Consider the following 121896-nt stretch of genomic DNA (forward strand, 5'->3'; position numbering starts at 1 on the left):
AGTGATCTCCCAAATTGTTATTGAAAGCGTCATTATAGGGGACAGTTTATATGTACAATAGAGGAGTTGGATAAGTAGAAATCATGACAACTTAAATCAATGTGGCTGCTTGGATCATCAATACATTGTTTATTATACCCTTAAACTTGCGCCCGAAGGGGCCGAAGGGTGCGCCGAAAATGGAAATGACAGAAAATGAAAGTGCCAGAAGGCATTTTTTCTTTTTTCAGTAGTCCATATTCTTTAATACGTGCACATGCAATTTCAGCTTTGATGCATAAAAAGAGGTGACCCTCCCCATAGGCTTGCACAAAATTTTATGACCCTTCAAAAAATGCTTGCGCGAAAAATGGCGACCCACCCCCAAAAACACCGGCCCACCCCCCCCCCCGTAATTTGTGTCCAGTCCCTTACCGCTGTGGCTTCAACATGGTGAGAATTAGTTACCCTTTTGGTGGCTGAAGTAACCGCAGCCATTGCCAGTTTAACATGCACTTTATTTAGGATGCTGTATTTGCCAAAATTACAAGGAAGGGTCGGAAAAAAGAGGCATTCAGAGCGTTTTCTGCGGTGCACATTTTCAAGTGCCTCGCATGCCATGCATTGGCACGGTTCGGAAGCCAGATGTACGGTAAGATACTATTTAATTCCTGGAGCTACTACATCGATTATGTGATCGCATTGCCGTACCAGTATAACCATTGTCACCAGAAAGCGTTCGCGTGTATCATCAGCAACTGTGGACAAGAGCAAGAACAGCAGCAAGACTGCGACAGGTTACCCAAAACATGTCGAGGGGATGCGGGGCCATAGAAGTATGACCGTGTTTACATCCACCAGGACTGAACGCCGATTCAGCTGCTTTACGGAAGTGATTTTAAATAAAAAACATACAAGTTATACATCTCATGTATGTGTGACTCTATAATTAGTAACGTTGGGAGACATCTAACTTATTCCTAAAAAGTTTACGTGGTGATTGACTGACTCTTTGCGAGACTGAACGATAGGTTGACAAGTATATAATACAGCACGGCGCTGCCAGTAAAAGTGACACAACGTGTAGCGAAGAAGTTTCATACTGCTGATGAAGCAGTCGCGTTGTCGTCACCATCTGTTCCCTTCTGCCCGACTAAGTCTCCCCTAAAATATTTTAGCTTCTTTGAGAATTTCGCAGTCATGAAACAATGAAGACTGTGCTTTATATCGCTGACACTTAATCAAGAAAAAAAACCTACGGAAGCGTAGCTGATCACTCCGTCACAGAAATGGCCAGCTGAGCCGCCCGGCCTCGGTTGCCAGTGTGCCCTATATTTACATCACGTCACTTTTCATTTATCTCTTCCCGAGAATTTGGCTAGACATGTCTTCACGGTCACATGTATTTTCATGTCAAAGTGCCAAGCTTCATGTGAGGTTTTAATACGCCAAACTGAAGATTTTTGCGGCGTGAATAATACTTTGGTTTTATGCTAAGGTGACCCTCAGCCGGTTCCAAAGATGTGTGTTAAAGGGTGGACAATTTTCAACTTGATCTCTACTACATTTATCTACAAACGTCATGGTGAAATTCAAATTTTTGTATACAGATTTTGAACGAGGCAATTTATGTTGATAAGTAATAATGAGATGGGATGGCAACTTCGTTCATATTTTGGTAGCTTACGGTTGTGTGTACGGTAGTTCACTGGTGTGTTGGACTGTGGTGGGCTCGTCATAGACAGGGGCGTATGAAGCACTTCACGGTTGGGGGGCAAAGGTAACCTAAATTTTGGTGAAGAATAAATTACGATCTAAAATTTGCATATATGACTAAATTAAAATATTAAATCATACACGAATAAATTAAAATAATTAAAACAGGCCAAAATCAATCTAAATAGTGAAAAATGTAATGAAAGCACCACTACTTTCACATACGGCAATGTCTCAATATTGGTGTTTTTATATATTAGGCCGTGTAAAGAAAATTCTTTGTTTGCTGTCCTTGGATTTTTGAAAAACCTACAAGCCAGCCAGCAAAAAAAACCCAAACAAACACACAACATAGATCAATCGCATAAACTTTAAGTTTCCCATCGGTTTATGGGTCACAAGTATGAAAAATCATCTGTTACATTTACAATGCAGTGTTTCTTATACTCTTCATTAAGCACGTTGAATTCGAAAGTAATGCTTGGAAACAAAGGTTATATTTATATAAGTACAACAAGCATACTCAGAGTTAGATGACTGTGAGCCTGAACAAAAATTCCATAATAAACAATGGCAATAAACACTATACCAGTACATAGGCCCTAGTGTACCACATGTACAGTGTGATAGTAATCAACTGGTTGTGTTACGCAGATCTATAGTTTGTCTGTGACGGAGGTTTATGCACTAGGTAGTCATAGTCAAGAGTAAAACTGTTAAAAATAACAAGATCTCAATTATGAATAAGAAGCATATTTGCGACAAATGTAAAAGATGCAAATTACGTATTACGACTATTTTTACGAAGTTTTGAAGAAAACAAAATATCTTTGAATCAACACCAAATGAAGGAACATAAGAACTTCACCGTTTACGCAATGGCTTCAATTTTGCAACTTGTCTAAGTGACATTTGTATATTAATTATGACATGTACATTTTAGATCGAGATCTGTATTGATGTTTACGATTGGACGTATATTTCCATCTTTAATTCATATCTATCATATGATCCAAACCAAGCCTTAAACATAACGTTTAAAATCCCATTCTAAAATAATACGGGAAAGGGAATACAAAGGCCAAGAGAGAAAAATACAACAGACAGGCAGGAGGACAGACAATTGGAGAAGCGTATCTTGGCGATGACAGCTGTCAAGCTTGTCTACCGAGAAATAAAGTCTATGTAGTACCAACGAACTCTGAACATCTCGTGTAGTCAATCTAAGATTACCAGCACCTCTCAGCAAGCTAAGACGAGTCCATGAGTAAAAGCAGGCCAAGATGAGGTAATGAGATAATAGGAGAAAAACGAGTAGTAACAGTTGTTTTGACAACTGTACACTATGTATTTCAACATGTTGGGGTAAGCTTAGAACAAAAAGGTGTTCTTGCAAAACCTGAAAATTCCAAATATATAACTGCAAAAGTTACTGAGTATAACAAAGTATGTAGTTGTCACTCAGAAAACAAATGCTAAACATCTTGGTAAAAGGTGAAATTACTATCCCTTCCATAAAACTACAATTTTTACAGTAAGAAGAGTACTAGTGGGTAGCTGAACAAATCATAATAGCCTCGAGTACAAATCAAAGCCTTAGATGAACAAATCCTCAACAAGATCAAAGGCGACGATTACGACAGAGAATTCAAAGAATCCTCCAAATAAATACTAGTCATGAGCACTGTTTCTGTTGAGTTAAATGCTCCATTGCTGTAACTTTAAAGGCTATTTATTCTGAATTTTGTGTATCAACTATTTTTCTTAGTCGAATTCCAATAGCGCTGATCGCGATGCCAGGTTTGTTACTAAATATAGCTGCACGCGCGACTTCAGACACCGCTGCCTGAAATTCGGACAATTTTTTTCATGTGCGGTCGTTGTTGCAGCTCAGTTGTAGTCTGCGCAATAAATTCATAGGACTTAGTGTTAGTTTTTGTATTCATTGTAACACTAGCAGGTTTTGATATCATCGTTCTTGCCGAAAATGCGGACTAATAGTTATTTTTGCATATTAATGACAGAAAACTGACGCTATTGCATACTAAAATGCTAAATATTCTGCTTGTCAAGACAGCAATGCCGAATGGCCATTGCTATTTTGAAAACTGAATTCTAATCCGGACTTATAAAATCTCCGAATCGTTTTTTAGCAGAAAAAAATGTTCAAAGTAAGGGCAACTTCCACCGCGTACGAACTATTTGGAGCATTCAACAACAAACATTTCACCGGTGGTACCTGCTTGCCACGGTGCAGATCCAACATCGTGATCAATCGCGGATCGTGGAAAAGCTGATGGAAATTCAGTTCCGTTCCTTATTCGAAGCTAAACCAGTCAAGAATTGTTTTCGATCCGTCTTGTATGGAGACCAAAACGATTTTACGCACTTCCGCCAATTTGGAAACTTTGAGGGAGAAATCAACTTGTGAAACGGTCGCTTGATCTTCACTTACGGTACACTGCAGTCCGCTACAACAGGAGGTGCACATGTACACTTTACGTACAGCAGTTGATGTACCCCTTTTAGGTAATCTGACTTGTATGGAAACGATCGTACGACATTTGCGCTTGTGCGACATTAAAGTAAATTACTGCGACATCGCAAACAAAGGAAGGGCACATCCCGCCGAATTTTCGATCATACGATCTGTGTTTGTTTTTCAGATTTCGTCCAAAAACCTACCCGCACGCGGACGGCAAACAAAGAATTTATTTTACGGCGCCTTAACTCCAGTTGTTTGTTTAACTCCCTACATAGCACTCAGCAATAGTTGGGACAGCTAGCCGTAGTCAATGTGTATTTGTAAAAGTTGGGGGGGGGGGGGCAAAAGTATACCTTTGCCCCCCAACTTCAGCATGGGGGGGGGGGCCGCCCCCCCCCCCCCCGCCACGGTTTCTACGCCTATGATAGACGGTCAACAAGAGTCCCGCTCTTGTTCTCGTTTAGGTTAAGGTCCCGCCTGTTAAAATCTGCAGGTCTGTAAATTCTGAACAGCTTTGTCAGTTTTTCTGTGACGATGACACTTTCAGTTGCACTGCTTTCCCTCATGAAATTATCACTGTCACCATAGTCAATGCACTAAGTCACCATCGCGCGTCCTATTAGTGACGTCACAGCTACTTTCGCCAAAACGGGGCCGCGAGCTCGGCAATTTCCGGAAAATATCGCCATGATTGTAGTCAAAACGTGCAACTTTTCCCGTGTTTTCGTCAAAATAACACAATACAACCGTCTATAAACAGCTTCAGTTTGTGTGTAAATGTTTGTTTTATTAATACCAATTTCATTGACAACCAGAACTAGAGTATAGCCCTGAAATCAAACGAAAAAGCCTCAAAATTTGGCGGGACTCATGCTTTAAGATAAACAGCCGTCTTTGACATGTCCTGAAAGTTCTAAGACTGCATTCAAGAATTGACGTGGCGACTTGAAAATATCGAGGGTATGTCGGGGACATGAAAGGAATTGGGGACCCAAAGCGGGACACGAAAAAAAACTGTCTCTGATTGATATGGTATATTCGTTAGGTTGTCAATTTAACATTTTGCTAATTTTTAGTGGGTTTGTTTTGATTATCCACAGCAGTTTCTTGTCCTCCTTCTTAAAGCATAATGAAAAGTCCGTCTGAGTCACATGTGTAGAGTCAGCTTTTTTATTGTTTAAAATAGAATTCAAATCCGGACTGGAATTCATTTACCATCGATCACAATGATTATTATACGTGCATATATAGAGTATTTGTCAAAAAGAACTGTGTTACTCTTGCATGCTGTGGGAGTAGAACAAGAAACTGCATTAGATACACAAAATAAAACATATTTGATTGGCCAAAAGGTACACGAAATGTTTCTTTTATACAAATGTGTTAATTATGTACAGTTTTCCTGACAGGTAAAGGAAGTCATTAATATGCACTTGTAATCACCATATGTTAATCAAGTAAATTTATATCAATTTTCAAACGTCAAATGCATATACATTACTAGTTTTATATGGGAAATAATTGTTCATAGTTTTCCTAGAGACACCATGTATAGTGAATCAACTTTATCGATGAAATAAAAAAATATTACATTTTTGTCCACACATCTCATGGACTTTTTACCTGTCACTTCAAGCAAAGTACAATTACCTGAATTATCAAACACATATAAATGTAGAGATAGAGCTTCTTTTTAATGGGAAAATATTAATAGTTTGATAAAAATTAGCGGGGAAAGAAGACCCTGTTGACCTTATGCATTATGTTTCATATTTTGGACGAAGCACTGTATAAGCCACATTTTGCCTTTCTTAAAGGCGGGCTTCAAAATTATGGCAAGACAGAAAGGGGACTTATTCTTAGTTTGTTAGGGGTTGCTTTAGAAAAATATCTGTGAACTTTTTATTGAATCTACTCCACCCCTCCCGACGAGGTGTTTTTGAATGCAGCCTGAACTACATTGATGATTTCGCACAAATACACAAAACAAACGCCAGAAAGTTCTTCATTGATTGTAGATTATGTTGATGTAATATTTGCATTGAATAGGGCATAGAATATGATATGCTACAGGACATGTCACATGATCGCGCATTGTATCTGTTTTTTATAAGAGCCAAACATCAAAAGTGTATTTCTTGTACATCCCTGTACATAGGCCGAGTACTTTGATGCAGACGTACGGAGGAAGCTTGCTTTGAAGTAGACTAGGTAAGTTTGTGAGCATCTACACAATCACATCTTTACTGTTTCTTAGCAAAAGCACATTGATGTTCGATCTATTTGCATAAAGGAGTTCTCTCGAATTCACTTTTTTTCTTCAATACAGTGTGCATACATATCGGACATCCCAATATGTTACATCATTTTGCCTTTTATTCATTTATCGCCAGACTCAAAACTCCTCTTTTTCAACGAGGATTTATGTGAACCGTGAACGTCATTGACCTGGTCCTGTTAAAAATGGATGTTAGGCGCTATCTAAACTATTAAATTAAATTAAACAAACAAAAACTTTTACGTTGGATTTGCAATTTTACTGGAATTATTTATTTGGAACGAGGTCGAGATAAATTAACGAAAAGAGAAAAATCGTTTTAGCACATCGCGTTAAGTTTTTCTCACGTATTACGGTACGTAGCAGTTCTAACTCTGCAGTATTGATTGAGATGAATATTTGATGTTCGAGACGGGACATGATCAACTACTCTCCCGGAGGCCATTTTAAGTCCATAGCATTTATGCTGATTTAAGAATACAATAACACAAAAACATAAATCGTAGCAAAATTCATAAAAAATTATATCAACGGAAGTAATAACTTTTATATGCAACTGAAATGCGTTGTATACAAATTTACGTAGACTAAGTAAAGTCTGTTCGACTGAACAAGTTAATAACATTTACAAATGCACATATTTGAATTCATGTAAATTGCACAAAAATCTTTATAGATACAGCAGGGCATCCTGAAAGAAAACGAAAATCATTCTCAACCTTTTTTTGAACTACAATATGTACAGTTCATATCTAAGCAGCCAATACTATCATGTTTCTCTTCCTCGTTTTTAATGGCAGACAGCATAAGCAAAAACAATCAAAATGTTCGATAAACTTGAAGATGATATTTTTAACATTGATCTAGGCACCTTTATAATCTCGTGTGCTTTTTAAACACATATTTTCAGTCATTCTACCTATAATTTTCCGAAATCATGCCGATGAATATCTTTCTTCCTTAGTTCAAACTAGCTAAGAAAGATGTTTTTTAACGGCCTCATGTGCCATGTGTGCAAGAAAAGCGTATCCGAAGGATACGAAAACAAATACAGGATATGTTTATGGATGACGCCACATTTTCCATTTCAAGTGCATCTTGTCAAACTATAACAGCACATCATTGCCGCAACAAAAGGGACTGTGAAATTTAAGGAGTAATAAGCAGGGAATCAGCCACATCTAGTCAGCACTGCTTTATTTGAGCCTCTGAAGATATACCCATAAATAAAAACCCGAATCAGTTTCTGTGAATATTGTTGGGAAACACGTGTATGGGGTAGCTCTGCCAAACAAATCCTCTCCTAATAAAGCAAATTATGAATCAGCGTGTCATTAATTAGACAAGATCTAGGGCTTCATTAATCCTTATGATTACTCATACTACAATGTATATTGACCTGTGATATTAATAAAGGGCAAGACTTGAACTTGGTCACACATCACAAACCTGTCTCTGGCCATTCTGTCTCTCTCTAACCCGAACCTATCCCCAAATGTGTACCCCACATTTGTCGGTGCCGAGACCAGGATTCGAAGATGTCTGACGTAGAGAGAGAGACAAGCCTTGCAGAAGGGGCCACCGCTCTCAGATGATCACCAAACTCATCCGAAAGGCTGAAGAAATCGTCACCTCCAATACTCCACTAGAACAAAGCAAGCGATTTGCTGAAAGCTACCATCGCGAGTATGATGACGAAAATCCAACAGATCAAAGCCTTAGATGAACAAATCCTCAACAAGATCAAAGGCGACGATTACGACAGAGAATTCAAAGAAGCAGACGATTACGTGATTGAAGTCAACGAGGACTTGGTGAAATTAGAGGGATTTCTACAACGCCTAGCAAATTCTTCAACCTTAGTCGACACCAGCAGTCCTATACCCGAGAACCGTCACGTACTTCAACCCCAGATTCCAGTCGACAAACAACAAGAAACGTCAACTTGCCGAAGCTGACGCTGACTCCCTTCAGTGGTGACATTCTTAACTGGCAAAGTTTCAAGGATGAGGTTGATGCTGCCGTCGAAAACAATACAAGTCTATATGATGTCCAAAAAACTTCAATATTTGTGGGCACATCTCTGTGGCGAAGCAGCACCAGCTGTCCAAGGGTAACCACTGACCAACCACTGCATGCAGACAGTCGACGTACCAGAAGGTATGGTAAATCACAGACCGTAATCAACGCGTAAATGAAGACCTTATGGTAACTCAAGAAACCCATCGGAACTGAAAAGTCTAAGAACTTTTCATGACAATATGGAAAGCTACATTCGAAAATTGAACGCACTCGGCAAATCCGATGACACTTTAGGAGACCTGTTGATTCCGATAATCCTTGAGAATTTGCCTGCGAACACTCGAAAAAGTTCTCTAGAGACAAGGGAGATGAAGACTGGACACTGAAGAGTCTGAGCGAATCCATTCAACGAGAAATAAACGCCGACAGAGCAGGTGAGACTACTTTTGACTTTGAATTTGAACTGACCGATCAAACACCTGCTACCGCCTCTTTCTGACAACAACTCATCAGAAAACATCGAAACCACAACACTGTGCATTTTTAAAGAAGATCGGGCACAAACCAAGAAATTGCACGGTTGTCAACGACAAGCCCAAATGACTAGAAATCGTCAAACGAGACAAACTGTGCCACAACTGTCTTGGTGCTCATCGCGTTTCGGACTGCAAATTCAAATTGTAGTGTCAGGTCTGCAAACGCATACATCATACTGCTGCAATATGCATAGGGGAGACGCCAAGACACCAAGCAACAACGAGGGATGACGTTCGCACCTTGATGTCGTCCGATGTCAGCCGTAATACATCGGTGCCGCTGAAGACCGCCATCGCAGACACCAATGCCAAGGGATCAACGACTTCTGAATCGGTAACGCCGCTCTTTGATGACGGATCACGAAGAAGTTTCATCACTGAACATACAGCAAGATCAATCGGTATAGACTTTGACAAATGTGACTCTGAACTTATGAACGTTTCCGCACTTGGAGCGAAATCCACTGGTTTAGTGTAGTACGATCAATGAAGATTGCATAGATTACGGCAATTATACCTCATGGTGTAATGTTAATATACTTACCTCAGATAACTACGCCACTTAGAAATAACTTGAAATCTAGTGCTAATATTGCCAAATTACCATATTTGCAAGAGTTTGAATTAGCGAGTAAGGTGCGGATTTGTGCTTATTTACAGTGATGCGTTTCTAAACTCCATGTATTGAGTATGGGAGCTAATAGCTAAAGTGGCTAAAAACAGCTAAACAACTACCAAATTATCGTTCTAAACTTTAAAATTTGCCGCTATTTAGCTTGGGCTTTCTGGCGGGCAGAAAAAAAAAATTTGGGCGATATATCCGATATTTAGCGCGTCTAATTATCGTTCTAAACTTTATAAATTTGCCGCTCTTTAGCTGGAGCTTTCTGGCGGGCCACGAAAAAAATTTGGGGTGATATATCCGATCTTTATCGCGTCTAATTATCGTTCTAAACTTCAATAGCCTTCAAATAAATTGGGGAACTGGCCACCTACTAAACATACCTAAGCCTCTACTTCATACATTGGGGGGCTATATGACACAAAAGATCAAAACATTTAGTACTCTGCGTTTATTTGAAGTTTCTCATTTTCGTGATAATACCATTTATAATTTGCTGACAGAAATGACATAAACCGTAGCACATATGTAATAATTTGTATTACCACAGTGCATAGTATATTTAGTTTTTATTTGCAATTCGTAGCAGAGAAAGCATATCATCAAAACACTTTGATAACACTTTAAAGGTTGATGTGTTAACACTTTAAAGGTTGATGTGTTAAATTTTGCTATACAATTGCATGTTTACATTATTAGGATATCATCATGCTGATTGTTAGGTAAGCATTTGGCCATTCTTTGATAAAATTGAAATGATCTGTATTTTTTTACTTGATTCACAATATCTGATATTTCTTTCTGGCACTACATAATTTGGTCGGAATAAATGAACTCTAACGTTTTGTTCAGGGGACACACCTTGCGTTGTTTTATGATGCAAGGATCCGTTGTACACAGAGAGGGCGACACAGATGATATCAAAAAGTTCTGTCGTCCTTACTAGTAGTTCATGACGGACAGAAATATTCCTTCCATTATTCGCCTTCTAGTAGAAATTCTTTCACTGATTCATAGTGTGCCTTCTTGATTAAATTAAATGGTGACACTCATCATCTTGTAGGCCAATTTACATAGGGTGGAGAAGTGTTTTCGTAAACAAGTCAATTTATTGTTCAGTTTACGTTCGGCTTTGTTCTGGAATATCTTCTTGTGTAAACTACATGTTTGTAATGCTTATGTTACTATTCAAAAGTCCATTACACTACTTTTCTAAGTTTGAAGTAAAGCTGATTATTTTGATAACATGACTGAACAACATGAAACAACGTCCATATTTCGAGTGTAGTAGGTAGCCTACAGTCTTCAAGCCACATCCACGACAAGTTTGGTCCACAGTCATCACTCCATGAAAAGAGAGGGTAGTGTGAACTACTTTCAGTATGGATTTCCTGAAAGTTCACTCTAAGCTAGCAAAATGTTACTTAAATAAGCGCGTGTTGCTGAATTAATTCGCACTGAACACAATAGCGCATGCTGATACCAGTAGACTTTGACACAGCTAGTTAAGTCAGCATAACATGGCGAGAACACAATGCTGAGAAATGCAGTTTGACTTACGCGTTGCGTATAATTCAGGTTTTGCACAGATTCCGATGAAAACGGGTCGACTCACACACCCAACGCACACAGCCACATTAGCTAGAGCATTTTACTTTTGAACACAGTGATAAAAGTTTGAAATATTGAAATTTTAATTTGTATTTGAACAACCGTACAAACCCATGACGGTAAAACAAAAGTCAACGTTAACGTTGATTTCAGAAATCTGAATCTTTTCAGCAAAGTAGGGCGTATGTGACATCTGCTATCGTCTGTCATTCTGGAGTAGGTACTTTGGCTTAGTTTAGTGCATGTTTGTATGTGTATTTTGTTACATAAAATATCTCAGAATCAGACGGCAATCGATAAAAAAGAGTCAATTACACTTTGCTCACATTTGGTTGCATGTCGCAGGCCCGAGTAAGTGTACGTATTCATGATTTATAGCTTCTTTTGATCTTAGCTCGCCATATTCATAATGTCAAGTGCACATGAACACATTTTGATGCAGCGTTCATCGAATAATATAATGGTTGGCAACTGTGGAAATGGACACACACACACGTGTACAACACTATGCAGCATGGTACATAAAAACAGATGCAATCTGCCACACCGAAGTTTAAAAAGTAGCAAACGAATGACAGACGACATGAGCACGCATAACATTATCAGAACCTGATAAGAGCGCATAGAAATTGATGACGTTTCACGTAAACAATACTAACCTCTCTATCTGCAACAGGAAATTTCACTGTTCGTGAAAGGTATGACCACCTATGTAATACCTGTAATAGCCTAAAGTCAAGTCGCATTCGAAACTGTTAAGGAAAAGTCACGAAAATTCCTGATAACCGATTATGTGACTTCATCTCCTTTAATAGAATAATTACATTGCTGTATGATAGTTTTTGCTCTAAACTTGTAAAAAATAAAATAATAATAATACTAATAATGATACTAATAATAATAATAATAATAACAAGGCAGTATTGCTGAAGGCAATGAGTACTTGGGCCGTGATAGAGAAATTTTGAGGACAATATATACTCCTATTCAATATGGTCTTGAATTTCCTCCTGTCAATTAGGCATTTGATTAACAGGTTATTAAACAAAGCAATGGCATGACAATGGCAAAATATGTATAGCAACTTTTGTGGAGTTTGAGGCAGGGGTTCTTTATTTATAGTGGAAATTGCTTAAACTCCTTAAATATTCAAATTACAGCAAATTTCTTTTGTTCTCGATGGTAGATGTCTAATATTTAGATGGGCATATTTACATTTCTACCCTAGAGTTATCCCTATATACCAAAAATCGGACATCCAGCTCTATTGGCTTGCTCAGAATTAGATATGCGCATAATTAATGAGGTACAATATGTGGTGTCATAAGGTGTCCCATCATACCAAATATGAAGGGTGTAGCACTTGTGGTTACTGAGTTGTGGACAAATATATATATTTGAGGTCAAAGGTCATTGAGGTCACGTCACATTTTGTCAAAATAATTGTATTGCTAAGTTATTCCTATATACCAAAAATTAGACCTCTAGCTCTATTGGCTCGCTCAAAATTAGATATGCGCATAATTAATGAGGTACAATATGTGGTGTCATAAGGTGTCTTATCATACCAAATATGAAGGAAGTAACACTTGTGGTTACTGAGTTGTTGACAAATATATATATTTGAGGTCAAGGTCATTGAGGTCACGTCAATTTTGTCATAATAATTGTATTGCGAAGTTATTACTATATACCAAAAATCAGACCTCTAGCTCTATTGGCTCGCTCAAAATAAGATATGCGCATAATTAATGAGGTACAATATATGGTGTCATAAGGTGTCCTATCATACCAAATATGAAGGGTGTAGCACTTGTGGTTACTGAGTTGTGGACAAATATGTATATTTGAGGTCAAAGGTCATTGAGGTCACGTGACGTTTTGTCAAACAAATTATATTGTTAACTTATCCCTATATACCAAAAATCAGACCTCTAGCCTTCTTGGCTCTCTCAAAATTAGATATGCACATAATTAATGGGGTACAATATGTGGCGTCATAAGGTGTCCCATCATACCAAATATGAAAGGTTTAGCACTTGTGGTTACTGAGTTATGGACAATAATGTATATTTGAGGTCAAAGGTCACCAAGGTCACATGATATTTTGTCAAAATGTCTGAGATATCTGCGTGAACCGATGGACTCACTGATAGACTCACGGACGGATATGACCCAATCTATAAGCCCCTGGACTTTATCCGTGGGGACAAAAAAACTGTGTCACTGCATCCTTTAGGCAATATGAATACGATGAGAAACTAATTTTTATTTTTCTTGGCCTTATACATGGGAGTCTATGGAGAACTGCCTTATACATGGGAGTCTATGGAGGTGTAAACTAAACGTCCTCTAACACGGCCAAATTCGATCGCATTGTGAAACAAATCGACGTGCATCTGTATGGGGTTGGGTACTATTCTTGTGCAAAGTTTGAAAGAAATTGACTAGGGCATGTCTGAGATATCTGCGTGAACGGACGGACGGACGGACTGACATGACCAAACCTATAACTCCCCCAGGACTTCGTCCGTGGGCACTAAAAACAACGCAACAGTTATTACAGCTACACCGGCGGTAGGTTCATATCCAGAGCCCCGTACGGTCTGCCGCCGTCGCTTGAAAACAATCTCATAAACCTGGCCATATGGGCAACTGTGTATGGGCAGCTGGATACTTGACTTCCCGGAGAAGGCGAGCTGTCACGTTCAAGCTCAGGATTATTTGTCGATCAAATTTCAGTAGATTTACCTTACCTAGATGAAATTTTGTCTATAGGCTGAAATTTCGCCGAAGTTTGACAAAATTGCATCGATTTTTCAGGTTCATATCCGACATTTTTGAGTTTTGAGTGCAGACAGAAATAAGTTTTGAGGCAACATGGCTGCGACCCCATGTTGACCCCTAGTCCTGCGTACGATGCTATGTGCTACAGCTAACACACAGCATCGTACGCAGGACTAGCGAGAGAGTTGCCGACATCGACGGTTATCTACGAGAAGTGAATAAACGACTGTCATTTTTGGAAGCGATCGAGTAGCTGAGGTAGGCTGGGATACGACTTGGGCCCAAGAACGCTGAATTTCGGCAGTAATTTGGCTTTTTACGTCAAGTCCCAAAATGGATTTGAAGTCACCGACCCTACGTACGGGTCTTTGCAGGGCTGTGGTGGGCGGGCGATTAGCTGTAGCGGAACACACAGCATCGTATGCAGGGCTAGTTGACCCCAAGTGAAAATGTGTCGCGATCAAATCTTCCTATATTTTTCAGAATTTTCGACAAAATCATTGCTTCTTAAATCTTTGTAAAATATAAAATACTAAAATAAAAATGCGATGTGCCATGTCTCCAGATTTCTAAAATATCGTTCGTTGACCGTTCGACAAATACTCATTTCGCAAACTTGTGACGCAGTTGAAATTCAATACTGACCGCCAAATAATCTTAATGAGACGAGATCATTCTAGACATCCTCCAAATTATCCAACCATTCGCGTTAGAGTTCAGCTCGCTTAGAGTATCATAACATTCTTCGGCCTTCATTTAGATCAACCCTAATCTCTCCCATTTAGGAAATAAATACACAAGCTACCTTGACTAAACTTCGTGCACCATCCAGGACCAAACGCACTACAAATCTGTCTTGACGTCATCATCATCTCCTTACATGGTAATCGGCATACCGTATTTTTTAGCAAAGGAGACACAGAATACGTCGGAGTATTCAGTTTCAAAACGTATTACATTGTGTGATGTTGTCAAAAAAAGGTAATGTTACTGCAATGGTATAAATTACAAAACACAAAAGTTCAAATCAGTTTATTTTGGACTGGCTTTACCCAACATTTCATATTGTTTCTTATGCCAGATTTGACCACGTACTTACGGGCGACCCCTTTACATGCAAATTTTGTGTCAAATGGTGTTTTCTCCTGGAAAAACAAACGTACGATTCTATATGAAGGAGGCGAAATTTGCCCTCAAAACTCGAAACCACCTCTCATGGGGTGTACTTAGCTATTTTGAACGAGCTTCTCGAATCTGCAGCTCTATTTCGAAATGATGGTCTGGTTTTCTCAGCTCAAGGATAAGTGTTCTCCATCGCTGTGGGCATTACTATTCTCAACTGGGGGTACAGTTTCCAGTCGTAATGTTTTTCATTGTGTCCGGGATATAAAACCTTTCCTTTTCACACTAGTACTTTGGTTAACACTAGTCCACATCTTGTCAGCGATTAAACATGTTTCAAGTTTAAATGTTAAATTCTGGTCTCGAGCCCTCTTGTTCGACAAACTGAAATTACCCCTCCCACTTTGGCTCGTCCAGTGGGTGTAGCAAGGGTCGTGCCATCGCCTAGGAAACGGAGGGTGCATTAATTGTTGCATTTCGATGCACATTTTGATTATATTCAGAAGATTTTGTGGCAAAAACTCAGATAGAGAAGCATTAATATTCAATCTCACTTATTCAAGACTGGCTGAGAGCAGCACTTCCATTCAGTTAACATCATTACGCCATTTATTATGCCAAGAAAGATGAAGCCAAGACATTTTGCCCTCCCTGGTCTCAGCCAGAAATGGTTATACCTTACAGAGTTTTTTCCCACGGAATGAAAACAAAGTACTTGGGCTGAGGCCCAAGTACAATAATAATAATAATGATAATAATAATAATTATAAAAATGACGACAATGGATAGGTAGTGCATAAATATACACAGACACACAAAAAGCAATTCTGATTGGACTTTTCCTGACTAGCTCAGGCCAAGGTGTTATTTATTTTTAGGTAGGATCATGACTGAGACACCGGGAAGAGTTTGATAAATTCACATCTTCAGTATTGTTACGTGCAGACAAAACGAACGAAAGGGTGAACTCAGCACTTTCCGTTTAAACAAAATTTATTACGAAAATAAAACTACTTGCTAAGTCAGGGATAGAGTACAAGCTTTACAAGTGTACAGACTACTTATCTCAGCTGGGACGGCAAAGCTCCAGTCTCAGAGTTGTAACAGTTTGTCGGATGAATGAACAGTCCTTTGGCTTGCAGGCTTGAAGTTGCACAAAGTCCACAGTATAAATCCAGCGTTGGCAGTGAAGGTCTTGAAAAGTCTTGAGAATGACTACTGCTGGAGGTTTGTAACACAAAAGAGACACGATCCCAAAAGTCTGACTGGAAGCTGTGCACGTCCCTTTTATACCATTTGCTTACATAAAGACATATAAGAATAATCTAGAACTTTTATTGACATGCTAATTACTGTTCTAAAAGTATCTCTCTTACACAACTAATTAAATTTCTAGAACATTCCAAACATGACTAATTGAATTCAAGGTTGTGAGGTCATTAAGGGCAGTGACCTTGAGAATGTTCTAGACTAATTGAACTCAGGTCATGATGAGTGTGGGGGGAAATGACCTACATAACAATACGATTTAATAAAATTCCACTGTAATGTAATGCTTTTCATTTCGTTCATATAAAGATGTAAGGAAACAATTTTGTTCTCATATAATTTGCTTTTCAGGTTTGACGACGCTGAAGTCATGAAGGTAGTTGTATGTTTCTTGTGCTTGGTAATTGTCTCCTACAGAGATAACATACTGACATATGCGTCTACAAAACACCGTACGATTCCGATGAGCCTGACACGTAATACCCATCTGCCAACGTCTACGGGTATGACTAAACAAGTCCTGACTGCAGAATGGACGTCTTCAAATACACTTAACATGAAATCATCCGATAGCGTATATCGCAAAAGAAGTACTGCAACCGAATCCATTATTTCTCAGACATCTTTGACGCTTCCACTAAAATCGACAGAATTGTTAGTTACTGAGAAAACAACACCATTTGAAAGCTATTCACAGACTAAAAAATATCAGCAGATGTCGACACTTGACATCAATACGAATTATGCAGTCAACGACAAAAAACGTTGTCGATTTAGCATCGTCACACTGCCTTTACACTAATGGCGAAAGAATGAACTCTTGTCTCACACCTAACGGGCTCATCTGCAATAGTGATAGGACGGTCGAACGAACAGGGTGCGATTCAGCTGTGATATGTAGTTGCCGGCCTGCATGCCTAATGCACAACGACTGCTGTCACGATTATGAAGAAAAATGCTTAAATAGCAGTGGAACCTTTCCAAGAGTCGACAATATACGGAATGCTGATGTGGAATATTGTATGGAGACAATAAATGCTATTGGTGTTGTTGTGACATACGTATGCCCCGAAGACTGGACAGATAAGAAAATCAGACAACAGTGCGAAATTATCAGTGGTCAGTGTATACAATGTTTATTTCAGTTCCTTGACGTAGGCTGTGCGACAACAAGCTTTCTATGATAAATTTTGCATGATAAACTTCATATCGTACAATTTTTAAAAACTCAAGATCTATTTTGTTATATGTTCAATTGTTTTGAAGTCAAAAACGGGAACTTCGCGCCTCATGCGATCTATCTCATCGAAAATAATTTACCCTTTCTCATAAAAGCTTGTATCACAGTTACGGTCATATGCTCTACACTAGCCCATCGGTCGCCCTACCATCAACACAGAGGAATCTCTAGCAGTTTATTCCTTTGTTAATTTCTCCTGCATTATCTTAGCAAGCAAAGCTTGCTTTTTAAATAATTGTTCAATATGTGTGGTTCTTGTGTATGGTGCTATTTTGACATATTTAACGAACATTTTATCGGATACACGCTTGTTGACCACTGGTTTTGATAGATGTAGTTAACTAAATGTTGTTGAAATTTTGGAATGTACAATCAGAATGCCGAAACAACATTACGGAAGCGAAAGTCCATAAAATCGGTCACAAGATATTTAAATAACATATACACAGCGTGCACATGAAATTTTGCCACGTAAAATTTTATTTTCAAAGATCAAATGCTAGAATTGCTCTCTCGACATAACTTACGTCTATTTTTTAGCTGACGTGTTCACACATGTGAGCTAATGTCGTACCACTGCCTGCCTATCTGTCCGTCCGTGAGTGCGTCTGTCTGTGTGTCTGTTTACACGATATCCCAGGAGCTGCTGAACGGATTTGATACATAGATTTAGTTGACAGATTGCAAGGACCAATTCGATTTTAATTGTGTGGCACCCGTATTTTGTTTATTTCCATTATCAATGATTTTAGAAAAAACATTTTGTGAAATTCGCTACAGATGTTGAGCAATGGAAGACAGATTTACTTAAGATGCCTAGACATGAAATTTTAAAACGTAAAACTTTGTTGTCAAAGTTGAAATGATGCAACTTCGCTCTGAAGATGACGTAAAATGTGATTATTATTATTACTTAAATTACAGATGCATCTATCTTCACCGCAACTCCAGTAATGGATGTTACTGGCAGGGTGTTCCGTAACGTATACTGTGCCGTGTGTCACGAAGTGAACACGAGCAGCGTTCGGTATTTCTCGTTGGCATGGAAATGTCCCAATGAAAGACGCCTTAATCGGAAAATACAGCGCCATGCTGGAAACGTTTCCGCCACATTTCTGCTGCCAGAGGAATAGAAGAATGTCGACTGCTAGCAGGGGTCCCTGACGATCTTCAAGGAAATGTTTCTTCTTGTCCATATTCCATTGACACATGTTCGTCTACTTATGAAAACAAAATTGTTGTTGCTCTTTGTAATAACTACACATCACTAGTAAGTGTTGGAAGCAGCCAAGGTATCTATAAATTCCTCACGATGTACAAGAATGTACATTGCGCAATTTGCAATAGCTGGGATAAAATATCCTATATGTAGAATGTGGTATTCCGTCACCAAGTTGTCCATCCGTTTCACGTTTTCCTTCCCTCGATATTTTGTTTGACTTTAATGCTCAAGGTGTACAACAGGTGACAATAAATAGAAACACCTTTGAGCAACAGTGGAATTGTAGGGATGATGAATTCTTCGACATTTTACAGGAAAGATGTGTTGCTACAATTCGTTTCCAACAAGCCTTGTTCACGCCCAACCAAAAAAGGATCAACTTGCAAACTACCTTTCAATCTACCGTCTCTCCGTTCTTATCAGGTTCGAGTTTTCAAAACATGTCTTCAAAATCGCTCGAGAAGAATCCAGACCTATTATTTCTTGTCACACTTAATGTTTCATACCCATCAAAAAGCAAAAACTCGGTAGTAGTTGACCTAGAAAGAAATATGACAATACTCTTACAGAGTTTATTGGAGAATAATGCTTTTAACATTTATGTCTCAGAATATGATAATCTGCATCAAGTTAATATTTCTATTTTACTAATAACGTTCCAGCTCGAAGTAGAGTCTTCTTACATGAAGAATTTCCTACCGCTAGCTTGCACAAGAACTTTGACTAACATCGGTTTGAAATTTTCAACGTTTAATTTTAAACTTCATTACATTACATTTAAAAAACGGAATGCCACTTGCCATGGCAAAATGAAACAAATTTCTATAATGGGCGACAATTTCAAATACAATAATGATACTAACAATGAAGATTTATCGGCATCTATCACCTGGTATCCCCTTTATGACCTTCTATTTTTTCAATCTAAAATGTGCAGTTATGAATGGGAAAGATTTGTCCCGACCACTATAAAAGTAGAGTTGATGACCTGTTCGTCTCAGAACGAAATAACTCACAATGGGTCATTTACTTGCAAAGGAGGGTTGATCCTGAAGATACATGCTGGTGAATTTGAAATAAGTAATGGAGTACTTTCAGACGGTATATCGACATACCCGCCAGGTCAATATGTTTTAGATGAAGATCGCTCTCATGCCTATGTGTGTCATTTTAAAAATTCAAGGGCTTCTTTTTGGCACATTGGCTCAAAAACTGGCACTAAGCAGCTACTTACATTAATTGGATCAATTTTATCAATACTGTGTCTCTTCGTAACAATCATAACGGTATGTGCTTTCAAACAAATGAGAACTCGTCCTGGCAAGATTATATTGAACTTAGCAATAGCTCTAGTAATTGCCCAGTTGTTATTCCTAACAGTGATGGACGTTCAGATTTCATGGTTGTGTAAGACAGCTGCTATTTTCTCACATTATTGTTGGCTTTCTGCCTTCTGTTGGATGAGTGTTATGGCAACTGACATCATATATATGCGCACACAGTTGACAAGACCGATATCTGGAGATGGCAAAGTGTTTGTCTATTACTGCCTGTATGCCTGGCTACTACCATTTATGTTTGTTGGAAGTTGTGTGGTAATGGACTATTTTGCACCAAATGATTTCAAGATTGGTTACAGTGAGGGTCCTGTATGTTGGATTGGTCGGCTTGTTCCTTTGATTGTTACATTCCTGGTTCCTGTTGATGTCATTCTTCTTTTCAATACGATATGTCTTATTCACACTGTGTGCTCGATGCTCAAATCCGAGAGTACGATGAAAGAACATCGTAAGCAATCATATACCACTAAGTATGTGATATTCTCTTTGAAAATGTCTACCGTAATGGGCTTGACATGGATTCTCGGATTCCTCGATGGTTTTCTGCAAGACAATGTTTTGGACTACATTTTTATTGTTGCTAATTCTTCACAGGGTGTGTGCATATTCGCAGCTTTCCTATTGCGCATGCGTACAATCGGGTTGTACCGTGGTGTCTGTTGTGGTACCGAAAGTAAATAGGTAAATGAACAAAATATAAATAAGTGAATAAAACCGGCGAGAAAGTGTCACATTTAAAATTCATTAACACACAGCAATCTACGATCATTTAACTCTACATAATTTTTATGATCTCCCTTGCAACCATTCGAATAGAATGACATCAGCTCCATATGACTAATTTCATTAATTAATTAATTAATAAATAGACTACAACCCGAACTTGTTTGAACTATGCCGGCATGATGGTCTCCATATCTTGCTCTACACTCATGAGAATGAAGTACATTTTGACTGCATTTCAGTTATTTATTAAGTCTTTTAATAGTGTTTACCGTCAGGTTCCTTTATTCAATTGAACACAACGATAAGATCGAATTCTGCTATTGTTGGTTCTCTTTTGTTATGTTTGCCAAATTATAGTGCAACGCTGAAATCCAAACTATTTCTGAACCTGTAGTTAACTCGTTGCTAAACGTTAGTTAGTCGTTTTGGTATGCCATGACGTAAAAACAACAAGTTTACGATAAAAGTTTTCACACGATAAAAGCTTTCATAACATAAACATTTTTATAGATAAATGCTGCGTAAATTCCTCGCTTATATTTAGCCAATTAGTATTCAAAGGACACTCAACGGTTGATTTTGTCCTTGTTCACAAAGCTGTCTTCTGTTGGTGTTTGAAAGTGATGCCGAAAATGTCTGTACACAGATCCTAGATATCGTTTCTCTTGAATGCTTTGTCAGGTCGCCAAATAGCAACGGTGTCTATATTATGTACATGTGCCATCAGGGGAGAATAGAAACGCCTGACAGTAACTTCAGGTCATAAAATACAAATAATTGCTAAATTCGAAGTCTTGGAGTCATTATTTTGTTAATTTTGTCAACGACCTCTCACTGGTCAATTGCTGATAGGAGACAATGAAGTAAAATACCCTAAACTAATGAATTTATATCATATTATATACATACGTTTCCCTGAATGATAATAACACTAAACATTAACAAGATTTACCAACCCCAAACGAGGTTCTTCGGCTTTGCTCAGTGCAACTTTGTATCCTTTTACTTACTTTAAATATCTCAAAATGTGACGATAATCAATGAATGCGACCAACAATACAAAACGAAAGGAACACCAGTGTTGATCATCAAGTCTATGGTAAAGCGAGCATAAAATCGTTCTCGGAAAAGATGTACATAAATAGTGACAGTTTTACTTGGAAAATGACTGCCAAACAACGAGAGAGCGCGTAAAATCAGCAGAACATGATAAGAGACCGCAGGAAGTGATGACGTATCCGCTCTAACACGTTCAGTTCAGGTAAGTAATCTTAAGTACTTATTAAACCTAGTAGAAACGTTTAAGAGCGGATTTTTTACTAAAGTTGAATCACTTTTATAAACTATAATAATGTGATTTCTTGGTTATGCTTCTCAACAACGTTCATATGGCATTCCATGTGGTCTAGGACCGTAGTAAAATATGGTATTATCATTATCACGACATCCACGATGTCTCGGCAAGAACTGTATATTGTGATGGTTTAACATTTCTTTTTTCGTTATTTTGCAAGATAAAATGAATTTCCTTGTTACTAATTCGATGTTTTCGGTTAATATGCGCCTAAAATTTGAAAGACTCAAACGTTTGTTCAAGGTGCATTCTGGTATATACTGCCTATTATCAACTTATTATCAACTTTCTATGAAATAACTAGTCAGATAAGAGGCGCAGAGTTACTCTTTATGAGAATGAAGGGCTCAAAATGCATAATATATTTGTCATTCACGATGCCTTTTGTGCATCGTGGGTACGTATATCATGTGATTTTTCGTCAGCTAAATAGAAGGCTTTGCCAAATCATTGGCGCAGCTAATACGGTCCAGATCTCTTGATTTTTTTACTTTAACAATGTTTCTTGTTGTCCCTTCTGGAGAGAATTCCACTTTTCTATAGAAGTATGGTCTCAGCCTGGCATAATGCGGGAGGTGGGAATGTCACTTTCTGGAAGCCCTTTCATCCAGATATCGTTATCAAATTATGGAAAAATTGTCTTTTACCCGAACTGGATTCATTCAGATGTTATTTTTGTCTAGGATATTGTTGACGATCACGGAAAGTTCTTGTACCCAGCTCTACTATATGCCATATGTCTTCAATTAGCTCATGTACCTTAGTCAACCTGTGTTTTCATTATTCGGATTGTTATGGTCGTAGTCTATGAAAATATTGATTTACTAACAAGACTTTTGGAGGCCTGGACACCAAACTTGACCCCTTGTTGCGACAAACATGGCTCTTGCACGTGATAATATCTATTCTCTATGGTATGCCAGGCAACAATGACAAGATAAACATATTTAATCATGAGTCCTGAAACGTGAATCATAATTTACTCAACATGTGCCGTGTGCGTAAAGTTTGAGTCAACCTCAAGTGAAATGCTCGTTCATTTATTTATTATTAACCACCTCTCTTCTAAAGTATGTAAAATCGATTCTGTAGGGAATGCCTGTGTTTTTTCTTTGATAAAATACAGCGTTCAAAAAATAATGCAATAAGAATCGTTAAAGGTCTAAAGAATTTAAACAATGTGTTAAAAGCGATGGTAGGACTACATTGTCTGCCTGTAAAAGTGACTGTAAAATTTAAAACAATCTTATTAGTTTCACTTTACTTGGCATAACATGGCCATTCACCAGCACATAACAGACATGATTGATGGAAAACATAATTTCACGTAAACAATCAGCATTAGGAATCTTGCTGTACCATGTTCTTTTAATGGAATTAATGATGGGGCAATCACCATTCGTGGACTTCAACTTTTGAATTCTATTCCAAAACAGGTGGAATGTTAAAACAACTTAGAACAATTTATATCATGCTAGAGGCACATATTTCCCAAAAAAGCCACAATCTGTTGTGGTTTCGATAGTTTTTGTAAGACTTGCAATTTTAAGGAGCTTGAAGAACTGTACGTTAACACTGAATTTTTACTGCACATTTAAATATAACTTGGGATTTTAATCCACTGTATCTGTATCTGAATATATTTATGACAAAACCTATTCCTTGGCATTTAAGCTTAGAATATATATATATATATATATATATATATATATATATATGTGTGTGTGTGTGTGTGGTGTGTGTGTGTGTGTGTGCGTGTATGTGTGGTGTGTGTGTGTGTGTGTGTGTGTGTGTGTGTGTGTGAAACGTTTTGTTCATGTTAATGTAAATTTGCTGGTATCATCTTTACATGACAGTAAATATACTTCGTCATTCTTGTCAAATCCGCCCGCTTAGTCGAACATTGTGGTTCTAGATGGTTGTCGTACGATTTTCAATGGTAAGGAGCTTTTAGAACTGTACGTCGACACTATATTGTACTGCGCGTTTAAATACGACTTTGGATTTTAATGGACTGTATGTACATGGCTTTTGAATATCTTTTATGATAGAAAAGGCACTTAAGAATTAAATGTTAAATTCCGCTTCATTAAAGCTAAAATCTATATTATAGACGTTCGGTAATGTTAATGTATTAGTGTTAATATCATCTTATGGTTTTTAGATAGTTGCTGTACGATTTCAATGGTAAGAGGTTTTAAAACTGTACTTCGACACTGAATTGTATTGCACGTTTAAATATCACTTTGGATTTTAATATTTTGTATCTGTACAGGGCTTTTTGAATATCTTTATTATAGAAAGTGGCTCTATAAGAAAATAAATAAATTTAAATTCCGTGCCATTAAAGATATATTAGACGTTCGGTAATGTTATTGGAGTAATATCATCTTTACATGACAGTCTTCTTCGCCAATCTTGTCAAATCAACCCGTTGCGTAATATGGTTTTAGATAGTTTTTGTACGGTTTTCAATAGTAAGGAGCTCTAAATTGTACTGCACGTTTAAGTATCACTTGGATTTTAATGTACTGTATCTGTACAGCGCTTTTAATATTTTTTATGATAGAAAAGGTGCTTACGAAATTGAATAAATGTTAAATTCCGTGTCATCACAGCTTAGAACATAGATCTTTATGATGTTTCGGTAATGCTAATACCATCTTTACATGACAGTCATTATTGTCAAATCAACCCACTACGTCGAACAATCCTGTCTTTCACGGTAAAAACAATTGCATACTTGATGATGATGATGATGATGATGATGATGATGATGACTTCTTGTCTTGGCAAGGCTGCAGCTTGTTTCACAACAGCTTTTAGCAGGACAGTGGGAATTACAGATTCTTGGCAAGCTGTAATTGAAGTTGTGCTTCCACGGCTCGGCCTATTTCAAACGCAATAGGAAGAAGACCAAAACTGCTGTGAAAGACATGGGATTTTGTCAAAAGTTAGAGTTACTTTACGGGTAGCTTTACGCAAAGGACAAAATAATGAAATATCTAAATATCTAAATTTCCTCCAGCAATTGTATGCCATGGTTCATCATTTTTCTGTCTTCATTTAGCAGAGGCATCCCACAAACGTTTGAGTCGGTAGGGGTTCTCATTATTTTGGCGGAGGCGCAAGAATACAGTGTCTTCATTCGGGGTTCAAACCCACAACATATGGCATCCAGTCACCTACACTGTAAAGTTAAGTGTTCAAGGATAGAACACCAATTACACGCCTTTTTGTAACACTTTTTGAACGCCTCTAGACGTTCAGAAATTAACACTACGTGTTCAACCAACGTTCAATTTTGAACATAAGTGTGCAGATTTTGAACGCTACGTGTTCATCAGACATTATGTTGAACACCAGAGTGTTCATATCTGAACACACGTTGCACGGGAAATGTGTTCAAAAAATTGAACGCTTTTACGCGTTCAAAGGGCTGTAACACTTTTGAACGCATGGACGCCGTTCAACGATAAGTGTGTTAAAGGCTAGAAACATGATGCGCGCTTGTTGAACACCTTTAATTTTGGCGTTCTCGGGTGTTCAAGCCTTGAAATAACATGACAGACCATTGATATCCAGTAAAATTATTTTATTCTAAAAATACACGAAAACATTTCTAGAGCAAAATACAATAATTTACTGTAAAATGGGCAAATAACATTGCAACTTTGTATGTAAAGTTTGTCACAGGAAAAAAACACAGTGTTGACACTTCCTATCAAAAACATAAGCAATAAAAATCACCATATTGTGGATGACGTTTTATGTTCATACTTGTTTAAAATGTACGAAAATCATCTGAAAAAGCTCAAAATTTGGCATACTTATTGTGTTGAAAAGACGTATATGTATGAAATGTATACGTTTTTGTAAGATGGTTTCTTAAAGACATTTCCTCTTGTATAGACAATTGTAAATTTTGAAGAAAAAAGAAGTTAGTCAAGGCTTCTCTGGTTCACATGGTATATAGTTGTCAGCACTAAAGTAAACACAACATGTCAAGTTGTCAAAGTGTCACAGTAAGGCACAACATGCAGAAAGTGGGGAAAGTGGGTCCTTGGCAGGGTAAAACCTATTTCCTTGTCCAAAAAAGTCATTCATAAACAAAAAAGTTTGTTTGTTTGTAATATCTTTCAATAAACCTGAAATAAATGGGTGACATTTCAAAATATACTCCTCAGAAATTTAAACCATTCATAAAGATCTTTCAAATTCTGGTGTACCCTGCTATTAATTTTTATACAATTTTTTTTACCAAAAATGGTAAAAATCACCCTTAAAATGAAAAAATGAACATTTCATCATAACTTGAATATATCACATTCTGGTAATCCCTAATGTCTTAAAAATGTCTGAAATGTCTTTAATGTCCTAAAAATACAAAGTTGCAAATTTCTGCATAATTTGAACAATCTGAAAAAGACTATCAGTAGAGATCTATGTCCTAAATATCAAAGCTGTTTGATTAGCATTTTTGAAGTAGATTTTTAAAGATTTTTGACCAAAAAATGACAAAAATTGTCATGAAATATAAAAATTTGAATATTTCATCACAACTAGCACAAATTTGACTAAGGTCATTTTTAGGGACATGTTTACCAAATATTGAAGACGGCAGTAAAAGAGAAGAAGATTTTTGCCAAAGAATAGCAAAATTAGCCTCAAAAATATAAATTTGCATATTTCATCATAATTTGAACATATCTGATTAGGGTAATCCCTTGGGACCTGTAATCCAATTATTAAAGGATTCGTACAGGCTGTTTTGAAGAAAAGCCTTTGGATGTACAAATTTGAGGACAATGCTACACATCCACATATTTAGCTGACAGCAAAGCAAAAAACCACTTGCTAAGTACAAGAGACGTGTTGAGCTACAATACAAAATAATCTACGGTTTGGTAGCAGGCTATGATCAAATAAAAGTTACAAGGGCATAAGCTTTTAAAGACGTGAAGTCTCCTTCGTCAGATGCAAGGGGTGTGATGAAAAATTGAATCAGAAAGTGACAGAAAATTCAGAGTGAAAATTTCAGAAAAACCAGTAATGCAGAGTGGACATTTTTACTCTGAATGGTCTGTCGCTTTCAGCTTTAATTTAAATAAGGAAGACTACACGTCTGTGAAAGCTTATTCTCCGGCAACATTTAGTTGATCATAGCATGCTACCAAAGCTTGGATTAATTCAGAACAAAAATACAGAAATTTATCAAAATTCAGTTACTGACCCTTGGAAGTTTAAATCTACATTAGAGATGAACTGAGGTTCTCAAGCTTGTTTCCAGACAGCTACCTGTACACTCATCTTCTTCGTTATCTATACCACCAGCTTCTATAACAATTCTTCGATTTTCAGTTTATCCAGTTTTATACCAACTTTTTACATCCTGAAAAAATGCAACAATAGGTAATATGGCGAGATGAAACTTTAAATGAAAGACAAGGGGCTGATTAGGTTAAGGAAAAGGGGAGACTTTCATGTACAGTGCCTCTCTTCAATACTGTTACATAATATTTGCTGCTTCTTGTCATCAACTGATTAAAATAAAAAAGCCAAACTCTCATATGCTGAAACAATACATTGTATACTCTACGATGTTTTACATGCGATTGTGTTTACTAAAAGACATGTGTTAGCTGCTATTACGCAGCAGTACTATGCAAGGCGTATCGATCGCTCTCAGGTCAAGGGTTATAGCTACAGTTGTGTTTTGATGACCCTTGACCCGAGTGAGATCGATCGATAGGCTATGGCCAAAAGTACCACTGCGTAGTCACAGCTAGTTGTTGGTATAGCAGCCACGAAAGAAAAAAGGTTTCTTCACGTAGTTAAGCTATTTCAAGGTACAATACAATTAATTTCAAAGGACGATAATATAGATGCTTCAAAAATCTAATACCTTTTACTATTTTGGAGAGGAAACTTACCCTTTCTGGTCTTGCTTCTGCACGATCACGACTTCAGGGTTCGCTTACAAGAAAAATGTCGCAACTTCCGTTTTAATGCATCATGGGATAGGAAAAGACACCAAACTTGAACACCAAGTGTTTAGAAGTAGAACGCCTCTTGCACGCCGATGTTAAAATTAAAACGTTCATGGTGGTTTTCTGATTTTCTTTTCTGATTTTTAAACTTTCAACCCGTAATAAACGTGTAAAATTATTTTGTATACTTCCTTTTTTAGAAAAAACATGCTTTCAGCAATTGTATGCCGGAAATAATTTTCATTTAGTGTGAAATTCGTTACACCAAAATCCGTGTACGTTTACCTGACAGTGAAGCAATAGTAAATTTAATATAGCCATTGTAAAGTAAAAAACACAAAAGACTGTTAATTGTTTCACAGTATTGTAAAATTTCTGTGATGCTGAGTTTTTGAACACTTGAAGAAGATCGTTGTTAACACATAGTGTTCAGGTTTAGAACATCATTGTTAATATTATGAACACTGGTGTTAACAATATGAACACTAGGCGTTCAAATTTGAACACTGACATGTACATTTTGAACGCGTAAAGACGCGTCTAGCGTCCGCTATTTTTACAGTGCACATGCAGCGGAGAAGCAACAGACTGCAGAACCGCTCGGCCAAATCCCCACTCTCAAAAAAGAGTGGTTCAACCACCGAGCTAAGTTGTTACGTTTTTCTTGCTGCGTCCTCTCCACACGTTGTAGAGTTCAGAAGCACTCACGCTCGCACACTCAACTATTACACATCGCACAAAAACTTTATTTCGAAGCAATGAATTTATACATCGCTTAAAGTGGGCGAAATATATCCTCGGTGACAATTCTGTCCACCAGCAGAGCTACTAACCAAGGGTAGAGAATACAGTGTCTTCAAAAGAATTTCCCGGCCCACCCTGGCTATAATAACTGAACGCTCCCTTACGTCTACGTGAAATGAAATCGTGTGTTCATATTATACACGGTAATGACTTTTGACTACGCCAACTGCAGAGCGAGCAAACGTAGATAATTATTCTACTTTATGACTTTAATAACAAAATTGTAGGTGAAACATTATCAGGCTATGCGTTCAATCGATAGTTGAAGTCTCGAACATTACAAGACTCAAGAGAATGGTGACATGTTCGGTGTTGTTGATCAAAAATACTATATTGACAATAGACACTTGAAATTTCGTTGTTTTTTGCGATATTGGGTTCGACAGTTGAGAACGATGTGTAATTGTTGATAGTTTTTTGGTAGATTAATTCAAGGCGCTGCTTACCCTTACGCATGTTGAGTTGAATTGTAAACTCCATTTTGTCTGTTTGTAGATTATAAATAAATACTGAGAATGGAATGTGCCCTTGGTACCTTTTCAATTGTCTTTGTTATGCCAGGTAATTCAGTGCGCGTGTTGTTGCCAATACTGTAAAAGTACAAAAATTGCAGACTTTATCAGGAAAATGTACTGTTGACAAGGCTTTCTCCGTACGTTCCTGATCCGGTGTCTCAAAAAATTTATAATTTTATTTTGTTATCGGAAACATTAGTGAAATGTTACGTACGACTTTAAAAACACAAATATTTATTATTTATTTATTTGATTTTTCTGAGGCTTTCGGAGATGTACTCTTATAGGTAATTAAGAGCGAGGGCGAGACTTTGTTAATTTGCCATTTTGTGTACATTTGACAGCGGAAATCATCAGTATCAGTTCTGGTAGCAAATGTTATTTCAGTGAGGCTGGTTCCGAACAGTAGTCCATATCCTGTTAATCTTACATCGTGTTCCGATAATGGCTGGCTTAGGCTGATCTGATGGAAGGAATCTTCGAAGAGTCAATTGTCATAGGTCAAAAGATAGATGTAGGCCTATAGGCAAAGGCCGTATTCCCATTTTCCTCCATACACCCAAAGCGTCTTTTAAAGCTTGCACCGGCGGCACAATTATTTCAAAGGTCAACTTAAACTAACCAATTTCATGATTTCCCGATTATTGGATATTTTTGAAATTTATTCTATTCGGGGACTGACAGTTAATTTTGACCTTAACTGAAATTAATCTGAAAGATTACACAGCGCCAAAGAGCTTATCATATTATACGATGTCTTCATAGAATTCATTAATGCTTCCCTGTGGCTGTATTCACAACCGTTCTAAGGGGAATTTCAACTCAATTGCGACTCTGATGGAGTACAATCGTAGACTGTTTTATTAACGACTCTGTCGCTGTCGCGGCTTTTCATCTTAACTTGCATCCGACAAGAGCTAAAGAGTTAGCATTGATCGGAGGTCGGCCGGTATCATACGCGTTTCACTTCTAAACATCTTATGCTGAGCTGTAATATAATTCCACCGTTCTAATCAAGGTAATGCGAAAAGGCAATTGACCACCTTCTATCCTTGTTCGGAAGATGCGTTTGTGTTTATCTTATTAAAAAGTTCAAAATGGACTACTGAACATTTTGTGGGGATATTTATGTTCTAGGATGTAGGTGCCAATCATTAACTCTCTTTAACAGTAAAGTGGCCACGGGTGTAAATATGAACAAAACTTAAAAAGTTCTTTCCTTGATGTCAAGACGTAGGTCACGTTATGCTTTGTGTAGCATTTCCATAACGCTATATAGGTCACATTAAGATTTACATACTAATACCAGGGCATTTATTTTAAACAACTGCGTCGTTTATTCCACTCGCAGTAGAAAGGATTTCCTGTCGTTATGTGCTGACTACGCAATTATTCATCTCAGATCTTACGAGGTACCGCAGTATGGCTGGCGAAAATAACGGGAGAAGAGGAATCTGAAGATTGTACGTTGGTCTAAAACCTTCAAAGCTACTTTTATGCAGTACCAAACATTATGACTACAATAGTTATAAAGTATATTCCTAACCAAAGTTGCGTCCGTGCTGCGTTGCCGCACTTTTTGACAACCTATAGGCATGGTTGTCTTCTCTGTTGTGAACAGCAGCAGGATAATTCGGGTAAATTACTCTCACGCACCGTGTTGCAAAAGTCTTGGAATAGGAAACATGGTGTATATTGGTATGTTTCTAATTGCAGGACTAGGACGAAAGTTAATGCTCAGATATATTCGATGTTATATTGACCCGAATAGCATCCCCTGTCGTCATATACATATGTTGCTGGCAACAGTGAGTGAGTGAGTGAGTGAATGTGTTATTTAGAACTTCAATTGACAGAGAGATAAATTCAATGATTGATATGAGTAAGACCATTTGCTTGACGGTGGTTTTTAAATCACAAAGAATACTTCTTGTTCAAGTTGAGCAGCAGACAATTCGTAAAGTCAAATCCGAACAACCTAAAACACACGAGATTTCATAATTGAATGGCGTACCAGATCCCCAGCGTGTTACTTGTTACGAGAATCGTTACTATTTGAAAGTATCGCATGAAGCCAAACTGTATGTTCTAGAGCCTTTTGCATGTTTCTCTATCACAGATATTTTAGCTCCGATTAGAAAGTGTGAGATGTCTTATCAGTTTACGCATCGCCCTGAATCCAGAAGGTCCTACTCTATCAAGGATCATTCTGTAGCAGAATGAATACAATCTTTGAGATGTCTCACCGTCTTTACCAGTAGCGAACATGTTTGTCAAATATTATTTGTAGTCTGTTTTTGGTTTTCTTGTATCTGTTTACAGTCGTAAGTTTTTATTTATTTACTTGTTTGTATATTGTTTAGGGGGTCTTTTATATTCATTCTCATTTACATTTCTGTATGTATGTATGTATGTATGTATGTATGTATGTATGTATGTATGTATGTATGTATGTATGTATGTATGTATGTATGTTGCTTATAATTGTTTATTTGTCTACATATTAAGTATTCAGCCTGAGTCCCGTGTTGGTAAACATTGGTGATAAATGATAGTAAAGTTGACAATATGTTAGTAATTGATTGCTGATTCAACATTTTAGCAACCAGGAGGTGCCATACGGAGCGCATGAGCTGTGTCGTGGTTATCACCCAACACAGCTACACCGAATTGCGCATTTACGGTTTGTGTAGCTCATCGATATTACAAGACTGCAGCTCAACATTTTAGCATACTGGCTTGTATATCTATGATTATGGCAACCGAAGAGTGTCATACGGGGCACAACAAGGCCATGCCGTGTTGTTACCAGACGTAGCTACACCGGAGTGTGTGCTGTAGTTGTTTATAGTCGCCTAAACATGGCTGAACAATGGAGGTAAAAGCAAGATACATCCATGATTGAACTTCTGTAAGTAAATGATTATTTATGTCGCTGCCTCAGCGGAAAAAATAAGCACAGCAAAATAGCATGTAGGCCTACAGGCAAATGATGCAAACCTACAGTACTGCAAAATGTTTCTTTTGAATAAAATATACTGTGCATCAAAAATACATTTCTTTGAAACGCTCTTGATTCAATCAATATAAAGACGTTGGGCTGCATTAACACAAAACCAGTTGGAGGTGGCTGTAGGAATTCAGGGGGATTTGAATATTTGGAGCAGTAGAGGGGGACTTGAAAGTTTCGCTCTACCTGTGCGGGTACCTGAAAATTTTTTGTTCCCCTTTTTACGATTCCAAGGTTTGATTGGTTGTTCAATGAAAATTTAATAACGTTTAAATGTTTTCCGATTGTTCTATTGTTAGTAATAATTAAACAAGATCGAGAAGCACTTTGTCGCATTTCATTACTTTTGTCTCGAAATAATCTAAAAATGTATGAATTTTTGTAAAAAAACAGCAGAAGCTGCAACTGTTGATACTTTTTCAGTATTTCAGTATATCAAATAAAGTTTCTTGCTCTCTCCTTACACCTTACATCTCCTTACATCTTTGTACACAATCGACCTTTCTAGATATTGTAATCATGTACACGTATCGTGATTAAAGTAACGAATCATGATGTACCACTCGCCTGTATGTGCGCTATAATTGGCCCCGTACACGAGTAATCGGATAGCACCGATCAGCACGAACAATATACATACCGGAACGATTTCGACCAAACCACCACTCGACCAAACCAAGTTAGGGACCGTTCACTTTTTACGGCCTGGGGGCGGCAAAATCTTGTCGCCGGTGTTCAAAAAAATGAAGAACCCCCCTGCATTTTTCGTGAAAAAAAGATGACACCCCTCTTTGTAACAAAAAAAATTGATTACCCCCTGCCCCCAACGGCTCAAAAATAACCAAAACCCATATGTCAAATTTACCCGCACGGTTTTGATTTGAACTCCGGTGCGCGGCGCACTTCATTCGTGTGGCAGAGATGCCAGTGCACAAACTTCCAAGCCACAACCATGCAAACGTCTGTTAAGACAACTATAAGGCAATTTTTAACTTCATTCCCATAGACAACCTATGTCCATGGACATTGTATAAAGTGAACTTTATTGGAGTGGTTCGCCAAAGGCAGCCCTCCGGTTAAGAATGTCATGGGCCATTACGTACAGTAAACTTTATTGGAGTGGGCCGCCAAAGGCGGGCATCTGTTAAGAGGGTCATGGGCCATTATATTAAAAGTGAATTTTTTGTAGTGGGCCGCCGAAGGCCGCCCACCGGTAAAGAGGGTCGATCATGGCCATTGCATGAAGTAAAGTTACTTGGAGTGAGCCACCATAGGCGTCATCCCGTTAAGAGGGTCATGGGCTATTACATAAAGTCAATTTAATGTAGTGGGCGGCCGGTAAAGAGGGTCGATCATGGCCATTGCATGAAGTAAAGTTACTTGGAGTGGGCCACCAAAGGCGTCATCCCGTTTAGAGGGTCATGGGCTATTACATAAAGTCAATTTAATGTAGTGGGCCGCCGAATGCGGCCGGTCAAGAGGGTCGATCATGGCCATTGCATGAAGTAAAGTTACTTGGAGTGGGCCACCAAAGGCGTCATCCCGTTTAGAGGGTCATGGGCTATTACATAAAGTCAATTTAATGTAGTGGGCCGCCGAATGCGGCCGGTCAAGAGGGTCGATCATGGCCATTGCATGAAGTAAAGTTACTTGGAGTGGGCTGCCAAAGGCATCTTACCCTTAAGAGGGTCATGGGCCATTACATAAAGTTAATTTGTTGTAGTGGGCCGCCGAAGGCGGCCCGCCGGTACAGAGGGTCGATCATGGCCATGACATAAATTGAACTGTAGGTATTATGATTTGAAAATGTTGTGACCCCCCCCCCCTTTCCTACCAGTGAAAAAGCGATGGCCCCCCCTTTGCGGATTCCAAAATTACGATGAACCCCTGGATTTTGCCGCGCCCCCCGGCCGTAAAAACTGAATGGTCCCTTACAGTATGCATATTGGATGATAATTGAATTAGAGTCCAGGCTGAAAGTCATTTGTCAGGGTACATATTCACAGGCTGTGTTGGCAAGCTGAATACTGGACAATCCAACATGCTGTAGAAAGTAAAACAAGAATGCAGTTGGATAAACTGAATAAAATAATAGTCAAAATATTTATTAATACAGCTACTGCCATGCTACTGCCAATGGGCAATGTCATTGTCACCGGCAGGGATAGAAATAGCTCTGACTATGAAGTAACTGAAGAAGAGTTCGGGTCATGTGACGCTCATGACCGTGAAACATACTTATAATGACACAAGATCAGGCCAGAAAGCAACACATGGAGGACCATGAGACTTGAAAGTTATCACGGATTTTTGAATTCTGGCATATGAGAATAATCAAATATTAAAGTAAAAATTTTCAGAGAATAAAACGTTTATTTGATGGAAGGGCTTAAGCTTCCATGTAAAACTTATAAGTCGCATCTGATGTAGCCAAGAATTCACAACTTGCATACTCCTTCATGATCGTTATTTTGTGTGCTCTTCATCAGGCACCATTGGCCTGGCCAGATCTAGTCGGCTTTGACTGAAAAAAATTAAAAAAGTCCACCAGTACTGAAGTATTTAAAAATGAATCAATTTAAGAATTTGCCTTAGGAAGATAGTTCTGTAAAGTGCCAATAACAGATAGTGTTGAACATCTGCTAGTACAACTGCCCAATACAAGTTTATTTTTTCTTTGTGTGAATCCCCAATGAGTATGCGGCTATATGATAATGCGGGGGACTTGACAAATTTTGATCAGATAGACGGGGTGGACTGGACAATTTTTGAGGGTAATGGAGGGGGTCTGAAAACAATAAGATTTCAATGGTCCACCACTCCCCATCCCCCGCAACGTTATTTGTGAACGCAGCCTTAAGATCCGATTATCATATTAACAGCACGGAACAACTGTAGGAGTAGTATCAATACGCCGTGAGCGAGTTGTCAAAATTTCTAGTCGTCCATCAGGTGATCACGGCGTTCGCGTTTAGAGTACGGAGCAAATGCCAGACAACCTCTCCGTCAACATGCACCATCTGCAAAGGTATACACGATTTAGAGGCTAGCATAGACCACGAAATGTAGCTCAGACAAATTTACACTATTTTTCGAAAACTAATCTCAACGGCGCGAACACTATGTAACGTTGCGCCCGACCCCCGCGGGTTGCAATGCTTACGGAACCCACAGTAAGGCGACCATCTTCGAGCTAGCTATTTCCGCAAATTATTCACATAGTTCTATAGGAATATACAGCCGTTACACTCATGTGGTTTCGTTTTTAGTAATATTATTGTCATAGTAAACTTCACCCATGTGTTAAACAATATACTTGGAGACGGAGGAATCCTCTTTCATAGAGCCTTTTACATCTAATTCTTTTTCTTGTGTCAAATGAGATTGACAAAAAAATAAAAAAAGTGAAATAATACCAGAAAGTTATAGTGATCATATGGCTGTAGTTCTTTATTTTGTGTATAGAAAAAATGAGAACGGTCAAGATTACTTGAAATTCAACAGCAGCCTGAATAAGCTTGTTATTTGTATTGAGAAATGTGCAGAAATATCAGTATTCAGAAGAGCCGACGGCAACTGAGTAGAAAACAGGATCTTGAGTAACTGTTAAAACGGGAAGAGAAATTACTGTGTGATTATCCATGGAGGAAAATTACTACTTAAAGAGGCGGAAGGCAGGCAAATCAGAGCGAGGGCTCAGTGGGTTGACAAAGGTGAAAAAAGCATAAAGTATTGCTTTGGCCTAGAAAAAAGAAACAACGCAATAAAGAAAAATATTGTTAAACTCAAGATAGAGGAAGGGAACGTGGTCACTGACCTCTATGGTATTTTGAACAAAGGAAGAAATGAGCTTTTATAGGAATTGTATGGCGAAAAACAGCAGTCGCTCAGCTTTGATGACTTATTGATAATTTTGAATTACTCATGTTGAGTCAGACACACAGAAATAGGGTTGATGAAGAATGTTGCTTGGTGATAAGTAAAATGAAAAATTAAGAAGAAAAATATCCCGGTTATGATGGTTTAACCATCAAATTTTATTATGTTAGCTGGCCGTTACTAGGGAATTAAATTATTGATTCGTTCAACAATGCCTTTAAGAACGGCAGATTGTCAATTTCACAACAGAGAGGTGCTGCATAAGAAAAATAAGCCCGAGCTTTTAAAAACCTGGAGGCAAGTGTCATTATTATCATGTACTGATTATAAGATATTGACACAAGTTTTATCTAGCAGAGTTCCAAAGGTTATCTCAAATATTGCAAATACTGATCCAGTAGGTTGTAACATAAAAGGTAGATTTGTTGGTGATATAGTAAAATTAGTTGACGATATGAATAATGATACTTCTGGGCACAATATTTCTGGTGTAGCTCTTTACGTAGACTTTGTAAAGCTTTTGATTGTACTAATTTGAAGTTCATACATCAGTCATTCGAAGATTTGGCTTCGGCCCAGACTTTAGAAGATGGGGTGAAAATGGTTAATTCTGACGTAAAAAGTTGTATAACCAATAATGGTTGGATGTCGAGTTTTTCATCGACCAGAGGGATACGTCAAGAATGCCCTGTTACAACCGATAACGTAGTAACTAACCGATAACGTATCAACCCGATAACGTAGTAAAAATTTACCGATAACGTAGTAAATCAACCGATAACGTAGTAACGAACCGATAACGTAGTAAAAATTTACCGATAATGTTGTAATTTTTCCTAACCGATAACGTATCAACAAATTTACCGATAACGTATCAATGTACCAATAACGGATTAAATCAACTGATAACGTAGAAAAGTCAACTCATACTGCATCAAAACAACCACTTACGTATCAATTAACTGATGATATCGGATTAAGCGATTCATGGGGAGCGATGGATCGATCAATTTATAGATAGATAGATATTAGATAGATAGATTGATAGATAGATAAATAAGTCGATCGATGTATATCGATAGATAAAGCGATCACTCAACCGATAGAGCGATCGATCTACCTATCGATGCTTGATGGGTCGGTCGATCGATCGATCAATCGATCGATAGATAAATTGGTGAGCAGATCGATCTATAGAATGACGGATCTATCAATTCGATAGGAAAATAGCTCAATTAATCGATAGATCGCTTCAATAAATCGGTCAATAGATAGATAGATCTAAAGGGCGATTTGTTATGACATTGTCTCATACTCAGTGTTTTTCTTCTCTTTATTTTTCCGTTTAGCGTAAATTGTTACAAAATTCTGCAGCAAATCAATCGTGTTTCGACTGTTTTCATGGTAGTACGAACAATTAAGTTGATCTAAATATTGTTAAACTGCTGGAATAGGTTTGGGAAGTTGTTTCTAGTTTTGCTATGGTAACTATACAGTTTAGTTAAAATTCAAAGAGATAGTGTAATTACTGATGAAACATAGGCAGGGGAATGAGCGGCTGTTGGTTTACACAGAGAACCCTATACCCAGATAGAAAACTATTACGTGTATGTATCGGCTACAATTCAGACAGAAATGTAATAGCAAGATTAGAAACAACTTTCCAAACCCATTCCGGTAGTTTAACAACATTTAGATCAAGTTAGTCGTTTGTGCTGCACAAAGTTATAAAGGCAAGTCGTGGGAATATTTTGCTCCCCGTAAATATGTGATTACTACAAAACTTTTTTTTAACAAAGTAATCGGACCAGTACAAAAGGGAATCACCGATAGCCAACAACGCAAATCTCGCACACATATTGCATACGTCACTGTTAGAAGTAACTGCGTATTAGTGATTAAGCAAAGAGTATTAATGATTTATTCGTACAATTGACGATTTTGATGTTATTCAAAGTCTCCATCGGATGTATTTGAAAAAAGGTAAGCATATCAGTGATTAATATGCAGGTACCTAATATAAATGTATGAGTTAACTCTGGTTTAAGCGGTTTTTTTCTATCAGCACTATACTATGTACAACTACTCGATGATTTTTTGAAGTCTTTGTAATCCTAATTCAAATAAGATGTGACTTGACGTGAATCACGACAGAAAGGATAAAAAGGAAAGAATAAGCAATATGTTGTCTACAAAATATCTTGACTTAGCTTGCTTACAGGAGTAACTTGCAAAATTAATGAATTTTGATCATAGGGAATTCAGTTGAACAATGAGTCCAGATTTACCTGTAATTCAGTCCCAGAATGAGAGTTACATTGTAAAGACTTTTGCCATTTTGATATACTGACGTTGCAAGTAACGAATATCAATAAGTATTCCTGCAGTATGAATTAAAGATACAAAACACATGTGAGGAATACTTATTGATTAGTTCGCATTTCCCAAATTGATGAAATTCGATTTGTGATGTCTGAGTATTATCACGAAAACAGTATACTCCAAGTATATGTAACTCTGAAGATGTAACTGATTGATTTTTAAAAAAAGGAAAGCTACAACACTCGTTTATATTCAGTTAGTTTCCATTATTAATACTTTATTGGTCGATTGATAATTATTGTTGACTGATGCATTATCAGTTGATTGGAATCTTTACTCTTTGACTTGGCTAGGTTATAGGTTGATTTGATACATAATTGGTTGATTTAATACGTCATCGGTTGATTTGATACGTTATGTTCACTTGGCTACATTATGGGTTGATTTGATACACTATCTCTTTATATATATATATATATATATAATATATATATATATATATATATATATATATATATATATGTCAATCGTTCTATTAGTCGAGGAATCGATCAATTCATTCAATCATTCAATCGATAGAAATATCAATCGATGGATACATCAGAGCATCCATCGAATCAATCGGTTGATCTATCGATTAATCAATGGGTTGATCGATTGATCGAGGAGAGATCTATCCCTATGAATCTATTCCCAGGAATCACTTGATCCGATACATTATCAGTTGATTTGATACGTTATCGGTAGGCCTAAATTTGTTGATACGTTATCGGTTAGGAAAAATTACTACGTTATCGGTAAATTTTACTACGTTATCGGTTAGAAAAAATTACTACGTTATCGGTTCGTTACTATGTTATCGGTTGATTTACTACGTTATCGGTAAATTTTTACTACGTTATCGGGTTTGATACGTTATCGGTTAGTTACTACGTTATCGGATGTAACATGCCCTCTAAGTGCTTTGCTTTTGTGATGCGTGTAGAAGTATTGGCTTGTAAAATTCGTCAATGTGCTGACATATAGAACGTAAACAACTGCCATCATGTGACAATTTGCACAGAAATGTCGTTAAAATAGCACAGTTAGCTGACGACATCACTCTATTTCTCAAAGACGAAAAAATCAATTATAAATTAGCTCTTGAATTTTTAGAGGATTTCGAAAAGACGTCTTGTTTGAAAATGCTGCAGCAACTTGTGATGTAAATTTTCCATAACTGATAATAAAAAGATGTCATACTTTGAAACAAAATATTATTATCGTAGTCTATGAAAATATGGACTTCATTGCAAGACTTTTGAGGCTCTCATGCGGCCTGGACGCAGCACTTGACCCCGCCTTGTTGAAGTGGAAACTGCAAAGGGATGCATGTGAAATACTCTGTGCGTCGAAAGTTCAGACGGCGGTGGAGTCTGAACACTTGTCTATACGAATACGAACCCCCATATTGATAACAATTTGCAACACATTGGCTTTTTGTCAGACTCTGAAATTATGACTGGTTTTTATGGAAGTTGTGCGTCAGACAAAGTTCGATCGCGGGAGAAATACGTACCGCAATGCATGTTGTTTACATTGACGGGGACATCGAAGATCGACGCAAAAAAGTTCCTCGACGCACAAAGTGATGATGTAGATGCGGGTTGTCGTGACAGAGAACGACCAGAGAATAAATCCTGGTATTTTTTGTTCATAGACGACAAACCTGGCTAGTGCATGTGAAAACAGACTAAAGTCTGCGCAGTATCATGTCTAGCCTAAACGATTATGACGTATTTGTTCATGGCATAGTTGGAATTTAATCACCGGACATTGTACGGACGTCTTGTCAATTTGGAAGACATGGAAAGTTTACCTTAAAAAGCGTATTACTTAGTCGTTGGAGCACTGACATATGGCGGAGGTAAATCGGAAATGGAAAGAAACATAAACTGAATAAGTAACCTACATTTGCAGAACGTGTACTTTCACGACGATATTTATTACTGGCGCAGCCAAAATGAACACCAAGATGTCAGCTGCTGTCGACAGTTGATTTGTTTTGGCTTTCCGCTGGTAATAACAACAGGTGCTTGCAGCGTTGCTCGTATAGTCGATCGAAGACCCGGGATTGAAGTGTGAGGCTGAACATCGGTAGTCGTGAAGAGAATACACATATTTTCTACAATACTACGGATGTTGGGTCTTGAGCTCTGAGTCCACATATAGCTGTGATATTTTGGGACAGGATTTCTGCCTTTTACGGGCTGGTTTTGAATTTTACGTAAAAGTCAAAACCAGCCCGTAAAAGGCATTAATCCCGTCCGAAAACACAACCCACAGCTAGCTATCAGGCCTTAGGTTTCAAACTTCGATCCCGTCTCTTCGATCGACTATCCAAGTCACGCTTGTAAGCATGTTTGCTACCAACAATAATCTTGTCATTTTCCTTGTGACATGCACTAAAATATGGAAAATTCTAACTGTGGGAATACGATTGCAAGCAATGGGATGGACTTTCAAGCAGAAATTGTCGGTCTGTTGTGTGAGCTCACAATTTCGTTCAGAACAAAGAGTGCTGTCGCTTGTCGAGTGTAGCGCTACATATCAGGCTATAAAATGCGTCGTTGTTGGCGCTACTGGCGAAATACTTGACGACCTGAAGTGACCGAGCGACTCCCTTCCAACGGATGAAAGGCACTTGGTAAAATTCTCGGCGGTAGCGATAGACGGACCCCGTGTTGAATCGATGAGTTAAGATTCAGGGCTGGCAGACTTGGACGAAGATTCCCCACTCTGGGCAAGAGTTCCCTAGTCGAATCTTACAAGATCACATAGTTTAAACAAAGTTTGTTTAAACCTTCCCTTTGTTCATTTAGATCGGAGGGTCGAGCCCGAAACGTTATTTATTATCTCATGACACCCATGTGTTTTTATACGCCGTTTTTTCCGATAATGCAATTTTAGCTCTTTCACTTTAATTTAAGTTGTCACATTTACACTTCGCTCTCTACTTACCCCGTCTCTCGCTTCTTCGCCACGACGATAGAGTATTCAGATCACGGACACAAATTCACCTGTCTTGCCGATCAATGTTGTATCTCAACAAGAAGTAACCCGTAGAAAAAAGACCATTAACTATCACTTTCATGGATGTGTTGTAAACATCCATGATAACTAGACATTTATGGATAACATTGTCACTGCACGACAATAATACGTGCGTTCATGTTTCTAGCCCGTGCTGGACACAGTTTCGTTCCCAAGTACATGAGTTTTCATTAAAACATATGATGTGCAAAAAATGTAGCAGCAATATTGTAAGTCTAATTATTGTAAAATTTCATGACATGTTACCACAAAGAATGCATCAAAGCACATAAAGATAACGATAACATCATGAACATGTGATGTTTTATAACCCGGTATTTATTCGGGCTAGAGCGCCAGTTTTATTATCCCTCGCGGGCTTACGTTACCAGAAACACATCGCTATACGGCCTACGGGAAAAGCGATGTGTTTCTGGTAACGCACGGCCTCTCGTGGTAATAGACGCGCGCTATAGCCTTCATGACCAGGTAATAGGTGTTCGCTATACACCGGTAATAGGCAGTGTTACCATTCAAATTGGATCAATGCTTACTCAAGCAAATAGGGGGGTTAAACTTTTTTCATCTTAAAAGGGGATCATCAATTTTTATTTTTTTTTGGGGGGGGGCAATGGGTGGGGGTTCTCTGATTTTGATTGATGCACAAGTAGAGTTGTCCGGCCCACCCCGACCACAATGACTGAACGCTCCTTATTTACACATAACATGGAAGTACCTCCCGAAAACAGCTGCTTATTAAAAATTGCTCCTTGCAGATGAGATTACCCTCTTAAATCTATCTTGGCTCGGCTGGCGGATTCGAAAGAACGTTTCCCCAAATCAGTAAAGTTATAGTAATCCCCTAGCCCTCGCGAAAACGTTAATGACGGTTCCTTTAGGCGAGTGCAATACGGGACACATTGTACCGAAATCGACATGCGCCTGCGTAGGTGGTTCTATCGTATCATATCAACGGGTGGATTTCTGGAATAGCTTTACCGCTAAAAAAGTGCTCTATTACCACAGAGCGACCATCGTAGAAATGAAACCCAGCGTCCTTGACCGACCATTGTTCAGAAGACGGATACACGGCACGCATATTCAGAAATAGCAGTCATAGTGACGCAGACGACAAATAGTGACAATCCTGGTATGGAGAAGAGCAAACTAAATGTTTTGCTTGAGGAGTTCTAAAAGAAACTGTTATTGTTTACGCTGCTCCTTAAGTGCCTGTACGTATTTTATAATTGATCTCATTGCAACACCAATTTTCCTTATATCTAACGCTATTGGTTTCGGACATAATTATTGCAAGTTGAATTTTGTCACTGTTTCTTATATTTCCAGACATAATTTTAAATTGATAAGATGTACGTATGTAAGATTATGCTTCTTATGTTTCAACTTCTTATCAAATTAAGGGGGAGATGTAGTACTCTTAATGATTGTGACGAGAGCTCAACTACTACTTGGAATATGACTAGCTCTGTTACATGTATTTAAATTCTGAGAATTAAAGTGAAATAATGTGTCTTACTATGACTAGACAATGGAAGATCGTGGACAGATATTCAATTCAGGTGGTGGGAGGGGGTAGGTCAAATGCTGAATTCCCATGCTTTACAACTTCCGTGTAATCTACTGGCCAAATAAAAATGTGCATGTATCTGGGGTGCGAACCTAATATAAATAAGGTAAAGCTGTTTCAATATGCAAATTTGGGCGTAGTGCGTCTTTAAATCATTCATGTGTAACGAAAGTTGCAACCATTACGTTTCCTTGTACTCGACGGTATACAATATGATGTCTGATCGCGTCCTTTGTTTCGCTTTATTGGTTTTAATTTCCAGTTCGCTAAATTGCACAGAAGCATTCTACGCCATCGTGAGCAAGACAAGCGCCCCAGAAGATGATTTTACACACAAAACAATATCTCACCGTGCTTTACTGAGGGTAGTGGCCAGGTATCTAGAAGCCAATCCTCGACCAGAAGTTCGATCCGGTCCGGTGATTTAGTATCGCTGGAGCCTTTGACGTCTTCAAGTTTGTGTACAGCCTACTACGGAGGTAAGTGTTGTCTAGATTTTCTTTTTCGTCGATATTTTCCCATTGTACTGGGCTCACAAACATTTTTTTTCCAAGTTGGGATGCCTTATAAGAGATACTGTTGTGCATTATACAAAAGGAAAAAAGATATAATGGTCGCAGTTGATTTTGAAAAGCGGCTATTTTTACATAGTCTGAACTAGAAGAGAAACTCAACTCTTTTATTCTACAATTTAGGCAATCCTCAATGCGAGAAAACAAGAGATAACGAGGCTATGTTATCTTCACTTTCACAATTACCTTTTTGGTCATTGAAAATAAAAATAAAATTACTTGCATACGCGACCTATTTTTCCGACTCCAAGCTAACGGTTAACCGTTACCAAGTGCCATATTTAATCTAGTAGAACGTCTGAGTATTCAATTTCCTTACAGCTGTAGGTTTTGTCGGTTATGTATATTTCCATAAAGGAAAATGATACTTTCTTCCAATTCACGTTAAAGGTGGTTATTTAATCATTTATCAGTCATATGATTATGGACCGAATAAACATTTGCTAAAAAGGGAATACTTGCAAATAGATAAACTTTTAAAAGTACACTCTCTTTACTTGGTAGACAGGTTAAAGAGAATTTGTGTGCGCCAACTTGGTCATTACAAAGATATATTTGAAGTTATCGGGCTCACAAATATTTATTTCCGACTCTCTGCGCATAAAGATATGCCCCTGTGATCATGAAGTACGGTACCCACTGATAAGCTTTTCCCCAATTTCTGTCATTTTGGAGCTTTCATGGTTGCCGATAGCGGCGGTGGTTATACATTTACCACTTTCACCAGCGACGACCATTGGGTGTTACTAACTTACAGTTACTACCACACCCCGGTTTTCTTTGTCATACTTGTACCACTGTAATTACGACAACAGACCTGATTGGTACTTACATGCTACCAAGGAAAATAACAAGAAAAGAGGACAATAGGTACTGATGTCACGAATGATTAATCATCCTACATGAAATCCATATTGGTGGAGTAGCTTATACAGAGGCAGAGATATGCTTCCAGTGCACTGTGCATAATATTAACACGTACTGTTTTGGACAGAGGCAGTGGTACCCTCACTCGCACCATGGAGTTAAAAATGAAAGTTCACGTGTACATTAGCACATTGTGGTAGCTGTTAGCTGTGGGGCCGTAACTGTGGTGCTTACAGCCTGGATTTCTACCTTTTACGGGCTAATTTTAACATTAATGACTTTTAACCCCGCCATCGTGTTGGCGGGGTTAAAAGTTTTACAACTTTTACGACTTAAAAGTCGTAAAAATCAAAATCACGGTCACACACGAACGCGCTCGCGTATCCATGCGCTCCAAGCTGACATTGTCACGTCAGGGACGAGTGTTACGCTTGCGATCGTGTCGATCAGTTGTTACTTGAATGACAACAAAAGTGAATTATGTTTTCTCTGTTGTTATTGACAAGGGTCCGGCATTCACAGGCCGGCCAATGGGACATCACACTAAAACAAAAATTGACTGACTTCGCCTGTTTGTAAGCGCTAGCGTTCCCGGGGTCAAGGATTCGCTCCGCCCGTACCCCGCGCCTAACCTCGATCCCAGCTTTGTACGTAGCCGGCGGTTAACTGTTTTTATTTTTTATCTAATGTAGGCCTAGTATATCCATGTAAGATATATATGTGGTCCAATTTTGATATATTGTAGTCTAATTTTGATATGCTGACGTTTTCACCTATATTAAATCACAGACAAACAGAAAAATGCACATATGCCGGCTAGCCCGTGTAAAGCCGGAAACCCAAAAATTAATTAGATTAGTGATTATGTATTTTGAAAAACACTTTGACTCTGCTTGTCAAATATTCCTTGGAAGTTACCGCTGAAAAACATTGCTGCAAGGTGGGTAAAAAAATAATAACTTACCTATTTCCTCCACCCCCAAAAAAAATCACATGGGTCCCCCCCTTAATCCAGGCCTCTCGTCTTCCAGAGGGGCCTCAAGAACAGTATAGTGCTGTTACGTCTTCGTTGATCAAAATGTACACAACATGAATCACATCTACCCATATTTACGATTGCGTCATATGCTTAAAAATATACTACTGTTCAGCTATTGCAATGTCTGCCCGAAGTAAAACTCCATTCTGGCGCGCAAGGCACATGGAACCAGAACGAGAACTATCACGTACATCACAGTTTCGTTGACTAGACCCCTCGTTTGCAAATTGCAATCAAGTATGTGCTGGTTAGAAATTAAGTTTATTAGGGCAGTAAACTCAGCCGATCTTGGTAGCTGAAGGATACACGTTGCATTCAAAACGACTACCACGAGTCGCCTGTGGTTGCAGTAATACATATTCTGGAATTTATCTTTATTCTTGGCAGCGGGACAAATTTTGGCCATAGACTTGGAAGGAGCTATTGAAGAAATGATTTCTGGAAACTTGCACGTCGATTTCTTTCAGTCTTTCTTTCCCGAGCCACATTTCAACGCCGAGAAAATAAAGAAAGGTAACTCTTGCCTTTAAACTTTGCATCTCTCTCTCTCTCTCTCTCTCTCTCTCTCTCTCTCTCTCTCTCTCTCTCTCACATAAGAAATTACTTCAAATGAAAAGTAACAGATATTATTACTTTGTATTTGAAGTAACATGTGTTATTATTTTTAACGCTCTCCTTTAGCATCGAGCACTTTAATTCACAATGAGGACATAAGTATACTCATTCATATATATATATATATATATATATATATATATATATATATATATATATATATATATATATATGTATATATATATATATATATAACATTTGTCTGTCTGTTGTCTTTCTCTTTGCCTGACTGCCTGTTTGCCCTCTTGTCTGTGTTTTCAGTGATCTAGATCAACCACGGATTGTGATGCAATGTCAGTGAACCTTTTCGAATGGCTTCGGCTTTTATGAACCAAACACTGACAGTCGCACTAAATTGTGACTCTTAATCTCCGATAGGTAATCTTCGTCTTCAGAACACTCGCGACACCATCATCAGTTATTTACAGAAATCAGAGCCGGACTACTCCACAGCTCGTACACTGATTGGCGAATATTTGCATATCCTTCAAGATTTCTATAGCAACACCAATTGGGTGGAAATGAAAGGCGCGATACCATATGAGGATTTGGGTAATTATTGATGCTTTCCAAAGTCACCAAGCTGCCCTATATAAAACGAATTGTGGGATCGCTGTCACTTGACGTGAGAAAATGACTTCATACAGACTGTGTGATCCCAGTAATCTCTGAATTTCAATAAAACAGAACAAAATACTCGCTGTCTACGATTATGTTCGCTTCGCAGCCATGTGAAAGCTACGTTAAGAAAGTGTACCATTCTTTCCAAAGAGACATGTTTTAAAAATGTCAACATTTGCGGCCAAAAATCAGTCACAAATCTTCATACAATTTTGTACTTAGGTTTATCGGGAGTCCATATTCTTGTCCATTCCAAGCCTTCTGAAAACACTTGCACGAACTGTGATGATGGGTAAGGATATTTATATAATGTCAACAGAGACGGGTAGGCCTACATGTATGGTCTATATTCTGCTTGTCGAAATGGGTACAGAATCCTAATATTGTGAATTAAACCTTACTGAACCTCTTGAACCGACTTGATGACTAAATATTAAAACTTTTCACGGCTACGCTTTTCTTGTCAAATGAAATATCTGAACGTAACTGAAAGGAATTGAAAGTACTCAAAGTCAATGAGTTTCATCAAGATTTTAAAGTTACGATCAAGTTTAACTGACGAAGTATTTTGCCCTCTTTTTTCTCTAGATTACAGGAAAAGAGCGGTTACTACAATTTTTCTCTTTTTTTTTCAAGAATACCTGGTGACTGCGACAGTAATCTGATTGTGGCTGCAGATACTCTGACTAGTGGATACAAATCAGGACAGCAAACGAAGAAACCGAAAGGTATGATGAAACCTAGCTATCTACGCAGATTGATACAAATACAATATACTATAGATAGATAGATAGATAGATAGATAGATAGATAGATAGATAGATAGATAGATAGATAGATAGATAGATAGATAGATAGATAGATAGATAGATAGGTAGGTAGGTAGGTAGGTAGGTAGGTAGGTAGGTAGGTAGGTAGGTAGGTAGGTAGGTAGGTAGGTGGATGGATAGATGGATGGATGGCTGGCTGGCTGGCTGGATGGATGGATGGATGGATCCAACCATCCATTCATACGTACTTAACTGAGCCGGAGTTATTAGTATTAAAAATATTTGTTTGACATCCATTCAATTTTTAAAAAGTAGGCTAAGAGATTCAAAAACATACAGAAAATTGTATAAAAGAAAAATCAATGTAGATAAAAGTTTTATATTTACTCGATTGCTTAATTGCAATATGTGTGTCCATTTATGACTTCAGATCAGAAATGTCTCTTAACCATCTATGAATAATATTAAAATATGACATTGAGTAATAATGCAGACGTTTGATGACATTTTATAAAATTTGTGAACAAAGATTCATGGCATAAAAGCTACGCGTTTGAATCCTGTTCCAATGCAAAACAAATAATTAACTTATGTGATTCCAAAATAATTTCTTGCTTCGATAAAACATTCTGTTCATTAATTCATTGACAGGTTCTGGTGACCAGGGCAAGTGTTCTCATGGTGGTCGATATGATCAGACCAGAAACATGATCGCGACTGGAGGCATCAACAAGGAATCACATGATCCACAGCTGTCTCCACACAATTCGTTGCATGAGGAAGCGACCTTGTCGGCCATGATGGCCACTGAGAATTTCTTCCTGGCAGAAGGTATTACTTAACATAGTGGGACAAATCAGTCAAATGGTCGCTGTAGTCATAATAAACTTATGTTGTCAATTTTCATTTGAAAGTGGAGCTCAAAGTGTCAATTCAACGCATAAGGCTTCTGTGAAAATTTCACAAATATCGATGGTATGCATAGCGATACCGCCACCATGATAACTCAATGAATATATCGCCAAGTTTTGTTCTGGATAAAAGTTGAAAATGCTGCGCCCTTTCTGCAGCAACCAAAATTTTTTGAAATGTTCTCAACAATTATAGAGTCATTTTACCCCTTCCGATATGAGACGATGTCATATAAGCACAAGTTCGTTCACGCGCGTGGTATAAATCTAAATTATAAAAGATTTTGTCCTCCTCAACAATTGCAAATAACATTTCGATCCTAGACTATTATCTGCTTTGTGACTTGTTGCTATAAGATAGTCTCATTAAACAAGGAACGGTGTGAAAGGAGATAAACAGAGAAACTAAGAACGGTCAGATTTGTAAGTTTTAGAAACTTGTCGACGTTCACTCCCATATTTTAGAATATTGACCATATCAGCCAAGTGAATTGCTTGTATTTGTTGTTAGAGATCTGACAGTTAACATAAACGGTGTACACGAAGTGATCGCTATACATTTTCCTTGATTCTTGTCTGTAAATAAGGGTATGGTCTGCGGAACAATATCAGTGATGACACTTTCCTTCGACTTTCAACCTCCGGCAAACGAGTTTGAAGTCACTAAGTATTGCCATGGACGTAACTGGAAGCATGCATGACGACATACAAGAGGCTAAGGAGATTTGTTACAAACTGATTGACGAGCGGGTAGGCACTGTCAACGAACCAGCTGATTACGTTCTCGTACCATTCAGTGACCCAGGTATGATGATGAAGGATGTCTTTTCAATGCCTGTACGGCCTGACATTCGCATGAATATCTGTATTTGAAATGATTTTATGTGATACCGTGGGTGTACAAAGTCCGCAACCCTGAAACTTCCCTTCACACTTGAGAGTAGGTTTAAGTGGGAAAAATCGGTATCTTTTTGCAATATATAATAAGCCAGTTAGTCATTAGATGCCAGGAATTTTCTCTGATAGAGTGCAGGACATAAATACATCGGCGTAGTATTTTCTCACTAACAATTCATAAATGTACGGGGCAACTTAACCGAAAGGATTTACAGACCATTTTTCAATACCAAAGTACTTCATCAACATTTATTGATTTCATCTTATCATAGTTTATACGTTGTTTTTTATGAATGGCTGATTAGATTCCTAATTCTTGCAATATTTATACTATAAGGCCTAATTTCTTTTTTTGCCTACCAGAAGGTAAGTGAAGGTCACTGTCTGTGACATTGAAAAAGAGGGGAAGGAATGGGTTGTCAATTTATTATAAATGTGAAAATATACCTGCTTACGATAGCTTACTAATACTCTTTTTTTTCCAATGCACACTAGATCAATACATTTCCATCGATTAACCGATCGCTCTATCTCAATAGAATTTCCATCCTGTTTCTTACCATTTTACGTTAATGGTGCACATGTGAAATATTACAAATGCAAATGTTCAAATGCGATTGATACGAAATCTTCAGGAACAGGGTAAATGATGACTTTTTCTCTACCTATATTTTACCGTAGGATATGGTCCAGTGTACAAAACTACTGATCCAGAAGAGTTCAGAGCTGCCATCAGTAACTTAACCGCTGATGGAGGTGGAGACTGTCCAGAGTTGTCAATGACTGGAATAGAGTTAGCGATACTGAACAGGTAAATGAAATAGACGCACAGTAATGAACTTACAATGACTAAATGAGTAAAATGATCAAACAGCCAAATAATAACGGTTCATTAAAGTTCATTAAAGTATAGAGGGCAAATGCTGAATTCATACAGTTTATGTACGTTTCAAAGAGCAAAAACTTCAAATGAAATATAAAACATGGCAAAAAAACTCTTGCAACCTCTTTCAATCTGTAAAACAACTACATAAACACGTATTAGCTAAAAAACAAAACGACATTACCGAAATGGAATCAATTAAGGTGCACACGAAAATACCAATATTGGGTGATGTATGATATTATATTCTTCCTTATTTATTTCAGATAAATTGTTTGAGTTATATTAGGCGCCGTAAAATAAATTCTTTGTTTGCCGTCCGCGTGCAGGTAGGTTTTTGGAAGAAATATGAAAAACAAACACAGATCGTATGCTTAAAAATACGACGCGTTGTGTCCTTCCTTGTTTGCAATGTCGCAGCAATTTTACTTAAATGTCGCAAAAACGCAAATGTCGTACGATCGTATTCGATACAAATCAGAATACCTATCGTAAAGGGGTACATCAACCGCTTACGTAAAGTGTACATGTGCACCTCCTGTTGTAGCGGACTGCAGTATACCGTAAGTGAAGATCGATCGACCGTTTCACAAGTTTATTTCTCCCTCAAAGTTTCCAAATAGGCGAAAGTGCGCGATATTGGCTTTTTCTCCATACAAGACGGATCGGAAACCATTCTTGACTGGTTTAGCTTCGAATAAGGAATTGAACTGAATGTCCATCGGCTTCTGCACGATCCGCGATTGATCACGATATTGGATCTGCACCGGGGCAAGCAGTTACCGCCGGTGAAATGTTCGTTGTTGAATGCTCCAAATAGTTCGTACGCAGTTGCTCTTACTTTGAATATTTTTGTACTAAAAACGATGTGGTCATTTTATAAGTCCGGATTAGAATTCAGTTTTCAAAAATAGCAATGGCCATTCGGCATTGCTGTCTGGACAAGCAGAATATTCAGCTTTTTAGTATGCAATAGCGCTGATCACTTAATGTCATTTTTCTCGCATTAATATGCAAAATTTGTCCGCAAGAACGATGAAATCAAAACTGCTACTGTCATAATACATACAGAAAATCACACTAATTCATATGAATTTATGGCTCAGACTACAAGTTGCAACAACGACCGCGCATGCAGTAACACAATTTGTCCGATTTTCAGGCAGCAGTGTTCGAAGTCGCGCGCGCAACTATAATATATATAGTAACAAACCTGACACTGAGATCAGCGCTATTAGAATTCGGCTAAAAGACTAGTTGATACACAAAATTCAGAATAAATAGCCTTTAAAGTTACAGCTAATGGAGCATTTCACTCAACAGAAACAGTGCTCAGGACTGGTATTTATTTGACACTTAAAAAGGAGGATTTGTACTCAAGGCTGTTATTTGTTCAGCTACAAACTCTTCTTACTGCAAAAATTGTAATTGTATCGAAAAGATAGTAGTTTCACCTTTTACCAAGATATTTAGCATTTGTTTTCTGAGTGACAACTACATACTTTGTTATACTCAGTAACTTTTGGAGTTTAATATGTGGAATTTTAAGGTTTTGCAAGAACATCTTTTTGTTTCTAAGGTTACCACTACATTTCAAAATTTATAGTGTTCGTTGGTACTACATTGACTATTTCTCGGTGGACAAGCTTGACAGGTGCCGTCCAAGATACGCTTTTTCAATTGTCTAAATGCCCTGGACTACTCTTTGGTCGTTGTGTCCTCCTGCCCCGTCTGTTGTATTTTTCTCTCTTGTCCTTTCCCGTATTATTTTAGAATGGGATTTAAACTAAGTTTAAGGCTTGGTTTTGATCATATGATAGATATAAATTAAAGATAAGAATATACGTCCAATCGTAAACATCAATACAGGTCTCGATCTTAAATTTACATGTCATAATTAATATATAAATGTCACTTAGACACGTTGCAAAATTGAACCCATTACGTGAAATTCTTAGGTTCCTTCATTAGGTGTTAATTCAAATATATTTTGTTTTCTTCAAAACTTCGTAAACATCCTCGTAATACGTAAGTTGCATCTTTTTATATTTGTCGCAAATATGCTTTTTATTCATATTTGAGATCTTGTTATTTTAATTAATAGTTTTACTGGCACCTATGACCACCTAGTGCATAAATCTCCGTCAGAGACAATCTGTAGATCTTCGTAACACTGGTTGATTGCTATCACACTGCACATGTTGTAAATTATGTACTGGTATAGTGTTTATTGCCATTGTTTATTATGGAATTTTTGTTCAGACTCAGAGTCACCTAACTCTAAGTATGCTTGTTGTATTTACACAAGTATAACCTTTGTTTCCACGCATTGTTTTCAGCGTGCTAATGAAGAGCATAAGAAACACTGCATTGTAAATGTAACAGATGATTTTTTTCATACTTGTGACTCATAAACCGATGGGAAAGTTAGAGTTTATGCGATTGATCTGTGTTGTGTTTTTTTTTCTGTGTTTGTTTTTTTTTGCTGGCTGGCTGGTAGGTTTTTCAAAAATCCAAGGACGGCAAACAAAATTTTTTATTTACACGGCCTTACTATTAAATAATTCTCATTGATATCGATGGAATTACGTTTGACGAGTTAAGTATCAAGGTAAGGGTAGTAATATTGTTACTTAAAGGTATTTGGAGAGAAGGGATATCATATAGTCATTGATAAATATGTTACTTACCGCAAAGAATATTAGTGAGTACTGCTTTAGTTCGAATGCGAACGTATAATTAAGTATTACTAATAATCACTGAAGCAATGAATGTACTAAGATTTTCACCGTCGTGCACAAACGATAGCTAGTGCACATATATGATGAATTGGTCAAAACCCAATGGTAGTATTCCGTTGGTGAAAAAATTGCTAATGTGATAATATATTGAAATTATGTCATGAAATGGTAAAACGTGTGTTTTTATTACCAAGAGCTGGCACGTGTGTGTTCTAACTGTGCAATATATCGCGAAAGAAGCAGTAACTTTCTCATGTCGATCGCGCTTGTTCTTGTATTTTGGGGTCAATATACTGGTATAATAAAATAATTACTGTCAACGCGATATTCAACGGCCTTTATTCTGCACTTTTGAAGAAATTATTCCCGACGAAGTAACCAACCTTGACTTGCATTCCGTACTCTTTTGAGACTTCTCTCTATGTTTTCTCCATCATATGTTTCTTATACAGAACATTCTCAAAAATCACTTGTCAGTAATTCTCTCTGTTATGTAGTGTTACTGACAGTCAATGTTCTCAGACCGAATTCTTTAGAAAAGACTTTTTACGTTACAGAGTTTACCATCAATACTTGACTAATGTGTCTAGAAAGCATTTGATATGCTATCTATCGTTTCCCTGAATATCTACATACAGTCTACCGGGTTCCGAGGTGTTTGTATTCACTGACGCCGATGCCAAGGACATTAACAAGACAGATGACGTCATTGCCTTGGGTCAAGCCCGCAAAACGAAGGTAACCAATTTCTTCACCAGCGAAAGAGGCTGCAGTCGCCGTCGGCGATCCACAGATGGTCAGTCTAATGGTAAGAGTTTGGGTTGCAATACATGTATTGTACACAGATTATATTTGTAGTCGATGCCACTCGTGTTAATATTATATTGCAAATATCTAATAGAGCTTATTCCTTTCTCATTACAATAAAGCGGTCCATTATTATTAATTACTAGATGGTGCTTATATACTAACTTTCCTATTAGTTTTCATGCATCAAAAGGTGAATCACTTGTTGCATTTGGACTACTATCATAATTTGTTGACGGCTGAAATAGAAGTGACAATAATAGCAACTGTGAACAACAACGGCAATGTAATAATGATGATTATTATAATCATAAAATTATAATAATATGTCCGTTTCTGTGCATTTTGTGTTCCATGTTTCACCTTTTAAAATCATTCTTTGTTACTTTAACCAATTTTTCCAGATTTCCCATTTTACAAGATATATGTGTAATTTATGCAGTTTTCCTAATTTTCCTAGATATTAGTATTCTGTTTTCCAGGTTTCCTGATGTTTCAAGAAATTGTGTGTAACTCTTGCGCAGTTTTTCTAGGCACTATGTAGCACTACGCGGATGACACAGTGCTGCATTTTAACATTGATATGGCCATCTGCCAGGAAATTATGACCATTTCCTATATCACAGATCCACTAGCGCTCCCAACATTCTTGCGGGTGATGGAGCTGCCTATGTATGTGTGAAAACTTTTTTTTATTATAAACATGGCAAGCGATTTTGGGCTCAGGGTAGGTTTGGACCTAGATTTGATAAAATCCGAGATGTGAAAATTAATCAGGACACAAGAACTCTCCGGAACAATAAGAGACCGTATTACAATGCAAACATGCTTAAAAACAGATTGACTGGAATCTGGCTGCAATACAGCCGTATGAAACACCCGACTGCTGCTTTCAGGGAGCTAGAAAATGGAGACTCACCGTACTTGCAACAATGAAAAGCAATGATGTTACTCCTTCTGGTTTCAGTCGGAACCAGGGGAGCAAAAACTTCCACCCTACATTATTCCCTGCAACCTGCCAAAGAGCGTGAAACCTTTTTATGATTTGTTTGTCGTTTCACTGTCTACCGACATTTCATGCTAATATAATGACATCGTAAGTTTAATTTTCATCGCGATAGATAGTTCTCTAGTTTATCGAAGAGGTAATGGCAACTGCGCCTGTTCATTATCACCCAGACTGCAAAGTATCACTAACAGCGAGGGAATATGAAAGTTGGGGTCTCATTGCAATTCCTAATAAGTAAATTTCAACCTAAAATCACCATCGCCTGTTTCGTTAGCATCTCCGTCACTTTCTCTGCGTTATTTATTTCTTCCTAGAGTGATAATTGAGGACCCCCGAAAGGGTCGAATTCGTGGAGGTAAAATACGTACCCGAAAAATAATCAGAGGCTGAAGTAATTAACCTGTCTACCTATCGGAGTGATAACGATTTTTATGTCTGTTGTCTTTTCAAGCAAATGCTATTGTACCCATGACTAAACAACGCCCTCGTAGAAGACGCAGTCTGGACGCTTATGAAAGAATCGCTACGGCCACGGGTGGACTAGTTCTCCAAGTTACAAAAGTTGAGCTATCTACAGCCACTGAGATTATCAATCTAAGCTTTGAAGGCGCAGAAGTCACCATTCTAATCGTTGACGTGATTGGAAGGAGTAGTGTCACATTTCCAGTGGACAACACAGTTTCAAAGATTGAAATTTCAGTGTCTACGACTGACAAATCGCTGAGTAGGATTTCGTATGACGTTACAGGCCCAGACGGTAAGTATTTATATGGATAAGATTTCGTTCCGGACCGAATTCTATAAACTGCGATTAAATATTACTACAAACCATTTTTACTATTATTATCCGCATCAGTATTTAAGTCACTTCGGTATTTTTTGTGGTAAAATAAGATACTTTCTATAACTGACATTGTATATTTCATATGCGATTTAATCTCTGATGTACTTTTGCTAATTAAGGCTATGGAGGTTTCGGAATGATTCTGACAGAGAGGTTAGTAGTCCGTTAAACGAAGGCGACAACCACATTGAATATTTTCGTAGCAAGATGGAACGTCGAAATATATTATTCCTAAGTCGTCAAAATACTTAATTTATGTTTCCAAACTTAAAATGTTACATTTGTTTTAGAATTCTGAATTGTTTTACATTTTCTACCCATAAGGTCTACTACGGAATGACATTACAGAAGTGGTCAATACCGGAAGACAACTCGTACTCGTGACGAACTTAATTGATATTGGCGAGTGGAGGTTGAATTTCTACGATTACAACAGTCTGCACATTGTCGTCAACGCAACCAGTCAAATAGATTTCCTGTACACTTTCTATAGTGAAGACGATACTGGTCAGTTGGTACCCTTTTTCGGCTCACGGCGATGAGTACGTTTCCTTTTTAGAGAATTACAGAGTCGCCATATATCGTGTATTGCACGGGTATTTAACTTTTCAGTTTTGGTAGTTAAATAATTTCACGGGGGGATTGAGTCCACACATTTATACCGCCGTTTTGCAAAACTTGTGTGTGAAACTGCACAATAAAGGCCAGCCCTAAAAATCCAGGAACCGACCTAACCGACCTGTCCGACTTCATTTTGATAAAACGTCGCGTGAAATGTGTTCTGAAGACTCAGAGTGTAAGACAAGATATCTTTTTTTTGAAAGAAGTATTAATTTTGTATCGTTTTGTATCGCAAACACCGGATGAGGCAGACATTTTGCTATTAACATCTGTAAATACAGATCAGATATTTTTCTCTTCAGATCAGAATATTTCCATATTATTATCGGTAACCGGGCTGGAGTACATCTCAACCATTGTAAACCTTATCCTAACGTCTAATAATGGTTCTGCGCTCGGGTATGTAGGTTTGACAGACCTTGGTGACGGAGCGTACCTTGGCCAAACAACGGTACCGTCAGAGGTATGCTGAAACGTGCTCCGAGCAACAGTAATGCAATTTTCGAAATGTGCTTCCCAGATACGTCAGGATGATCCAATGAAAATTACATGAAAATAACAGAAAACTATTTTGTAGATTCTGAGCGGTTTCGATCATAAGAATAATTAATTGGAGTCGCCGCTTCATTTTGCTAAGTTGGATTTTTATGTAAAAAACAACTGTAAAGTTGCCCTTGAATTTGTATTGTTGTCATATACTACAGGTGATGAATTTTCTTGAAACTACATACATTTAATGTGCTTTAGTATCCCATGACAGTAACTTGAATGAATTTTGCTTTGATTAAAAGAACCATGCTTATTTTTCCTTTTAAGTCGTTTCGCGGGTCTGTTAGGACTTCGTGACAATTTTACCAAGTTAATAAAATGCGATACGAGGAACGATTTTATCAATTTTAAGCATGAAAGAAAGGTTCCCCAGCTTTCGAAGTTTACTGTCGGTGTTACTTCACTGATCGTTTCCCTCCCCCCACCCTTAGGACTTTGGACTTCAGCTGAGGGGTCTTGACAACAACTCCGTTGAATTTATCGGACAAAGACAATTGAAGTCAAAGTTCGGTCCGTGAGCCTGACGATGCCAAGTGGAGTTAAATGTAAGTGCCGTTCAGTTTTTAGCACTGATTGTTTGTCTCTTTTTAAATGTCAAACTGAAATATTGTGCTATTATCATTCTACAACTAATCTTTGTCGGAGTGTGACATCGAATGTCGGGATAAGAATTAGACAGTAGGCAAAATGGCATAGGTCTCTAGGCTGATGTACAAACAAACTGTTGGCGTTCTTCCATGCCAAGAAAGTGCAATGTCAGGTCTACAAAACATACTGCTTAAGATTTAATGACAATTCCCTAATATGTTATATATAGTAGGCCTATATGTGCAATATGACGAAATTACGTATTAATATAGCTATATGATAATTTACAAAAACATTCAAAGTTTTATAGCGGTTATCTTCCACAAAATTTATAAAAGTAATCCGTACTGCATTAAGCTTGTTGACGAGCTAGAACCACACTAGTGGATGAGTAATATGGTCATATACGAGCGTTTTGGAAAGTGTTGGGAACGTTCGTTCGACTGATGGGGCAGCTTCAATCTCATTATTACAGTTATTTTTTTTCACTTTTGCCGTCGAAATAATAAATACATTTGATAGAATCGCTATGATAGAACCAACACTGATGACTTTGCCCCCATGAATTTTTGGAAAAGCTTGCATATTTGCAATAAATATGTCGTGATGAAAACATTGTTAACCAGGGCAACAAGTAATGGCATTTATTTTGATAGCCTCCAATAACTTACATTCATAATTTCTTGTTTTCGTTTCCATCATTTCAATCCCAAGATTCCCTTGATCCAGGTGGCATTCCCCTTCAGATTAACTTCACAATAAGTAACCATGGAGACGAAGCTGACAACTACACAGTCAAGGTCGAGGATGCTATGTTTGTGCAGGAATTCTTTCCCGACACTTTACAGTTAGAGGCCAGGGCTGAGTTTACCGGGTATATGGTAGCTGCTGTCAAAAACAACAGAACTACAAGTGGTGCAACAAGGTAGGGGATTAGGTCATAAGTCCGTGAATAGAACAGGCGGGATTTTTTTTTGTCTTCAGAAAGAAAAGCAAAATGATGTGTTTCCATGCACTTTATCGTTCGTTTAAGCGTGGCACAAAAGGCAGTAATGTACTCTTAGTCGGAACTTATGTCAATATTATCGCGCTGTTTTCAATTGTCCTCTGTATTCATGTTGTGTAAATCGGTCTAACAGTAAACATGACAACTCGCTTTTAAGCACATTTGTTCACAGATCATTGATTTTTGTTTCATTCATCTGAATTTGTTGTATAGACTTTTCTATGCTTAGCACAGAATCTTGTGAATCTAATTAACAACATCTTGGACGAAATATCACGATTTGTGACCATTTCGTTAAATTTTAAAACTCGACAAGCGAAACATTCTCTGCCCAATTTGTCATACGTGTCTATAAAATATATATATATATATATGTATATATATATATATATATATATATATATATATATATATATATATATAGATATATAGATATATAGATATATATATATATATATATATATATATATATATATATATATATATTTGTAGTACTGGGTCAGTGGAAGTTTACAGCAATAGCAGTGGAACATCTAATGAAGTGAATTTCAAGCTCGTTGTCATGGACTATGTGGAAGATTACCGAAAGATAGAAGAGGAATCGTCGGTGGTAAGAACTTTTTCTTACCTTATCTTTCTCTGTCTGTCTGTCTGTCTGTCTATTTGTCTGTCTGTCTGTCTGTCTACATGACTGTCTGAACGTCTCTGTCTATTCTGTATGTATGTATTCATGGATGTATGTATGTGTTTGTGTGTCTGTCTCTCGTATTTCCACGTTTTTAAACGATTATCCACTACAAAGTCAATTGACCAAGCTTTCATTTCTCGAAAACGCTGCTTTCGGGAAACTCTTGTATAAAGTCAACCTTTCACAAGCTGTAATTATTCCCCCTATCTTCATTAGGTTACATCACCTGTGACTGTTTCCATAGCCACAACCTCTACAACTGCAATTTCCTCATCCACACACAAATCCACTTTGATGACCTCTCAACAAGCACCTGTGGCCACAGGTGCAACCGCCACTACAAGTTCAATGTCCACATTTGCTTCAATGCAGTCCACTTCAGTGACCACCGAAGAACAGCCGATGGTCACCACCACCACGGCCATAACAACTCCTACAACCAAATTGCTGTCCACCATTCTGTCCACGAAGTCCTCTTCGCCGACCATCCAAGAAGAGCTTGTGACCAGCACTGCAGCCTCGGCAACTACTATGCCCTCACTCGATGATGAGGGGACCTCCCCTCGGAATACAATCATCACCGTAGCTGTTGTTGCAGTGATGGTACCGGTGATTGGAATCTTAATTGCCGTTTGCATTGTTACGGTTAACGAAAGGAAACTTACATATTACAAGTCATAAACTGTTAGGTAGCTGTTCAAGTGCCTCCGACAAATATGTTGGCATTTTCGATAAATAATATCAAAAAGTAAACCGTATCATCAACTGTGTAGTTGTTTCTACATACATTTTGTCGATATTTTGTCTGCTTTATTTTTTTTTTTTTCAAATTTTCAATCATATTTTCTTTGTTTTTTTACGGCGATATTATCCCATAATGAAGTATTTACACAAGAATTGTATTGTAAAAGCTAGGATGCAGAATTGTGGATCTTCTTTCACAGTGTATTACTCCACATATTACAAATTTCGTACGATATGTTACGATGGTAGTAAATACACAAAGATTCAATACAGCCTTATGAACAGCAAAGGATCTATAGACATAATTAGTTTTAGTGATGCCACAGTCCCTCTGGACCGTTGTGATGCTGTTTGTTAATTTGCGACTACACATGAATAATATTGCCATTTCCTGAAAAAAAAAATCAAGTGTACTCAAGATTGTACTCAAGAAATAGCGTTACGATGTTTGTTTTCAAGGTGAAGTAACCTTAGTGGTCTTGTCATAGTTGACCTTCACGAATACATTAATACACATTTTTCAAGAGGTAATCGAGGCAAACCTTTCTGGGCCTGAATAAAGTCTTCATCTATGAACAAAAAAAACTTATTTGCAACGTACGAATCCGGACTAGGATGAATTAAAGCCACTTAATTACTAATTACCAATGAAAACCCAGTAGTCTTATACATGAAATATACGATGCCACATTTTGTCCCTTGCTATCTTTCTTTGCTCCCAAGATATTTGACGTCATAAGTATACTCAATTATGAAAATCGGTGTCAAAGTATCCCACATAAAACATTAAGAAATTTCAAATGGGCCATAATGGATTACAGGAGGTGCACAAACTTTATTGAATGTTACATGATATCATCAGGAATAATAGATTATAACAGGTACGGTTAATGAAGAGGAGATTATGTGAGGAGCTTTGATAAACTTTACTTGTACTTTATCTAGTACTAATTAAAGATAAACAGAACCATAACAGGAACTTGGATGTATTTTTACAAGGGTTGATATGATATAATATACAAAGAGGGCCAGGAAATTGTGTTTCTTGGAAGTTACAAAAATCTACCAAGAAATGAAGAATCAGACTACTGAGTTGACTTTTTATGAATCGCTGAATGCTTTTGAATTAGACTCCTGTGAACCACACTGTCAAGATTGACTTTTGAAAGATCAATGTATATGGGGTGATCTCAAATTTTTGTACAAAATACCATGTTCTGTAATGATGTTACTTCATGCAGCTTTTTCAAACCTAGTTGTGTGTAATATTTATCAAAAAAAAAGACAAGGCGCGATATGATCTCTTAAGATCATGTTTTATTCTTTGTAGTTTTCATTCCCCAATCCAGTCCCCTTTTAACGAACCTACATGAAAATGGTTCATCCAGTTATTATATCACCATTGCTGGCTGTAAAATCTCATTATCCGCTTTGTTTGTTTAGATCTCATCTTGCCGCTGCAGATAGGAAAACAGAGTTTGGCTTAGGAAGTTCCCTTGGTATATTGCAATATCCCTAGCTAAATTGGTAGGTAATTATCAACCTTGGTATATTGCAATATCCCTACCTAAATTGGTAGGTAATTACCAACTTGCCCCACCGAAGAATAATGGCCTCAATTGTAATGACGTTTTGTAATTAGGATGGCGGCCTACATTGCTTCTATGTTTTCACCACCATGGAACTCATTCTCGACCATTAAGCCCCATCTGTATTGCAGTATTTTTAATCACAGACCTAATTAATGAAGAGGACTATATCCTCTCAGAGGACGTGTAATTAAAGCACCCATTAACAATTGGGGACTGTGTCATCAACGATGACTTGTTCAAATGGAAAGTCGACCCATATTTAGGGATTTTTAAGTGACCCATTTTGGCGGCACATATACTATAGGGAAAATTGCGAGACTAGAGCGAGAAAATGACGCTTTCTCGCAATCGGAGAGAATCTGTCTTACTCTCACCGTTGTCGGTGAGAAAACTTTAATCTCCACTGGAGATTGGTGAGAAATGCACTCCTTGGCGAGAATCAAGTGTGAGAACAAATTCTCACCGGTGAGAATTTCCATTCTCACCGTACTAAATTAGATACTGTACTAAAATTGTATTTATCAACTCCGTAAAATGTGTTTTGGTATTCATTTTCAATTGACAGAAATGCAGATAAAGTTTATATCATTTCAAAATGAATTATGTTTTGACGTTATTTCACAGCTAGTAGTGATGGTCAGTGTACCTTTTCTCATTGCAACAGCAGCATTATGTTTGCTGAGGCAATAGATCTCTGGTGCTCTTGTATTTACAGGAGCTGCACTATTAGAGCAATGAATGGCTAAATTTCAAACTTCCATTATCTTAGCAATAGACCTTTTCGCTAGCAATTTAGCATTATGGCTACACGGAGTATTTTGCGTGAGCTCTAACACACACACTCAGACTTACGTTACTGACGTTGGTTTTTTCAGTGTTTTAAATTGAAAGTAATCTGCGACTCAAAAGATGACAAGGATTTCGATAAATGTCATGAAACGCAATTTCTATCACCAACAGCCATCGGCAGAGATTGGGCAGGTAATAGTTTTACTTAGTTCCCTGCGTTTCGCATCAATGTCAAACAGATTCAGTCATTGTGTGTTTGAAGTAAACATGCTTCATGAGTACGTCCCCAGAGAACAAAAACGAAAGTACTTCATTCTCACATTCTCTATCTGTTGAGGGCGTTTGTAAACTGTAAGTAAGTAAAGCAACGCTATGAGCATGGGCGCCGGGCACCGTACGGTAAATTTTTGGTATTTGTTTCTCTAGTACAAAAAAAATTGAACGGCGATCCCCGATTTTTATTTTTTATTGTGAAAGAGAATGGTTGAAATATTCCTTGAGGAAATTTGAGCGAACGTTAACACTTTCATTTTCGAGGCGCATACTACCTCAAGCCCGGCTTGCACTTATTTTTTACCCATAATTTCAGCAAAACACACAACTAAATGTTGTTCGAAAATATTGTTATTTTTTCTGACTTTTGTATGTTCTGTGTAGAGTACAGTAGACAATCAAACTGATAAGCAAGAGTGGATTCCATCTCGCTTTTTTAATATACACCCTCTACAATTGCGACTTTACTGCTTTAAGACAACTGTCAGCCCTTAACATGTAGAGTCCTGGTTGGAACAAAGTATTACTATGTCATGGAGCAATAGCGTTCAGAAAAAATCTTAACAAATGACTGTTAAATTATATGAGGAAATATGAGTGTTGCTTACCAGATAATGACGTTACATGATGATGAGTTTATCAAAGATGATTTAGGAAAACTGTAGATTCAGCATGTTTTTGCAAGTTCATTTGTGTAGAAATACATAATCGTGGTATTTTTGTCTCGAAATTTAGCAAGACGACACCACTTTTGGGTATAGTTTTTATGCGAAATTCTCTTGCCTAGTGTTTTTGAAAGTTTCAAGAAAATATCAATATTACAAAGATGTTTCTTGCATTTCTACATGCAAAATTAGAATTGACTGATACTGCGCTACCCGTGGGTAGTTCCGCTCATTGCTGTAACCATTATACTGTACAGTGCCCGGCGCCAATGCTTTCTGCATTGCTTTATTACATTGTGGACGGAAAAGTCGTTGTGGTATACGCTACCTAAGTGCTAGTGCAGAATAGGTTTCACCAAAACTTCACTTTGAAATCATGTTCCATGATGTTGTTTAAAATACATTTAAACAAACAAAAGACATTTAAATAACGAAACTGAGATGACCTTAAGTTACCTTAATTACGTCTGCCAATTAGGACGACTGTAAGGCAATTTTAACGTCATTTCCATAGACAACTTATGTCCATGGACATTGTATAAAGTAACTTTATTGGAGTGGTTTGCCAAAGGCAACCCTCTGGTTAAGAGGGTCATGGGCCATAACGTAAAGTCAACTTTATTCTAGAGGGCCACTAAATGTGGCCCGCCGGTAAAGAGGGTCGATCATGGCCATTGCATAAAGTAAACTTTACTGGACAGGGCCGCTGAAGGCGTCCCGCCGTTAAGATGGTCATGGGGTATTACATAAAGTCAATTTATTGTAGTGGGCCGCCGCAGGCGGCCCGCCGGTAAAGAGGGTCAATCATGGCCATTGCATGAAGTAAACCTAATTGGGGTGGGCCGCCAAAGGCGTCTGCCCGTTAAGAGGGTCATGGGTAATACATAAAGTCAATTTATTGTCATGGGCCGCCGAAGGCGGCCCGCCGTTAAAGAGGGTCGATCATGGCCATGGCATAAAGTGAACTTTATTGTTGGTATTATGTTTTTGAAAATGTGGTGACCCCCCTTTCCTACCAGTGAAAAAGCGATGACCCCCCCCCCCCCCCCTTCACGGATTCCAAAATTACGATGACCCCCCTGGATTTTGCCGGGCCCCCCGCCCGTAAAAACTGAACGGTCCCAAAATGTCGACATTTTGTCAAGCGACGCAACTTAGCGGTACCATTCAGTGATTTTTGTAGGCTTACATCCATGGCGGAACGTACGCAAGCTCACTGCAGGCCTCTGCCAACGTTTAACTGATTTTGAAGCAATCGGCTAATTGTTTTTATGGAGTAAACTTTGATATCGCGATATAATCTTCACTTGATCACCGAAGTTACTTGTGGAGACCTCCACAATGGCCGCCTGTCACGGGTCTGCTTACACAATGTTCTGAAATGTTAACTTTGCGACAAATTCCTACATCTATATAACACATTCTTTGTCGAAATATACCAAATATAGGTTTCTATTCATTTCCTTGTGAATGTTGTTCCTTGCTCGTCAAAATATGACTGTCATCATTATATGAATGTCGTGACCAAACCGGGCCGGTACGGTTACCGAATGCGTTCAGATGCGAATTCCGAATGTCATTCTTGTTATACCTCGAAATAATTTTATTTAGTTCTAAACCTTTAGTTCTAAAACCGTATATATACACCATTCGCTCATGCAAGTGCCGGTCAGAACACACTGTTTTCGCCAAACAAAGCAAAAGAACAAAAACAAAACAAAACATGAAGGATTGAGTCACTGATAAATTTACCCAAAGGCCAAATAAACTTCGACCACTCTCCCATACGAGTTGCGGTATAAATGTCGCGAAAACAAGACAGATCGAAGACAACTGTGATAAATCAGTGAAACCTGGTAGTTCTGCAATAGGGTATAATACTATCAAGTTGCTATTTTTTAAGCTATGGTCAGAGTTGATTTCCCCAATTAATACTCGTAGTTCTTCACTTTTTCTAAGCGTATCGTTGCCTTACATCTCTTCATAGCTAATATTATAAAATCCTCCCTCAGTCCAGTCTAGGCACGGTTGTTGATAGTACAGTTCTCGCGATGATTGGTTTGGCCACCTCACTATAAAACAGCGAAAAAGGATGTCAAGTATATCAGGGGATTGGTGCAATCGCGAAGTCGTGGGAATTTTTGCGGAATATCCAACGTTAGTGGGGGCAAATTTTATACACCAAAGCAAGAAAGCTACCCGAAGCAAACCCTCTTTGCCCCTAAGTTTCATCGAGACCTAGCAGAATGAGCAAGGGATGATCAGCAAAAAAAAAATGATTTTATTCAGTGCGCACCTCCAATCACAGCATGCAGATAATACGACGATGCTCGCAGTGTTAAATATTTTTAAAGAAATGAAATTTGGGGTTAAAACTTTCCGCTAAGGAGTTAAATGAACCGGATATACATATTGTGACACCGGTAGTATACAACAATGCTCGGATAATATGACTGTTTTGGGAACGGGCCTTTGGAAAAATTGCCGTGTAAGTATCGATACATTCACCGCTTAAATAGCTTTAGCCCGATAAAAGGACAATACGACGATGTAACATTTACAGAAAGTGACTTTAATAGCGAACAAGGCGACAAAAATCAACAAATTTTCCTGATATCGAAAACAAATTGGTCCGTTTGCAAATGCATAAAATACATTCGATATCAGGTCGGAAGATAGACTGCAAAACGTAAGGTCCATGTCTCTATATCAACATCATACATGTACCGTCTGAAAAACAGAAATGCTTTCAGTAGATCATTTCCAAACAAAACATAAGCTTACGTAAATGGTGACGGCAGTGTCCCGACATAGAAAAGTAATAAAATCCACGTACTTACCGTAAAAACATGGACAAGCATATCTTACAATGTATTCCTATCCCCCAAAAATGGACAAGACACTGACAAACTCAAAAGATCTGTGTAAGTCGGGAATTTTTTCACCTCATAAATGAAAGGTTAGGTTATCGAAAAGTTCGCCTACAGACAGACGGCAACAGTGCTTAGTGCTCTTTGAATATTTTTCGGTCATTACTCAAGTTAGCTTACGGGCTTCGAAATATATTAATACCATTGGAACTAATTTGGGATAATTGGATCTTTATATTTTTCAATATCTCAAACGTGTTAGGTGCCCTATAGCTGAATGTTGCGATATTACAACCTGAATTACTCATAAAAACGAGTGTGCAACTTAAACAGAAAAGCGGATGAGCTTACATTTGTAGATTACATAGACATTACTTCACCATCCAATTATCCCAATTGGTTAATCTTGTTTATTTTAAAACTCAAGGACTCGTCATGCCATGTGACTTTTCAATTTCAAATGCCCGGGGAAAATCACTTGTCCTCGAATACAATAACTGTCGTAGTTCGTTCCTTTGATTACTATCATTAAGTTCCAAGGGTTAAAATGCGCATTAAAGCGCACTTGTAGAGAAAAGAAACTGAATCAAACACGAACTACATCATGTCAAAATAGACTGCCATCACATACATGTCAGTGAAGTCATCACAAATTTTTTTTTCTCCTCTTGACTTTTCTTATCTGTGACAAATCTGCGATAAATTTGTTCAGCTTTTCAATTGAGTTTTAAGTTTTTTCAATATCATGTAATCTCTTCGATAAGCCTTGTTCAAACCGATATATGAAACAACCCATGCCGGCCTCGGTCGCACTTGATGTGGTTAAAGGGGAAGTTCACCAAGGATGATTTTTACATATGTGGTAGCTCTGTGGTCATTTACCCAGGAAAAACTATTTTCACCATTTATAACTCGCAAGATTTTTTTACAAAACCAATAAAAATAGTACAGGAAGTTGCTCATATAATTTGAATCATGGGAAAAAAGCTCCAAGCTTGGAGCTTGCATAATGTGATATGGAAGGGACCATTTTCCCATGGTAACGGCATTGTCCACAGGCGCTGCACTTTGCCTAAAGTGTTAACCTTTTTAGTTGAAGCAAGCATATTTTTTCATGAAAATACCATCAATCCTCCCAAGGAAGTTATATTATATTTTGAAAATTGTAAAAGTGTGACAAGGTCGAAGTGAATCGGGTACTGGGGCTTGGTCGAGGAATCTCTGCTAACTCCAATGCTCCATGGTCGAGGTGACCACAACCAGCAACATAGCCCTGGGTACGATGCTGTGTGTTTCCGGCTTTATATAGCGCTGGGAGCACACAGCATTGTACTCAGGGCGAGGCAGTTACCTTCTCCGGCGTACAACTGTGCAGGCGCAGCGGGCCTCGAGCATAAAACACCTTACATCGCCACATGAACTTATCGGTGACCATGTTTACAAGTAAAGTTTATGTCTTGATCACTTCATTTACCTGTTCAAGATGTATTGTCTATGCAAATCGGAGGCCTCTGAGCTGTATGATCAGCCTAATCGTCTCTCCAGCCAAAATCAGTCTTCAGTTGTTAATTAATGCACCGTTCATTTAACACAAAAGTTTGGTAACGAAATCAAACCAAGAGGTGAGTTGGGTAAGCCTAATTCACATCGCGTATCTAGAATAGTTTGGGCGTGCTCGAAAACTGAGATCGACCACAATTTTGGATTAAAAATGGATTATTTTCGGCGGCGGAACTGGGCTGTGTTGGGTAGCCTTTGGTGGCCTGTAGTATTAGCTATTACACCTAGCCGAGCGTACAGGTCTGTGTACCGTGTGTTCTCGGCGTTATATGGTACAGGCCCACGGCACGTTTCGTAGATCGTCGTCGGATGGGAAGTGACTAAGACCGAGGTTCGGTCTTCGGCCTCACAGTGTCAGTCACTTCCCATCCGACGACGATCTACGAAACGTTCCGTGGGCCTGCTATGTTATATGGTGGAGGCCGTATAACACCGGAAACACACAAGACCTGTACGTACGCACGGCTAGGTTACACCCAGCCTGCCACACAGAGATCAGTGAAGGTATCGATACCGTGGACGAAAACGACAATCGCCGCGCTGTCTTAAAAAAATCGCAACACATAGAAGACTAGGGGACTAACAGTTACCATGGATTGTTGATTTCTGGCATATGAGAACAATCAAATATTAGAGAAAAAAGATGGGGTCACCATACTTGATCTTATGCAAGTGTACGATGAAAAGTCGGTTTTTCTAAAATCAATATATAAAACCATTCATTTCAAGTTCATGTAGTAAATTAAATTTTCACATCTCATTGTACCAATAACACAAAGTTAAACTCTGAACAGTAAAGACTCTAATTTAAATGGAAAAATGTGTGACTAAATGGAAACTTTTATTTGTTATTAAATTTGCCATTATTAGACCCAAAATTTCTGAGATTAAAACATTAATTTCATGGAATATTTTAACCTTCCAGTATTGTCAATTTTGTAAAACATTTTATAAGTGACATCTAAGTTGTACATGTCTTGTACTTTGAAAAAAACATTTCGGTAGGTCACTGTGCTCATTTTTTCACAATTTGGTTAAACGTAGCTAGGGATACACAATTTTCATACTCTCTCATGATTGTCATTTTGTGTGCTCTTCAGCTGGTGCCATTGAACTGGCCAGAGTTGGATAAACTCAAGTCGGCTTAGACTGAGAAATCCAAAAAGTTCACTGATGCATTTAAAAATGAATCAATTTTAGAACTTGCCCTAGGTATATGGCTCCACAACCTGCTGATAAGAGGTAGTGTTAAAGATTTGCGTGCAGAACGACACATTACATGTTTTTTTACTCTGTGTGCATTCCTAATAAATATGCGGCTATATGGTAATTTTTGGGGGGGGGGACTTGAAAATTTTTGAGGGTATTGAGGGGGGGACTTGAAAATTTTTGAGGGTATTGAGGGGGGGGGATCTGAAAAAAAAAGATTTCAATCGCGATTCCTCCAGCCCCCCTCACCATTTTTTTTGAACGCAGCCTTAAATATGTTTGACCTTGACAAAGCGATTACATTGTCGTATTTATGTATAGGATAAAGCCCGAGTACGAGGGCTCTTCTGGTATATAAAGTCCAACCCAACGATAAAATGTCGAGGCCGCAGGCCGAGACATTTTATCGTAGGGTTGGACTTTATATACCAGAAGAGCCCGAGTATGAGGGTTTTATCCGACTTAAAAACTATCGCCCCTAACTGATATATTTTCGTTTTCAATGTATTTACGTCAACCGTCCCCTTTGTCAATGTAACATGTTTAGGATATGAATTAAAACTTTTATTTGTGAAATAGCCTTCCAATGTAATGGAACATCCTATAAATGCCCTAGGGCACATTATATAAATGCCCTAGGGCACAGCAGATTTTGTGCTGCAGCTGGTTTCCGCTGTATTACCAAATTTGAATATTAAAACGTACCAGATGTCTACAGAATATGACATGTTCACTTTTGATTGGACAGTACTTTACTACGGCGCTGTCATTCGTTTCTGGAATTTGGTGACCAGGGCTTTACGTGTAAATAAAACACCCTGAATTGAGCACTCTGATTGGTCAATCAACAGTGGATAGTTTTTAATTGCCAAATATAGACCACACTGCATTTGATTGTATTATTAGAATCAAAATCATCTCAACATACTCGTGCAATCATTGAAGCTTTCTTATCCAGATGAGTCCAGATGGGAATTATGAAAAAATGAGAAAGCAATACTTTTATCTTTTATCTTATTTTACGGCCAGTTAGAGTTGCACCTGTAAGCTACAGACTGAAAAGCCGGTACTAATAAGTATCAAGGAAATATTCGTTCAACGAAGATGTTTTATCGTAGGTATGCCACATAATATTTTTGGTTGGTCGGGAACTATTCTCGAGCATGGTTTTTTTTTATTGTAAACTCATAGGGGCACGGTCGCTAACCTAACGACTTTTTATTGCTTTGTTGGTATGAAACCGCAATGAATCAAAATACTTCTTAAGGCAGAAAAGTCATAACGTGGTGAGCGGGGCGATAAGCTGTAGAGGAACACACAGCATCGTACGCAGGGCTAGGCTAGGTGTAATAGCTAATACTACAGGCCACCATCGGCTACCCAACACAGCCAAGTTCCGCCGCCGAAAATAATCGATTTTTTATCCAAAATTGTGGTCGATCTCAGTTTTCGAGCACGCCCAACTATTCTAGATACGTGATGTGCTGAGCTGCGCTTTAAAACTTACGCAAAGCCCGCTTTTCTATCCCTATGCGAGGGAACAGACCGTATCCACTGCACCATTGTGAATGTGCAATGATTTCTGGGTAGGGTTCAAATGCAGGTCAAATAATGAGTTCAGATAATAAAGGAGGTCAGATAATTGAAAGCCAAGAGAATGTCAAGACAATGTCGTAATCATGACCAAATAATCGCATAAGAAAGACCAAATAATGACATAAAAATGACCAAATCACCAAATAATGGAATAATAATGATAAGATAGTTCTAAATCAAGACATCAATGCCGAATAATGGCAAAAGAACCGAATTAACATAATAATGTCGAGACAATATCAAGAGAATGTCAAGACAATGTCGTAATCATGACCAAATAATTGCATAAGAAAGACAAAATAATGACATAAAAATGACCAAATCACCAATATGAATAATAATGATAAGATAAGTTCTAAATCAAGACATCAATGCCGAATAATGGCAAAAGAACCGAATTAACATAATAATGTCAAGACAATATCAAGAGAATGTCAAGACAATGTCGTAATCATGACCAAATAATCGCATAAGAAAGACCAAATAATGACATTAAAATGACCAAATCACCAAATAATGGAATAATAATGATAAGATAAGTTCTAAATCAAAACATCAATGCCGATAATGGCAAAAGAACCGAATTAACATAATAATGTCAAGACAATATCAAGATAATATCAAGACAATGTCGTAATCATGACCAAATAATCGCAAAAGAAAGACCAAATAATGACATAAAATGACCAAATCACCAAATAATGGAATAATAATGATAAGATAAGTTCTAAATCAAGACATCAATGCCAAATAATGGCAAAAGAACCGAATTAACATAATAATGTCAAGACAATATCAAGAGAATGTCAAGACAATGTCGTAATCATGACCAAATAATTGCATAAGAAAGACCAAATAATGACATAAAAATGACCAAATCACCAAATAATGGAATAATAATGATAAGATAAGTTCTAAATCAAGACATCAATGCCGAATAATGGCAAAAGAACCGAATTAACATAATAATGTCAAGACAATATCAAGATAATATCAAGACAATGTCGTAATCATGACCAAATAATCGCAAAAGAAAGACCAAATAATGACATAAAAATGACCAAATCACCAAATAATGGAATAATAATGATAAGATGAGTTCTAAATCAAGACATCAATGCCGAATAATGGCAAAAGAACCGAATTAACATAATAATGTCAAGACAATATCAAGATAATATCAAGACAATGTCGTAATCATGACCAAATAATTGCATAAGAAAGACCAAATAATGACATAAAAATGACCAAATCACCAAATAATGGCATAATAATGATGAAATAAGTTCCAAATCAAGACATTATTGCTGAATAATGTCAAAACAACCAATTACCAAATAAGTTCATAATCATGTCAAAATAATATCCATATAATGATCAAATAATTGCAAAATAATGGCCAAATACTGATATAATTATCATTAAATCACCAAACAATGGAATAATAATAGTGAGATAAGTTTAAATAAGGTTTTCAAGATAATTTTGGCGGTGTTCTCACCCCATAGCCGCGAGCCAGAAGTAGGTGCATTTCCACTCAAATTTAGTTCATTGATTCATTTTCATGAATAAATCAACATTCGGGCTTCAACGCCACCTTCTAAATGCATGAACTGGGGACCAGCGAATGATTAGCGAATTCTGTGCATATGCAGAAAGGGACTCGAGAGAATTACGCTGCACGTAAATTTGTAACATTAAAAATTGATCAATCTAAATTCTGTACATTGATTTTCTGCACATACCATATGTTAAGGTTGCTATATTGCAAATATCTAGGTCCTATGGTGTCTATCGAACTGTGACTGGTATGGGCGTAAACCTATCGACAGGTATCAATCAAAACATTGCAAACAGGTTTATTTTGTGGGCAAGTCCACCATCCTGCCAACTTGTTTCAATCAAAATGTTACCAAAACGCTGTATTTCGCACGTGTGCAAGTAAACCAGAGTCCCACCACAACACATAGCAGCGGCAGGCCAACCATGAACGCGATAGGCATACTCGTGTCAGGCCAGGTCAACATTGATTTTCGAAACACGATACAGTCTTGGCCAGTCTGGGAGTCATAATCATGGGCAAAAGACGACTCTCTCTTTATACCTCCATGCGTAAACAAATGCATTTCCAGTTAACCACTGTGATGCTAACCAGAGACTTTCCTTTCTTGTTCAACGAATTTCAGGCTGGAACCACGGTCCCTCCACAAACGTACATGTGACTGAAGGGCCCACATCGCATAACGGTGATGAAAACCTGTTTGATTCGATGCATTGTGAATTGTGCAGGATCAGGACTCAGCCTCGGCCGATTTTCAGTGCAGTGGCGTTCCAACGCATAGGGCGATACTATTATCTGCCCGTGTTGCAATAAAAAGCCGCTAAAATTAGAAATGTCATATGGACATTCCCATGGAACAAAGTGAATTTTCCACACTCCAGACATGCCGCATATCAGATCTCGGGGGAATACTGTTGTTGCAATTCAAACTGGATTAAGTGAACAAAGATAGAGTGCGTATCGTTAGCTTCAGTTATCACGGTAATTACAGGGGAATGTTGATAGCAACACCAAGCGGTCTTCCTACATGAATGCTGCTCTCTTCCCTTTCAGTCCATTGCACGTTATGGAATAGATTTTCAGTATCTCTGGTTTGTGAGGCCGGAAATGTTTCCACTCTTTTTGTTTCGAGTAAACTATTTTGTGTTCTAAATTTTAGCATGGCTGGTAAGATTAGTGCTTGTGACAGAAAATCCATGACTTCAAAAGAAGCCATGCTGATGGTTTGTAGCATTCCAGAGAATATGCGGCGTTTTGTGAGGCAACTCGCAACATTGCACCAAAGGCGGGAAGATAGAGAAAAACTTAAATTATCAGCCAATAGTATTTCACTTTGTCTTTTCGGCATTGACTTTGAGTGTGAATTGCTTCCGACCTAGAGATCACGTGAACGGATAGCGTATCCCGTAGTAGCCAACTTTTCTACCTACACGCTGTGTTATTACCCTAACATTTGTTGTTCCGCATTACTTCAATTTACTTTCTGGTAATGAAAACAATTACTGACACCCTTTCCCAAATATCACTGTGATTCACCATCAGTTTGTCACAAAGTTCGCGAAGGTTTTGCGACAAAATGCACAATTGTACCGGTCTTTACATGCCAATAAATTTGAATACAATAAGAACACGGCCGGTGGCAAACTTCTCCGCTCTGCGACAACTCGGCTCCGAGACAAAGTCGGCCTCTCTCTAAGGACTTTATTCCATCTAATTAATTTCAATCCCCAACTTTTGTAAGTTTGGCGTAACAAAGGTAGTGTTGAGATGGGTAATGTGGTGTTGCCTGAATATACTTTGGGCATGTATAAACTAACGCAATTCCTAGATTCCGTATACTCTTTTTAATTAGGCCCTCCCTCCTTCCCTATAATTTCTCACCAGTCCCTGGCACGCGGCACGCAGCGCGTGGCACGCGACACGTGAATTAGGCTTACCCAGGTGAGTTTGCTATTGGGCTTGTCGGCTTGGTGCATACACGGACTAGTTTATCATTCATTTTGCCAGTGGTGCGTACTGTGATCGCTGCACATTGTGGAAGCTTGGCTAGGTTGCAATGTTGCGAGGCCGTGCCGGCCGGAATCTCTGAGTCTGGTGTAGAGATCATGAGGTGCTTAGGTAGGTTTTACCATGGAGCTTTACCATGGACGTCTTTTTTAATGTCCATGTTTTACCTTTACGGTATGTAGAGTTCAGCTCCCACGGCAGGGCTGTGTGTGTTGTTGCTGGCTATGCAACAAGGCTTGCGGGATAGCCGGGCCGGGCCGGTGACAGTAACACACACAGTCCCTTCAAATCTTATTTTCGCTTTGACAGATTTTTTTTTTCACACAAGAAAATTACACGCTCCCGGGTTGCCGGAATCATATTAAAACTGCAAATACAAGGCAATAAGGCCGCGTTCAAAACAAATGGTGGGGGGGGGGGGCTGGAGGAATCGCGATTGAAATCTTATTTTTTTTCAGATCCCCCCCTCAATACCCTCAAAAATTTTCAAGTCCCCCCCTCAATACCCTCAAAAATTTTCAAGTCCCCCCCCCATATTACCATATAGCCGCATATTTATTAGGAATGCACGCAGAGTAAAAAGAAACATGTGTCGTTCTGCACGCAGATGTTCAACACTACCTCTTAAACTGATTCATTTTTAAATGCATCAGTGGACTTTTTGGACTTCTCAGTCTAAGCCTACTTGAGTTTATCCAACTCTGGCCAGTTCAATGGCGCCAGCTGAAAAGCACACAAAATGACAATCATGAGAGAGTATGAAAATTGTGTATTCCTAGCTATGTTTAACCAAATTGTGAAAAAATGAGCATAGTGACCTACCAATTTTTTTTTTCAAAAGTACAAGACATATACAACTTAGATGCCACTTATGTTTTACAAAATTGACAATACTGGAAGGTTAAAATATTCCATGAAATTAATGTTTTAATCTCAGAAATTTTGGGTGTAATAATGGCAAATTTGATAAAAAATAAATGATTCCATTTAGTCACACATTTTTCCATTTAAATTAGAGTCTTTACTGTTCAAAGTTTTACTTTTGTGTTATTGGTACAATTAGATATGAAAATTTCATTCACTGCTTGAACTTGAAATGAATGGTTTTATATTGATTTTAAGTGATTTTAGAAAAACTGACTTTTCATCGTACATTTGTATAAGATCACGTATAGTGACCCCCATCTTTTTTCTCTAATATTTTATTCAGAAAACCATAGTAACTGTTAGTCCCCTAGTCTTCAATGTGTTGCTCTCTGGCTGGATCTTGCGTATAAGTAGATGTATGTTTCACTGTCAATTGAGTGTCCTATGACCAAAACTCTTCTTAAACTACATCAGAGTCAGAGCTACATATATCACTGCACAGTCCCTCTTTTGTGGAGGGACCGTGATCACTGTCACTGCCAGTATGTAGTAGTAGGGCAGTAGTTGTATCAACTTTTTATTTTGACAATATTTTTGTTCAGTTTATACAATTGCGTTCTTGTTCTACTCCCCACAGCATGTTGAGCTGTCCAATATTCAGCTTACCAACACAGCCTACATGTAATTTGCATTTGTATCATTCAATTATCACCAATATTTAGACAAATGGGCTTTGTTGACAAAATGAATATTGTTTTTCAGCATGCTGTAGAGAGACACCAAGAAACTGTGTTTGATACATTGCATAGAAATATTGAAAAATTATCAACAGTTGCAGCTCCTGCCCCATTACAAGGCCAACTTGTTTTACGAAAATTTAATGGCATTCATACATTTTTAGATTTTTTCGAGATTAAAGACATAAAATGTGACAAAACGGTTCTAGATTTTGTTTAATTATTACTAACATTAGAACCAATGGACGACATCAAAATGTTGGGAGTCAAAATATTTTCAGGTCCCCCCCCTCACCATTTTTTTTGAACGCAGCCTAATCTCCACTTGCAAAGTTCAAACTAACACACATATACATGTAAACTCCTATTCTCCATGTGGGCTCGACTGACAAACTCCAAATACTGTGTTTCCGACCAATGCAGAGGGGCTGAAATTATCCTCAAGGGAAATATACTAGTCAGTACTTGAATTTGCCGTGCAAGATGGAAATCAGTCAAACAGGTAGAGACATATTTTGCCGCGAGCAAAGTTTAAGTCTCCCAATTCCGGTGGGTATATATACTGGCTTTCCTTATTCTAAGGTCTCCAGGCATTCGCATCTAATGAAAATAATACTCACTTCAAAGTCAGACCATCAGAACATGTCTTTATTTATCTGAAAAACACATAACTTACGCTTGAAGCAGGCCCGTCGCTAGAACATTTACATATTACATGTAACAGACGCAGCTAATGCTATCTCACCGATAGGTGGCGCAAACAGTAAAGCAGATATCAAGGCATAAAACACACTTATCGAGTTGGAGTAATAGCACTCGCTGAGAGGAAACGAGTAGCTTGCACTGGACTCCTTGTGTAAATTACACGAACCCTTTGTTTGCTCGCTGTAAACTGTTAGATAACTTGCGGAAAAGCCGCAGATAAGGTAGGGTATTGGTATATTACAGTGAGGATATCTATAAAACCTTAAAAAATCAAATTTTAATGCATTTCAACCAGTAATTTGAGAAATTATTTGACCCAAAATGACAACAATTAACCCATAAAATGTAATATTACTAATTTTATCCTAATTTGAACAAATTAGATAGATAACAACACCATATACATCCAGCACAAATTTTAAAGCAACTGAGCAACCAATTTCAGGAGAAAAAGTAAAATCACAAAAAAAATCAGTGAAAATAGAAATTAAAGATATCTTCACAAAATGCATGAAACTGTATGAGGTCCACCTTAGGGACATGCATATTAATTTTCAGAGCAATCAAAACAGTGGTTCAACAGTTATAATTTTTGACCTTTTTCACATTTTTTAAGGTTCATTTGTATATTTTTGGGTAATGACAAGTTCATATGAACAAAATCCCAACTACTGCCCAGAACCCATATTGAAGCTCACACTGGTATACCAAATGTGAGCCCAAAATGAGCACATATACTATTATCGCATTAGCTAAAATTGATATACAAAATTGGTCAATCAAGACATCTAAGGAATTCTACATATTCACTTCTATGAATTGTTTGTGCAAGAAAAAGTAAATTCCAATTTAATTGAAAACATCGTTCATATTAATAGTGAATTGAACCTGCAGTGTAATACATGGGATCAAAATTGACAATTTAATTTTTAAAAATGAACATTTTAGCTTCAACAGCAACCACTTGATTTGATATAAAGAAGCAATATTGTACCTGATACAATTCAAAATTCCAGGAGCAGGTTCATGGACACACATACAAAAATTTCATACAAAAGACCGGGTCTCACATGCAACATGTGGTACATTTTCTGTAAGATAGATATTTGAAGAAAGCGAAAATTGCATTTAATTGTCAAATTATACATTTGTTTGTTTGTTTAAGCCACAAATGTGTGATTTAAAGTTTTTTTCAATGAAAATAAGTATAAGCAAAAATACCGCCAATAAGACGGAGACGCTCACATTTTTAGCAGAATAGGTTTTAATATTATGATATATCAGAAAACAACTTGTAGTTACGAGGCCATTTCATAAAAAACACACTGAGTAGGTATACCTCATTTCAGGTCACAGACTGAGAAAATTGCCTAAAAAATACAAATTTGGGGGTTTCTCAACAGTTATCTCATAACATCTCAAGGGACTTTTACACAAAATTGTAAAACTATCAGACAAGTAATTTTTGAGAAGAAGTTTTCTTTACCAAAAATGACAAAAATTGCCCCCGAAAGGTAATTGAGCTAATTTTGTAATAATTTCAACACCCAGGCAAACATTCAACTCAAATTTGAAAGCAGTTGGGCAAGCAGTTTCAGAGAAAAAGAATTTTTATCAAAAATGAGGAAGATCACCAAAAAATTCAGCAAAAATAGAAAAATCAAGATATCTTAACGAAATGCATAATACTGTCTGAGGTTCACCTAAGGTACTTGCACACCAATTTTGAAAGCAATCCAAACAGCGGTTCTTGAGTCATTAATTTTTGACCATTTTCACATTTTTTAAGCTCATTTGCATAATTTGGGCAATGTCAACTTCATTTGAACAAAATCACATCTACAGCCGTGGCTGCATCTACACATCAAATACCAAGCCGAAATGTGCAGTGGTTCTCAAGTTTTTTCAGTGGACATACATACATACATATATACATATATACATGCATGCATGCATGTATGCATACATATATACATACATACATACATACATACATTCAGACAGACATACAGACAGAGACATACAGACCGACAGACAGACAGACATACATACATACATACATAAGATGACGGACGCCGTGTCATACTATAAGCTCACATTGCTATACCAAATGTGAGCGAAAAATTGCTCCAAAATACAATATTTATATCAATATTTTGTTTGGGGTCAAGTTTTTGTATGATAAACTTACAATGGTTGAACTTTATGATATAACTGTTACAATGGGAACACTAACACCCTGAAAATGAAAAGCAATTAGACATATGTTTGACAAAAAATGTCAAACATTCACGTATACATCTACATACAGATATTTCCAGACTATCCACATTTAATGTCATTTTTAAATATTAAAATGTGAACAATCAAAGGAACCAGCAAACCATATATGAGCTAATAAAATGATGATCAACATATCCACTTATCCCTGAAATTCTGATTCACTGATGTCAGGGTTAATAATTGTGCCACTACCTAATATTTGGTGTTGGACGAGTTTTATTAGGTGAATATAGGCCATATATAAGACTTGGAAACACTTAAATGCTGAATCAGTCACGTCAAAGCTTTTCGTGAACATGTACGACTTGGACAACTTTTCTTTTGATGTCATTTCACAATCACCTTTCATATCATGTAGAGTACTTTTTGCAACATGTGTGCGGGTAATAACTACACGGGATGAACCTATCAAACAAATGTGGTACACAATTTTAAACTGGTCAGTTTCAAACGGTGACTGTTCTGACATGCTGACACATTGGCCAATTATTTGTGATATTGGTACCGACTGCTTGCTGCCACGTGGCACAGCTGGCCTTCCTGATGATGCCGTTGACTCATGTAGTGTGGATGCAGTACCTGTTGGCTCTAAAGCAGTGGGTATATTCACTGCAATTGTTTGTCCCGTGGCTTCTTTCTCACTGGAGCAAGTTACAGTTGCTGCTGGTGAATGGACCAATGCCGACATCTCACTGCCGTAAGTTACAGTTGTGGTAGTTGTGTGTACTCTTAAGGGCGCACAGCAAAAGATCCCAGAAGGTGAACTTGGGTATGCTTCTTGTGCTATCTTTGTTGTTTGCTGCAAGGTCTTATTCTGTAAAAAAAATTGTACAACAATATAAGTTTGTTGCAGACATTTTATAACTGAAGACAAGTATACAGTATATTGGTGTTAGAACTGCACACCAACAGCTTAGTCAATATGCATATAATCTACACATTGTAACGGAGTTGTAATTAACATTTCATAATTTAGTTTATTTGGCAGTTAATTCACCCATTTCATCATTATTAATTCACTTTTTTGTAATTATTTGCTTATTTCAGCTAGACTTTTTTTATAATTTTGTAACAATTTATTTTATTTCATTACTTTTACTTTGTCATAAGGTCAGAGAAAAAAATACTGTCAATGAGACGGAATGGTCAATGAGACATAATGGCTCACCTTATTAAATATGTAAATACTTAATCTGTAAATTGAAAACTTATTTGTACAAATGTACATGCATAAAGCCTGGACAGTTATAGCATATATATATATATATATTATAGGGTTATTCACAAAATATGGCCCTGTATGGACAAGGGCTCAGTGAGTGAAGTATTTGACGAGCCGAAGGCGAGTCCAATACGTCACTCACTGAGCCCGAGTCCATACAGGGCCGTATTTTGTGTATAACCCTATTATTATACACCTCCCTCCATTAATCGTCCGTATAAAGTAATTCTATGGTAAATTTTGAGGGATGCGACATGCGCGATATGAGTGGAACGCGTGCAATTGTTGAAATAAAATTGCCACGTCAAAGGTCAAACAGGCGCGTCGCGCGTCTCCCGTATTCGTGACTCTGCGTCTACACAAAATACGGAAAGTTATTGGACGGTCAAACTCCCATAGGTTATGGCAGTAGGTGTATAATAAATAAATATATATATATATATATATATATATATATATATATATATTCACAAAATACATAAAACCGTATGAGGTTCACATCTAAGGTGTTTGCACACCAATTATTTTCAAACAAATCCAAACTACGATTCTTGAGTTATTAATTTTTGACCACTTTCACATTTTTAAGCTTATTTGCATAATTTGGGCAATGACAATTTCATTTGAACAAAACACCATCTACAGTCAAGAATGCATCTTTACACCAGATACCAAGTAGAAATGAGCAGTGGATGAACATACAGCCAAATCCATACAGACATACATCCATACACACATACATACACACAGATAAGGCTGTGTTTCCTCTGCCACTCTCAAATTCTTAAAATTACTAATTTTTTAGATGATTTACTAATTATTTTCATTGTTGATTCATAAATATACGAATGCAGCTAGTTGATTGAGAGCTGAAGGCCCCCAAACCTCAAAATAGTTCTGTCTAAGCACATGTTGTACTTAATTTGATTTGATTGAATGATATTCTGTATTGGAACGGTTAAGCTTACTTATGAATTTCAAAATTTACGAAAAGTTTCAATACCCTATTCGTGAATTTACTAAAAAATTTCAGAAGCCAGAGGAAACACAGTAAGGGACGCCAAATTATGCTGTGAGCTCACGTTGGTTTACCAAATGTGAGCTAAAAAAACTTGTTCATCAGATTTTCTGGACAAAGGTTCAGGAGCAGTGAGTGAAATTTTTTGTTTTTTTAGACCAAAGGTAACCGCGGTCCCTCAGACTTTTTTCGGGGATGCAGAAAAGGCAAAATAATCTTTTTACCTTTAGGCTTACAAGATATATCCCAGACAAGATACACTGATACTGGTTATTGAGTTAAACACCATACATGTATTTCTCAACAATAACATAGGGTTGGTGTTTGCACAACATATTTAGAGTATTTCAACATAGCGAGGGGGGGGGGGGCGAGATACATTGAACACTACAAATTTCATGTTGAACTTGCTGCATACTGACAACTCAGACTGAACTTTCACATCAACGCGACCATGTGTTTTTTCATTGTCATGATTTTTTATACTTTTGATGCAATTTTCATTTAGTCTGATGCATCACCCATCTATATCTGTAAAGTAAATTTGACTTGAATCTGTTAGATAATTCTTTAGATATCCTGTGTATATGCACACATACAGAAATTAGCACCACATCAGCTAAGGTGATGTGTGCCAAAATATCAACATACCTCATTTAACACAATTGGCACAGTAACACGTTTACAGTATGACTTTGATCTGTCTATGTATTCCAAGAGAATGTTTGTTTGGGTTGACATCTTTGCCCCACAGACAAGAAAAGACACCCTTGTTGCACGGCGCACTCTGAAAAATAATATAGAAGGCTAATTATAATCTACAAAGTACAAATTACTTAAATTTTTGAAACAGTGATCTGAATATTATGGTTCTGAGAATGAATCCAGAGATAAAATCGGATGGGTAAGTATCTGTTGACAGAAATTTATAACACTCATCTGCAAACTCATTAACTTTCAAAAAAAGGTTAATTTAAACTGTGACAGTGGTGATAGGATACCAATGAATGATTACATGCACAATGTATTTTCTTCACTATCTTTTTGTAATACAGGTTATATTTCTGTTTTGGTCCTTTCTGTAATGTATTATTATCTGTCGCAAGCCATGTATTGCATGCATCTCCTTCTTGTATATTTGCCAGGGACCTCGGACTGCAAATAAATAGAACTTTATTATCTACGGACAACTGGTGGATCACTGTAGTAACACCCATGATAGACAGACGGACACACACAACATGCATGTACAAGACAAGCATGAAAAGATGATTACAGAGCAGATACATACAGTTGCCTTACCTAGTTACAAAATTTCGGGAAAGCCCCTCTTTTTCTAAGATCAACTTGATCAGGTTCTCAACAATAGTATCCAGTTTTGTTTCTGGGAATGGCACTGCATAGGCTGCTTGGAGATCACCAACTAAATCATGTATATCGGTGACTATATTTGTTGACAATGATTCCTTATCCACTGTTGCAGCTATTGCTGGAAAACATTGCTTTGGTGAGAGAAGAAAACAAAACACTTAAATTAAAGCTGTATTAATGCTGACATTGCCCAAATTATGCAGTTGAGCTTAAAAAATGTGAAAATGGTCAAAAATTAATAACTCAAGAACCACTGTTCGGATTGCTTTTAAATTAGTATGTAAGTACCTTAGGAGGATCCCATACAGTATTAGGTATTTTGTGAAGATATCTTGAATTTTTTTTTTTTGCTGAATTTTTTGGTGATTTTCCTCATTTTGGATACAAATTCTTTTTCTCTAAAACCGCTGGCCCAATTGCTTTCGAATTTGGGTTGGATGTTTGTAAGGGTGTTACCTTTGTGATCTGTTGAAATTATGACAAAATTAGCAAAATTATCTTTTTGGGACAATTTTTGTCATTTTTGGTAAAGAAAACTTTTTCTGAAAAACTACTTGTATGATAGTTTTGAAGTTTGGTGTAAAAGTCCCTAGGGATGTAATGAGATAAATCTTTTGCTCAAAGTGTTAGGAAATTTGTATTTTTTAGGCAATTTTATCAGCTGTGACCTTAAATGACCTATACCTACCAAGGGTGTGTTTTTGAAATGCTAGTGACAGCTGTTAACAAAATTTTGTCCTTTTTGGTATGAATTTGTAGTGAAATTTGATCCAGAAAACAAATCTGAAGGTAATTTTTTTCTTGAGGAAGAACTTTTGCAAGATTTCTATGTAGGACATACAAGATCTGATAAAAAAATACCGCAATTATACGGTGTCACTCACATTTGATCAGAATTGGTACATACCAGTACCAAAGATCAACAATAAATGTTGTTTCTATCTGTTCAGTGCAGGAAAATTCTACGTTGATGTTAGAACTTATGACAATGATTTCTGCACAGTACAACCAGAAAAACAACAAGAAGTATTTAAAAGCAGAAAAACAAGAATGACAGAAGTTGGACACACTGCTACAGAGAAATAGATGTTTTGATCAAAAAAGGGCAAAAATTGTCCTAAGAACACAAATATTGAAATTTCAGCCCATTTTTTGCAAAAAGTTTCTCAGCTTGTCAAAAGATGATCGGCAACATTTCGCGAAATCAATCAGCAATGTAAATCACTGGGCCATATGTATGTTGTAGTTACAGCACGCAATCTTATTTGCGCTAGTGATATGGATGTACATTGCATCCTCAGACGGCATAGAACTAAAAAAAATTATAAATCCGAAAATTTACTCAGTAAAAATAATTAGCACAGCTTTTCTCATTTGGAAAAATCTTTTCTTAGAAATTTACAATTGTAAAAAAAATGTTCACAATTTCATTGTGACCACCCCCTCCCAAGATCTAATGGTCTGTCCCTTAGTTTGAGCAGGTCTGTTAATATGTAACAGTTCATCAACAATGAGAGGAAATGACTCAAGGTCAGTGGAGTGTCCTGTTTCAGCCATTGGCATGCCACCACTCCTGAACATTTGTAGAATTTCTCTTTTTCTTACCTCATTTGCATATTTTTGACACTGACGCGTTCATTTGAACAACGTCACCTGTCAACCCCTGCATCTACCTGTACACCAAATACCGTGATGGTAGCTTAGGCGGTATAGGAGCTTTTGCTTGTGACGGACATACATCCGCACATACATACCCACAAACATACAGACATACAGACGCAACTGACTCACCATATAAGCTCTTTTTGGTATTTATATAAACACCAAATATGAGCTAAAAATTGGATTGGGCATAATTCTAAACTTCATGCTGTCTCCTACTGTGCATGGAATTTCATTGTTTACACTTAAGTACCTGTATTGGTGGTGATATCATTAATTAAACATCCCCTAGGGGTCAAGTGTAGTGGTGGTAACATAATTAAACATCCAAGTAGGGGTCAAGTGCAGGGATTAATTAATGAGGATTAAGATTATATGACTTAATGACAGGAATGCAAAAGACTTAATGACAGGAATGCAAAACATATGATAAAGTAAGTTTTTAAACATATCTTCAAGAATTTGATGACACATTTGGAAGCAAAGTGTAGAACAGATTCAGCCAATGGGGACAAACTACAGACATTTCGAACCGAAGTACAAGTGGCTATTGCTTTCTCACTTAATTGGGTTTTATGGTACTAATATTTTGTTCCCAAATTTACCCTTTAGTAGTAAACTTTGTATACAAATCCTAGGGATGTTCTGATACATTTTTTTGGTGAATTACCAAATAACATTAGATTTGTCGCTTTTGGTCAATCTTGACAGGTGCAGCTAGCTGGCAGGGTACACTTACCCATTCCGGACACCTGATATCACCACTATTTCATGGTTCAAGATGACCCCATTTCATTTTTTTGTCATTTTCGATATATTCCTTGGACCTGGTAAATTTTATAGTTACCTTGAATGATAATGATTATTGGACCTGTTTTGATGTCTATTTTACTCAAACTGTTAACAAACGTAATACTCAGTGTTTGATCTAGGACTTCAAAAATAGGGGCCATCTTGGGCCCACTCCCTTGAAAAAAAGGGGCCATTGGCAAATGATGGGGGCCATGCTGGGCCCCTTACAATTTTTAAAGAGGGCTCTTGTTGATCCCAACCAGCGGATAAAAAGTGGTCCCCAGAATTATTAATCAAATTAAAATTGCAATAAATTGTTTTTAAAAGGCTTATAATGGACAGATTGGGTTGCCAGGCAACATTTGCAAAGACAGATTCCACTGTGTGCTAAAGGAATTGACAAAAAGGTGCAGTAGCTGTAACTGTTGATATTTTTCTTTCTGTGTGTCATCCAACAACGGCAGTTTTCTATTGAGCTTGAAGTTATTTCACTAGCATTCAGTTTGTCAACTACGTTTTAGTTATTCACGTTTTAGTTGTAAAGTAAACCCTTATTGTTCACCATTTAATTTAGATTCAATTGTCAACAATACCACTGCTAGAAAAAGAGTGGATATACAGACTTTGTTGACAAACTTGATTTTTTAAGAATTACAAAAACCATTTTGATACTCAGAATAAAAACACTCATGAAAGCAGTCTATTAAAAGTGACAGCAACTGTCCCTTTAATCAAATAATATGAAGTTACTGCAGTGACTGGCAGTTCATCCGCAAGAAGGATCTCTACAAAAAGACAGACGTACAGGTGAGTCAACATTTAATAACACACTTTTATTCGTTTTTTTTCAGATTTTGACCATTTTTTCAACTCAATACTGATGATTATGCATATGTTTTATTGCAGACATGTACCATCAGCTATCAGTACCATTCATCATGTCCATAGTACAGCCAGTGCCATTGTGACAGCCACTTCACCTGAGAGAAGAAAATATGATTTTTTTATTGAGCTGTAAACACTGAAATGCCAAATCTGATTTTAATAACAATTTCACCCTAACATGTACCATTTCTGAATTAATTTTAAGTAAACAGTAAAGGAATAAAATAAAAAGAAGGGGTAAATAAATTAAAAAAATAAACTATTAAAAATGTTAAATACTAGATTTTGGTATCCAGAGAAATAATAAACTTAGATTTGAGAGTGTGTCCTTTATCTTATATTTCTTCAAAATTTCAAGTTTTGAGTAAAGTATAAAAATAAAATTTGGGGGTTCACGTAAATAAGTTGAAAAAAATAATTATCAAACCTGTAAAATACTAGATTTACGTATACTAGAGAAAAATTAAACTGAGACAAAAACACTCACTCTCTTCTCTATTTGTTTGATGACAGAAATATGAAATATCTAAACCGTTTTTGTACGACTGGAAACCCCACGTGGCTACCACACTGGTTTGCGAGTCACTGTCAAACAAATAAATAAACAAGTGACTTGTCCTCGGAAACTCGCAGCCAGTTTACAAACATAACCATTCCCTACCACTCGGATATTTTGATCACCCCAAAAAATGTCAGAAATTAGCGTCCACGACACCATGCACTGAAAACCAGTCCCGGCCACTCCATCATGTAAAATAGTTATACCGTATAAGCATTGCCTGCTATTTGAATTTGATCATAACGTACTACAGTCTAAGCTTAAATATGGTACCTTACATATCGAAGTCAACGGTAAAATTAATTCCAAAATTGTATTCACCTGCGGGGTGCGGTTGTGTTGCGAACCGGTAGCATCGGTCTGCGTGTCAGTTCCTGACACTTCCATCGTTGTACCTCCTTCATCGTCGGGCGTGGGTGAGGAGACAACCCGACGGCTTTACAGATATAGTCACAGCATAGTAACCATCGTACAGCCGCTGGCATAGCTACGCATGGCCTTCTGCACACGTCCCGTCAAAGACGTCATCCCAACTTACCTCATTGTCGCAAAATGTTGTGATTGAATATATACCACGTTACGGTAAATCCTCGTGTTGTCCTAGAGCTTGGGCGTAAAACATAGTGGCCTGGCAGAAACAAACTACCAGGCGCCGGCCTTGAATTATTGTGCCCGAAATGGCGCCATGGCCTGTGAAAATAGCGCCATAGCTGATTTTTTTGCGCAAAATGCGCAATGGCGCACTCTAGATCGAATACTGAATACTAGTTTGTATTTTGTGCCAATTTTTACCTGCAGCCTTAAATGACCTTTAGTTTGTGAATCAAGAACAGTATTGAAGATAGTGATCATAATGTAGTTGTATTTCCTATTAGTTTGTTATGAAATTTGATGCAGAAAACACATTTGAGGTACACAGAGTTGATGTGAGTTTGGTGAAATATGCAGTCATCGGCTGGAACAGGTCAGTTGACACCAAGCAAAATTTAGCATAACTTAGGAATGTTAAAATAATGATCAAATTTGCCACATAGAAGTATCTGGATTTTGTAACGGCAAGTTGTTTTCTGATATATATTAGTATTAAAACCCATTCTGCAAAAAATGTGAGCATCTCCGTCTCATTGACGACATTTTTTCATGTTTAGCACCATAACACAGACATGTCTCAACCAATTTCTTTCAAATTTGGCAAAAGGGCATTCATCAATGCCTTACATATTATGCATGTTGATTTTTGTTGTAATACGATCCAATATGGCCGCCTGGAAGCCATTTTGTTACGATTTTTTCGTGTTTTAAGCCATAACACAGATATGTCTCAACCAATTTCTTTCAAATTTGGTACAAGGGCATTGATCAATCCTTACATATGCATGTTGATTTTTGTTGTGATAGGATCAAATATGGCCGCCTGGCGGCCATTTTTACCTCACATTTGGTATACCCCCGGTACATACATACATACAGACGACGGACGTTGACTTATACTATAAGCTCACATTGGTATGGATATACCAAATGTGAGCTAAAAATTAAGAGTGATAGCATCATTAATATGCAAGCCACGCCCTCTAAAATCTAATCAGTTCTTGCCATTTGATATCTGTACCTGCGTATCAATATTGGTTGAAATCCATGAGCAATTGAGTTCACAGACACACATGCACACACACACACACAGACACAGACAGATAGAAAGTGCTATAATAGGTCACGTGGTATGAACCAGTTGAGCTAATAATTTTTTTAAAACCAAAAACAGACAGACAGCCAGCACTGACGCAACTGCCGAGGGAACAATTATTGCAGCTATTAAACAGAGGAAGTCGTTACAGTTAGTACACAAAGAATATGTATAAATGTAAACAACTTACATCAAATATATCTAACCCTTTTTTATCTTTCACAGTTACTGCACGTGCTTCACGCAGCTTGCCAACCAATTTTCCCATGTATTTTAAGATGGGCTCATTCTCTGCAAATTCAAAAAATACAACCAATGAGAGAGGTGCTCAAATTATTGAATTTGTACATGTAAAATCTGTAATTTGAAAACTTCTTTACACACACACACACACACACACACACACACACATATATATATATATATATATATATATATATATATATATATATTTATCATACATGCTATGCCTGTATTGCCATTCTCCTATTGTTCAGAAGGTACTAATATAAACCCGTATTTTAACTATTGAAAATACGAATTATATTTTCACTGTAACCGAACTACTTACAGCTACGCGTACGTGTGACCTTTGCTGGGATGTTCACATACATGTAAAACTTAGACGTACACTTGTGACACTTTGAAACGTCATTGTGAATGTGATTTATGGTCAAAATTTTGTTTTTTGCAGTCAGTTCATGGGCATTGCACTTAGGTACAAGTAGTTGTACCAAAAACATACAAACGAACGCATTGAAAATGTCTATGTTTTGCCGACCCGACACCTGTCATTGTTTACAGCCAATCCCATACGGTGGTGTTTTCATGTCGTCTACTTTGCGCTGCCGAAGTTTACGATCTCGATTGACAGAACCGCTATACGAAAAGTTTCCTGTTGACGAGTTTAAGTATCTGAATGATGAATTACATCGTTTACAACCATAAATGAGCCACAAAAATGCAGCACAAAAATCAACGCACTGAAAATACTCACGACAGACGATGTGCACATGTTATATTTCCGATTTGTATACCTGTCAGTGAGATTCACAGGTCATGATACTGTCCGGTGGCACCGGTGCGGGTTTCGGAGACAATGTAAGATACTAGGGAAAGTAAAACTTTTGTTTAGGTTGTTGTGAAAGAAATTTAGTTCTATTTAGGCAAGCCAGTGACGAAAGTATACGAGCAGACGATGTAAATACCTTTTAAATGTTTTATTCGTACAGCAACAAAATCACGAACGAGTTACGACGCTACGGCTTACAGTGTACTCACTTCACGTTTTCCCTAATCCGCTCACAAATTCCTTTCTAAGATGGTAAATTCGGCATATTTGACGACTGAGGACATGTATAATTCTTGGAGATAACTGACTGGTACAGCTATTATATCCACTGTGCATTCAAAGATGGTGTCGCCGAGCTGCTTGCTTTATGCTCTCAGCTGCTCGATCGACCTGATCGAGTTTGAAATCGAACGTTGGCGCGGCGCGAGTATTTTGACCCAATTTTGGCCGGCCTCATAACTTTCGCGAAGGGATGAGTGTATGTTTCAAAACACGAAAACACACTCATTTTTACACACTCCACCCTATTTTTACATCCACCGCCATGTCAAGTAAAAAATAAATCTTCTTCAAAGTGTGAAAACCTGTGTCGACATCTTTATATTTAAATTGTTCGCTTTAAAAGTGTGCCATAAACCCTCCTTTGAAGTGGAATGGCCCAACAGCGGAATAATATCAAGAAGTGATACGGTTGTCATCACTCCTTAGCAACCAACTTTTATGAGTACAGCGAGGAGCAAGCAAGGTTGATTTCAGTTGATTTCGTCGCTAATTTCGGAACGTCCGTAGGAAAACAGTCATAACCAAAGCATGCATGTATGATAAAGGGGTTATTACACGAAGTTTGGGCGATACCGCGTCGTATTCTCGTGATGTGTCCGCATTTTGACTCATTGCTGCGCAACTCATCAAAATACGGACACATCACTCGAATACGACGCGGTATCGCCCAAACTTCATGTAATAACCCCTAATATATATATATACACACACCGCTCTTGGATTGTTTGGATAGTCTCTTGCGTGATAAGAGGCGTTCGCTGTTTGCACTATGCATTGCTCACTGTACACAGTAAAGTTTGAGACCTCTGGTGAGTCATTTTCAATCCTCCACAATGTGTTACCATACTCTGTGTGCCTAAGTTCACAGGTTGCCATAAAGCCACTATGGTGATAACTGGAAGGGCACATTGTTATACATTGTGTGTATTTGGCTCACTGTTCATTCAGTTAGAGCACTCTGGGATTGCTTGAAAGTCTCTTGTGTGTTAAGAGGAGTTCCCTGTTTGCACTATGCATTGCTCACTGTACACAGTAAAGTTTGAGACCTCTGTGAGTCATTTTCAATCCTCCACAATGTGTTACCATACTGTGTGTGCCCAAGTTCACAGGTCGCAATAAAGCCACTATTATGGTGATAACTGGAAGGGCACATTGTTATACATTGTGTGTATTTGGCTCACTGTCCATTCAGTTAGAGCACTCTGGGATTGCTTGGATAGTCTCTTGTGTGATAACAGGAATTCCCTGTTTGCATTATGCATTGCTAACAGTACACGATTGTGTTAGAGAAAGTTCGGATAGTCTCTTACGTGATAAGAGGCATTTGCTGTTTGCACTATACATTGCTCACTGTATACCATACAGTTTGAGACCCCTGGCGAGTCCATTTTCAATTCTCTCCCACAATGTGTAACGGTAATCTGTGTGCCAAAGTTCACACGTCGCCATAAAGCCACTATGGTGATAACCGGGAGGGCACATTGTTATACGTTTTGCGCATATATATATATATATATATATATATATATATATATATAATATATATATATATATATATATATATATATATATATATATATATATATATATATATATATATATATATATATATATATACTGTACACGAATAATTTGATCATTTCAACTGATCATTGCATACTGCATGAAACAGAATCTGATCTGTATTGAACAATCTTAGTTTCTACTTGAAGCTATATATATATATATATATATATAACCAACCCACCCAGCTGAGCTGGTAAGAAAGAATGACTGAGCCTGTTGTACAGGGTGGACCAGACAGTGATGACTATATTATGTGGTTACATATTAACCCTTAAAGGCCAGGGCCGGGTATAAATAGCTAGCTGCCCCCGTTGGAGTTAGTTCATGCAAAGCGTGGCTTGGGTGGCGTCACGCTCGATCGCTCCGTAAAAACCATGCCAAAATGGTCACAGGCGAAGAAATTTAGGCGTCCATGCACCTATACCTAACTATGAATGTCTAGTGATTGAATGTATCGATAAAATTTTATGATTTGAGCATAAATAAGGCTGATTTTGATCGATGAAGGTATTTCTCTTTGTCTTCAACTAGCGTGGCAAGCGGCCGTAACAAAGGTCTGTAAGCTGTCACTCAAAAAAGGACGCGATACAGGTGTGAAGCGGTAAACGTTTGCGATGTCAACATGTTAGATACGCCACATCATTGTAATTAGATGGAGCGACCGCAGTGCAGACCCGCAAGCACAGGCGCTATGTAGCTTGGTAGTCTGCTAAATAGATCGATTTTCGACTCGATCTATCGATTCCGTAGTCGATATGTCCACGACTGCAACCTAAACACTCGTTAAGGTTGCAGCGCGGGCATGTTGACTACGGGATCGATAGACCGAGCCGAAAAGCTATCTATTTAGCAGACTACCCAGCTCGAGCGCCTGTGCCCGCTAGTATGTCACTCAAGCCATAGCGCGTTCTTGCGTAGACGCCGTACCACGACACGCCGCTATTTCCAATCGAACTGTCATGTAAAGTTCAGATTCAAGTTCTTTTAGATTTTGCTGTCGTACGGTGAAAAGTATTATTATTATCGTCTTGCCGTATTAAAAGATTTTTGAGGACCTAAACGACATCGTGTGTTGCTCCATTGCCATGGAATCCGATGTCAAGGAAAAGCGGTGACTTTTTTCAAGTTGAATATAATTTCCTCTCTGTTTGCATTAGTCAATTCATCGAAATACTTTTGTTCACAATTGAGTAAACTATAGACAGTGGACTGTCTCGATTCTCCCGTCTATGATTCGATATTCACTGACTCATTCTTTCTCTTCTTTGTCGATCGATGAAAGTAATTTCATCTTCAATACTCTGTCCTAATATGACAGATGTAATATCCAAACATATTGTCATTTATTTTTAACCAACGTACAAAACTTGGTCCGTTCGCCAATTGAAGCACATATCTGACGAGATGTTTTGCGAAACAGTGAATAAATATATTGGATGAACAGCCGTACTCTATGCATTGGGGGATATTCATGTTGCAGTCTCTCCGAAAAAAAAAACCGGGATGTTTAGGCGATAACAAAGGCGATGACTCTGTATATAGTTGAATAAAAAAAATTTCGGACATCATATTTTTATCTATTAAAAGCGTACACTTGTCGGTTTGATGTGCGACCGTTCACAGATCGCCCATATTCGCCTAAAACTAGTCAAAACAATTCTGCGACAATGATGGTGTCTCTTCGTGAACGTCCTTGAACCCGTACCCGCGACCATTGTTTTTTTTTTATGTGTTCCGTGGTTGATGATTGGTAGAATTCATGTATCAAAATTTGAAGACACACGTGATTGAATCCTGTGAATGTTAGGCAACTGACGGTGTAGGGACGGCAACAGTTCACCACGGTCCCTCCACAAAAGGGACCGTGAGTTCACGGACCATGGGAGTATCAGCAGTACGCAGTACATTGCATGCTCTCTAAGAATGAATAGCGTGTTTCTATTGCTACCATGCGAAATCCTGCTTTGACCAATGTTCCTGTCCTGTCGTAGGATAACTTTCGAGCTGCGTAGTTACTGTTGAGGTTCAGATATCCGAATCTTTCGTGTTCGAAAGGCTTATTGATTTACAGAAAATGCTAAACTTTTGTTATTAGTTTACATGTACATACCCAGCATACTTACCAGGTTGGAAAATTTCTGCGAGTCGCTCTCACCAGCGGTCGCGAGGAAAATATGCGTCGATATCATTGATCCGCCATGTTTATTGTTGTTTGTACGTCTAGTTTGAAAGTCATAGACTTTCTCAACTGTGAAATTCATATTGCAATTCAATATTTTACGCACGAAGTCACCTGTGCATTTAAATACGTCCATTCGGGAGCAGAAACGTTTACAGACTTTCGATGGTGATAACTAGCTCCATGTCGTGACATGTCTCCAGTTCCGAAGTTTATCCGGTAAACTTCGTAAATCGAAATCGACATTAACATTGAGCGGTGATCGCGAAGCGTTAAATAAATGTCGGCAAAATAAAGCATCAAATGGCTAGACGAGAGAGAGAGAGAGAGAGAGAGAGAGAGAGAGAGAGAGAGAGAGAGGTGGTTTATGCACTCGCAAACTGATCATGGTCTATAGGATGGATGGATGCTGTGTCTGTTTACACATTTGCGCTGCACAGATATCGAAAATGTACAGATACTTTCCCGAAATTTGACTTATTTTATAACAAGAGTAGAACAAAACCAAAAGTGTTGAAGATACTCTTCAGATGCTTGATTCGCAAGTTTGCTAAAGTCATATTATACTTACAGAAAATAGTCGCTACAGTCTTCTCTTCAAAGAAATATGTTCTTCAACACCACGTTTCTTATGATCGGTGATGTTACATTTTATTATTTCTATTAATAATCTTTTATAGATTAATGCACCACGGTGTTAATTTCAGATTAATTCAACGATTTCAAACCGTAATTATTTTTTTTCGTGAGAGGGCTTTTAGTAGTTCTGTAGACGAAACGATCGGTAATAGCAGAGTATCTTGGCAATGGCACGACGTCTACGCTATCGTTTAGCTGCAGCGATTGTACAGTTGCAGCCCGCGCCCGGGCCTAATTCGGAACGTAATAAAGCCGTCAGTTGCAGCGGCGTCGTGCTGTACCTTTGTCATTACTGTTGAAGTACCCCTGTTATTGCTACAAGCATCGCGGGCCGCTTCATGAAATGTTTCTCAGTCTGCTCAGTGTACTGGTCTCGCCGTTATATTCAGTGACGTATAATCTGTTGTTTGCATGCCAACGCATTGGCCTGTTTACAACCTCCTGTGCACACTAATCGTGACCGTAATTTACAAAGACATAAACATTCGATCCCGCCCGTGAATGTCAAAGTTGAACGGGATTAACTTGATCCCGGGTATCAAGTCCCTGGCCTTTAAGACGCCATAGACTTTCATGCCAAATAGCCTCCCATGCCAAGAACTTTTTGAACCAATAAACTTGACATGTTATACTTCTTTTAGACAGGTACAGTGTGTTTCCTGTGATTGGAAGCCCAGCCAAACCACTATGAATTTCAAAGATCAGGAAATGAAGCAGCTTCGAGAAGTCTTTCCATGTTTGGTTTAGCAAATCAGGGGTGGGAAAATGGGCTTAAAATGCACATTTTTGGTTCAAAATGCATTGAAAATGATTAAAAGACTCTAAAAATAGATCTTATAGTCCAAAACCTGCAAGCTTTTACACATTTTAAATGTCATGAAAAGACACATATTTTGGTGAAAATTTTCTGCAGCGGAACTTATCAAATGTAAATAATAAACAAACAAACAATTGTTGGTATTTGTCAATAATACAAATACCACATACGTTTCAACACATTTACACAAAAGCATATAATACAAGTGAAATATAGGTTGAGACACAATATTAATCAGCAACATGATTGAATTTTGTAAACAAGATCTTTCATTCATTTGTCATTGTTTATTTATTTATTTGTTTGTTTGTTTGTTTGTTGTTTGTGTAGTTCTTTCTGTATTGCAAGGTGAAACCATGTAACCAGGAAAAATCTTTGTTTTTGTTTTTTTTATTTGGATTCTGATTGCTATCAGATATGATTCAGTTGTTGTTGTTATGGAATGAATGTTGCCATTAAAGTTACAGAGGATATGTTGAGAGGTTTTGGCATTGCAAGTAAACACAAACAACAAATTTGATTGATGAACAAGCTGCCATCTTACAAGACAATTCAAATCAGAGCCCATATTCAGCTACGTTATTAGCTACCCTGTGATTGGCAAACGACGAAAAAAATTCACAAAAACGCACTACCTGAACTTCTGAGAAAATAAATTTGGTTCAAGAACTAAATAAAATAAGTTCGAGGTACACTAAGAACGACATTCGCCTCTGAACGCTTTCGATAACCGTACTGGCCCTGACGTTCGATCGCGACGTCATCGTAATCATGATAGTCAATGTGAACACATACAAAAGTTTGATCACGTATTTTGACGAGCATGCAACATAATTCGCCAGCAAATGAACAGAAACCAATAGATATGATATAAATAATTACGTATCGGGTATATTTCGACAAAAAAATATGTTATAGGCGTAGGAATATGACGCGAGATCAACAGTTCGGAACGGGCCGTGTTGTACGTTTTGTACACACAAACCAGTCATCGGCGGCCATCTTGGCCGTCCCCATACACAGTGAAGAATGCCGCGATACCAAAGTTTACTTTACATAAACAGACCTGATCGCTCCAAAATCACATATTAAATTACGATTTAGTGAAAATCCTTTCAAATTTCTTCATCATCAGTGTTTTCGGCCAAGAAAACCGAACTGACAGACTCAAACTTGAGCTTTCAGAGAGGCTGGTCAACGCCGATGCTCTGCGGTGCGGTGACGCCATTCGAGCTGCTGTTCAACTTCAAAATCACGTTCGACCGATCAACAAAAGTCTTCATTTTCTCAGAAAATATCCTCAAAAAATACCAATATATCATTTCTATTAAGAAATGGTCAATCACTTGTCACAAAACCATCGTCTTTAGGATTTACGGAAGAAAAAGCGTTCAGAATGTCTCTCACTTTGGCGAAGTCAGCGACCAGATTTCATTAGATATTCACGGTAAAAATAGTTGACCCGATTCCTCGAAAGGTCGCTCAAATTACTGGAAATTGCCGTAGCTACATCAGATGATGTCATTATTTTATTCCTTATATGGAACTGAAGTGGGTTCAAAGGGTAAGGAATGGATTTATTTGTCAGGTGACCTCTGAAACGTGGGAAATCAAGTTCCAAATTTTGCCTGAGCGAATCTCAGGCCGTGTACAGATATATCCGTGCGTGGCGCTGAGCGTAAGTTGGGCGTGTACGGATATATACGGGCATGGCGTTTTAAGGGTTAAAAGTCAGAAAAATGAATTCAGATACACATGAACTTGACTTGGGCTGGCAAAATGGGCTGATAAGTTAAAAAGTAAACTTCGATGCCTGTATATGGGCTAAAAAAGTGTACAGTTGTTCAAATCTGCCATATAACTTTGTCAGGTCAGTGGTCAAAATTGCATTAAAGTTACGTCGGCCTAAATTTCTGCTTGATCAAGTGTGGACACGACCAAATAAAGGCCAAAACGATAATTTAGGCCAGTGTAGGGCCTGGCCAGATTTTGCAATATAAACCCCCTTTGTGTCAGTGTAGCCCTCTGTTGATGTTTAATTGCATGCAGCTGTGCTGGTGCATGCTTGTACCTCACAAACTTTACATCTGGTGTACTGACTGTTCAGCCGGAATGCACGCGACTGATTTTACCAATATTTGGGCTTTTCTATAGACGTACATGACTTGCTGTTGCACAGCACCCTCAGACATCGACCCTAGGTATCTCCGATGGCGGGAAAAATCCATGTCTATTAAAATAGCATTTTACTAATTAATCAGACCATTTTTATGAGCCCATACCACATCAAATTATATAAAAACATCATGCTTATATTTCGTACCAAGAAAATGGCGGTTACATGTAATTAAAAAATAGTGATCCACTATGACCCAACCATTGACTTCGAGTTTCACCTTTGTTTACAGAAGTTAGTCATATTCTGATATTGCGCATTTCCATATTACAAATTTCTGTCAAAGATTTTGGGCATGTATGGTTTCCTTGTCTATTAAGGAAGACATTAACAAAGATTTAGAAATGCCTCATGCCAAATATGTAATTGGCAGCCATATCATTGAGACCTTCCCACAGTCACTTGTATTGCTGTATATACACACACAACGTACGCGATCACACATGGTGGTGTATACTCGCGTACGTCGTGTTCGGAAATACAAGCGACTGTGGACGTATCATGTAGCTTCTAAAAAATATGATACAGGCCCGACTTAAATCATTCTTTGGGCACAAGTTAGGGTGACTTGTCTGTCAGAGTCATCTAGCTTTATCCGACCGGAGGCAGCATGGTGTGTGCTCCATCGATGTCAAGTGACGCTTTTTTCACGTCGATTCACTGATAGACTGATGGTCTAGTGTCAAAGGTTGTCACCGAGTGTGCTATCAACCCTCGTGGCATTGCTGAAAGTTCGTTTATGTGACTTTTATGAGGTCATGTTTCTCCACAAGGGGTTTTTGACGGGCGGTGCGCCCGGCTTCTTTTTGTCGCCGCCCACCTTTAATCTCGCCCGCCCGCCTTTTATCTCGCCTGCCCACCTTTGTTTTCTGTCGCCTAAACTGTTTTCACAGTCAGTTGTCCGAACAATATCTGAAAGCCTATTGAATAACCAGACATGAACTGAAAATGCTCACGTGTTTTCATAGATATTGCATTTGTCTGTAAATTTAAACTTTTGCCAATAGTTTTAAAGTTTTTTAAGCTGTGATGATCAAGTCATGGACATTATCATGACAGACCAATGACAACGGCCTTTTATTTACAAATATGAATTCGGTGGAAAAAATGCTGAATGTCTTTGGCTTCTGGCATTGTATCAGCATTTACATAACAAGTGCAATTGATTGGTACAGTGCTTCACACTGTATAGGCCAAAGTGATATCACCATAAAGTAATGAAAAGCCATATACGCATTCTTTCAGAAAACCATTTTTATTTTTTAAGAACTCAAGTAAAAGATAAACAACATGGCTATTTTTGATAAATCTTTCAAGAAAATAGATTAAAATGAGCCATTGAGAAGGACATAGTTTAAATAGCAATAGAGAGTTAGTATGAGTAGTACGGAGAAATAATGGAGTGTTTTTGTGTAAGAGTAGTAAGGAGAAATTCCTCTGTATGAAGTGGCTAACCAGTACTGGTCTTGCAAAGTGCCCTTGCTGAGTAATCCTTAAGTGTAATTGACATCACTGCAGAAATCTTTCAATTTTTTTTCTTTACAGTTGATTGTGAGATCATACCATTCAGTGCAAGGGGTGGTAAGCTGTCAAACTGTGAGCGTTTGGCGAGATTATTGTACCATCTCTCGGACTGAATGGTATGAACTCAATGTCAAGCTGGCGACGTCCTCGAAGCCCGGTGTCTTCAGTGTTTCAAAACGGCTGGAGAAAACATCAGGTTAACGTCAAATCAATGATATTTTGGGTTGGCTGGGCATGAAATAAACTGAACCTGTTTGTCCCACTTTTTCCTCGGGCAGTTCTCAGGCAGCTACGGGTAGTCACGGGCAGTAATTAGTATGACCGCAGTTTTGATTTAATTCTATTTTACAATGCAATCCAAATTGGTTTGTGGTCACTATAGTATGACTCAAGTACACCACTTTGCATGCAATGGATGTTAGTGTAAATGTGATCAAGGCATGATCCATAGTCTGTTGTTGACTCCTCAATAACTTGTGTGTAGTTGAAGTGCTTTGTCATAAGTTCAGATAGTTGTCTTGTAGATTGTGTTTGCTTTTGTAAGTCAACATTGAAATCACCAATGATCACGGTTGGTAGATTGTACTCAAGTGTATGGATGAGCTGAAGAAGAGCATGTTGTAAGTTTGATGTAGGTGATGATGGTGGATTGTAAACACCAACAATTTGAACTAAACCAAATGTTGTTTTGTGTATTGCAATTAAGAAATCTGTATTAAAACAATGCAGTGTCTGTGGGGTAGCTTCAAGAGTGTTTTCTTTGCTGTACATAACCATACCATGATATGGTCTGGTGTTGTTTTGACGGTTTTTATCATCCTGTCTGAAAAGGTTGAAGTCTGCTATTTTGAAGTCATCATTGTGATCGCCGGTTTGTAGTCTTGATTCACTGCAAATTAGTACATCAGCTGAAGTTAAGCTGAAATCACTAGCAACATCTTGAAAATGGCAATGAAGAGATCTCACATTTTGATAAGTAATAATGAATCTGTTCGATATAATATATGGTAATGTGAAACAGAGTTGTAGCATGGAATGGGTTCTCATGCGTTGCATCTCTTGTGTAACATCAGTGCTAACTGATATTTGATTTTCTTGTAATGTGGTTATGTTGAGACCTGTAAGTTTAGTCACTCTGCTTAAAGCAACATAGTGTACATGACACTGATTTCTCTTGTTTGCTGTACTGAAGTCCACAACCACATTGTTAAGTGTATCACCTTGACAACGATGTATTGTTTTGGCACTAGCTGGTCTGAGTGGAAATTGTTTTCTCACAACTTCTGCATTTTTGTGTCTTCCCACTCTAAATTGCCGTGATATCTGTAAAACTGGCGTCCATCTGTGAGATACTTTGTCATGTATTAAATGCCGTTTTTCACGTCGCAGGTTTTTGCCAACACAATCGTCATCAAATAAAATCCATAGAATAGTAACATGTGCAAATCAGGTCCATCGATGTATTTGATTACTCCTGGAGTACCATTTATCAATCCATCATTTACAGACAGATTAATGCAAAGCTCAATACGCTGATTTGTTCCAATTGATAATTTAGAAACTAACCTCATTGTTTTTTGAGCAGGAAGCATGACAACAATACCTAATGTTTTGTGTTTTATGATCTCAGAGACATCGCCAATGACTGTATCAGTAGCAGGTATACATGTTTTTATTCCTGTAAGTCTGTCATATGCTATTGCATTGTGGTCATCAACAAGTCTGTTCTCGCAATAAAGATGTACTGTCGACTCATCAATAGATGAAGTTTTTTTATCAACACTGACTATTCGAGTTTGCAGAACTTTTATGTCATGAGATGTATGCTTTCCCTCACGTATACGGTTTGAGTAATTTAGCAAAATTCTGGTCATCCTTTTGCCTCATAATATCTGTTAATTCAAACATTTTGAACAGGTCTTTCCAGATGTTGACAGCCAATGGCCCATAATCATGTTGAAGGTCGTTAAATATCCAACCATCAAAGACAGGTTTTAATTGATATAAGTCGCCAAAGCTAACAACGCTGACACCACCAAAGATTTTATTGTTGGCCATTATCTGTTGTAGTCTGAGATTGATATAGTTTAACATACCATTACCAACCATGGAGATTTCATCTATGAATATGACTTTAAGTTCCTGTATTTTGCTGTAGAGTATTAAGTCTTTCTGATGTCAGTGGTCTATAATGAAAACCTTGGGATGCAGGAATTTGAAAAGCTGAATGAATTGTAGTACCTTAATGTTGTAAGCAGCTTTTCCAGTAGGTGCAACTAGTAATAAGTGTATGTTGTCAGGATTTTCACCAGGAAGATTTGAAAGATATTTTAAAAGTACTTGATACAATGATTTGAGAACAAGAGATTTCCCTACACCAGCGCCACCTGTTACAAAAATATTTAACGGCTCTGTCCTTGTTTTCATCCAATGTACTATGTGATAGAATATTTCTTTTTGTTTCTTGTTGAGTTTCTGTAAAAGTGGATATAATTCATTATCAGCCATTCGTGGTTGTTGAAGATCTTCAATAATGGGATTATTTGTACTGATGCCAATGTCCTGTCCAATGTCATATTTAGAATGACTCTCATCACATGGTGCAAACATACTCAATGTGTCACTTGGCCTTGATCCTTCTAAAATGTCTTGATGTTCCTGATGTTGTGTATTTGGAGCAACATTATCAAACATATCAATGGCTGTGTTTTGTACTGCTTCAATAGCTTGATCTAATTCCTGAGCATTTTTATTGTACTCCTTTTCTTTAGAATCTACTTCAAATTTTACTTGCATGTAACGATCATAGTATGTTTTGCACCCTGCAAGGAGTTCATTTTCATTTCGCCAAGGATAAAACAACATTATTAACTCTCTGTAATGATTTTCTTTGTCTTTTTCCCTATGGAAACGAACATATCTGATAACTTTACTTTTGGTGCGTTTTTTATACACAAGGCCACGTATCTGATATATTGTGTTGTTTTCATCATCATCATCCTCTTCATCAGTTTTGTAGAAGTCATCATTATCTTGATAATGATCTTGCGGGTTATCTTTTAACTTTTGAAAACTGTACCATGCTGCCAAGTCTGCCAAGCACAATTTCTCAAGGGCTTTTGGGCGCCTCTCATATTTTTTCAAGATGCTATCACTTTCTATGTCAGTAGCATTTGGACGCATGTTTTGTATGTCATCAAGAGGTTTCAATAGGATAACTCTATCATCAGGGGGTGATGTGTTAATAAATGTGAAGCCGCGTGAAGCTCTTCTTAGTCTCATTTGCATAACAAGGTAAACAGCTTCTTGAGCACTAACTTCAACATGATTAAGGAATTTGTTTCCTATATGCCTGACACTTTCTCTGATATCATGACATCCTTCCCTTGCTTCTTCCACAGCCCTACTGAGCAAATTACTCATTCCACGTTGAGCTTTACTAATGTAAGATGCGATGTACATGGCACATGCATATGGATCAAGAATGAATTGAATGTCCATGTTTGCTCTCCAAGCTTTGAGTAGGGTTTCATTGTAGCTGTTAATTCTTATTTCATTTGGTGACCTCTTGAGGAATATTTTATCTGATGTTAGAGATGACTGTATTGCATTAATATAGGTTTGTTCATCAAGTTGTAGTTTATTTAAGAATTCAGAAAAAGAAAGAGTTTCTCCAAATTGTAAATCAGTAACAACAGTCTTGATATTTTCATAGTGCTTTTGAAGGATCTGTTCTGTGCTTTCATCAGTATCCATTGGCAATGGCTGCAATATCATTGTTCTTGGCATAGGTGGCACAGGAAATCCAAATCTGCAAACACATTGGCCTTTTTCTTACAGGTTTTTGCATGTCTGTGCATTTGATAATTTTCAATATCAGCGAAGGATTCATTACTGGTATCATTTGAACATGTAATATACTGATCTATGAATTGTGTGATGTCATCATCACTATTTTCACCATATTGTGGTGCATCTTTAATCCATACAAGCATGTGTATATGTGGTGATCCTCTTTGTTGGAATTCCACTCTGTAAAAGTAATCGTGTATTTCACCAATTGGATGATGTGAGCTCATTAGGAAATCATGCATAAATCGTTGAAATGAATAGTCAAAGTGTCGAGCACACGTAACAGGGTCAGATTTTATCAAATCAGATTTTGTATTCCAAGACATGTTCAATACATCGTCATCTGTGTATTCCTTGTTGTGAACTGTCCTTCCAAGAATTTTCAATAGATGTATCCATTTAGATTCTGCTGATGAAAATGACATGAAAAATGTTGGAATACCAAGTTGACGTATCATGGCAAATATATCTTTCTTTGCACTCTCCCAGTATGGTGGTGAACCTCTAAGTGTCTTCAACACTCTGAATCCCTCATCAAGTCGAACAATTTTATCAACATTTTGTGGTGATTGAAGCTCACCAGCTGTTAATTTGCGGCCCTTCAGATTACATTTTCGCAAACATAATGTTGCCTTGTCTTTAATCTGCTTGATTTGTAATTTTTTTAGTTTAAAGAAAATGTTAGGCATCGACTTTGCAACTCTCCTATCTTTGTGTCGAAGTTCCCATTTACACAATGTACTATATAATACAGGGACTATGCGTTTCTTTTGTCTGGGTTGACCACAATATATTGTTGGAAATGAGAGCTCCTCAGAATATTTGTCTTGAAATATTCCTAGTGGTTTATTGTTCTCGCCTGGTGCATAACAAACTGCGCCATCAGAGTCTGTGTGTTGATCATATAAAGGTGACAGCATTGTATCCAGTGTGCCAGCAGGATGATCTTCCAATTTTATTTCTTCAGTCCAATTATCATCATCATCATGATCATCATGATCATTACTGTCATCTTGTTTACATGTTTGTTTGTCAGACATGTGAGAATAATCATGATCGTCATTTCCTCACAAAATTCCTGCCAATTGTGGTTTTCATCCTTTCTGCAAACAACCCAATCTGTAGATATTGTAATCAGTTCTGCTTTATATAAGGGCTATTTTTAACTAACCAATTAGCTGCTTGTAAGACTTTCACTGGTCTGACATTCTCTACCTGATAGGCATGACTATAGCTAATCTTTCTTTTAAATTTGACAGGTATTGTCTGCGATTCATTTAAAGTTCTAGGTAATGTAGAGACAGTAGTTGATACATCAGCTATAACATTGACTATGTTACCTCTGAGACTAACTTGTCTACCTCTTGGCAATTCTCTTATTTGCATGAATGGAATGCGTAAGGCAACAAGTCTTTCTTCTAGTGGATGTAACTGTAACTCGGGGGAATTAATGGAAATGACATGTTATTGGCCACAGAACAAGGAGGCAACTTTGACTCTTTTAAATATGAATAACAAGTTTTACATAATGGTGCCATATCATTATCTGTAGCCTGAGATGATGCAAAGGTGTTTAACTTTTCTTTAACATTATTGTAGTTCAAAACACTTTCTCTGTACCACAGCTGTTGGCAGCACACACATACAAAATTTGGGCCATTCTGAACTGCACCGTGAAAAATTTGTATCAGCTCTTCAATAGATTTGGCAGCACTACATCTTCTGTTGTTTAGTTTGTTTAATCTATCTCTCATTTGCTCTCTCTCTCTATATGATTTATCAGTTCTTTTAATACTTTTAATATTGGCATCTCTGATCTTTTCGCTTTCCCTGAAGACCTGGTCAGTTCTCTTTGTCTTTTTAGCATTAGCATTTCTTTCCCTTTCATTTTCTCTGTACTCATCATCACACCGTCTCAATTTCATTGATGTCCTGTTTCTCTTGTTTTCAGTTTGTTTATACACATCATCAGTTCTCATAATTTTCTTAGCATTCATATCTCTTTGCCTTTCAGTTTGCCTGTATGCTGGATCAGCTCGTTTATTTTTTGCTTGGCTGTTAAATCTCTTTGGTTTTCGCTTTGCCTAAACTCTATTTGTTCTCTCTTTTCTCTCTTGGCAATCATGTCTCTCTGTTTCTCTATTTCTCTATAATTTACACAATGTTCATTTTGCGGCATAGATTTCTCTGTTTGTAGTGGTCCAAAACTGTTTACATTTATTGCTTGTGACAAATTTTGCTCTGTGCTTTGCAGAAAGTCATAGTGACCACTATCAATTTCTCCTTCAACACGGATTGCATGATACAAAAGATGTATACTTACAGAAGAATTACCAACAGTCTCTAATGGTTCACTTAAAGTGTCAAGATGAACTGCAATATTAATGTTATATGCAAGCGCTGCAGCATTTATTTCAATGTCCCCTCCATAAGTTGCATTACCTGGTTCAGATCTGGACATATACTGCCTATAGTCATCTTGAGAGACAATATGCCATCTTTCATATTCACCTTTAATTGGATCCTCATATCTGTCCCAATGTTCAATTACATAGTCAACAGTATGTACTCTTATTGCATGATGATGATCTGTGTTCCATAGAGTCCTAGACTTATAGCACGGAACAAGCAATTACCATCACCTTCGACATTAACCTTTGTGTAACATCTGTGAGGAGTCTGCAACTGTCTTTTTCGTTGCATGTACAATTTACTTCTTTCATTTTTTGCTTTTATGCTCAGTTTTTTTACTCTCATTGTACTTTTATAGTAACGTTGTGTTATGGGTGTGCTTAATATTATAATAAGTTCTTACAGTCAATTCAAGCACTTGTATAGGAAGAAAAATTAATAATTTGACTGATGTTGCTTATTGCTTCCTTGATTTCTTCTGATGCTATGAAAAGTGAAACCTTAAAAGTTGAAGTATTGATGAAGAATGATTGTGTTTGTTGAGATTGTAGACTATGAATGTGTTATTGCTTGTCAATATTGTGCAGTTTAGACGTTGAACCCTTTCACTACACAATTTAGGTCCAACTTTATTGGGGAAGCTGGACCTAGACAGAAAAAAGCAGTTAAAAGGGTTGTCAGTAATAAGTAGACAATGATAGAATGTGGTATGACTGTTCTTGTTTATTATGAAGTAAATGAATGCCAATTTTCAGAAATTGTAGAGAAATGTCGTCTTCCTTATATATTCAGTACGCTGAAGTAATTCTATTTGATTGCAAATAATCTGCCTGTAAACAATACTCTTGTTTCCTATCAGGAAGTAAATGATAGAGCACTAACTTGTGTGCTGTTAAATATTCACGGTATAATTTCACAATGTACACTGAGGAAGACAAAGACAAAACTTTACTGCCTTATTTTTTTTCTTCTGCAAGTTAATACTGAATATTATCAATGTCAAATCAGTTGTGATCTAAATGCAAAATTAACCACAACAGTGTTTGCTCAAAGTACTATCAGCAATGTTGTAACCAATGCTTGTTGACTATCAATTTGTGATCTTGAACGCGCCTCTACAGGCAGTCTGTACCGTCTATGGGCAACTGTGCCTCAACTGGGCAGTCTGTGCCTCTTATAGGCAAGTGATTGTGTTGTACCCCTTTGGGCAAGTTATTGTTTGCGCCTCCTATGGGCAAATGATTATTGCGCCTCCTATGGGCAAGTTATTATTGCGCCCTTCCTATGGGCAAGTTATTATTGCGCCTCCTGTGGGCAAGTTATTGCTGTGCCTCCTATGGGCGAGTGAATGTCACCACGTATATGGCCTCCTGGTATAATCTGTTAAAGAAACAAAAAATCAAAGTAAGACATCCATTGCATCCTGTTAATATACATATTTGTACCAGTGAAAAAATTGGCAAAAAAGATGAATTTGATGTTTTACAACATGTAAAGAACTTATTCCATTTTTTCATGGAAATTATTGACCAACAAGTTCATCATTGATGACACGACACCATTCCTACAAAGGCAAGTTTGCATGACATTGGTCCAGGTATGTCAGACATATCTTTGTGAATGGCCACAAAATATAACATAATGGCTGCCTGATGGCATTGATAGTATCAAAGAACAAATTGAAATCGGTTTGGGCATGTCTGAAATATCTACCTAGATGCCTGAATGCACACACAATGAAAAGCTGCATGGACTAACAAAGAATGGCAAAAGTGAATGAACTCACACAAAAAAATATGTGGATTTAATTGGAATGTCCTAATGAATGCCCTGTGGTGATGTAATCATCAATAGACCACTTCTGCAAATGAAAAAAAACATAACACCAAGGATTAAAATGACCACTGTCATAAATTTTGTTGACTCCATGAAGTGCCATATCATTTACTAGAACAGTGATACAACATTATCGAAAGCTCTGTTTACATTTCTCACACAACTTCCATGTCCAACAATCTCTTCAAATAGCTATCTTAATGTTTTTGATGTGTGTATGACATGTCATTTTGTTTTAATGAAATATAAGGGCAACACACGGATGTAAATCTCATCAAATTAAGTTTATCTTTTAGGACCCATTTAAACCTCATTAGTTCACTCATAGAGTATACTTTTCATGAATAATAAATGAATTCATGGTTTATCATCACTTTGTCCTGTGACATTTCATCACATTACCATTTTGTCCTCATAATGATTCATTCAACACTCAAAGCTGGATAAGAAAGGGCACTAAAATTAATCTGCATATTACTAAACTTGTGTAATTTTTACAAGCTGTACTTTAGAAAATTGTCAAAATTTACAGGATGGAAAGTCAGGAAATCTCCACACTACACACACACACTAATTGATCAGTTCCTACCAGCCGACAGGCTTTATTGATCTATCAACAATTACAGTGGTGGCCTACTACCAGGATCTTGCAAGCAATATTTGTCTGGAAGTTATGAATATGATGAATAAATGTCATTTTTTCATTATACAAGCCTTCCCACCTATGGGTGGACCATTTGATATCCTGGGGGGGGGGGTCTGGAAGATTTTTGGGGGCATTTTACATTCTTATTCGCTTTTGATGGTAACGCATTTTCCGAGCAAAGTCTTTGCCACTGAGTACCAACCATCGAAATTCAGTAGCTTGTCCCACATTATAGGAAACTAAAAAAGTATGTAAATGATCAGACATATTATTATGACGATATCATGAAAATATTACCTGAAACCCTTTCGGAGCACCACAACAGACCCTATACACAAACAATAATAGTAACTATTCATCATTGCTACCAGTGTACCTAGAATATCCATGTCCCCGCGACATCTACGAGAACGAAAACTATTGCCCAATCTAAAATCCCTAACCCTAATCTATGGCTTTGCCACGACAAAATTAGGTGCCACGACAAAATTAGCCTAACCAGCCTATGACTCTCGTCGATTGTCACAAAACAATCTTTACGTGGACTATTTTTATGAAATAGTAATAACATTGACACCAGTCAAGTTGTTATTCTTCGTGCAGGACCTCTCGTGTACGCTAAGGGATACGCTGTCGGGCCGGACCCACGTGGGTTTGGAGACAGTGCAGCGTACACAGAAATCTACCCGACCTAGCTAGCTCTGCGTACCGTGCTGTGTGTTTCAGGTGTTACACGGCCCCACCACATCTAATGGATGAATTCTACAGAGGAGCCAGCGTAGCTGACATTGGCGCACGCCAGAAAACATTTAATCACAGAACAGTGAAGCGTAAAGTAATGGATTCTTTCAATCATGCTACAGACTTTTTAAGGTTTGTGACAGAGGGCCTTGTCTGCCTTCTTACAATGAAGCAACTACAGCTGTCATCTCTGAACAGTCGACCCCAAGACTCACTTTATAATGAGCCAACAAACGTGCGCCAGAAAATCTCAAAAGCCGTTGCTCAAAAAATATGGGTCTAAATGAATACAAAGGATTTGGAAGACCTCATTAGACTAGATGAAAGATGTGATGATGTAGATGATAGTGGCGGGGGCTGTGTAACGCCCGAAACACACAGCAGGGTACGCAGGGCAAGAGCCGACCGTACAAATCTATGCCATGAAAAAGTCAAGTTCGGAACTACAGCTCCCAGTCGCGATCGAGTCACAGTCGCGCTCCTTCTCAATTCTTTTGATGCATGTACCGTACTATTCACTTTCTCAACCGTAAACTCAAAGCGTCCAAGTCAAATCGTGGTATCGAACAAAGGTGCATACATCAAATCACGACATAGAATCAACACATCACACACAAATTACTTTGAATTACTTACCGACACCACACCGACAGTCCATCAAAATCACGCTTCAGAATTTGTACAGCAAAAAGCCGGATAAGCGTACTCACAGCACAGAAAGGCTGTGGAGACAAGCGAAGAACTATGTGCTCGTTATGATACGGCGGTATAACTTGATTTACGCGACGATGGCGGGGAGACGAATTGTACAAGTACAGTAACTGCAGTAAGACTGGCTTTATGCCGCTAGGGTTTGTGGGTAAAATGTATCCAGCTGTAGCCAACCTGGACAAGCACATTTCACAGCGCCCTCAAACAGTCGATTGTTTTCACTTGTCATACGCGGCGTAACAGAAAAATTAAAACTTTCATAACTTCATTAATATCCAAGCCACGCCCACCAAAACCTTTTCAGTTCTAGCCATTTGAATTCTGAAGATGTCTACCAAATTTGACTGAAATACGTTCAGCCGTTTTTGAGAAAATGGACCAACAGACAGACAGACACACAGACAGACAGACATCGCTGCGACATATGCTCACGTGTTCACACGTGAGCAAAAAATGACAGCAACTGACAACGTCGTGTAATAAAGAGGGACCGTTCACACATCTGTCGGTTTGTTTTGCGAATGCATGCAATCCTCAATGTTCTCCCCAGGCCCCGACGGCCCCGATCCTTTATTTTTTTCGCCCGATCCTGTTTCACATCCGGCGCCGATACTCTTTAGTAAATGTGGTTGAAGACCTATGTTTCTCAGCGGCGATTTTGTCACGCTCTTATTTCAGCAAGCTTTTCAAGTGTGAAACGGCCGTAGTGCCGATGAACACTGGCTAAGACTTCAATTCAAAAAGCTTGTACCGTACAGACACCGTCCATTTCATACAACGGACACGGTACACTCGAAGGCTCGGTGTTGCATTTTTGCCAGCGGACACTCAGTCAAAGCATCTATGCTATTGTCAACTGCCATTGCCGCCAATGTCTCGTACTTGTAAGGATCCGAAGGTCAGGAAAAGTGATTTCGATCAGATCTGGCTAAAATCGTACGATTGGTTGAGACAAATATCAGATGCAAAAAAGTATGGTACTCGCGTGCTCAGGTCGTTGCGTATCCGAGCCAAGTTAGCCATTTTGAGATCCGTGTACGTCCACATGACGTTGAAGCCATGTGTGTCATTTCCTGTCACGCATTCGTAACTTGCATGGATTCATTCGATTGACTTTAGAAGCAGTTGCGTTTGATCAAGTTTCAAAATCCGTGACCGTTTTAAAATATCAAAGGCACAATGAAATGAAGTAAAAAGAAACTGCACGAGCTAAAATCATCATTCGTGTGATCATCCGAATACAGCAGCTATGTACCGTACATACGGTTCTGTAGGCCTACTGTATAGTTCAAAGGTCGCGTGTGATCGAGATCTAGTGCGCCAGCGCGCTCCACACAAACATGCATGGCAGCCTACGCCGCGCAGTTGTCGAAGTTTTGTACGTTTGCCGAACTAAGAGTCGATGAAATTTCAAATCTTTCTCTTGGAAATACTTGGTATCATTTTTTCGGGCCTCCCTTTAGTATGTATTGAGTTTTAAAGTCAACGTATGTTTCTCTGCAGGCATGCTCCGCTGACTCCCATTGTAACTTAGTGCATTATTCAGTCCCGTGTCAACTTGTCATGGACGTAAAAAAAAGACGTTCATGGCTTTACCAATCCGGCTACAGACAAACATATAGTAACAGAGGGTCACATGAAAACGTGCCACCATTTGCCACCGATTATTTCGAACACTGATTACTTCTCATGTAGGCCTACTTTTGAATTTTCATGTTGGTATTGTGCAATATATTTACTAAATTGTGTATTGTTTGTATTAGTTCAATGTGTTTTTTTTCACTTTTGATGTTTTATTATTTATTTAAAGTAAATAGACAGGATTTTAATGTAAAAATAAATTGTATAGCTTGCCATTAATCACTGCTGAATGGAGAAAAATATTGAGAATGTCAGAAGTATATCTCATCACTGGAGTGCCTTGTGAATAGCCCTGGTGATATGTAAATTGTATGCAAATATTATGCAAATACATATGCTAATTAGCCGCCCGCCTTTAATTTTCATTTGTGGAGAACACTGGAGGTACTTTTTGCGAATTTGAGGAGACTCACTAATGTAATCGAAATTTGGTGGGAACTTCACTTGGAAGTTATCAGCACAGTGCAGTTTCTGAAATGTGCAGCATGTAAAAGTTGTAGTTCTGCCTACGTATACACTGTGATAGATTGCTCTGAATTATTGAAAAGGATGTTGAAATAAATATTACAACCCTCTATGTTCAACTGAAATTACTAAGGGATTGTTGAATGTTGACTTTTCTTTTTTTAAAATATGTACACGGTCCGCCATTGACAGCTCGACAGTCACTAACTTCCATTCAACATGCAACACAAAGGGCATTGCCTTCACTGATCCGGCCAGAAACACCGGGAAAAGCGACGCCATGTCGATGTTGATAGAGCGCATTTTCATATTAGAAGACAGAGACACATGAAATCGTATTTTTTGTATAGTTTAATATATTATGCAGCATTTCAACTAGAACCAAAAATGCCTCATCGCTAGTTTTGTTTTTATTTGGCAGAATAGAACATTGACCTTGCCAATCTGTCGCTGACCTTTGAAAATAAACTCTCGTAAACAAGCGGAGAAAACATATACAGTCTTATTACAACAATCGCCATAAAAATTAGTTTGTTGGAAAAAACTTGCATGCAATTTGAACTTTGATCAACCAATTTTGATCTGGAAATTTGAGCGAAAAAAATTTCATGCAGAAACTGGCTGAATGGTGCCAGTTCAAATCTTTTGTCACGTGACCGTGTCTTGAGAATTGGGTCACGTGACATCGCGTGCGTTCTGGCTGTGTTAAGTACATGTTGAAGTCTACACGGTGGGCTGATTTAAGTTGTGATCATTTTTTCTTACATGTGAAATGTTTGATTGAAAATGTGATCATATGTGTCAACGAACCACAGTCACTACCTTACATGTAAGTCCCCAAGACTTCGTCTGCGGGGACAAACAAAGGCATGGGTCACATGGGGCTACAGGAGCTACAGAACATTTTCTATTACTGTAACTTGCCACACATAATCTTTGGCTATCATATTGGATGCAATACATTTGAATTACTCAGTCTTTTACTTATGTTAGCTGCATTGTCTGTTTATAAAGGACAGCTAACAAATATCAGTGGTATTGTTGATTATTTAAGATATGAACCTATGTTTATCAAATATATTTCGAAAAGAGATTGTAATATCGTAATTGCTTTTGAAATGATAAAATTTACGTCTCTAAGAAAAACGGTACCGGTGTTCTGCCATCTATACTCATTGCCATCTACACTCCGTTTGACCTTTGACACATAACTGGCATATCACTCAATTGTTATGCAAATAAAATATCGCATTCAATCTATACTCTGCCCTTGACACGGCTCAGGGAAATCGGGAGGAAACATCTTTTACAAGTTGAATTTACGATCAATGGGCTGACTTGCCCAAGCAGAACCATGACAACGACTCAACAAAGCGAGGGCTAGTATAGTCTATGGCCAGAAGAAATGGTTGCAGGGAGTAATGATGGCAATGGATGGAGCATAGAATGATAGATGGCAGGAGTATAGATGGCAAATGCACTTGCCATCCATACTCCATTGCCATCTATACTCCATTGCTGTTGATACTTTGTTGTCATCCATACTCCATCACTATCTATACTCCAATGCTATCTATACTCCGTCGCTATGTATACTTAATTGCTTTCTATACTTAATTGCTTTCTATACTCCATTGCCATCTATACTCCAATGCTGTTGATACTTTGTTGTCATCCATATTCCATCACTATCTATACTCCATTGCTATCTATACTTAATTGCTATCTATACTCAATTGCTTTCTATACTTAATTGCTTTCTATACTCCATTACCATCTATACTCCATTGCTGTTGATACTTTGTTGTCATCCATACTCCATCGCTATCTATACTCCATTGCTATCTATTCTTAATTGCTTTCTATACTCAATTGCTATCGATCTATACTCCATTTCTATTTCTATTTTTTAACCTTGACAAGAAAGAAGTTTTGAAAGGTACACAATGAATTTTGAACTGAATTCATTTGCTCTTAGGCCGATTGATTTTAATCATTCACTGTTTGATTCAGAACAATGAAAACTTCACTAGGGTGTTTTTTTTATAATAAATAAAAAAACTGAGAAGAGACTTCTTGGGGCTGGTACATTATTTCTTTGTTCATTATATTTCACGAGGATTTATTTTGAAAATAAGTTTGACAATGACTCAACAAATCAAGGGCAAGTATAGTGTATGGCCGGTAGAAATGGTTGTACGGAGTATAGATAGCAGGAGTATAGAGGGCATGTGTACATGCCATTTATACTCCACTGCTATCTATACTCTTTTGCTGTCTATACTTTGTTGTCATCTATACTCAATTGCTACCTATGTATGATAGGTTCTGAACTGAATTTCTGATACGGAGCTTCATTGTAAAAGCTGCACTGACATATTTTTAATATACCAGAGGGACAGTGAATAAAGACGATTACTGTTGTGAGTTAACGGAATCATTGACAAATTCTGCCAGTCAGCGACTTTGGTAAATGGATGCTTGGAGTACAGCTTTCAATAATCAAGATTACAAACTAGAAACAATGCCTTTCACTTCGGGTGTTTTGCAAGAAAAAAATGTTAGAAATGGATCTGAAATATATTAAAGTATTAGTACATTACAGAGACAAATAAAAAAACCCAAAAACAATGAAAACATGACTGACAACACAAAAACTACTAAAATTCAGAACGTGAGTTCAACAAAAATATCAAGAATCAACCAATCGCCAGTATAGCTACGGGATCCGGGCCACTAGGCCTACCCATGCACTGTACACCCTGTGAAGTTCGTACATTGAGATCCGATCTGGAAACTGGTAAGCTTAGTGTGTGCAGTGGGTTCTGCAATGAAATCAAACATTTTATATCCTTTTGCAATTTCTTTAACATAGGGAAAACGATATTTTTTTCTGTTAATAAAAGTGGAGTATAGATGGCAAGAGAGCATAGATGGCACCTTACACTGCCATCAACACTCACACTGAGTGACAGTTATTTGCATAATAATGGAGTGACATGCCAGTGCATGTGTCAAAGGTCAAAAGGAGTGTAGATGGCAACGAGTATAGATGGCAGAGCACCTGTTGTAAAATTTTGCCACACTCTAAAACTTAAAAGTCTTGAAAAATGTATTGATTGTTGTATTCACTGTACCTGTGATCTCTGTGGCGATTTTCTCCACAACACGGCCATCAGCGATATCTGGGGGGTACAAAGTAGCCCCTCCAGTAGTCAGAGGCCGAAAAAGTAGCTCGTTCAGAGGCTGCTTTAAACACGCTGACAGAAGGCCGACGGAGTCGCTGAAGTAATCCGGCTTTAGAGGCACGTTGAGAATATGGAAATTCAATCTATCTACGTGTTCTGATGTCCATTTACTGGTACTGGTAGTGGTAGATTGACCACGAGTGCGGAGCGACGAGGTTGTTGATTCACCACTGCTGCTGCTGGTTGAAGCAAAAACAGAACTGCTTCGGAATATGCATGACGGTGTTGTTGTCTTGCGGAGACGAGCCTTATACTTCGCATGACTGCTGTCGCTGTCCGATACCCGTTTACGTTTTTGCTTTCCCATGCACGAGCTCTGCTCCTTCTCCGCTTCGACGTGCACACCACCATCATAGCCCCTCCAATCGTCGGCCATTTCTCGCACTATACATCACACTCCAAACAGTGGCGGCGCTCTCATGCTCCCGCTTTCATGAAAGACTCAGACTCCGCCGAACTACTTTTCTTGAAATAGTTGTCAGGATTATTAATTTACCCTATAATACCGCATCTATAAAGAAAGAAAGACATTACATCGAATGTACTATTGACAGGTAAGCTGTACTATCTGACTGGTCTGTGTAAGCCATCAATCCTCACACAGGCGCTCCTTAGCTTGGTAGTCTGCTAAATAGATCGATTTTCGGCTCGATCTATCGATCCCGTAGTCGATGTGCCTTGTTGGGTTGGTGGGATCACTCATGATGGAGGAATAAAATGTCGGATTGAGACAAAGCACACCAGACTTGTCTTCACACTAAAAATCGGAGGACATGCCAACATCCTGGTAATTTATTTACAAGAATGCACCTCATGAGGGCGCTATACACATTTATCGGTACCATCTACTATACAATGAGTTTTCACAGCTGTTGGAATGAGATTACAAAGAATGGATATTCTAACACCCCCACTTAATCTCATCTCCGCTTGTGAAAAAGTTTACATGACATGAAAAATATGCATATTTTCAATAGAAAATCTTGTATTCTCCATTGATGCCATGTTACATTTACGGACATCAAAATACAATTATCCAAAAACATAGTCTCTGAACTTTTCCAACTTAAACTTAGTTGATGGCTTTGTCAGTATATCAGCCACCATGTTATTTGTTGGACAATACTCCAAGACTATTTTACCACTAGCTAATTCATGGCGAATGAAATGGTAACGTATGTCAATATGTTTTGACCTTTGATGGTTTACTGGGTTTTTGGCTAAAGCAATTGTGCCCTGGTTGTCCTCAAAAATCAAAGCAGGCACTTTATGTGTGATACCAAAATCATTGAATAAGTGAATAAGATAAAGACATTCTTGAATAGTTGCTGCAAGTGCCATATACTCTGCTTCACAGGAGGACAGGGCAATAGTTGGTTGCTTCTTAGACTTCCAAGAAATAAGAGGACCTGTATTAGTTAGACTAAAACAGTATCCACTAACACTACGTCTATCATCTGTACATGATGCCCAATCTGCATCACTGTAACCCATTAATGTAAGACCATCATTACATTTCTTGAAACACAATTGATAATCAAGAGTACCCTTTAAGTATCTAAACACATGTTTAACTGCCATCCAGTGAGCTTTGAATGGTTTTGACAAATACTGTGACAGCTTGGTTACAATCCAACACAAATCTGGTCTTGTACATGTCATTGCATATATCAGACTGCCTACAGCCTCACGATATATTCTAGCATTAGCTAGTGTTTCATCATTACACACAAGCTTTTGTTCTGAGGGAGTAGACCTTGGTTTACATTCAGTCATTTCAAATCTTTCAAGTATTTTACACAGATACTTCTTTTGGTTCATTTAACAACACCATCACTTTGTTCAAAATGAATCCCCACAAAATAGGAAGTTTTCCAAGATCTTTCATTCTAAATTTAGCTTTCAGCATTTGTTTGACATTACACAATAAAGTATCATTGCTTGCGCCAATAATAAGATCATCTACCCAGATAAGTATTACAATCATACCATCATCAACCTGTTTTGTATACAAACATGGGTCAACGGAACTCTGTATGTAATCATTTTCAGATAAGTAATTGTGTAACATACTATTCCAATTTCTCCCTGATTGTTTCAAACCGTACAAAGACTTGTTCAATTTACACACAAGTTTACTGTTACCTGTATTTGGAATTTCAAAACCTTCAGGTTGCTCCATGTATATTTCACAATCAATTGGAGCATTAAGATATGCAGTTTTAACATCCATTGATGCAAAATCAAATCATACTGTGCAGCTACTTGCAAAAACATATGCAATGAAGTCATTCTAGCAGTTGGAGCAAAAGTTTCATTATAATCTACACCCTTCATCTGACTATACCCTTTTGCAACATATCTCGCTTTGTAAGTTTGGGAACCATCAGAACTTTCTTTAATAGTATACACCCAACGGCCCCCCACTGCTTTTCTACCCTCTGGTAAAGCAGTCAGGGTAAATGTGTCATTTTCTTTCAGAGAATTCATTTCATCTTGCATAGCAATTTTCCATTGTTCAGAGTCTGGGGCTCTGATTGCTTCTGAATAACTCTGAGGAAAATCAGAAATCCGGTAACAATAATCAACACTAGACATTACCTGATCATCTTCAAAATCAGTAACATAGTCACCTAGATATGCAGGGGTTTTTCTTACTCTGCTAGGATACCTTAAATTTGTGTCAGACGACTGTGGATCCGCAATCGCTTGGCCACCAGTTTCTGACATTTCGGCCCCATCTGAATTTAACTCAACTTCATCACTACGTGGTTTCAGAACGAAATCATCATCAGTATTCAAAATCTCAGTTTGAATTTTCTCATCTTGTTTCTTACAAGTAGTACCTTTCGTAACGAATTTCACAACTCTGTGTTTCATGACTTTGCCTGTTTCTGGATAGTACACCAAATATGCAGGACTACCCTTGTCATATCCTACAAAGATACCCTTAGTACACCGTGGATCTAATTTCTTCTTTTCATAACTATATGCATAGCATTCAGAACCAAAATACTCTCATGTTAGCTAAGTTTGGTTTTCGACCAGTAAAGGCAAAGAATGGCGTCTGATCAATAGCTTATTGTAACACCTGTTACGTATGTATGCAGCTGCCATTACTGCATATGGCCACATATCTTTGTCAAGATTGGCCTGAATAAGTAAACATCTGCCCATTTCAAATAATGTTCTCCAGTGTCGCTCAGCAGTGCCATTTTGATGAGGAGAATAAGGTGCTGAAGTTTCATGCCTTATTCTATTCTTCCTGAGAAGTGACTTGTATGCCCTTGAAAGGAACTCTGATCCATTGTCTGATCTCATAGTTTTTACATTTCCCCATGGAGCAGAATCTGCTAAAAATTGCTCTGTGCAGCTAAAGTATCACTCTTATATTTCAGAAAATACACAAACATCAAACCTGAGTAATCATCTGTGAAAATAGCTGCGTACCTGAAATTTTCATTAGATACTGGATCAATAGGCCCTGCCAGATCAGTATGAACCAACTCTAATGGGACAGTTGAGCGAGCACGAGGACCTCTATTTCGACTTTTTGTCATTTTACCAAGTGCACAAATACTACAATCATCAGGTTTAGAAATATTGCCAATGACTTTCATACCATCAACAAGTTTTTCAACTTTTAAGATATCGTCATGGTTACAATGACCAAGTATTTCATGCCAACTCTGTAAATCGTTTGCATAGTTAACATTATCAGAAGTAACACTATCAGCACATGTTGGAAGATAGTACAGTCTTCCATGTTTCTCAATATCAACTTGTACCATCCCTGTGAAGTAATTTTGCAGAGTTAGGTTGAAATATTACGCTTGCACCTTTTTCTGTTGCTGCCTGTACTGAAAATATATTCTGGGGATATGATGGAATATACTAGGCATTTTTCAGTAATGCATGGATGCTTCTGCCATGAACATCAACCAACGGAATACTCACATCACCTCTCTTGAGTGCTACATTATTAGATTTCATACCATTTGCTAGCTCAATATAGTGCTTTTCTGGTTTAAATGATGCATCATAATTTATAAATTTGGACTCATCAGTAATTATATGTGCAGTGGCACCACAATCTACCAACAACATATCATTTTTCATCTTACTCATATCTCCAGTGTACATATTAGCATGAAATGCAAAAGAATGTTCATCACTTGACCCTGTTACTTGTTTAACTGAGTCTTTGCTTCTACTGTTCCTGTCTTTTCCCTTTTTACGACACGTCTTGTCCGTATGGGAAGAGTATTGGCAAAAACTGCACCACTTACTCGGTTTCTTCTCACATTTCCGAGCCACATGGCCCTGCTGACCACATCTAAAACATGTGATATCTTTGTAGTTTTAGACAACATTTGATATGCAGACTTGTTAGCGGCTTTCATGATTGAATCATTGGGTGAAGTGGAAGATCTAGCCCGTTCAGTGTCCTCAAAACTTCTCAAAGCTATCTTGAATCCTGAAAATGTCTGAGTCTTTTCACTTGGGGTAACAACTACAACAAATGGCTTGTAGCTGTCGGGCAACCCTTTCAATACCATAGCAATCAACAGGCTGTCTGTAACAGTTTCACCCGCATCTCTGAGTGCTGCTGCAGTAGTCTCGGCTCGAATGACATAATCTGTGGCAGTTTCATTTGGTTGCATGACCAAGGATGTGAGTTCTGTATATAATGAAATAACTCTAGGCTTGCCTGCCCCAGCATAATGTTCTTTCAATATCTTGAACGCTTTAAGACCGTCATTCTCAGCATCTCTCATGACTAAAGACAAACTTTTATCATCCAAGAATTGAATTAATTCAGCATAAACTTCTTCATTTTTAGATGCATCTACCTCCGTTCCGTCTGGTGTCATGACAATGTCTTTGAGTTTTTGCAGTTTCAAATATCCTAGAAACTGTACCTTCCATTGCTCAAATTTTCGTTCATCTCCATCGAAAAATAATCTTCCATAACGCCCATAAACAGCTGTACTGGGCCATAACCTGTTGGGTTGGTGGGATCACTCATGATGGAGGAATAAAATGGCGGATTGAGACAAAGCACACCAGACTTGTCTTCACACTAAAGCCGGAGGACATGCCAACATCCTGGTAATTTATTTACAAGAATGCACCTCATGAGGGCGCTATACACATTTATCGGTACCATCTACTATACAATGAGTTTTCACAGCTGTTGGAATGAGATTACAAAGAATGGATATTCTAACATGCCTGCCACTGCAACCTAAATATTTAGGTTTAGGTGAGTATTTAGGTTGCAGTGGCAGGCATATCGACTACATGGGATCGATAGATCGAGCCGAAAATCGATCTATTTAGCAGACTACCCAGCTAAGGAGCGCCTGTGATACTGCTGTTCACCAGGCTGTACACTCAGTGTGACAGTTTTCGGACAGGGTAGTGAATTTCGCCCAAAGTCATTTTGTAGATGACCAGCAATACGAAATCTTATTTAATAGCATACCTTCCGAAACTTTATTGTGTTTATCCTCAAACTGTAAACACAACGGAAGTGGTATTTCGGGGTAAAAGTTGCCGGTAGAGTTTGTTAAATTTTCTGCATAAATTTTTTTGAGCCCTGATTGTGGATATTAGCTCAATGATAACTTTCACAGGCATAGTTTAATCTATTGATTTTAGCACAAGTATTGCACAGTATTTTACTCCCCTGCTTGTATAATAACAAAATTATTTCATCAAAATGTTAATTTACAAAATTAACCTCATGATCAGTGCTTTGTGATTAAACTTACCCCAAACGTGCAGGTAGAATTGAGTTTTCGAACAATGAAATATAGGTAACTTTAAAAGGACTTTTGGCAGTCTCTGTGTAATATTTTCATATAATTTCTTACCAAAATATGAATGAAAATAATATTACATGTAGATGAACCGATAAAAAATCTGGACCAAGCAAGGCCTTTGCTAGGGGGACTGTTCAATGAACATCGACAAGGCCAAAGTAAGTAAATTCTTTGTTTTGCGTCCACTCAAAATCCTAAAAGGTACGCGGGTAAGCGGTTAAAAAAACACACAGAAAATTTAACACAAAATCTGTTTGCCTTTATTTGACAATTTTTCTCAAACAACATGAAAACTCCTGTCACAGTATGACACATTGTATGATCACTGTATGCATTTTCATGACAAATGGATCAAAATTAACAGTCATTCTCTGACGTTTGCTTTTCTTTTATTAGTTTTAGATTTCTTTCTTGTGCATTCAAAGTGTCCACATGTCAATACCATTGCATAGCAACTTGACAGCCTCATCAAATTACTTAAATATGGACAGTTTAAGGAAATGGGTACACTATAACAGTATACAATAGCAGTCTTTTGTCCTCAAGTTCTTGTACGTCTCTTTCAAGTTTCTTGTAATGTTTATGCTGATGGAATGTCATAGTTTTGCTGAAAGGTGCCTCTGTTTTGAAAGAAAACACTAAACAGATTGGGTAACTTGCAGCCTCTGCATTCAATTTTAGAAAGATGGGGCATCAGAGAGAACAAGACATTGGTGATATAATGACTAAAGTATTCCCTGTAGCTTCCTCGGGACCATCTTTAAAACCAGCACCTTTGCTTTCCATCAAATAAAAGCAATCATTTCGTAATTGTCAGTCTCCAAACACAGGCTCATCATACCCTAATTTAGGTGGACGCTTTACATCTATATTCCTTGCACTTTCAAAGTACCACACCCCAGATTGATTGAAAAGATGAAGTATCATGGCATAAATGGAAATATTCTACTGTGGGTCAAAGCTTGATTGACAAATACAAAAGAGCAAGTAGTCATAAATCGAGCATCATCTGAATGGAGAATACGTCACAAGTGGTGTCCCACAGGGTTCAGTACTTTGACCAGTACTCTTTCTAATCTACATCAATCACACTGGCGGTGAAATTATTTCTGAACTCAAAAATTTACTGACAATACCAAGACATATCACCCCTTGCGAAATTGTATTGATCCTGAAATTCTACAAGCTGATTTGGACAAGCTACAAAAAATGAGTGAACACTGGCGGATGCATATTGGCTACAACAACCCCTTCCATAAATTCTCAATGAAACACATTTCACTGGGACGTACAACTGAAGAAAATGACTTGGGCGTCCTACTTCATTCTACCTTAATGTGATAAACAGAATGTTGATCTCATCAAATGATCATTGTCGATCAAATCAAAAATATGTCATTCTTCGTCTTTACAAGCAACTTGAGAGACCACACTCGAATATGCAGTACAAGCTTGGTCACCATGGCTACAAAGGACATAAAAATCTTAGCACCGCAAATAATACCTAAACCCAAACACACCATTATCAAAATAGACTTAAACAGCTTGGTTTAATAACACTTGAACAAAGAAGAATTCGCGGCAACATGATTCAACTCTAGAAAGTTATCAAAGGCCATGACAACTGTAACCTTTCACTTGAGTTAGCAGCCGACTCGAGAACTCAAGGACACTGTCCCAAACTTCATAACTGACCCAGCAAGAGTTGTGGACACCTGAAATAAATTACCAGCCGTGTCATTAATGCAGACAGTGTGACCTCCTTCAAGAGCAGCTCCGACCGCCTACTACAAGTTTCAACTTTCACAGAGGAATTCTAATATACTTTCCCTTACCCAAACTGAACAAAAAAGTACGTAAAGGCTTTTCGTTTACAGGACTAATCACTGGTTTGTTTTTTGTTTCAAATTAAAATGGACTAATGAACCAAATTTTTGGCAAACCTGAAAGACCGATAAATTAGGATAGGCTTCAACACTTTCCGATTTTTCCGTCTGCCATATTCTCTGTGTCGTGGTACCCAAGTCCAATCTGCCGACTGAATCTCTCTCTGTTCAAATCCCGATTGCTCGCAATGACCATGCCTTCAA

General features: G+C 37.8%; 4 protein-coding genes and 1 long non-coding RNA gene across 5 annotated transcripts; 3 read left to right on the plus strand and 2 right to left on the minus strand.

The window, feature by feature from the left end:
• Positions 1-9260: 9260 nt before the first annotated feature.
• On the plus strand, positions 9261-49563 carry LOC139117712 (von Willebrand factor A domain-containing protein 7-like). Its single transcript, XM_070680955.1, has 7 exons — positions 9261-9417; positions 46355-46480; positions 46961-47134; positions 47426-47495; positions 47840-47931; positions 48625-48804; positions 49472-49563. Exons 1-7 carry the CDS (start codon positions 9261-9263, stop codon positions 49540-49542), a joined length of 870 nt encoding a protein of 289 aa, XP_070537056.1. The 3' UTR covers positions 49543-49563.
• Positions 49564-49577: 14 nt separating this feature from the next.
• LOC139117713 (von Willebrand factor A domain-containing protein 7-like) lies at positions 49578-56607 on the plus strand. The gene is made up of 5 exons (XM_070680956.1): positions 49578-49689; positions 50463-50592; positions 54044-54213; positions 55673-55978; positions 56390-56607. The coding sequence occupies exons 1-5, from the start codon at positions 49578-49580 to the stop codon at positions 56605-56607; spliced, it is 936 nt and encodes a 311-aa protein (XP_070537057.1).
• A 381-nt stretch (positions 56608-56988) lies between these two features.
• Positions 56989-61230, plus strand: LOC139117396 (uncharacterized). Its single transcript, XM_070680481.1, has 5 exons — positions 56989-57149; positions 57667-57780; positions 58538-58748; positions 59322-59439; positions 59734-61230. The coding sequence occupies exons 2-5, from the start codon at positions 57762-57764 to the stop codon at positions 60196-60198; spliced, it is 813 nt and encodes a 270-aa protein (XP_070536582.1). The 5' UTR covers positions 56989-57149; positions 57667-57761; the 3' UTR covers positions 60199-61230.
• A 15387-nt stretch (positions 61231-76617) lies between these two features.
• LOC139117399 (uncharacterized) lies at positions 76618-114392 on the minus strand. Its single transcript, XM_070680484.1, has 5 exons — positions 113868-114392; positions 88362-88462; positions 82518-82717; positions 81867-82002; positions 76618-79789 (listed from the first exon to the last, which is right to left on the minus strand). The coding sequence occupies exons 1-5, from the start codon at positions 114352-114354 to the stop codon at positions 79115-79117; spliced, it is 1599 nt and encodes a 532-aa protein (XP_070536585.1). The 5' UTR covers positions 114355-114392; the 3' UTR covers positions 76618-79114.
• On the minus strand, positions 105470-108760 carry LOC139117397 (uncharacterized). Its single transcript, XR_011548526.1, has 3 exons — positions 108550-108760; positions 106477-106551; positions 105470-106070 (listed from the first exon to the last, which is right to left on the minus strand). It is a non-coding gene; the product is annotated as an uncharacterized lncRNA (long non-coding RNA).
• Positions 114393-121896: the final 7504 nt, after the last annotated feature.

Source organism: Ptychodera flava, chromosome 18, assembly GCF_041260155.1.
Source record: "Ptychodera flava strain L36383 chromosome 18, AS_Pfla_20210202, whole genome shotgun sequence".
NCBI classification, from domain to species: Eukaryota; Metazoa; Hemichordata; class Enteropneusta; family Ptychoderidae; genus Ptychodera; species Ptychodera flava.

What these genes read in the sequence shown, in the direction of transcription:
- LOC139117399 (XM_070680484.1), bottom strand. Translation starts at nt 114,354, where the DNA reads ATGGCCGACGATTGGAGGGGCTATGATGGTGGTGTGCACGTCGAAGCG. An exon ending in TCCCGAAATTTTGTAACTAG is followed by an intron (nt 82,003 to 82,517) that starts GTAAGGCAACTG and finishes ATTATTTTTCAG; the next exon opens with AGTGCGCCGTGCAACAAGGG. An exon ending in TGCCAATTGTGTTAAATGAG is followed by an intron (nt 79,790 to 81,866) that starts GTATGTTGATAT and finishes TTTTTTTTACAG; the next exon opens with AATAAGACCTTGCAGCAAAC.
- LOC139117396 (XM_070680481.1), top strand. An exon ending in ACTACAAGTGGTGCAACAAG is followed by an intron (nt 58,749 to 59,321) that starts GTAGGGGATTAG and finishes ATATATTTGTAG; the next exon opens with TACTGGGTCAGTGGAAGTTT. An exon ending in TAGAAGAGGAATCGTCGGTG is followed by an intron (nt 59,440 to 59,733) that starts GTAAGAACTTTT and finishes TATCTTCATTAG; the next exon opens with GTTACATCACCTGTGACTGT.
- LOC139117713 (XM_070680956.1), top strand. Translation starts at nt 49,578, where the DNA reads ATGCATGACGACATACAAGAGGCTAAGGAGATTTGTTACAAACTGATT. An exon ending in CGTACCATTCAGTGACCCAG is followed by an intron (nt 49,690 to 50,462) that starts GTATGATGATGA and finishes ATTTTACCGTAG; the next exon opens with GATATGGTCCAGTGTACAAA. An exon ending in CACAGATGGTCAGTCTAATG is followed by an intron (nt 54,214 to 55,672) that starts GTAAGAGTTTGG and finishes TGTCTTTTCAAG; the next exon opens with CAAATGCTATTGTACCCATG.
- LOC139117712 (XM_070680955.1), top strand. Translation starts at nt 9,261, where the DNA reads ATGTCGTCCGATGTCAGCCGTAATACATCGGTGCCGCTGAAGACCGCC. An exon ending in TGCACGAACTGTGATGATGG is followed by an intron (nt 47,496 to 47,839) that starts GTAAGGATATTT and finishes TTTTTTTTCAAG; the next exon opens with AATACCTGGTGACTGCGACA. An exon ending in GAATTTCTTCCTGGCAGAAG is followed by an intron (nt 48,805 to 49,471) that starts GTATTACTTAAC and finishes TCTGTAAATAAG; the next exon opens with GGTATGGTCTGCGGAACAAT.